Source organism: Zootoca vivipara, chromosome 1 (assembly GCF_965207765.1).
Source record: "Zootoca vivipara chromosome 1, rZooViv2.hap1.1, whole genome shotgun sequence".
Taxonomy (NCBI): domain Eukaryota; kingdom Metazoa; phylum Chordata; class Lepidosauria; order Squamata; family Lacertidae; genus Zootoca; species Zootoca vivipara.
Window position 1 is genome coordinate 54,634,302 of NC_142582.1, and position 115,369 is coordinate 54,749,670.

A 115,369-nucleotide genomic window follows, 5' to 3' on the forward strand; every position below is an offset into this window, starting at 1 on the left:
CAGCAGAAGTGAAGTGTGCGAACAGTTCTGTACTGGATAACGGAGTAAGACAGCCGCCTGGAAGAGTCCCCTCCGCGATCGCCCTTTCCTTCTCCCCGCTCTTTCGCGGGAATCCACTTCCTTGGATTTCCTCCTCCCCTTCGCGTTTTGACCCTGCCGCTCTCGCTCCCCTTGGCCTCCCAGATCCGCTCAGCTACTCGCCCTCTCCCGCCGCGCCCCGGCCCCGCCTTGTTTGGAGCTGGCTTCGCACCTGTACCGGAGCGGTGCGGCTAGTGGGCACTGGGTCGCCCGTCATCGAGGGGGATCTCAAGAGGCGCTTTAGGACCCAGCGGCGCAGCGGGAAGGTGCTGATCCCATGTGCTCCGGTCCCCTCCCCCTGCCTGCCTGCCTCTATTGTCTGAGGCTGAGCAGCCCGGCGGCGGCGGCCCGGGCAGGGATGCGCGGCTTGCGCAGCGCACCGGCGATCGCGCACGGCTGGCGGCGCTGACTGCCCGCTCGCACCTGGAGTTTGGCGCCGCAGCGGAGCCGGACTGCCGTGTGTTTGTGTGTTGTGTGTGTGTGTGTGTGTGTGTGTGTGTGTGTGTGTGTGTGAGAGAGAGAGAGAGAGAGAGAGAACATGCGCTCCACAGCGCCGGGAGTGGGGATCTGAGCCGGAGTTGGGAACGGATCGGCTCCTGGAGAATGGAGCCCCCTTGTGCTGCTGCCCGCTGGCTCTTGCTGGCCGTCGCGCTGCTCAGCCTGCGCGCCCCCGAAGGTGAGTCCTGGCTGGAGCTTGGGCTCCCTCGCCGATCCAGCCCCCAGCTCCCCCCCGCTGCTTTTTTTTTGCCCCTGGCTGGGAAATGGGGGTGCGATCGCGACTTGCATGTGGGGGTCTCGCGTGTTCCTAAAGCGATGGAGCGCCCTCCCCCGTCAGAAACCGATGCCGTCCCTTCCCCCTGGTAGGGACCCTCTTTTAAAAAAAGCAGGTTTTGAAAAACTATACTGCCTTCACTTCGGATCTCCATGGAAACAGCTGAACATCTCTGCGCGTGTTCGGGGTTTGTGTGCGTGGGGAGCCAATGGGCTCTTCTCCCCCTGCTCCCCCGCTTCGGACCCTTGAGCGCTGCTCCCTGATCTCCAAGGAGGTGCCCCTCCATTTGTTTCCCGGGCCAGCAATTCTCCCACCCCACTCGATCTCCTCAGGTTGAAGTGGAGCATCCTTTCGACCCCCTCCACCCCGCATTTTCATTTATTTGTTTACCGATTTACATGCCGGCTTTCAAAACAGAAGTTTTCCCCAAGGTAGCTTCGGGACCGAGCCAACTCTGGGCCCCCACTCTGCACCCCATAGGACCCCCCATGTGCTTTGCGGTTGCTATCTCATCTTTTATGCGCCTTTCCTCTACCTGCTTCTGAAAGGGGTGGGGGTGAGGGAAGAAACAGATTTCCCCAGGACTTATCTTGAAATGCAAATGCCTCTTCAGTTGCTGCTGTAATTTAATTAGCTTTTGGTAACCCCCACCCCTTTTTTCAGCAAGACATGATTATTCCCCACAGTGTATCTCCCCCCCCCCCCACCCTCCAAGCCTGCAAGATGCGTAGACTACTTGCAAATGATTCAAGCCTTAGAGCTGATACTTCTTCCCTTGGGAAGCTGAAGCTGATGAAATTGTATATTGTGTGGAGAAAGAGAGAGCAGAATTCTACCTGTTCTGGCTGAACCTCTCCCCTCAAATGCTCCACCCTATTCCCCAGTCCTCACTTCAGCCTTCTGAAGAAGCTTTTCTCCCAATATGGGTCCTTATGCTGATTTATTTGTGCCTGCTCTGACACTGTTACTGTTATCTGACTTTGATGTTCTACAATCATTTTTCCACAGGCAATTTGTTGTAGTCAGAATGTGCCAATAGTCTTGCCTTGGTTTAGAATCTCTTATCAAGGCTTATAAATGACCACATACTGCTGTAGTGAGTAGCAACACTTTTCAGCTGTGCTGAAGAGTGAGCATTTCCTCCACCGTTTCCTCTTTTAAGCACAGTTGTTGAGATTATAGCACCAATTCTCCCAGCTCTAGTATAAATTCCTATTAAGCAGAGGGTGCCAAGCAGTGCTTCTGCCCCTTCACTAATGTTAACTGCACAACTGTGCGCCTGGCTGATTTAAAAACTGCCTCCAGAGCCATATGCACAGCCATTGATGAAGGAATACGACCTAAGTCGATCCCTTAATGCAGATGGCTTTTGGCTTCATGAATGATATCCTCCACAACATATCTCTGGTGGTTTTGGTCAAAGAAGAGGCGCCCAACATTGTTTTGATCAGATTGTTCCTGTGTTGAATTCTTGTTCCATGCACAGAAAGCTCATTTAGTCTCCTTGGAGCAAAGGATGCTTCTGAGCATCAGTCATCAACGGAACCATTTAAAAAGTGATGAATAAATCCTCCCCTTGGTCCTGTTCATTCAAGGGGAGCCTGTGAAGCTACCAGGAAATTGTTATTGCCTGCAAGATCTCAAAGCGGTGGCGGATACATTTATTGTTCGCAGTCGCTGCTTTTGAAGTGATTGCAGAACTGGTGGGTGCTTTAGATGGGAGCATCGCTGGGGAAAAACTGGTGTACAAGATGGCATATCAAAGGAAGAGGGTTCTGATGGTCAAAAGAGAGAGGGAGAGAAGCACAGGGAGATGATAGATAGATAGATAGATAGATAGATAGACAGACAGACAGACCTTGAAGGGTGTTGCACCCACCCACCCACTGAGGTTTGTTTGGAAGGAAAGCGGGGAAACTCAAATCAATCCAAGAATGAAGAGGACAGGTTATATATCTGGATCATGTTGTCCAGCTGACGAGGGGGAAATTGATGGAAGAAATAGTGATTAGCAGGGGGGGGGGGAGCAGAGGTGACAAGAGGTTTCGCCCTAAGGGAGGAAGAAGCTAAATTTGTAAAGAGCCCACTTGTTTCCTTTCTCCTTCTGTAACCTAGAGGGGCAGGGTGTGATGTCATGGTATCTCTCAGCCATCTGCTGCTTCCTCAGGGGAAAGTCTGTGACCCGACCCAGAGCCTGTGGGAGGTGCGATAAGGGATCCCCGCAGGGCTCAACATCATTAATGCTCCGCATGCAGAGGATTGAGTGGGGAGAGCAGAACTGCTCAAGTTTATGGAGGTTGCATTATGGCCACAGATGCACAGCTCCGTCTGTGTGTAGCTTCATTGTTAGGGGCAGCTGTATTGTTAGTAGGTCACAGCAAACACAACAAAAAGAGTCTTGTGGCACCTTAAAGTCTTAGCCGTTTTAAAAATGACGTACAGGTATGCCATAATAAAATTTGTTAGTCTTCAAGGTGCCACAAGACCCTTACTGTTGGGCAGAGCACTTCTACACCCCCACTATAATGACCTCCAAGATCAGTGCAATATAGTCAGGATACTGTCCTTGTCTGGCAAACATAAGATGAGGAGGACAGGATTGCACTGTCCGTTTGTGGGATATATGATTTTCTTTGGTCAAAAAGTATTTTTTGTAACTTCTACATGGCTGTCACGCAATTAAAATGTGCTGTTCCAAGTTTGAGTGAAGGGTATCCTTGCTCAACTATTGTAAAAAGTTATACATGCTCTCAGGAGTAGATTTAATTTTTCTGGTTTTCAAAAAAATGTGATTTTTTAAAAAAACATCTTTGTGGAAAAAGAGGGGAGTGTAAGGTTTTTTTTAAAGCGCGCGCGCGCGCGCACACACACACACACACACAAACACACTTTTGGGGTAAATGTCTAATAAAGCCTAAAATAAACTTCCTTTTGTAATTCACCCTTATCTCCAGATTCCTCCCCCTTTCAATCTCTGACTTTCACTATTGCTTTCTTGGTCCCTTCATGTCTTTTATTTGCTTGCTTAAGGGAATCTGATCTCCTCTGAAGATTTCTTTTTGTGTGTGCCCTTTTTGTCCCTGTATTTCCATTTCCTTTGTAGTGCTGGATGGCAGACTGTAATAATATTTTGGTTGGGGCGTTCCTAATTCCCTGAGCTGGGATGGCATACGCAGAGCAAGAGGATTTGGGTGGGGAATTACTTGCCAGCTCCCATCTAGGGATTTGGCTTTTTAGTCTTTTTGAAAACTTACTGCTTTCCCTGAATCACAGCCAGTATTTTTTGTTTGGTTGCTCCACTAGTGCCTAGAATCTGACTGATGCTGACTCTCCTATTTAGCCCAAAGAAGAGAAGGTTCATTTATGTATTAAATTGATATCCTGCCCTTTCTCCCAAAGAAGTCCAGGACAGCATCAGGATTAAAGGGATACAGGATAGTGCACTCTGAATATCTGCCATGTGGAAGGTGGAGCAGACTTTTTTTTCTGCTGCTGCTGCTGCTACAGAGGGCAGCTCTAAAACCAGCGGACAGAAATTGTAGAGAAGAAGATTTGGGTTAAACATTAAGAGAAATGTACAAGATATTCAAAAGTGGGTCAGGCTGCTTTGGGAGGTGGTGGTTGGTCTCTCTTCCACATTTAAGCAGACTTGATAGCAATCTGTCAAGGATGATGTCATTGCACCCTGCATTGTTGGTGCTGCCTTGAGGAGGGGTTGAACTAACATGACCTCTGAGGTCCCTTCCAGCTCTGTCATTCTACGATTCTCACCCAACATCACTTGGCCAACTCTAGCAGAGCATGAATGTGTATAGCGCAGGGGAATGGGAGGGCTTGTTCTTCATTCAATGCTTGCAAGCCCATCCATGCCTATGGCTTGGTCCTTGTCCTCCAGGGCCGCACCTGTGTGACACACTGAGCTCATAGCATGGGAGAGTTTGAAGGGACCCTGAGGGTCATCTAGTCCAACCCCCTGCAATGCAGGACTCTCAGCTAAAGCATCCATGACAGATGGCCTTCCAACCTCTGCTTAAAAACCTCCAGTGATGGAGAGTCCGCCACCTTCCGGGGAGCCCATTCCACTGTCAAACACCTCTTACTGTCAGAGAGTTCTTCCTGATGTTTAGTCGGAATCTCCTTTGAGATTGTCACGAACAAAGGTGTTTGGTTTGGTGCTGTACCCTTATTTCTAGATGCACGTGGCGGGAGCAAAAAAAAAGGTGCAGTGTTAACATGTCCACGAACACAGCTGTGCCAGGACCACATCCTGCTTTGGTGCTTTCACTTTAACCCAGAAGAATTGGGTGGAATCCTTGTAAAAAACAGGGATGTGACAACTCATATTGATATTATATGCCACCCAACCCTACAAAACATGTGATAATCACAAGCACAAAACGAAATGTGCAGATACGGTAATATTAGAGAAATATGGGTGAAATAGATGGTTCTGATCTCTCTGCTCTTGTCTGCAGTGGTAGTGGAGCAGGGTTGGACTCTATGGCACTTGCAAGATCAGGGACACTGGGAAGATTGCATTCAGCCACCCAAAACTGTCCTGTTCTTATAGCCCTTTGTGTGCAGTTTCTTTGCATGTGGTGCCCTTTGAAGAATTGGCTGTACATTAGCTTCTGGCATTGGGGGACCAAGCCAGAGCAGTGTTAATGGGTTGGATTTGAATCAGTTAAACCTGGGCTCAAACCTCCACCCAGCCAGAAGGAGCTCACCTACTGTGCATCATTTGGACAATCTGTGAACCCATTTTACAGAACTATAACCAGAATCTATTGCAAATGCATACATATCTGTATCTATCTATCTATCTATCTATCTATCTATCTATCTATCTATCTACCTACCTACCTACCTACCTACCTACCTACCCATCATCTACCTACCTACCATCTATCTATCATACTGGGATAGCTCAGCCAGCAGAGCATGAGACCCTTAATCTCAGGGTTGTGGATTCAAGCCCCGTGATGGGCAAAATATTCCTGCATTGCAAGGGGTTGGACTAGATGGCCCTTGTGGTCCCTTCCAACTCTACAATTCTATGATTGTCTAGGGCCAGAATAAAACAGATAACCTCCACTACACTGGAGGAATGGTGGGACAGGAATATTCTAGCGTTGGGGAAATGAACAGCGTCATTTTGAGAGAGCACCCCCGCATGCTAGAATATGGCGTTTGGGTGATTGGCCCTTCACAATTGGAGGAGAAGGGATGGTGGACTTGCTGCCTGCTAAAAAAAGAAAAGAAAAACCCTTCATTGTCCCAGTTTTAAAGGGATATTAATACCCTTGGCAACCATCCCCTGCCCCAGTGCAGCAACAGTGCTTGACCTGACCCCTCGGACACAAGTGGGCATCTCTGTATCTTGCTGAGGTTGCAGCTGGAAGGGTTTCTTTACAACTGGAGAAGCTATTCTTGTTTTTGAAGGGCAGCTGAAAAACACCGAAACCTCAAGGCAGCAGCCTTCAAAAGATTCATCCCGAGTGATGTGCTGAATGCCATTTCCATGACCGCATCCCCCCCCCCCGATGGACCGCTACAACTGTCCTCCCAATGGGGCAGCCTGCTACTACTACACACCACACGTGCCCCCTCCCCCTCAGGCTCCTTTAATGCTAGGATCATGATGCCTTTCCCCCCCAGATTGATAATTCAGCGGAACCTCTAATTAGGTTTCAGTTAATTAAGAGCAGCATCATTATCATTTTTAACATTGTTTGGGAGCTGGAGAAATCCCAAATTAAAGCTAAACTCCAAAATCTATTTGAATATTTCCTCCCCATACACAAAATAATTGCTAGGGAAGGAAAAACAACATTCACCAAAACAGAACTACAATCCCTCCCTTGCACATCTCACAGCATTAAAATGGCTGCTTTGGAAAACCTCAAATCCCAGGTGGAACTGGGGTGTCAATAGAAATGTTAACAAAACTGAACAAAGCATATTAGCGGACCGATCGGAAGTTTCATTAGGTACAGTGGGTGCCAAAGGAGCTCTTTACTGGTTTATTCTGGTGGGTTCCACACCTGCCTTAAAATGACCCATCGCTAACCAATTTTGACCAGCATATTGCCTCCCCCCCTCTTTTTATTGAAACCCACCAAACAGATGCGATGTAAGAGTGTACAAACTGGATTATAAGAATGCCAAGGCTTTGTTCCGTTCTTCTATCAAATTGCAAAAATTAAAAATAAAGGGCAGGGCAAAATTGTGGTGTCCATTCTCTGGAGCTTTTGAAATAAGGGGCATCCATTGTGTTTGACAGAGCTTTTGTGCGGAAATAACCATCCCTTAAAAAGATGTGTCTCTGCTCTCCCTAATCCCTGCTTTCCCCTGCTTAATTAATGCTGGTCTTTTGCCACCTTCTGAGTACTACTCTTCATAAAGGGAAAAAAAAGGGGGGTTCTTTCTGACACTGGTGTAGTTGATATATTCATCCACACCCACCCAACTGATGTTTGACCTGATCATGGTTTATTAATTCCAGGGAGAGAAGATTAAAAGATGAGACTTGTTAAAAAAAATATATATATTTTGCTGACTGTCACTTAGTTCTTTGGCGATAGACAGCTATGATGTGTGGTCCAAAGAGTTAAATGATCTGACTTGAAATCCCTTTCTCTCTCAGCTACTTGAGCTTTTTCATTCCATTTTCTCTTCTGATGATGTGTTTGTACCGCTCTCTGGGTGTCCAGAGAATTCAGAGAAAGATGAGGTTTGCATTTCTAATGGGAAACAAGCATAAATGCAAACACCTTAGACTTTTTAACACACACAAACAAAATCTCCCCAGGCTTTTCATGAACACCACAAAAGCAGAATTGCTAGTAGCTCTAGGTACAGTATTCCTAATAATTGGATGTGTCTTTAAAAAGGATGTCATTTTCCTTCTGCAATTCCATTTATTCTGAATTTGTCTTGTGCTTTTGGATTCTTTTAAATGCCTTGGTTTAAAATCCTCCATAACGAGAGCATTTTCTCTTCCCCAAAAGGCAGCTACGGTTTCAGATAACAGCCTGACATTAAGACAACTAAGGATTTTAAATTTGCTTGTGGCACAATCCACCACGGGAGATCTCTTGTTCAGGCTCCATTGAAAACAACAGGGGCTAGCTACACAAGAGTGCGGCAGCGCTTTCATTCACCTCAGCGGCGCTTGTGCAGGAGATCTCCCAGGTGAGTGCTGCCCTAGGATTACTAACACAATGAAGAAATTAAAAAGATGTAAACTCAATGCTCTCGTTTTTGCAGTACACTTATGTCTACCATGCCCCAGGTAAGACTGGGGGCAATAGTCGGCAAACTGGTATACTGCTGCATTGGGAGAGAAAGTCTTTAGTTGAAAGAGCCCTGGCACTATTCTATTTTAGTAAATATCTATTCCTGCAAGAGGGGAGTCCTGTTGTTCAGGCAGCCCAGGAACTCCATACACACTTATTTAAAGTAGAGGTATAAATGAGTAAATTAAGTGAATTTGGAATATGTAGAATATATATATATAAAATAAGAAATTGCATAAAGAAGGGGAAGGAAGTCAAGTTTTGAAATGTTAAAATGATTGTAAAATTATTGAAATGCATAAGATTGAAAACAATAATAATAAATGAATGAATAAATAAATAAATTGTGCTACTTTTCTTCTGAAAATTTACCTCCCCAACTGCTCTTACCTCAGCTGAAGAAAGGAGAGGTGTATACACATTTTTTTCCTTCGTAAGTTTTTTTTAAGTGTGTAGGGTATTTTTGACAGGGAACCAGCGCAAGGGAAAGGGTTTATGAAGCCCCTCTCGCCCTCTGTGCCAATGCTCTCCTCCTTCAAACCTCAGCTTTGTTGGCTGCAGTGTACAGAAGAGGAAGGAAATGCCACTAAAAACAATCATGGGTCAACACGTAACATGTAATTCTGCCCCTGAATGAGCTTGAAATCGAATCCACAGGGTGTGTGGGAAGCTAAGGGATGGATGAGAACCAGTAGTAAGAAGCCAGAGGGAAGTGAAACTAGGATCTGTTTCTTAGGTCTCTCCAAAGCATGGTACACAGTCTCTGCGAGAATTGAAAATACAGACAGTTAAGGCGTCTGTAATCTTGAATAATGACCTAATTTTTACTTTTCCTATCATCTCATATACTCTGCTCTACCTCCTCGGGCCTCTTAGGCATAATATACCATGAAGCGCAGTTTACAAAATCATAGAACTTGATTTTTCCAAATCAGTGAGATGCCCAAATCAGCTCAGTTTGAGTTTGTGGTGGTAAATTAGAATGAAAGGCTCTTGGATTCATTCAGAAATATGGTTTGTTTTTATTTTTTAAAAAACCACACACACACACATATACACACGGTAGGATTTCTGTGTCTTAGCTGCCATTCAAGCATGAAGACATCCAGAGATGGACCTTGGCAGGAGGTGGAGTATCGCTGCCTTGGGCTAGGAATCTGCCTGATCCCATAAACAGAACTAGGTTGGCTCATATCTAACTGCCAAATGCCATGCATCTCACATTGTCATTCATGCATTCTCTGGCCGCATGCATTTCCGTACTACCTTTGTGGGATTTTCAAAGAGAGGTAGAAAATTCTCCATGAATGTGGCATAATTTAATCTTCTTTTCCAGACCATTAAAAAAAATACTGCATATTTAATCTTTTAGAAGCTTGAAATGTTATGCTTATTGAGCAGTTTTAAAAAATATTTTGATAGCATTGTACTTTTGTTAGAGTTTATTAGATTACCAATTGTTGTTGTTTAGTTGTTTAGTCGTGTCCGACTCTTCGTGACCCCATGGACCATAGCACGCCAGGCACTCCTGTCTTGCACTGCCTCCCGCAGTTTGGTCAAACTCATGTTCGTAGCTTAGAGAACACTGTCCAACCATCTTGTCCTCTGACGTCCCCTTCTCCTAGTGCCCTCAATCTTTCCCAACATCAGGGTCTTTTCCAAGGATTCTTCTCTTCTAATGAGGTGGCCAAAGTATTGGAGCCTCAGCTTCATGATCTGTCCTTCCAGGGAGCACTCAGGGCTGATTTCCTTAAGAATGGAGAGGTTTGATCTTCTTGCAGTCCATGGAACTCTCAAGAGTCTCCTCCAGCACCATAATTCAAAAGCATCAATTCTTTGGCGATCAGCCTTCTTTATGGTCCAGCTCTCACTTCTCAGATTACCAATTATAGGTCCCATTTTTCAAATAACTGATTTGAAGCTAAAAGGTGATGTAGCCTGTATATTAATAGTGAGGGAGTATGGATTGTCATGTAGCCAAAATAGTATAATCCGTACTGAACATGAGACCCCAAGATTTCCAGAAGTACAAATCCTATTTGCAGGGGGAGGGGGAATCTCAAAGCAGCCCATAGAGGACTGAGTGTGTTCACTGGGCATGGAATGTTGACTATTGAGAGTGAAAAGGCTGAAAATGGGGTCAGGAGAGAGGAAATGGAATGGAGTATCCTGGTAGAGGCCGTGGCTGGTTGGTTGGAACTCTGAACAGGAGCACTGTACACTGACATGTTTGTTGCAGGTCCCTCTTACTAACTTTGCTTCCGGATCACACCCACAGCACAGTTAAGGCCAATCAGCTGTCCAAGACAGGCTAAATGATAGTGGATTTAGGTTCACCCTCACCAAATAAATGATGACTACTGCTCAGAACATAGCTGCCAAGTATCCCGTATCCGCTGGGAAAACCCCTTTTTTCTTACCGTTTCCCGGCGGTCTCCCGTTTAGGTTTAAATCCCGGTATTGTCCCTTAAATCGGCTTCGGCCCGGCGGCCATTTTTCTGGTGCCGCTTTGCCCTTCTATGGGCACCAGAAAATGGCGGCGCCGGCGCCGGAAGTCGCTTCCGCGCATGACCGGAAGTTGCGTGACGCGACTTCCGGTGGCGATTTGCCCTTCTATGGGCATCAGAAAATGGCGGCGCCGGCGCCGGAAGTCGCTTTTACGTGTTTCCGGTCATGCGCGGAAGCGACTTCCGGCGCTGGTGCCGCCATTTTCTGGTGCCCATAGAAGGGCGAAGCGCCACTGGAAGTTGCGTCACGCAATTTCCGGTCATGCGCGTGCTGCCGATCCCGGATCTTTAGGTCACGAACTTGGCAGGTATGGCTCAGAATCTTTAACCAAGGTTATGTGCCCATAACCCCAATTCAAAAGCAAGAACTGCTTGGCAATTTTTGTGGTGTGCCTTTTCACGCAGCCCATTTTTGTGGTGTACCACATGCAGCCCATTCTTTAAGCTTCTACAGACAGACCACCTGTTATTGGCTCAATATACTGTAGTTAAAGTGAGTTATTCTGATAGGCCCCAATTCCTGTAACTATTTAGCTAGAAATGAATGCAAGGTTTGGGTGGCTCTCCTTGTTATTTTTCTCTAGTTTTGTATATGGACAACTGTGCCCTTTATCCCCTTTAGTGGCATATCTACCACACTTATACTAAACAGATGGTATAGCTAAATGCTAAACTCTGAATCCTAAAATATACAGGGATATGTAAATAACTTTGGGTTTTCTTGGTTTGGTTTTTTACACACATTGCTCTTTGCTCATTTGGCAGCTCCATAGACAGCTGAACATCGGGTTTCTAAGGAGGGAAAGAAATCATCATCATAATAAAAAAGGCAATGCAAGATCAGCCATGAATCAGAGACGCTGTGCTGGGGGCCAAATCTATAGTCTGATTCTGTAACAGGAGTGGGTATCAGGGCTCTACAGTTATTAGAACATCGATTGGAGAGATATGAGAAACTTCCTGAAATATCTTCCCGAGAGACAAATTGGAAGTGGTGTTTTTGCTTTCCAGAATGTGTATGAGTACTGCAACAGCATGTGCGTGAAACTTATGTGGAGAATTGTCACTGCTTTTACCTTTTCCACACCTTGATTTCAGTATAGTAGGGTAAGGGGGGGGGCAGAGGAAGTCAGAGTGGTTCTGGCTCTTGAATCCTAGGCCTGAGGCTGGAACACATGAGGTTTGACTTTGATTCCTGGTTCAGACAAGATTAAAGGTTTCAAAGGCCCCACCCATGCATTGAAATAGCATGTGAGGGCTGAGGTTACTGATGCATGCAGCAGCCACACATCTCTCCATGCATGCAGCCGTGTGTGAAGGAGATTTACTGAACATGTCTAGGACTCCCCCATGTGAGTAGGGTTGCCAGACTCAATAGAGGACAGGACTTCTGTGCCTTTAATTGCCCTGCTCTCTTTTGAGTCTGGAAACCTTAAAGGGAAACCAGCAGACCCTTTGTTTTATTTCCAAGCAAAGGGTCTGCTGGTTTCTCTTTAAGGTTTCCAGGCTCAAAAGAGAGCAGGGCAATTAAAGGCACAGAAGTCCTGTCCACTATTGAGTCTGGCAACCCTACATGTGAGGGGAGCATCCTGATTGGACGCCAGAGTCCTCCATTGCATCAAGGAGCTCGGTCTGTGCATGGAGCCCCTTCGCACACTGGCCAAACATGCAGACACCAGGGGCCATGACTGCTGCACTTGTCTCTGGGGATTATGACTAGTCTGTATAACCCCATGCTCCCTGCACCCATTTGAACACATGGAAGGTGGGTCACCTGAACTCTGGCAAGTATTCACTGCCTTTATTTCAGCCTTTCCTATCGCTAGTCAGTGAAGGGTTTTGTGGAAGAGCATGTGTATGGACTGGGGTATGGGGAGAGGTTGAAAGGCTGATGTTGATGGACGTGGTTCTCTTTGCAGCGGACTGTGAATCTGAGTCTCCTGATGTGGTGTACCTTCCAGCCGAACTCAAAGTGCTAAATGGCCCAGAGTACTTCCGTCTTCAGCGTACGGACCGCTACATGCCAGGAAATGCCTCCCTCGGCTCCCGCTCAGAGACCTTCCTCTTCCTCCACCGTCGACTGTCAGGGAAGCCCACCATCCAAGCTGGCTACCCCCCTTTCACAGCTCAGCAGGTAAATAATCACATGCAGCTGTGCAAGGGGACTCCTGAACTGAGCCAAGTCCCTTTCCTTTCTTGATTCCTGCTGTGAGGTGCTTCAGCAGAGCTCAAGACTTCCTCTCTCCCCCAGGCGATACCAGCTGATGACTCCCAATTCACGGACATCTCCACTGCCTGGGACATCCGGGCTTTGTCCATTGAGGGCACAGTGTCCCCTTACGAGCCATACACCAGGGTGCTCTTCCACCTCCAAGGGCAGGACTGGATGTCAAGACAGCAGGACCTGCCGTGCGTCACCTTACATGTCTTCCACCAGGCCCAGGTGGTTCACCGTGCCTGCCACCTCCAGGTTGGTCAATGAGATGCCACTCTTTTGGGTAGTCGTCGTCCCCGCCAACTGCCTTGCTTGGGAGAGATTTGATACATGACCCTGAAATGTCACGGGATAGTTTTCACCAGCCCGATGCTCTCCCCATGTTTGGGACTGCTATTCTTACCAGCACTCTCTCCTCACAGGGGCTGACGGGAGTTGTAGTCCCAAACATCTGAAGGGCACCAGGCTGACAAAGGCCCACAGAATACGTTCTAGTATGTTTCACTGTAAGGATTCTCTTGTAAGCATCTATCAACAAACTAGAAAGTGGTATGTCGAAGCTGCCCAGGGGTGCCATATGAATCCCCTTCGTTGGATTTTTATTTAATTTTTAAGAAGAGAATGGACAAACTTCCACCTGCTGTGGTTTAAGTCTACAAATCCCTGGTGTTCCAGGTGGCAGAACTCATGAGGCTCCTTCCAGCACTGTGATTCTAGAGCAGAGATGGATAGCATGAGACTCTTAATCTCATTGTTTTGGGTTCAAGCCCCATGTAGTTCCCCCCCCCCCAACTCTACAATTCTGTGATTCTATGACATCAGGGCTCAAGCACTTGTAATGATTGGAAAGGAAAGAGAATTTCAGGAGAGGAAGCTTGTCATTATAGTTCTCCAGAGGTGAGAAAAATCCCCTCTTACACAGAATGTTAAATTTATACAACGGGTGCCTTGTTTTCTATAGCATTGTTATTTCTGTTCTATATCATTGTTATTTCTGTTGGATAATACGAAACTGTTTCCAAAACTGGAAAAACCTCTTTGCCCCCCATAAAAAGATGAATGGGCTCTTTTCTAAATATCTGTGTGTGGGGAATATTTCTGCTTTTAAAATAACTGGTTGTTGTTGTTTTTAATTACACACTCATACCACTCATCAAAAGAAAGCAACATTTAACAAGCTCTCCAATGTTCATTCAGAACACATGTGAAAATGTTTAGTATTTTGCTGGGAAGAAGACCGAAATGATAAAGCACTGGAATTACCCTAGGCAGGTGTTGGCTTCTGTATTGAGGACGCTTCACTGCAGCTTCACACATTGAGAAATGCAGGGATTCTACTCTTGCAGGTTTCCTGGAAATGCAGAAATCAAATGTGACTCACAGCTCTATTTACCAGGGCTTTCTGTAATGTGTGAAGCTGCCCTCAGGGTGCTTATATGGAGAAGGGAGAGTGCATATTCTGTTCTTCTCTTGGTGTTGGGGGATAGTTCAATCTGTTAACATGGAAGAGGCATTTGTGAGCAAGTCAGTGATTCTTAAAGCCATCACGTTGCTCTTGCTGAAGCCTGGGAGGTTTAATATCCAACTTGTAAAGGGCTGCAAAATGTCAGCAGTTCAACTTGGCCTTCCCTATAGTAGCCCCATTAGCTTTATTCCCTGAGCCCCCTGTCAGTTACCGGTGGCAACCGGTTGAGTGGTGGCCAAGCTCAGCAGAGAGCTCCCTCTGCATCCTGAGGCCAAGCATGTGGTAACTGTCAGAGCTGCCTTTTTTTTTTTGAGCTGGTGGCCTGGTAATGTCAGAGTGAGTCTGTGAAGTTCCCCCTTGACGTGGGCTTCCTGCTGCATGCTGGCCCTTCTTTACTACTACGGCTTCAAATCCCCACCAGAAGATTGGTGGGCTGGGTGAGATAAAAAAGACAGGGACAGAAGGAGAGAGAAACATGATGAGCAAGAACAGGCATCCCCAAACTGAGGCCTTCCAGATGTTTTGGCCTACAACTCCCATGATCCCTAGCTAACAGGACCAGTGGTCGGGGAAGATGGGAATTGTAGTCCAAAACATCTGGAGGGCCGAAGTTTGGGGATGCCTGAGCAAGAACTAGTGGAAATGGAATATAGTGACAAGCAGGACGGGCCCTTCCATGAAGCAAGGTGAGCCTCTTAACTCAGGTGGCAGAATGTGCAGGGGAGCAGATGGCACTTCTCACCACCCAGCCCCCCATGGCTGGCCTCCCACAGTCCCACCCACCACCCCGCTGTCACCTACCCACCCTTTGGCAAATTTGGGCCCTGCGTGTGTCAGCCCAGGCCATAGAGCCACCATCACTTACCACTACCTAACTAAGTGGCACAGGAACAAAACAAAAGCTATTGTCTGGTCACTGGACCAAAGTGGACAGCAGCTATTCCTGCAGCTACCCTGCCCCCAATGCCCCTTTCATCAGAGTGAGGTATTGTGGCATGGGATAGGCCCAGAAAGAGCTTGCACCACAGCGGCAAAAAGTGGGACCTCTGAGGCCCTCTTGGTCAGTCACTCAATGTGTCTATCAAACTGAGGTGGGATAGCTGCCCTACCAAGGCTGGTTGAGAGGAAGAGAGTGGTTGCCACTTAAGGCAGGTTGTGGGGAGAGAAAGAGCAGCTTCCGGGCGGCATTTCTTGCTCTGCATCAGTCATCAAAGTGTATTGGGCTGGCCCTAGTTGTAAGGTAAGGTGAGGTGAGAGTAGCTTTCTTGAACTCCCAAAGTAAGGGACTATAGCTCAATGGTGGAGCTATTGCTGCATGTCCAGAAGGCCCGTTTCTGGCATCTCCAATTATAAGCATCCCAGAGAGCTAGTCTGAGAGAGACCTTTCCTGAGATCCTTGAGGCTCAATCAGAGCAGGCCATACTGGACTAGACAGACCAATGGCCTGACTTGGTGTAAGGCTGCTGCATGGGTTCACATACCATGAGGAGGGACTTAAAAGGAGCACATGGTTTGTCTCTCTCTCTCTGCTTCTCCTGACCAGGCACCGCTGGGTGTGTGTGTGGTGGAACTAGAGCTCCCCGCTCGCTGGTTCTCTCCTGCACCCACCAGCAGCCAAAGGAAGGGAGAGGATTCCACCATCACTCCTCTGCGGGCTGAGCTGTACTACACCCTGGAGCCCACGCTACCCGGGAGGGTGCCAAGAGAGTGCCCCCCTGTCCGACCCCGGGAAAGGCCACGTCCGGGCGCTGAGGGTGGCAAGGAGCGACTGCACTACGTGGGCCCGGTCGATATCAGGGTAATGAGCCTGCCACGGCGCCAGGAAGTGCGGTTGGACGACAACGTGATGGTCCGCGTCCCAGACATGGTCCTTCGCCCGGGGCAGCTCTTTACAGCCACTCTCATCCTGCAGCAGAACTTCACGGCCGACCTACTGATCCTCCGGTGAGTTAGGGGAGCCAGGCTTTGGGATTCCAGCCATAACGTTCTCATTCCAGTGAATGACAAAGGAATCTGAATTCTTAGGGGGAGCTTTCTAGTCAATGGCGGTTATGTTAATTCTTAACAATCAGAGAGCACTTTCAAGTGTTCAGGCCCTTTGCATGTGTTATTTAGTTGTGATCCTTAAAAAAAACTTACGCGTCAGTATTCTTATCGCTCAAGACGGTTTATCTAAGGTCACTTCATGACAGAGGCAAGAATCAAACTGGGGACTTCCTGATCCACAGCTCATTCTGTTAGCCACTATGCTACACTAGCTCGCTGGTGCTGTCTTCCCTCGATTATAGGCAGTTCAAGCCTTGGGGTGCTCATTCCTCTGGGCCCTGATCCTCATTATTCCTTAGCCTATCATCAGAGCTGCTGTGAAGCTGTTTTGCTGGTTTTTTCCTGTCTGCACACCTTACTATGCTGCTTTTCCTTTCAGGATCAAGGTGAAAAAAGGGTTACAGGTTTTGGCAGCTCGCCCTACTAGGCCAGAGGCTTGGACTGCAAAGCTGGACAAGTTCAAGGGTGCTAAACACCACACCGCTCTGGTCACTTGTCGGCGTTCCCTTACTAGTGGCTTGGACTGGAGGTAGGTGCTCACTGGACTTCTATTGGCATACCTCCGCTGTCATGAGGGCTAGAAACGTTTTGTTTATTTCAAATGAAAGCTAAGATTTTCAGGAAATTGGATTCTGTATCCAGTATCACTTCTGTGGTGTTTGTTTTTTGAAGTTCTTGTGGAATTGGAATATACTCACAGCCCTTACTATATCTCTTTCAGTGGAATTGTCTGTCTGCTGAACACAAAAACTATACAAGGGACTCTCGAGGGAGAGCTATACTGTTCAGCTACAATAATGTAGATAGTCTTGTTTTGACAGGCTCACCCTTCACCTCTCTCCGTGAAGAAAGTAAGGAGATAAGAGAACATTGAGACAGAAAAACACACCAAACCCTGTCCTTATCCTCTATAAAGGAATGTCAACTCCAGGTGGCTGGGGCAACTTTCATTGGTCCAGACTGTCTCTAAGCAATATTTGATAATAGTGTCTCCTCCTTATTCTCTGTTGTAGCCTGAATAAAAGACTGGGTCCAGTGATGTGTGAAGCTTAACTGTTTGTCACCCCTGTAAGCTTGGTTAACCAGTTAAATAGAAATTCAGGAATTTATTTGAAAAAATATTGGGTGTTTTTATTCCTATCCAACCTTTTCACTCTGTAATGAACAAAAATTGAGAACAAGTCACATAGCATTAAGAGACAGTACAAATCTCAGCATCATTCCAGAGGTTCAGACAAAAGCCTGCTGGAATAAAAAACCTTTTCAGGTCATGACAGAAAACCAAGACTGAGGGGGCCCAGGGCAAAGTCCTCCACCTTCTGGGCTCCACAGAAGAGAGTGCCCATCACCCCTGCTTCTTCCAACTGTGCTTCTGATAGTAGCAGGACAATCTCGAAAGGCCTCCTTCACTGATCTAAGTTGAACAGGCACAATGAAATTCTATGATCTGCCCAGCTTCTCGTGGGCTCTGTGTTTACTTCTGCTTTACGATTAGTGTGTTGTTGCCTATCCTTATCTCCATCTAGGGCAGCAGATTCCCCAGAGTTCCTGTATCTGGATTTTGTCGTGGAGAATGGCACAGGGGGCCTAGCTTCTAACCGTCCTGTCACTTGGCAAGTGGAGTATCCTGGCCAGGACCCCGAGGCTGAGAAGGACAAGATGGTGTGGGAGATCCAAGTGTCGGAGCGAGATGTGCGGGCCTTGGTTCCACTGGTGAAGGTGAGGCCTAGGAGGGCTGTGCTTCCCCTTCTCATAAGGTACCCCTGAGGGGCATCTAACACTGGTTCCTCACTTCTTCTTTTTCCTTGACCCTCTTCAGGAGCAGGAGATTGTGAACACTGCCCTCCTCACAGGAATCCCCCACTCAGTGCCTGTGAAGCTGGTTGTGGTAGAGACTGGGGGAGCAGTATCCGAGGTCACGGACCAGATGGGCTGTGAGTCTTCCAACAAGCAGGTCCTGCAGGTGAGAAGCTAATATGCCTCACAAAGGGTCTGTTTCCCTCTCTGTGGCCATAGGATTAAAAACTGCTTCCTAGGGGTCTTAACTCCAGACTTCATTCTTTGCCCATATCTCTGGGACAAGTCTCTGTAGCCTCCAAAATGACCAGACGCCCATTTTGTGTAAATCTGGTGTTTCTATTTATCAGCTTACTTTGTCCTCTTCCTCTTGTCTTTTCATGGGTTGGGCTAAAGTGATTGTGAAAAATGTTGGGCCACAGGAAAGACAAATGTACCTCTCCCTGTCCCCCTCAACCCCCCCCCCACTCTCCTCTTTCCCCTACCACAAATCTTGGGCCCTTCAGTAGGCTATAAGAAGGTGGGCCCCATAAGAGTTCCTGCCTACAGTCGCTGAACAAACTGCACATCAGGGGGAGGGAAGAGGAAGCATATAACAGGCCTATGGCCAGGCCCATAATCAGAAATGGGACCTGAACATCTTTCTTCTCACCTGCTCTGCACCCTTATGCGGTCTTCCAGCATATACCTGGGCGCTTGTGTCTGCATTTGTAGACCTTCTTGATGTGTTCCTCAATTTTCCCTCAGGTATCTGACGTGTGTGACGCTGTCTACGTAGGGGGGAAAGAGAGCCGAGGGGCACGTGGCGTACGGGTGGATTTCTGGTACCGTCGGCTGCACGCTTCACTGCTCTTTACTGTCTGGGCCCCACTACTGCCCCTGCGCATTGAGCTGACAGACACCTCTCTAGAGCAGGTGCGAGGCTGGAGGGTACCTGGTCCGGCCCCAGATGGGTAAGTGCTATGGAACCAAGTGGGTCACCAGCACTGGGTTGACAGAGCCCAGTGTTTGCACCACAGAGGGAGGTCTGTGTGCTCTCTGTGCTTAAGCAAGAGGAGAGGGAAGGTATGAGGGATAATCTCAAGGGAGTGTTTAGAGCAGGGATGGGGAACCCGTGGCCTTCCAGCCAACTCAGACTCCCAGCTCCCATCAGCTCCAGCCACCATGCCCAGTGGTGAGGGGTGGTGGAAGTTGCAATCCAGCAACATCTTGGCAGGCGGGTGTCAAAGGATCCCCATCCCTGATTTAGTCAACAGCCAGAGTTGTAGGGTAGGCGACTTCTCATTCCTCCATGCAAGCCCAGTGGTTCCATATAGACAGCTGTTGTCATGTGGCCCGGAGAGAACAAAGAATGCAAAACAGAATGATGTATTCATGGACAGTGTTTAAAATTCCCCAGGCACATTTTGCTACTGGCGCAGATCAAGTTGCAACTGCGTGGAGATTTCTGGGCGCCAGGTTGATGACTGACATCTCCATCCAGCCATGACTTGTGCGTAGCAAAGTCTTGTGCTTCTGTGCAAATTGGGGCCCCCTTGCTGGGCATCTTAGTCCTCCATCATCACATCAAGGAAAGTAAGTGGAGGACTGAGTACAAATATACTTGTGCTTCAGCCTTTCCACAGGCCCCTCAAATAGACTCACAGATCACAGCTTAAAACCTCTGCCTTAGTCTGTAGTTAATACCCTTTCCATTTCCACCGTGTGTTTTTCTCCTTCCTGCATACCGAGACAAGTGGATTGTTGTAAGAGCAAGCTACAGTCAAGCAATGTAGTTGAGATAGTAGAACAGGCATCCCCAAACTGTGGCGCTCCAGATGTTTTAGCCTACAACTCCCATGATTCCTAGCTAACAGGACCAGTGGTCGGGGAAGATGGGAATTGTAGTCCAAAACATCTGGAGGGCCGAAGTTTGGGGATGCCTGTAGTAGAATCATGTAGTGTTCGAGGCACCCTGAGAGTCACCTAGTCCAACCCCCTGGCGAATAGACATTCTGTTGTGGCAACCATAACCTTGGTTTAAGGTGCTATTTGGATGGTCATGGATGGTCTAGGAGCATGGTTTCAAAATGCACCATAGTCTTTGTTGACATCAACCTGTTGGTTGATGCTGGGAATACATGTCTTCTCTAAGGCAAGACAGCACTGCTCTGCTCCCCTCCCCTTTGATTCCTGTCTTCATAGTGGCTTTCCCCTGTGTCGGTACCTTTTCTGGCACTGGCCTCTACGGTTCTTTAATAAATGGTTCCTGTTATCCTGTCAGGTGGCTGCGGGGGAGATACCTAAATCGCTGAAAAATAACTTGGGAAATTGATTATTTCTATTTGCATTTTGGCAGAGAGATTAATGGCTACAGTGCCCCAGACATATTGTATTGTCTGGAAGTTCCTTGAACATCTTTAATGATCAACGAACAAACAAAGCATGGCTGCTGCTGGTGCCTTGATTAATACCCAGTGCACAGCAAGCAAGAGATGATGATGTTAATTATGGTATAATATAGTGCCTACAAACTACTAGGTGCTTTACACATCATTCTCCCTAAGAGCTCACAATCTAAAATAACACACAGAGGGGAAAGGGTAAGGGAGGAGAAGGGAAGAGAAGCATGAGAGTGTGGAAGGAGACAATTTTTTTGCCTTGGTGCAAAGTACCTAAGCTGCACAGCAGGATGGCCACCTGACTCAAGTTATAATAGAAAATATCATCTCATTCTTTGGAACTCCCCGCCCATTGATGTGGGCAGGTGCCTTTGCTGTAGCATTTCAGCACCTACTGAATAATAATAATAATAATAATAATAATAATAATAATAATAATAATAATAATTTATTATTTATACCCCGCCCATCTGGCCGGGTTCCCCCAGCCACTCTGGGCGGCTTCCAAAAAAACAGAAATTCTAAAATACAGAAATCCATCAAACATTAAAAGCTTCCCTAAACAGGGCTGCCTTGAGATGCCTTCTAAAGGTCTGGTAATTGTTCTCTTTGACCTCTAGTGGGAGGGCATTCCACAGGGTGGGTGCCACTACCGAGAAGGCCCTCTGCCTGGTTCCCTGTAACTTGGCTTCTCGTAATGAGGGAACCGCCAGAAGGCCCTCGGAGCTGGACCTCAGTGTCCGGGCAGAACGATGGGGGTGGAGACGCTCCTTCAGGTATACCGGACCGAGGCCGTTTAGGGCTTTAAAGGTCAACACCAACACTTTGAATTGTGCTCGGAAACGTACTGGGAGCCAATGTAGGTCTTTTAGGACCGGTGTTATGTGCTGAAAACCTTTATTTGTTTCAGAAACCCTACCCAGGCATATAATTTTAGCATGTAATTCTACTATGTATTTTTTAAAAGTTCAGATTTAATTTTAACTTGTTATGTTTACTTGGTTTTAATCTTTGCTTTTATCGATTTTTTTCCAAATGAATATTTTGGGAATTTTCATTGGAAACTACTTAGAGGTCTTGTGTTGATGATACAGACTGCTAAAATAAAATCTAAAAATGGTAGGAATCACATTGTGCACGCTTGGGACACTCGGTACTCTTGTAGGAAGGTGTAGACGACGTTAATTTCATGTAAGGGTTTACTTGGGGATAATTCCAACCTCTTTTATGAAGCTTTTGTCGGGATTACTGAGATAATGCACCTTGAGTGCATTACTTGAAATGTGCCATTATAAATGCTCAGAGCAAGTTATCCCTCCTCTTCTGAGCAGCAGCCCAACAGAGCCTGAAGACGGTGGAGAGGAAGCCGAGAGAAGAGCTCGTGGCTGCCGTCTCCAGTACCAGCGTGCCGGAGTCCGTTTCCTTGCCCATTTTGTGGCTCACCCACTAGATGGTGGCCGTCACCTGACCTACATGCCAAGCTCTGATTGGCTGCTGGATGTCTCTCATCTGGTGCAAAAGCACGCTAGAATCCAGGACCCCCGGGTGGCAACACTGGAAGGTGGAAATGTAGTGGTTGGCCAGGAACCAGGAATGACATCTGTGGAGGTAAGGAGCTGGCCAGGGGGGAAAGAGAGGCTGTTTGTTGGCTGCTGAGATGAAGTGGGGTGAGAAGCTTGCTTGATGTGGGATGATAACCTACTGCAGATGGATTGCCTAGAAGTCTGGGCATGTGGTTTGGATGTTACAGGATAGCAGAGGTGTTTGGGGGAAAGGTGGAGCAATGGGAAGAATGAACACCTGTGAACAGGTGGTTGTGATCTGAACACAGTTAGGATAGGTGATATGGTTTGCTGCGGGAGGAGGGAGTCAGAAGACAGAACACTTAAGTGGGGAACAAAGTGGGAAAGATCCCAGGGTAGGGTGACAGGTACAGGCACAAGCTGTATTGACACATGTACAAGCGTTTGTGTGAAAGGTTACCTGTGTACACTTGTTTATTTGTACAGCTCAACAGTTGGGAACACAAGCACACAAATGGTATGTTCACTGAACATTACATGTGAATAATTATGCAAGTGCAGCTCAACTGTTTGAGTTCACATACTCTACACTTGTTGAATGTAATGTGTGAACGCCCCAGTGGTGAATGCAGGGAGGCTACAAAGAAAGAGGAATATGGCAGTCTTACAAATATTAATAGCATTTTCCTTTTACATATATTTGTCAACCACTAGTGGGGAACCAGCTTCCCTTACACACCAGAGGACGCTTGGTACTAGTTATCTATTTACAAGCTGAAGCAATTCAGAAGAATATCAAAGAATAAAGGTACTGGTTCTGCAAAGAGTCTCCTCTTGAGGGTCATCATGTCCTCTCTATCCTCTGGTTCAGGTGCGTTCTCCTGTTTCTGACTCTATCCTGGGAGAGCAGACCCTGGTTGTGACAGAGGAGAAGGTCTCCATCTCAGAGCTGCAGGCCCAGCTAGTCTCAGGCCTCTCGCTGACACTCTCCGTGGAGCCAGGACACCTGAATGTCTTCACTGCAACGTGTCAGGGACTCTCTGCTCTGCGTTCCCTGAAGCAGGTGAGAAGATGCTGCAGTAGGTAGCAGAGGAAGGGTCCTACTGGGCAGTTGGTGGTGTGGCAAGTTTAAGGCTCATCAGCCATTTGGTCCAAGGAAGTGGTGGAGGGTGCACATGGAAGATGAAGCCCACATCCTGCTGTGGTCCATCCAGGTAGGAACTGGATTTCATGGCTGCCACTGAAACCCGCAGCCTTGTGTCTCCTCCAGTCTGGCAAAATCTACCTGTACACACATGTAGCTTGGCACAGCTGTGTTGTGAGTTTCCTTGCCTCCACAAATGAGGACCTGGAAAAGGAGAACCAACCCAAGTCCTCCAGGCAGATTTGCAAAACGCAATTCAATACATAAAAAAGCTTCAGTACAAATGACATAAAAAAAATCAGAATCAACACCAAAGCAACACCAAAAAAAAGAGCCACAAATCAGGCAAGCGTGAAATTCATATAAAAGCCAGCCTTTTGACCTCCAGCCCTGAGGGGGCAATTACCCAGGTTACAGGGGGTCAGTCCCAGCATGCACTGCTCCAGATATGGCAATCCTACCCCATATTAAACTCAGGCATGTGTCTTATCTGTGTGATCTCCTCCACCTCCTGATCCCACATTCCCTTTCCTTGCAGGAAGCAGTGCTGACCCTCTGGCTGGTATTCACCGACCACACCTTGGCTCCCATAGAGCTTTATGGCTGGCGGGATGCGGTGCTCTCGCTTTCTTCGCTGAACCCTCGCGTGGTCTCCGTGCGGCTGGATGAGGAGCAGGCTCGCCCTGTGGCCGTGGCGGAGGGGCCAGGCCAAGGATCCCTCCTGCAGCTGAGCCTGCACTCGCCAGACTCCTGCCGCAAGGGCAAGCATAGGGCCCCCCTCTCCCAGGGCACCATGTGGCTGGAAGTGAACTTTGGCCAGCACCTCCCGACCACAGGCAGCCCACAGCAGCACGACCCCGGTCTCCACGGTGAGCCCCCTTTCCAGCGAGCGGAAGGCGCCATGTCAGGCGAAGCGGTGACGGTTGCAGCTGTCACTGAAAGCGGAAGGGGGTCGCGGAGGCGCAGCCCGGTGGGAGTGGGGCCACCCATGACCAAATTTGAGGAGCCTGGCGGCAGCTCCTATAACCATCCCGAGGAGGTGGAGGTGGTGGAGGAGGAAGAGGAGATGGTGAAGGCCCCTGCCAAGGTGACAGATCTGGAGATAGGGATGTACGTTCTGCTGGGGGTTTTCTGCCTCGCCATTTTCATCTTCCTCATCAACTGCGTGGTCTTTGTCCTCCGCTACCAGCGCAAGGAGCCTCCCGATGCCGGTTCGGGGCTGGCCTCTTCCGCCCCGCAGCCCCACAACTGGGTCTGGCTGGGCACCGACCAAGAGGAGCTCAGCAGGCAGCTGGATCTGCGCCACCCGCACTGCCAGGACCAACCCCTGGGCCCTTCCTGCACCAGCGATGGGTGCTGTTGCTGTGCGGGGCCAGAAGGCAAGCTGGAGGCTGTGGCTCAGGAGAGCCCAGGTCCGCCGCCACTGCCACCGCCAGGGCCAGAGACGGGCATTTCTGCCAGCACTCTAGGCCTGCCTGCCCCTGGGAGCCCAGCCCTCACCACCACCTTGTCTAGAAAGAAGGAGGGCAGGGAGGTGGGTGGCCGGCGGAAGCGCGTGGAGTTTGTGACCTTCGCGTCCCCCCCTGGTTCCGCTCCCAGCCCCCCGCCTTCCGCTCCTGCTGTTCAGTCCATCCTGGTGGCCAGCGAAGACGACATCCGCTGGGTGTGCGAGGACATGGGGCTGCATGACCCAGACGAGCTGCGCAGCTACATGGAGAGGATCCGGGGCAGCTCCTGACCTCTGGCTCTCCCGTGCCCCACCTGTACCCATAGGGGCAAACCAATAAGGGATCGGCACCTGCAAGCTCCCCCCTTGGGTGCTCTCCTAGGGTCATCCAGCTGGGCGTTCTCCCCTTCCCCCCCTTTCTGAAGAGGGCTCTACACAACAGGAAACCAGCCTTGGGTTACTCGGCCAGGGATACTTCTGCTTCTCTCTCTATGTTAGAGATCTCCTTCCTTGGCTGCACCACTAAGCCCGCTCTTTTCATGCTGGAGGGGGATGTGCTGGGTTGGAGTCCTCCCCTTCCTGCTATGGCCTCAGTGGAGCTACCTCTCCCTTGCAGGGACAGAACCTTGCTTCTCCCCTACTCCCACCCAAAGAGGTTTCTAACTAGAGTAGGGGGGTGGGGTGAGGGTTTTGCAGGCTGGAAATCAGCTGCGCAGCAGCAGCAGCAACAGCAAGCCAACTGCGATGTGTTCTGGAGGGGAATCCTGGGGGGCCAGTGGGGGTACCTTCTTTCCCCCGGACCTCCCTTATTGCTTTGACCCTCATTGCCAGTTTGTGTCCATTGTGGTGGTTTGAACAGCGAGTGTCCCTTCCTTCCTGTGGTTTTGAGCCTGGGGCTCTTCCCCTCCCCGCAACTCCCACACCCCACCTCCAAAAAAGAAAAAAACAAGCCGGGCAAGGGCAGAACTCCAGCAAGCACCGGCCGGTCCTTTTTCACCCCAGCTGTGTGCCTGGTGTCTTTTAACAGTTTTGTACAATCGCTCATATTTTATACCTGTAGTATTGGGAGGCTGCCAGGCAAGTCCTTTTATTTATGGAAGATTTTTAATTCTTACATTGTTAATAAAAATAAATGATAATTGAAAATAACGGAAGTTTTCTGTGTTTTGGACTCAATTGCTTGCTTTCCTTGCTTGGCTGGTCATGGGCAACACTCCCTGCTAGCCAGATTCAGGTCAGGCACGCAGGAGGCAGAACCGGCACCGAGAGATCAGTGCAGTCCGTCGTCTGCCAGGGGGCCACACCTCTGTGGCAAGAGGACCTCCTCCTCGCCACCTTTGCAACCTACTTGCTTATTCACCTGCCTGGGTGCTCATTGGCTTTCTGCTGCTAACAAGCAGGTGGTAGCAGGAGGAGGCAGAAAAGGAAGAGGGGCAGCAGCTGGTGAGAACTGTGATGAGGTGCTAGACTCAATGCAGGAGGGGTGTCTTGCCCAACCTAGAGCTGATGTTATCCTACCACCAATTTTTCCCTGTATGGAAGGAAATTCAGCAAGTACCCCTTTCCCCATCCTTGCAGGAGACACCTGCCAAAAACCCCCTCTTCTTCCATGCAACGATTTTGAATGACAGGAGCCCTCTCCTCTGCGCTGTTGAAACTTGTCTCTGTGGGAGGCCCTTCTAACTGCCACCTTCCGTCCTCCTGTCACTCCTCAAATATGCCGATAAGCTACAGGCCCACTGGTCATAAATCATTTAGGATTAGATTTCATATTACCAGGAAAAGTAAGACGAGGCCCCTGTGCAACTTCTCTCTGGGATTCTACGGGAGTCTTCTCAAGCACAGAATGTTTCTTTAGGGAGTTTGGCATTGATTTTAATTTTAAAAATTCATAACGACAGCTGAAGAGCAAATCCAGCACACTGAGCTGACACGAGCTGCAGCGGAATCCAGCCCAGCTGGGTGCATTTGATGCTGTGGTCCAGATTAAAGCCCCTGCCAAGTTAAAGATGCCAAACTAGGAACAACCTGTCGCCTTTGACCCGCATCTATGCCTGGCTTCTTCCACACAGAAACAAGCTTTTCACTTTTGGAGTTTTGGCATTGCAAAGATAATTCTACTCTTCTTTGCATTCCAAAAAGAATGCTGAGATGGACTTAAAAGGCCACAAGAAGGCCACAAGAAGGCTTACTAAAGCAATGATCAAAACATCATTTTAGATTTTGTGCCGGCTCACGTTTGTAAGTGAAGTTTGATCAGTCAGAGGATCAGTTGTTTGTTTGTTTTAATTGAAAGTGACAGCGGTTTCCATTCCACAATATAGATCAACCCCTGTATTCCCCACATGTAAAATGAAGTGTCATAGGTTCACATTGCATACGTTCAAAAAACAAGTGCTTGGATCCACATAGGTCTTAAAGTACTTAAAGCTTCCCCAGGACACCCCTGTCAGATTCCTCTGATTTCCCTGCCCCATTGCAGTCCCTGCCATACCGCACCTCCTGCCATTGCTGGATGTTTGTGTCTAAGGGCTGCCGTGAGGTGGGAGGGAGCAGTCAGGAAGTCCCCATTCCACAACCCATTAACACTGTTGTGCTCTTCAAATCCCAGGCCCACCACTTTCTTTTTTTCATGCAACAGAAGTCATGCCCCCCAGAAGCAGGGCAACAGGTGTCATTTTCTCTGTGACAAAACTGGCTCTCAGTAACTGATGGGGCACACATTAAAGGCCATGTCCATTCTCAGAAGAGGACTGTGGATCCCTCCACACCAAATCTCGTTGCGTGAAAAGCTTTGCTGTATATATCTGATTTCTTAACCCATCACCAGCCACATCTCCATCTGCTACACTTATCCTTGGCCAGAGAGAATAATTTCCCCGAGGAGGTGACTTTCAAGAAGGCTGCACAGTGGCTTAAAGATAGAATGGTCTTGTCATTGGCTTGGGCATGGGAGGGGGCACGAGAAGGAGGGGGGGTAGAGGGAGGAGAGATACAGGGAGAACTCCCCTCTTATTTTTGGGTTTAATCCCGCCGCCAAAAAGGACAGCTGAACTGCAAAAGGAATGTTAAGTACTCACAGGAGCAAGAGCAGCTTTGCCAGGTCAGAGAACGGGTCTGTGTGACTTAGTCACAGCGGCTTATATCCCGGGATAATTAATTTGGGCTCCCCGGGCTCAGATTCGAGAACTAAGACGTTAATGACACTTTGAACGTGCGGTTGTCGTCTTTGGCTGGCTGCCACTGACAGCTCTATCCCCAATTAATTTCTCTAATCCTTTTATATACCATTGGCCTCCGCAACATCCCAGCAGTTAACCATATAGGCCACAGTGGTGGGGATTCTGCAGCATGCTGAGATCCAGGGGACTCTGGCGCCTCTTTGCAGTCCCGGTGGAAGAAGGCAGAGGATGTTAGTTGTGCTCGCGGCCAGCAGAGCGGAGGCAGGGGGACTGCTGCTGCTGGTGCTCGTAGCGGATGGAGATCCAGACAAAGAGGACACAGGTTACTGTCTGAATCCCGGCCAGCAGGAAGAAATAATAATCCATCCGACATTTGTTAATGTTCCCTTGGGGAGAAAAAGGGAGAGCCATTAGTGTACATACACAAAGCAGGCCAGCAGCAGGGAGTCCCATTGCCACAGGACTGCAGCATTCACCACTCCAGGCAATTCTTTCCTCCTATTCTCTGTCTACAGCAGCCTCCTGACAACATACCTTCTTTGCAGCTTCTCAGACACACCAGGTTCCTTTCTTGCCTACGCTGTCCTGCCATTATAACTTGGACATAGGCCAAAGCCCAGACCCTAGGAGGGACATGTCAAGAGGCCTTTAACGCTCCCTACTGTCCGATTTTACCCGCTACTTGTGGCTAAAGGGCAGCAGATTTATCACTTACCGAAATCCTCTGGGCAGTGCATCCAGCCAATGGCCGGCACAGAGAGCAGTGTCAGGAGGCCAGATCCTAAAAGTGATCCCACACCGGAAATGAAGAAGAAGAGACCCATGATGGCTCCTTGCATAGATTTGGGAGCTTCTGAGTAGGCAAACTCCAGCCCTGGGAGAAAGGAGTGTTGATTAACCAGAAGAGCAAAAGTACCAGGTATTTTTAAACCATTAATCAAGGCTCCATAAACCATAGCTGTATTCAGGCTTCCATTGACCCCCTTCCCCTTTGTGTGCAGTTCCCGGCAACTGTTTGCTAGTGCCATAGAAAACTCTTCTGTGCTGCTTACCAGGAATGCTGGCAAAGATTTCGCTGATTCCGATGAGCAGGTATTGAGGGATTTGCCACCAAATGTAGAGCGGGGCTGCATTGTAAACATCCTTCCCAATTCTCTGTGAGATGGTCCCATTGTTCACGTATTTCAGACGCTCAGACTCCAGAACACCTATTGAGTAGAAGCAGCCTTTAGACCCATAGTCAGGATGCATTTCACAGATGGGATACTGTATATTTAATTATAGGCCATGCCTCTCTCTCTCTGCCTCTCTGCCTCTCTCTCTGCCCCCCCCCCCTGTGTGTGTGTACAGGACCATTTGCTGTTCCTTTAATGAGAGTATTCCACCAGCTAACAGCTTAAAAGAGAGCCATGTGGTACACTTCTGTGCACTTTCCTCATTTGCCAATTAATGCTTCAAATGAATCTCCCCTCCTCCTCAGATTGCTGTTGCAATGAGTCCTTATCATGTCACAATGGCAAGAGGTGTAGGCCTAAATGGTTCTTTAAGGGTGATAATGACTGAGAGAGAGGGAGTGTAGCACAAAAGGGAAAGGATGGAACATAAAGTTGCATGCCACCCAAATCTCCGAGCAGTGTGAGATTCCAGGGGTTCCAGATGCTTACCTGGTGCCTCTGTTTCCTTTTGTAAATGAGGCACAGCGGAGACTGTGGTGTCTTTATGAAATATGGTTATTTACACATATATGCAACCTGAGCCTACGATGGAGGGGTTCACAACATTAACACCTCAAAAGGGTCTTGTTTCTCCCATAGCCACAGCCTTGGATTCAAGCAGAAATCAGCCATGACTCTCTCTCTCCCTCTCTCTCTCTCTCTCTCTCTCTCTCTCTCTCTCCCTCTCCAGCCTGCAACTTTTCCCTATTCTACCGTAGGTCACTCCACAGAAAGCTCTGCTCTCTAAGAAACAGGCTTTGTCCTTCTCACTATCTAAGAGCCCCACCCATTTGCAATCCAGCTCCACTGCTTTCTTAATGACTCATTGCCTTTCCTTTGTTCTCTTTTGATGGTGAGTACCTCATGAAGAAGCTAAGGTAAAGGTAAAGGCACCCCTGACCATTAGGTCCAGTCATGACCAACTCTGGGGTTGCGGCGCTCATCTCGCGTTATTGGCCGAGGGAGCAAGCGTACAGCTTCCAGGTCATGTGGCCAGCATGACTAAGCCGCTTCTGGCGAACCAGAGCAGCACACGGAAACACCGCCGACCTTCTGATCAGCAAGCCCTAGGCTCTGTGGTTTAACCCACAGCACCACCTGGCTTATCTTTTAATCACGTTTCCTGAACCCCTGGATCCAGGGATTAGAGGTGCCTGGCACCCACAATCTCGTTAACATGAGGGAAGAATGAAACATACATTGTGTTTTAGTTGCAAGGAGGTGTTCCTAGTTGTCCTTTCATTGTGAGGGCAAACCCGGCTCCTGACTCCTCAGACCATGCCAGGCATCTCATGACTAAACTGGGCTTACATAAGACAACCAGGAAAGCAGTACACTCTTGCTCCCAGTCAAGATACTGCATTAAATGTCAGCAACAGTATGAAGTTCTAGAGGAGTTTTCCAGATGCAGCAAATGTCCAGAACTGCATTATTAGATGCTTCTTCAGGAATTTCCAGCAGGCTTCTGGATAGGGCCTTTCTAACAAGGGGGAGAGCAATTTAATTCCCCCTCCCCTTGTCCCCTTGTCCACAATTGTCCTGCCCTTCTCCATCTTCCAGCCGTGGAAGATGGCCCTGCTGCTCTACAAAGCCTTGCCAGGGTTTTGAGTGAATCTCTATATTGTGAGCATGCCCTGATGATGCCAACTGGCCGCAGGAATGCTCATTAGGCAGGCAATGTGCTAGGGAAACGTTGGCATCTTTGACCTGGGAGACCCCTGCGCACACTGCAGGAATTGGAAAGCAGCTATATGGACTGCACAGCCTGTGCCGATGATTGCCAGGCCTGGTGGGCAATCAGCACTGGCTAATGCACCCTGATATTTGCATTGCAACCTGGACATCTGGAAAGCAACGCTCGGGGCAGGTCTTCAGAAAAAAGCAGATAGTATAGTCCAGGCACCCCCAAACTTCGGCCCTCCAGATGTTTTGGACTACAATTCCCATCATCCCTGACCACTGGTCCTGTTAGCTAGGGATCATGGGAGTTGTAGGCCAAAACATCTGGAGGGCTGCAGTTTGGGGATGCCTGGGATAGTCCTTCTAAGTGAGTAGTATGCATTTGTGCATTGTATGTGTAAGGCATGACTGAACGCACTTTGTAACAAAGGTTCCCTTCCCAGGGTGCTATTCCCAGGATAACGTCACAATGCTTACTCCCCAGGGTGCTATTTTTTAAGTACTGGTAACTGAGTTTTTATTGTTTGTTGTTATTGTTGTTGTTTACATGGTAGAGGAATTCAGAAACCTACAATCCCCCATCTGCATTGTGAAGTAGTATAATTACAGGACAATTGTAATGCATGCTATTTCATGAAATACAAATTGATTCCTGGTACTGATAAAATAGCATTCCTTATTCCTGAAGCCTTGTTTCTGATTCTATTGGAGCAAGGTGGCTGCTAAACCTATTATATTTTATGCTTTGGGCTCAATTGGTTTTACTCTAAAAATAGGAACTAGGGAGTGCTTCCCTTATGAGGCATTTACTTTAGAATTGCTGTCCGTTAGGCAATCACTTTCTACAGGCAGCCTCATGACCGCCTGTATCGTCATCCAGGCATTATTTTCCTCTCCTTTTCCCTGTGATTCTTCCATCTTCCCTTGGAACACAGAATGCCCAGCTCTCCCCCCCTTTCCCGGAAGAATGGAAAAGCAGCACAATCATATACAGGTGTGTTTAGTGCTACTTTTCCATCTTTCTTAAAGATGTGGGACAGTAACATACTGAGCTACTGAACCTATCACTGCTCAGCATGCACTGGTTATTTATAATATTTGTGGTGAGCACAATTTAATTACTGTGTTTTTGTTTTTGTTTTAATTATCACTAAAATGTGTTTCCAGGGATAACATTTTTTTAAAAAACAGGAAAGAAAGATCTAGCATTATAACACTATAATATAAGGTCAGAACATTATTGAAGTATAACAGCTGTATGGTGTATCATCCCTGTTATCTCTTTCAATATTTTTTTAAAAAATGGAAAGGTGTTTTAGTGATATCATTAAAACATCAATTTAAAAAGTAACATGGGGTTATAATGGCACCCACAAGGGTTATAGTGAATGTGTGCTGAGTTTCAAATGGTTCCGCTCACAAAACTCATGCCCATTGATGAAGACAGAACACGGCGAGTTGCACAAAGTTCATTGCAACTGCAGTGGTAGATACAATGGAAGAGCAATGATTGGGTGGCATTTGGAGCTACCTGCCTGCAGAGCCGTAGCTAGGTGATCTTGCGCCCCTGGCAGAACTGTCCAGATTGCACCCCTAGCCACAGAAATTTAAAGAAAAAGGAATGTGGGACAGAAACAAAAAAGAGGGTCCCGCATATCATATAAAGACCCTCTATTAAAAACCTTTTCTTATGAGGCAATAATCAATATTTTTATTTATAGACATATTTATGGACATATTTTAAGCCAATTTTGCGCGCGCGCGCCCCCTGACCTGCACCCCTGGTAGGGGCCTTCCTCACCACCCCCTAGCTACGGCCCTGCCTGACTGGAAGCGGTTGGGATTGATACAGATGAATGAATGACTCACCTGCAACAACAACTGAGGCAAGCCCAAAGAACATGCCTAGAGCCATCCTCTTTAGTGCTGAAGGCAATAGCTTCCTCTTTGACAGGAACGGGTCTATGACCCGGTCTTTTAGTGGGACCAGGACCAGCAGAACCACCACATTCGCTAGAAGGAGCCAGGCATCTGGGAACTGGAGAGGGAGAGGGAGAGAGAGCTCTTCAGATATATTTACAGGCAGTATTGTTTTTCTAGAAAAAGAGGTGCAGGAACTCACCATGAATGCCTCTCTTATTCTCTTATAATGGCTATAGTGCCCACTTGAGAGGTGCTGAAACTAAGTACCAGTGAGTTCCAACTGAAAAAAGCTCTGTTTACAGATACCAGTGACACTTCTATGGAGCTAGTGGATGTGGGAACACCTGTTTGATGGAATGTCATGCAACCAACATTTTTGAATGCACTAATCTGATTGTGTCAACTGTCCCCGACTGTCGTGGCCAATTGGCACAACCTTCTAAACATGTAGTGGATGCCCAATATCACAGTGTGCTGTCTCACCCCTGATTATCATGGGTTGGTTAAGCAATCCAATTACATGATCATGCTTTTATCATATTCTCCACAATAGAGTGTTTTGCAGAGTGTGCAAAAAGCACAGTCCTGTTCGTGGCAATCTCTGCATATGGTTGGCTCCTTGCAAGAAGGAAATGAGCCCACACATCCATTTTTTCAACAGATTTCCAGAGACCACTATATGGATCATTTTTGCATATTCTGAGGATGTTTTCCCCGGAATGAAGTTGAGAAATAGTAATAAAAGCACCACAGCTACCAAACTGAGGAGACGGGCAAGCAATATCAGAAAGGATGGGAGGGGGGAATAAATCAATGCCGTTTAAGTCCTTCAAATAAAAGAGACTGCTTCCTATTCATGAAATAGAAGGGCATTCCCTTAAGAAAGAAGTCCAAAGCCAACATGAATGCCTGAGTTCTTTCCCCAGAATCTCTCATTCTCTCCTGCATATGCATCCCATCCTTACTCTCATCTCAACTCTCCCCTTAGCTTAGCACAACACAGTTTGGGGCCTGAGGGGACGTGGAACAATTTCTCTTCTGTTTGTGGTGTCTGAGGCATGTTATCATTGCCAGAATCACATGCAGCTCGTCAGCAGCTATTCTGCCTATAAAAATAGGGGTTGTGCCTGGGCTGTTGCAGAGGAGGAGGAATGTTGCTCTGGGCAGAACCAGGCTATTGCTTTATGTCCCTTCCCTGAAGAAGCCCTGTTGTTCCTTAACACATTCACCATAGGCTCAGCCTCTTCATTGGAGCTGTTGAGCACCCGTATCTCCTCCACTTAAAAGAGACATTTGTTGTGATGGTTGCCACATGTGTCACAATGTGACCCAAGTCATCACAGCTCATCCCCTGGATCAAGCTTTGTCATCTGGGCTGGACAGTTCTTACACCGTCTTCTCAAGGTCTAACGAAGCCACACAGCATTGTTTCTCATGGCCTACCGTGTAGTGACCATCTTCGGCCACTGAGAAAGCACTGTTGTTCTGCTGACTCCTCTGAAAGATATTGGGGATGTAGAGGTGCAGACCCTGCAGGTAGTAGGTTGACTGCATCTAAAACGCAAGACAAGAGGAATGCCATTAAAGATATATATACTCAGCTAGAAAGATCAGGAGTCTTTGATTGTTGACAGCTGACTGTCAAGGTCTAAGCCAGTGGTTCCCAAAGAGGGGGGGAAGCACTGGAAGTGTAAATGACAATCAGATTCTGAGCAGCTGATATATCTGGATCAAGCTAATCAATTTTGTTGAATTAACTAAATAGTTTCAACTGGATTTTTAATAAATGTGCAAATAATTGTTACTGCTTTGAATTTTATTGTGTTATTATCTTCCTTAGTGGGGCATGCAAAGCACTAATAAAGCTTCTCCTAAGGTAGGTTAAGCAGCACTGGGGGTGAGTTTATGGAACCAAAAAAGTTTGGGAACCACTGGTATAAGCTCTGTGGTGATCAAAAGTATGGAGCTCATTGGCAATGCCCACCACATACAGACAAATATTCTTGTGTTATTTCTTGATGTGAAGAAATAAGGAAACAATTTTGCAACAACTGTTGTAAAATTCAGGAATCTGTTGTAAAATTCAGGAACTCTTAAATCATTGTCAGTGATATTAAGTCTCCCCGAAACTCACAAATAATGCATCTAATAAAGCCAGCCAGAGCTGTTTAAATCCCTGATCATATTAAATGCCAATAAGAAACATTTAATGTGTTCTCTCCCTGGTGGCTAGATATGCAGATCTGATTGCATTTGCGTATTCAGCTGCCTCGGTTACAAAAGTGGAAATTGTCACCCAAATCCTGTGCACGGTACAAAACCCCCTACTTTCTGTCCTATAAAGCAGCCAGAACCATAAAGAAATGTCTCTTGAGACCAAAAGAGGGTTTAAGTAAGGGAAACAAAAACACAGGAGTGGGGTCAGCCTGTGTAATATATGGGGTCACAATTGCAAAATAAACAAACAAACATAGCCAGGGCAGATGCTGCAAGAACAGTGAAATTCATTATCTGAGCACCTCAGGGATCGGTTGCCCTGTAGTTGGCCAATCAGATTTAGCTACATGATGACATCACAAAGCCAACCACAGCAAGGGCACCTACTTTTCCTCGGAATGAGGTACCATTTCCCCACTGTTTTGCAGACCTATCCCCAGCAATCAGTGAAAGCGAGTTCGTGTGTATTTAAATGATAACATAAGAGGCCATGTATTCTGTGCAATGTGTATCCTCGTGAAGTTCCCTATCCCTGCTGAGATGCCTGGTGCCTTGAAGAAGGAAGACCTCTCTCAACAGCTGACTTAGTGCCATAGCACCTCAGAGTGGATAAGTGAAACCGTGTTGTATGGAAACACCATGAGCTTGTATCAAAACAGGCATCCTCCTGAGCAATTTTTAACATTTAGAATAATCTGTTTTATTGTTGTCTCCATGCTTGCTCCTTTCCCCTCGCAAATATCTCTTTGGGATAAATGGTTTCACATTTTCTTGGCAACCCACTCACCTACAAACAAGGATTTATACCTTGTTGAAAAACATGTACGGGAATAGAAACACCTCTGCTTCCATAACTTTGCTTTTTAATATGCATTTCATTTCAGTTTATAGTAACTGCTTGTCAGCTTTACAGCTGTGCTGTAAAAGCCAACAGGAACCAAGGGGGAAATGAAATGGGCAGACTCCTGTTTTTTTTCCTATAGCCCCTCCTCTCTAATAACTCAAGAGACTAGGAACCAGGGCTGGATTAACCATTAAGCAAAATAAGCACGTGCTTAGGGCACCAATGGAAGGGGGCACCACAGATTTTTTTCACATTGCAAGATTTACCATGTACCATATGGTGCAGCTGAACAAACACAAACATTATTTATACAAATATATAAAAATAAACATTATTTCCCATCTTACTGTAGGTTTCATTTCATTTCAAAAAATAAATTTTATTTTTAATATTGTTTATATTTTGAATTAGAAACAGAAGAGGGAACCAAAATCCTTTAAGTGCTTAGGGCCTCTAAAGGTCCAAATCTAGCCCTGCTAGGAACCTTGCAGTCTGATCACCCTATGCAAGTTTGCTTGGAACTAAATTTGGGCTTGAGCCCACATGAATGCATAGTGGGTTGCAATCCTAGTTGAATTTGCTTCCCTGCTAAGGACGGGGCAGAGCTCATGTAGGCCAAATGCTTAGTGTAAAGTGACCAAATGGAGAGGGTTCCTGTACAACACTATTACTATTATGTACTATTATTATGAAAATATGAAGTCACACATGGTTTAAGAATATTTTGGCAATGAAAGGACATCCTTTAACCCTCCACTTCTTCTAACTTCAGCCACTAAACCAGGTATGGGGAAGCTGTAAGCCTCCAAATGTTTTTGGACTCCAACTCCCATCAGCCCAAGCCAGCATGGCCAATGGTCAGGGATGCTGCGAGCTGTAGTTCAGCAACATCCAGAGGGCCACAGCTTCCCCATACCTGCACTAAATGGATCAGGGCTTCCGACCAGAATAGGGAAACGATGCCATGCCCTACCTGGAAATAGACCATCCAGTACGGGATGAGAGTCAGCAACACAGGTAGAATCTTCATTATCACTTGGAAGTTGGCAATATTCTCATGTGACATCCCCACAGGCTGAGTCCTTGGACCTGAAAGTGAGCCATTAGCCTCGGCTTCTGACTGGTTACTATGTGTTCTGTAGATAAAAGGAACACCAGAAGTGTATCAGGGCTTTTATAACATGACCAGGGTCTCACTCCAGGCTTCAAATGAGTTCATGTGGGCTTCTTATCCCCAAATAGCAGTTTCACTTCATTTATAGGAATCAAGACTGTTATTGCAGAGCCTGAAGTAACATTCCCCGGAACTCAACAACCTGTTCAAAGGTGGACAAAGTAACCATCTATTTCCCACAAAGACCACAGCCCCTTTGAGCCTTGGCCCTGAGAGTGCATTCCTATGGGTTGGAAGTAGAGTGAGAATTGTTTCTGCTCCTGCCCTGCTGTAAAGGATAAGAAACTTGGCATCAGATAACATAGAGGGCCACAACTCCCATCAGCCACAACCATCAGCCACAACCAGCCACAGCCTACGGTCAAGGACAACAAAAGCTGTAGTTCAACAACATCTGGAGGACCACGGGCTTTCCATCTTTGCTGTAAAGAGAGTTCTGTGGGTGGTGAAGCATATGCTTTGGATGAAGAAGGTTCCAGGTTCAATTCCTGACATTTTTAGGCAGGGCAAAGAAAAACCCATCTGAAATCGTGGCAAACCTGCTGCCAGTCAGAGCAAACAATATTGGGCTAGTCCACGAATGGGGAACCCTCTGGCCCTCCAGGTGTTGTTGGACTACAGCTCCCATCACACCCTTCAGAAATGGTCTGTAGTAAGGAATAATGGGAACTCCAACACCATCTGGAGAACCTAAACGGCCTTGGTCCAGTATACCTGAAGGAGCATTTCCACCCCCCATCGTTCTGCCTGGACACTGAGGTCCTGCGCCGAGGGCCTTCTGGTGGTTCCCTCGCTACGAGAAGCCAAGTTACAGGGAACCAGGCAGATGGCCTTCTCGGTAGTGGCACCCGCCCGGTGGAATGCCCTCCCACCAGAGGTTAAAGAGAACAACAATTACCAGACTTTTAGAAGGCATCTGAAGGCAGCCCTGTTTAGGGAAGCTTTTAATGTCTGATGGATTTGTGTATTTTAATATTTTGTTGGAAGCCGCCCTGAGTGGCTGGGGGAACCCAGCCAGATGGGCGGGGTATAAATAATAAATATATTATTATTATTATTACCAAAAATGCCCCACCCTTGCTCTCGAAGGACTAATGGCCTGACTCAGTATCTTATCTGGCAGATTCCAGTGCACTTGGTGAGTGAGAAGCATGCATTGCTTCACCTACTGCAACTGGAAGATACTTCCCGCCCTTCTTGAGGGGTCTTTTTATACGGTCCCTTTCCACACAACACAAGTGGACCAACCAAATAATATGAGAGCTCCCAATGATTCCAGGGCTCAGCTTTGCTAGTCACATTTTCACTGTGCTTTTTCCCACCAGATTATGGAAAAAATAGAATATTAAATTAATTAAGAAGCTATTCCCTCAGGATAAGTTTATGTGGCCTTGTCCGAAAACGCAACAGAATGAAGAGATTGGATAGGCTGTATTACTTCAGACTTTAGCAGGGTATGCCATTTTTTAAAATTATTTTGTGTGTGTGTGTGTGTGTGTTTAAGAAACTCTCTGAAAGTAGAAAGCTAACTTCATAGAGAACAGACCAAACAATAACCATTTTATCTGGTGGACCCCGTTTTTTTTTTAATATCACTCCCTACTTGCATCCTAAAGTGGTAAAGTCCATATTTCCCTCAATATTCTGCCACGTGATTTGCTGCATCTGTACACCTGCACTGTGTTAATGCCGTAGGTGAAGGTTAACTCCTTCCTGTAAGGTAAGGTAATGCTTAACCCTTTCTGAGTGATCTAAAGAAGTTTTGTTTTGTTTTTTAAACCAACTGCTACACACATGCTTTTTGAGTGGTGCTCATGCCAGTCCTGTAGGGACCCAGGTGGCGCTGTGGTTAAACTACTGAGCCTAGGGCTTGCTGATCAGAAGGTCGGTGGTTCGAATCCCTGTGACGGGGTGAGCTCCCGTTGCTTGGTCCCAGCTCCTGCCAACCTAGCAGTTCGAAAGCACTTCAAAGTGCAAGTAGATAAATAGGAACCGCTACAGCAGGAAGTAAACGGCGTTTCCATGTGCTGCTCTGGTTTGCCAGAAGCGGCTTTGTCATGCTGGCCACATGACCTGAAAGCTGTACGCCGGCTCCCTCGGCCAATAATGCGAGATGAGCGCGCAACCCCAGAGTCTGTCACGACTGGACCTAATGGTCAGGGGTACCTTTACCTTTACCTTTACATGCCAGTCCTAAGCACATAATCCAGCACTGCTCAGAGGAAAGTCCCATAGGGTAAATGGCCTTGGCCAGCCGAAAGAGATATCCTCTGCTTTACCTGGTTTTGGTGGTCATCTTCTGGATTGCTCGGCCACAGCAGCTTTTCTGGAGGGCCAACTGGAAGATGGGGTAGACTTGACTGCCAGCCGCAGGCTTTGTGACAAAGGTGGGGGCAGCCAGGAGGAAGACGATGAGGGCCAGGGCCAGGCAGCCAGCAGGGATGGCATAGCCAGTAAGAAAGTCCACATTCTGCTGGATGAAGGCAATTACCAGCAGAGAGATCACAGCCCCAATATTAATGCTCCAGTAGAACCAGTTGAAGAAACGTCGGGTGGCATCCCGGCCACGGTCCGTCACCTTCAAATTTTTAAAAGTACAGGGGGGTGAGACCATGGTTTGATAGACAAGTTGCTTGTGTGACTTATCCCTGTAAGAATTGTCTCCATGTGACCAGCAAGGGATATATTTGAAACCTGAAAGACAATGGGTCCTTTCCGTCCAAGTATAAGTGGACTAGGACTAGTAAACATTTGTAGGGGTGGATAACTGTTGTGGTCTTATGGTCTTATTTGCAAGGCTGATGTGCACACATGAAAAACTCTTTTGTGGGATACCACAAAAGATATTTGAATGAGGTGCAAACCAAGGGGGTCCTGAGGTTGAGTTTGACAGAGGCAGCTGTATCCTGACACACCAAACCCTGGTGAGGAGAAGACTTATCCACTGTTCTTTGTAAGGAGCTCAGTCAGGAAGTTGCCTAATCTCCTACAAATTTGAAAGACCCCTGGCTCCAGATGCTTTTACACATGTTTGTTTGGTTTTAATGGTGTTCTGGGTGGAAACTGAGCATGGCAGAAGCATTGACCCTATTGGTACAGACATCAGAAACCATTCTCATACCACAGCCCTAAACAATCTGGGCTCCTGAATACCTGAAAGTACGCCTCTTTCTCTCAGAGGTTTTTTGGGGGGGAGGTGGAGACCCTGGGGAAGGAATTCCCTTATCATGGAGGAGGCCTCTTCATTACACAGCTTTTGCTGAATCCTAAAGATAGACTTTTTACCCTGCCTTTTCACAGCTTAGATGTATATTTTTAAGACCTGCTTTATTTCTGTGATTGTAAGTTGTTTCAAGTTGTTTTTAACATTGTGTTTTAATTGTTGTAACCCTGTGATTTTAGGGTGAAGGGTGGGTTATTGTTATTACTACTATTGATGATGGCGATGATAACAATAATTCTACTTTTTAAAAAAACGAAAAAGCTTTTATTGTCTTTTTCAGAAAAATAACACATAGAAAGATAAAAGCTACATTTAATTGAAAAACTACTGAAGATGAAGAAAAGCCAGCATAGTGAAAAATATGCTTTAGTCAGGGCCCCTACTTTAGAAGGTTCTCCCCAGAGAGGTTTGCTTCACAACGAGTCTGCTATCTTTTCGGCCGCAGGTAAAAGCTTTTCAATTTTTGGAGGCCTTTTCTATTTTTGATTTAATTAATTTTCTTATATTGCTATTGCTGAAAATCTGTACCGAAAAGCAGGATATAAGGAAGTACAGTGGTACCTCGCTAGACAAATGCCCTGCTAGACGAATTTTTCGCTAGATGAATGGGTTTTGCGATCGGAGGTTGCTTCGCAAGACGAATTCGTTTTGTGAAAAGTTTGTCTAGCGAATCGCTGTTTCCCATAGGAATGCATTGAACTTCAAATAATGCATTCCTATGGGCAAAAATAAAATAAAAAATTCAATGCATTCCTATGGGATTCGCAAGACGAATTTTTCGCAAAACAAATTGACTCACAGAATGAATTAAATTCATCTTGCGAGGCACCACTGTATGTAAACATAAACTAAAATAATGCATTCTGCTTTTAACAAGAGTCAGGAGACAATGAGCCAAAGGCTGCATATACACTTTGCCCTTAAAGCACAGAATTCCCTCAAAGAATTCTGGGCCCTCTATTTCCCCCCTCACAGATTTACAATTCCCAGCAACTTTTAATAAATCACAGTGCCCAGAATTCTTTAAGAGAAAAAAACAAACCATTGTGAATATACTTCAGAGGTATTGTGTTTACTCATCAATGTATATTGAAGACAGGAGGAGCCCATGAAACAAGGAGAGAAGTTAACACTAGTATCCTCCTTGTATAAATAGGAAAGGTAGATGTGAGCTCAGATCTCTTACCTGGTCAGCGCCGAATGGTGTGAGGTTGGCTTTGACAGAGCTGATGCTCAGGGCCAGGAGCAGTAGACCACTGTACATAAGAGGGGCACAATATTGACTTGGCAATTGCTGGTTGCAGTCTGTACTACCATTTTTGCAGGGGGGTTGTACTGGGTAAGCTGGCATCTCCCCGCACAGCCAGAGCCGACCACCTTGCGAGGCCACGGCTGGCAGGAGGCAGGCCGACAGCAAGTAGAGCAGGAAGCTGAATGCAATGGTCCAGTAGCGGCCCAGGTAAGCATCTGCAAGCCAACCCCCGATGGGAGAAAACAGGTAGGAGGCCCCCAAGAAGAGCAATGCCGCACGCGAAGACTGGGCGCCGCCCCAGTTGAAGTTGCTGCTGTTGAGGTACAGGACGAGGTTGGAGACGATGCCAAAAAAAGCGGTTCGCTCCAGAATCTCCACCAGCAGCACAGCAGCACAGGCAGTCTTTCTGCCCTCAAAGGGAGATGCGGCAGGCCTGCCAGGGGCCTCCTCCTGCCTTATGAGGGGCTTCCGCTCCTCCCGGGCCCCCAGCGAGGCCATGCAGGCCCTGCCTTGGGATCTGAGTTCTTTATCAGCCTAGTACCTGCCTATCCTCTCGGCCTCTCCCTTTCCCGTCTCTGTCTTTTCCTCCGAGTCTTTCTTCCCAGGGATCCTCTTTCTACTCCAGAGCCTCTCACAGTGCTCCTTGCACTTCCTCATTTCTCTGCTCAAATACAGATGTCATATGACAGCTCTTTTCTCTGAAAGGAAACTTTCATTTTCCGTGAGGCAGAGCTGGTTCCCTTTTCCCATGAGTCACAATCATATTTTCTTCCCTCCCACTTTACAGTCTTCCATCCCTTCTCACAGTGGTTTTTTTAAAACAGCTCTTTAATAAATCATCTATTTATTTGACTTTAAAAACAAAGCAAAAAGTTTAGCCTTTTCCTATGAGGCTCTCACAACTAGATGAGAGGCAGGAGAATGGCCAACCACAATAGTACCTTCCTCCCTACCCTGGCCAACACACATTTTGCTCAAGGCTTTCCCAAACCTTGGGAATTCCCAGGGGGAACCAACAATAAGCAGCTCCCTCCAGATATCCATATTTGTCTCTCCTATCCCAGTATTGCAGGACCTTTTTTAGCCTATAGGCAGAATTCTTTTTTTAGCAAACCTCCGGGAGCCACTTGCCAGTGATGGGAAGGGCCGGAGACAGACAAAAGTGAACAGAGCAATTAATGCAAATGTTTGCCTTTGTACAGCAGGCTAGTTTCTACACACACACACACACACACACACACACACACACACACACACACACGTGGCTGGTAGGGCCGCACAGGTGGAGATGCGTGCCTTTCTTGATTTCCCAACACCACATGTTGCTGCCAGTTACCAAGATGGTAAAGGGAGCCTGGCACGGTGCGGTGCAGTGGCAGAGCCAATCCGATGCCGTGTTGCACCGTGCAGAGATCCCCACTGACTTTCCCCTCCACCTCTTGGGATCCTGCACCAATTCATGGCATAGGGAAGTCAGGAGAGCAAGGCGCCCATGCAGCCCTGACAGATGCTACTGTACACACTCACCTGCCCCTCTCTGCCCTCCACCCAGACAAGCAAGCGTCATTATCATACCTCAAGGACACATTTGCAACCAGGCAGAAAACCTCAAGGGGTGTGTAGCTGGAGAGAGGGGTTTGGAAGTGTCCTGAGGGCTCTGTGTTACCTAGAGCAATGCACATCTGCTTTAGCTCATGGCAGGCTAAAGAGAGGTTGTCTGCCTCAATAACAAGGCCTAGAAATGGTTATGTTCTTCATTCCTTCCCCTCTGTTGATGAGTCAGCAAAAACACCCTTATTGCGGCACTCTGGACGACGAGAGCTCTCTCAGTGGGACATCCCTCATTGGGACATCAATCCATTAAACTTCCTTATGAAAATGATGAAAATCAACAGAGTAGGATAATGCTTACTTTTACCCTTAATCTGTGAACACAAGTGACCCCAAAGGAAAGAAAGAGAGGAATTATTGGTCCCATATACACCAGCAATGTGTATTAATGTTCTTGAAAGATGGACCTTTAGGGAATCTAAAAACTTGTATGTGGGGGGGAAAGGGTTATTCACCATTGGCCTGCAGAAGAGGCACAGAATTAATAAGTGAGGCAGGTGTGGTTTGTACCAATTGGAAGAGGGTAGATTACTGTTCTGACTCCTAGTCCAGCACCACACAAGCATTGGATTAGGGAGGTAGCCAAGAGACATTTCTCTGCTGCCATTTTACTTCAACAGCCTGTGGTGTAAAGAATTGTGTTCCTTCCCATTTTTTTTTTAGTTAAAAATAAATTTTCCTCTCATTCTGAAATCTGCTTCTTTCTCTGCCCATTGGACTGTCCCAATCACGATAAAAAAAATCAGCAACTGTTTTAATATTTGCATTCCTTCAAGTCATATTTGTGAACCGACGCCAAAAACAAAGCAAGATTAAGGGCCCTCACAGACGTTTGTTTGTACAGTTAAGTGCACAGTTCTTATAGAGCTCTTAAAGAGCTCTCTCCTCTTGCACAATAGCATAACTACAGTATTTTTTTAAGAGAATGAGCAAAGTCCAGTTCAAGAAAGGAGTTGTATGCAGAGTGGTTGGGAGGGACCAGCTGGCCTGGGCAAAGTTGTTCACATCCCAGGGACCTTTCCTGGGCAATTTAACCCCCTCTGAAATTTGTGCTGAACTTCATTTGAATTTCTATACTTCCCCAAACCCCATATCCTCCCAGTAGGCTCTGAGTACCTTATACCATTGTTTAGCCAAAATAGCATTTTGATAAAGCAATTTGATCCAGATTCCTATGCTAGTCACTGAGGAAAGGCTGCAGCCATAAGCGCACATCCCAGGCAGAGCCATATTGGAGAAACCCAGACAGATGCTTGTCTTTAAAAATAAAGAAGGGAAAAAAAGAATATATGCTGCTTTAGAGGTGAATTGTACCTCCCCCTTCCCCATTCACATGGTGATTTCACCCCCAGCAGTGCGGAGAGTCAATTGCAATTTCATGTGTAGCACACAGAGAAAGAGAATAAATGAATAGTTTTAGGAGCCGCCCATCTGGAAGCAGGCATCATTTAACCCTGGAATTAAATTCCTCAACTCCTGCTGACAAAATGACAGTTCTACCAAGATAAACATAATTCCTATGGAAATTATTGTGGTTAAATTAGTAAAGTGCATGTTCAAACACAAATTTTCTTCAGTAGCTGATGGATAAAACACTATCTGTTCCAATTAAAGTAGTTGAAAGAGGTGTATGGATTAAATGCTAAAAGCAATGAACATTTGCAGCTGGAAATTCCTCTCTGAAAAGCAATACTAAAGTAGCCCTACAAGGTAAACGTTCTTTAAAGTGGGTAATGTGGCTGGACAATTGAAAGCACTGCAGGTTTTAACTGACTAATCCTCATGTGTCAATTAAGAGTCCTCTGTGTATTGTTTCAATTGTCTGGTCATGTTATCCGCTTAGTATGTAGTCTGTTGCGCATCAAAACAATATTCTCTCATTCCTTAGTGTCTTAGGGTAAAATACTTGCACAAGGGCTATGGGAGAGCCTCTCACAAAATGTTACCACAATGGAGATCACATTCAGGTCTGTTGTCAGTAAGGCTAGGAAGAAATTTGGTTCAGTTCACATTTAAAGGTGATTCTAATTCACACTTTCTGAAGCAATATACGGACCAAATTAGGGCCATCCTTTGAAATCGTCACTTCTCTGAATTTTGTAACACAGGTGTCCACCTGACAGTTGTGTACAAAAATGCATATATTGGGGCAAAGTGTGAATAAAATGCATATGAAACATTAAAAATGCTTTGTATTGGAAATTGCTTTGCAAAATTAGATTCAAAACATGTGTATTAGGAAAAATTCACACTAAAATGCTGGTGAATTTTCATTGGGACTTAAAAAAAATGCAAACAGATCTAGAAATCTGGAGAGCTGAACTTAAGGTCAGAAAAATGAACAAATGAATGAAACTTTATTGTCTATTGAAAAATGAGAAACTGAGAGAAACCAAATTTGACAGATTTGTCCACCCCTAGTTGTCAATAACAAAATTAACATGGTTTCTGTAGGGTGTAAGGATTATATGGGTGTGTAAGTAAGGATTATATTGGTGGCATTTCTTGCTCATATCCATGGTTTTCCTTGATGTTTCCATTTGGCCTCTGCCTAATAGGCATCAGAGCTCAGTGTTGACCTCTCTGCTCAGGAGAGTGGGACTGAGCAGCTGAATCTCACTCAGTGAAGGCTAGTCTTTCCATGTTGGTAGTTGCCAGGCAACAGATCCCACTGATACCTTCTGAGTCAGTTGGCTCTCACTCAGCCCATAATTAAGGCCATCTTCCCTTGCTGGCTCCCTCTTCTGGGTGTGGGTGGGTGTGAGGGGGGGGCCCTAATCAGCAAGCCCATAAAAATATGTGGTGGCAGAGAGAGAGGAAGCTACAAATGCCACTCACCTCTGACTCTACCTGCAGTTTGCCTCTGGCCCTACATACTGCTTGTATGTGGCCCCCAGCAGATAACTCTGTGAGAATGCAGCCCTTGAAATAAAAAGGGTTCTCTACCTTGAGCTTATGTATTTCAGACAAGCCTTCTTATAATAATGTACACCACTATGACATGTCATTGTCTCATAGATTCTTTTGTACGCTACTTAACCTCAAAAAGTAGCTTTGAATACTTTGAATCAATGAAAATAGAAACTAGTACAGTAGCTGTCTCATGTAGGGAATGTCAGTAATCCTGTCCTCTTCCCTTCTGAAGACTGTACATATCCCATTGCTAAAACATATTACCTCCTCAGTCTCATTTTTTTTGGCCTCACTTCTGGACTGCTTCCCTTCTGGACTGGTGCCTCACTCTCACACCTTTCTTATTTGCCAGTCAGAGAGCTTTCTTCTTCCATTTCCCCCAGCATTCTTAAATGCCAGCTGAGTAGTTCTTCTGCTGGTTATGCTCACCTATTTTTATCTTCCCCTGCTGTTTCCATTTTGCTCTTTTAGGCTGCAGTTCTATAATCATCTTCCTTGGAAGTTAGTTCCATTGACCTCAGCAGGGTGCACTTCTGAGTAGACATCTATAGGGTTGCGCTGCCAATTACATTGTGCCGATGTTTTCGCTTCATTGCATTGATTGCTTTTATGGTTGTTAACCACCCTGGAAGCTGTGCTAATAGGGCAGAGAATCAGGGTTCCCGCCCCCATGAAAACTTAAAGAAAACACATCTTGAAATACACGTGACCTTCAAAAGACATATTCCTGAGGCTGCCTCTCCTTTTCCCATTTTGGGATGTCTTAATCTTTTAGGGTTGCTCAAGGTGTCCCACTCCAAAACTACTAAAATTTCCACAATTTCAGCATTTAATAGGTACCAACAAGATCTACTTGCCAAGTAACAAGGCACTGTGAGAGGCAAAGTTGGCAGGTTCCGCTACAAATCCAATATACACTTGTAACCTGTAGACATAACGAGAAAAATAGGTACCGACCAGCTGAGAAAACTATTTTCCAAAAAAGAGTTTTAAAAAATCCTTTGTGTAACAAGGCAAAAGACATTTAACTAAATGAAATTTAATGAGGCATTTGTAAAGACAGTCATTGCTAGGGGCTGTTAAGTGGCAAATTGAAAGATGTATAAATCAACTCAGCCATTAACTACTGTGCCTCCACAATAATCGGCTCTGGGTGGTGAGTAATTAACAAATAATCAAGAGTGACATTTCCTTTTGGGCGTCATGGGGAGGGAGGAATGTTGATGTGAATGAAGCTGGAGGGGGTGCAAGGCAGCTGCAAGGTTATAGCTGTGGTGGACGTTCTGGAGGGACTAGTCTCCAGGTGCAATAGGCAGACCTTCTCTTTGGGTCATCATGTAACTTGCAGTGGGAGTCAGTCATGGCTATTGCTGTTACACGTCTTGACAGACTCCTCCTGCAGTTAGCAAAGCCACTTCAGCTCCTTTGTGGACAGGCTTCCCTCTACCCAAATGGCTATGGTATTAAAACATTACACCAAGTGTCGGCAAGCCACTCTTTCTGGATGACAGCTCCCATCAATCCCTGACCATAGCTGTGCTATCTGGCGCTGATAGCAGTTGTAGTCAAACAACATCTGTAGGGCTACAGATCCCCCATGTCTGCCTTGAACAGACAGGAGAAACAATCATGGTGCTACTAGATGGAAAGATTTATCCTCCACCTCCTGCCTTTATTCCAGATTTGCCTGTCTAATCTAGATTATACATCTATAGAGGGAAGGGCAGAATGAAAGCCACAGTACCACAGGACTGCAGAACAATGCTTTTCTGAGCGCAGAATTCTCATCTTTTGTTTCTTTCTTCTGTGAAGGCAGGCTTGAAAGTGCCTGTAGAAATCTGCCATCTGTTTCTCCAGCCTATGGATTATTTGGGTTGCCCTTTTCTGCCTGGCAGTTGTATCCAATTTAACAAGCAAATAAAGAGGGGGACATCTGATATGGAAATCTCATTCCAAATTTAAAAAATGGCAGTGATTCTTCTCCTCTGTGGCTGAGTTACAACCAAGCAGATTGATACCCGCAACAGATTGTGTTTGTATATGACTAGGGCCATGTGTCTCCTGGCACAAAATCCACTCTCTTGCACTGGCTCAAGCATATGGCTTGCACACCCCCGCCCCCCCGCCCCGCTTGTATTTCCCTTTGGATAGTACAATGGAACTGCAAGAAGCAGAAGCACATTCACTTGCCAGCACTTCTCACAAGATTTGGAAGCCCCACTGTCTGCTTCCTTACAGTGACAAGTGATGCTCAGATGGTCTTTTCAAATTAAGTTCCGTTGGTTAAGGGAAACCGCCATTGTACTTTATTTTGACTTCGGGGGACTTCCTCACAGCAGTGGACTTGGCACTGCTAAATGCATGGATGTTTTGCACAGTGTCCACACAACATCCTCATCAAAATGCGAGAAGTCTACCATATCTGCAGAAAATCAATAAGGAACAAAAACAAAAAAGGCAGAAATGGTAAATATGGACTGTGTGTGAGAGACAGGCAGGCAGGGAGGGCATTTTGATGAGTACAAAGTTGTGTGGACGCTGCACAGAACTTGCATACAGGAGCAGCTACCAGGTTCACAATAAATGACAGTGTGGCAGCCTCCTAGATCATGTCCAAAGTAAGGTCAAGATAATGATTTGCTGTGGGTCGATATGTCTTCGATATCATGTCAACCCTGCAGCCCCATGCAGCCATGCATTTCTGTAGTGTTGACTGCTCTCCATTAGAGGGCAGCAGTTAAACTTCATGGGCCTTGCATGTGGTGGTTTGCTTTGTGCAGAGGACTTAGGGCAGAAGTAACTTTAAAAGTGTGAGGTGAGGTGACATACTTTTGCCTGTCTGTGGTTCCTCCTAATTTATCTGGGTAAGAGCACCAGATTAAAGGCCACAGGATGTGCTGTCCATTCAACTGGAAATGTTACTACAGGTAACAAATGGTTTGATGCAGTGCTTTTTTTCTTTTAAAAATGTTTAGGGGTACTCTCATTTTGACTCAAGAAAATCACCATTTTATAGTTCAATTTGTGAAAAATAAATACAGTAAATGGACAAAAGTACAAAGATTCACAAAATGTTTAGGGGTATGCGTAACCCTGCATCCCCCCCCCCAGAAAAACAACAACACTGGTTTGATGAGAGAGGGTTGTGGTTAGGGATAGACGCATCTGTCAATTTCAGTCCCCGAAGTTTCTCATTTTTCCAATCTTAAAAAATCACTTCTCCACATTTCCACAAGAATTTGTCATTTTTAAAAAATATCTCATGAATAATAACATGCATTTTTGTGGACACTGACTTTACCCTAAATTATAAATGGCTGATTTCAGAATTCAAACTCCAATTACAAAATTGGAAAATTGCCACTTGGTCCTGCCTGGGTTGGACAGCAGCCATAAAAATGACGTGGCTTCCAAAATTACCTTTTCTTTTTCAAACTATTCTCCTGTGAATACACAAGTCTCCCCTCAATAAATGGCAAAAAGCGGCTGTGACTTCAAAAGGCAGTTTGGTTTGCTCCAACCAGTCAAAAATATCTGCCCTTACCAAACCTTCAGTGATAGCACAATGCCTCTCATTTAAAAAATATATTGTTAATGATCCAGGGCGATCTGCAGATCTCATGGTTAGATTTTTGGACCTTCCCTCTCTTTCATGACCTGTTACTGAACACCCTTTATTTCAGAACCCAGATAGATATATTTTCAGGAAATGAGAAAGTGGTGATTTAAACGAGGCCAGCACTTCTGAAGGGTGATCTGATTCAAACCAAATTAAAAGATGTTCCATTTCATCGGATACATATCTATCAGTTTATCAATCAATCTCTTCATTATAGTCAGTGACCAATATTCATACATATCTATCATACTTTCTACTTAATAACTCACCCTGAGATCAAAAGGCATGCTACTAGATCTTTGACTTCTTTGGAATTCAAAAGAAGCTTTACAAAATGCTTGCTCAGACACCTAAAGGTTTTAATTATGAATTTAAAAAGTATTGGGAAGGTGATACAGGGATGCCTATATCTGATTAGGAATGGTAGGCAATCTGGGTTGCTCTGCTTCTTTGGTCAGATTCAGCTAGAGTCAAGGAAAGCACTATTAAACCTACCCATCCTTGGCACTTCTATCTATAGCGGCTTAGCAGGATATTGAGTAGCGGATATAACAGCTGCTGGAGAGAATGCAGGTCAACCAGCTTTTTAAAATTACCTGCAGTGGTCTTGCTCCAAAGTTGCTTTATTTGAGTGAAGTGTTTCAGGAAATCGAACATATAGCTAAACAAAAACTTTCACCTGACACCAGGCTTGCTCTTTCTGTTTTTGATTCCGATGTCGAAACACTGCTTTGTAAAGGCTTAGTTATATATCCTATCATAGCAGCTAAACTGACGGTTGCCAAGTACCGGAGAACCCAGGCTGGAGACTTGTTTTGGGATTGGACTATCCAGACTTGGATCTTGGCATTAATGGAAAAGTTGACCCACAAGCTGCGTATGCAAATAAATCTGACATACACCTGGCAAATTCTATTTAATTTGGTCCAGTTTTATTATACCAGTGTTTCTCTGAAAGTAAGACACCGTCATATTTATTTTTCCTCAAAAAAAAAAAAAAAAAAAAACCCCACAACCCACGGTGGCTTATTTTCAGGGGATGCCTTATTTTTTATTACATGTCCAGCCTAGCCTCTTCCTTGGTGCCCTTCAGAACTGTGCCTATCACTATGCCTTATTTTCGGGGTATGGCTTATATTGCGTAAACGCTTAGAAATCCTGCTATGGCTTATTTTATGGGTATGTCTTATTTTAGGAGAAACAGGGTATATGCTACAACAAAAGAACATGGTTTCTGCCTGCCTGGCACATGGGGATATATATGGGAAAGCACTTTGGGATGATTTGTATATCGCTAGCTGGTTTGACCAGGGAGCAGGAAGGTGGTGATTGGGGATTTGTTTCTTGCTCTGTATTTTTTAAAAATCAGTATCTTAATTTTGAAACAAAACAAAAAACAAAACAAAACAAAAACACTATTCTTTCACATGTCTGGCCTCTAGAGGAAGGAGGAACAAGAAGGTCCTGGAGCCAAAATAACAAGACAACTCCAGAAGCATCTATTTCTGAGACAAGGAACGATGTGTATAACTACCAGGGCCTTGGTTCTTTGTGTGTGTCCCCTTGTCACGGTCCGGTCGGTTGAAGCCCTGACTGAGGACGTCAGGACCAGAGGGAAGATGGTGATGTAGAAGCAGGAACAGGTGCAGGGCTGATGGTCCAGCAGCAGGCAGTCGCAGGGTCAAGGAGCAAGGCTGAGGCAAAGGTCTAGGAGTCGAGGAGCAAGGCGTCGGCAAGGCAAAGGTCCAAGAGTTGAGGATCAAGGCATTGGCAAGGGTCCAAGGAGCAAGAGGCCAGAGGCAACCAGGCAGGGATAGTGTTGCTGTGGCAAAGAGCTGAAGGGAAATGCTGAGCTTTTATCCCTCCCAGCTCCTGCCACCAGGTGCAGTGATATATCCAAGTGGCCTCACCTGAGTGACCACTCCTTGCCTCTCCAGCACAAGCTGAGGTCTTCACCTGAGTGGCCACTCCTTGCTTCTCCAGCACAAGCTGAGGCAGGCCCCAGTCCTGCAAAGCACTACTGGCCCCAGAGCCTGATTCCTGCCCATACTCCTGACACGCCTGGCCGTAGTGATGGACATCCTAATGCTGGTGGCTTGTGGTAGCCTATCTTACTCTCCAGTATTATTTCACATGGGTTTCATTTTGCTTTCCTGCCCCCTCACCACCCCCAATACCATTTTCTCACATTGCTTCATGTTTCATTCTGCTTGAGTTGCCACCAGGACTAAGATTGTAACGACAGTTTCCTGAGTCGATTGAAACCACAAGCAAACGAAATAAACTACTGTATGGAAACTAATCACTACGTCAGGAGGAGAATGAAATGAAGAGCGTGCTGGTCCTTTTCCTCTCCCCAGCTCTGAAGATCATTGCTGTTCAGTCAGTGCACTCTCATGCACGATGGACCTGATGGATGTGCTGCTAATGACCCTTTCCTTAATGGCGATCAGAAAAGGTACCTCTCTCGATTTCTCGCTTGGTTCCGTATTTTCATTTATGTCCATGCTGGCTCTCTCTGGCTCTGTTCAGCTTTCTCTGTAAGTCCTTTAGATGTGATGACAGTTCAGTGCATCTCTCCATCTGCCATCCACAACATTTGGCCCGGCTTTCTGTGGTAGATGAATGCTCATCTGGTGCTGCCTTCTTTGAGGCCAATACCAGTTTGCAGCACCTGAGGCTTTCAGGTGCCCACTTTTCTGTTTTCTTTGTTCTGTTCTCAAGTCAAGAAGAGACCATTCATTTGTGATCCCACTTCCTGCTGGCAAAAAGCGGGGGGGGGGGAAGATTTTGGTTAATACCCATAATACCCATACCCCAAAGGATGGGAAAAGAAACTAATTTTCACCCTCATTACTCATGTCTCTAAAATGGACATCAAATGACAGTGAATGTCAGCCTCTTTGAGATGTGAAGTTGACATATCAGACCAAGTGGTCTACAGATGACAGGTCTACTGTTCTGGTCCTGGACCAACAGTGTCCTCATTATTCAGAAACCAATCTGGCATTTTATGCCCACTTGTTCTCACTATTTTTCCAAATATGGGGAAACATGGGGAGGGGGTATGCCTGCTGTAATTTGAAAAGGCAACACCTTTCCATTTATTCCCAATATGAGCATCTGAACTCAGAAGCCCACTTTCAGCTTGGTAGAAACAGATGGATACAAGAATCTGTCTTGAATTCCTCCTTCTTTCAGCTGTTTGCCTTTTTTCTTTTCTTTTCTTGAAAATTTAGCTCATGAAGAGGGCTTCATGTCTCCAATTATCACTACATGAATCACGAAGGAGGGAATTGACTAGCGATTTCTTACGAATATAAGTGCCCTGCTGAGTTAAGCATCCACCTAGTCTAGCACCTTGTACCAAAGGTGGCTGGCCACAACTTGACCACTTCTCTTCTCACCCCAAACATTATATCATGTATAAACAAGTAGATGTGGGTTCCCAAGCCAATACAGACCCTTGAGGAACACCACTGCTTACTTCCCTCCATTGTAAGGCCTGTTATTTTAGTCCTACTCTTTGCTGCCTTTTTTCAGCCTGTCACCAATATATAAGGGGATCTAAATTCTTGCCCCATAATTGCTAAATTTCCTAGTCTACGTTGCTTAATAAATACTACCCAGCTTTGCATGTAAAGCGAACCGAAGATGAAGATTAAAAGGCAGAAGCCTATTGGAAAAAGCGGGGCAGGAATGGACATAAAAGTAGTCCCAGGAGAACATTGTGCTGTTCAAAAAGGAGGGGAAAAAATCATATATGCATATTACTAGCCTGGTTAAACCAGATGTGGCGAAGCTGTGGTTCTCCTGACATTCTTGGACTTCAACTCCCATGAGCTCCAGCCAACATGGCCAATGGTTAAAGATGCTGTAGTAGTCCAGTAACATCTGGAAGGCCACACCATCCCCACTCCTGGCTTTTAGACCATCATATTAATAGAATTAAGTACTGCATCACTTTAATACCATTTATATGAATAACACAGGAAGCAACAGTGGACAGGGCGTTCTCTTTGATTGTACCCTGTTTATAGAATAAATTCCTCAGTGACACTCATGCAAGCCAATCTAGTAGTCCTGTAGTTCTTCTTCTCCCGAGCCTTTGGTGGCTGATGCAGAACCAGCCCTGACATTAGGTAGGGTGAACTAGTTGTCTCAGGCAGCTGATTTCGAGTGTCATGAAAAGGTTATTATTGTTACTTTTTGACCGTCAGGGAAAAAACCTGTGAGATTTTCTGCCTGGGTTGTTTGAAATAAAGTGCCCAAATTACTCAGCCAATTTTGGGCACTCTGCACCTTAAAAGTGGGGAGAGTGATATTGCACCATTAGTTATTCTGCCTCAGGAAGCAAAAAAGTCTTGGACTGTTGTGCATTTTTGCTAGCACTGTTCTTTTAACTGTTTTATTGGTTTTTTTGGTGTTGGTGTTGATGTTGTATTGATTGTTTGTTTTTAGCCTCCTTAGGCTCTATTGATGGATGCCTGTATGGGGGGCAGGGGGGAGACAGTAATGATTCGAAACAGCACTCGCCATTGTGAACACCCAACCAGGGTGTAGTCATTATTACAGATTCATTAATCCAGAGTAGAAGGAAAATTGTGATCACACCTCTGCTTGGCTTTTAGAGCTCTTTTTTCAAGAAAGGGACCAACACCGTTTCTGTCTCATTCAATATGTACTACTTTATATGATGCCTGTATGGATGTCCTTATATAGGTCTTTTCTAGACAACCTGTTTATTGAGCACACATCTTGATTTGTTTGCACAAAGCTTGTGCAGAAGTTAAACCATGTTGGCTGTTTATGAAGCATTCACTCTGGTTTATTTGTGGGGAGCTTATGCAACATTGCCTCAAGCCATTGTAATCCTCCACTTTTTGTGGCATTTTCCCACCACTTTCCTCATTGCAGAAAAATCCAGTTTTGGGGGGGAAAGCGAGTTTGTTGAGCAAAAGTACCAAACCAACTTTGATTGCACAACCTGAAGTTGTCGGTATGTAAGTGAATCCCATCTGAAAATAACAGCAGTCTGGTAGCACCCAAAATAATGGAGATTTTGTTGGAATTCTATTCATTGTGTTTAGGATTAAGACTTTTTATTTATTTTTAAGTGCTCCCCAGCCACCAACTAATGCAGGTCTCCCATTTTACAGTGACTGAAATTCTGGTCTTGACTGATTTTTTAAATGCAGGCCTGAACAACTTACGACCCATCAAGTCAGCTGCAGTGCAACAGTTATGCATTTTGTCCTGCCAGACACTTGACAGTGTCTGTTGTTCAGGCAAGCAGCAAAACCAAAAATGCCTATACTGTCCCTAGTGGGCTTCCATACATGACTGAAGGGCTGCATTTGACCTTGTTTCATGTCCAAGGTTCACCTTCCTCCTAATACCTGTCTCACCTGAGAGCTGATTAAGGCTGACGGCCAAACTTGGAAGCAGGTCTGGGAATTTCTAAATTGCAATAATGGCTGGGTGGATTCTCATTGGAATCTTAGAGTGCAGGAAGGGGAGGTTTAGCTCTTCCCACTGCAGCCATGATCCCAACAGAAATCTAATTGGCACCAATTAAAGTGTGTTTTCTAAGGCAAATAGCAGCATGAAAGGCAGTTTTTGTCAGGAACACTGGTAGGAAGGGGAGGATTAAATTCTCCTCTCTGTACATTGCAATCCAGATGAAATCCCCCCCCCCCAATGTCTATTATTACAAATTTTAAACTACTCTGATACATTTTATTTATTTATCTTGTAAAATTTATATACTGTTTGATTGTTAAAAAATACCTTAAAGCGGTTTACAAAAAGTGAAGCATTTTCAAGTGACCCATTTAGTGTCCTGTCTAGTTTGACCCATACAGATACTTCTGCAGTCCTGACTAGATCCATCTTTGAAATGGTAAGTGCAACATAAGTCTTTGGGAATATTTCTCTGGATTGGGGCCACATAAGAGAAGCAGCAAGGAAATGAAAAATCCCCCCTGCAACGTAAACTATAAGGGTGTGTTGATCAATGCAGTAAGAAAGTAGATCAATTTTCCAGTACTAGTTACAGGTAGGTAGCCGTGTTTGGTCTGAGTCGAAACAAAATAAAAAAATTCCTTCAGTAGCACCTTAAAGACCAACTAAGTTTTTATTTTGGTATGAGCTTTCGTGTGCAATTTCGTGTGCAATTTTCGTGTGTAATTTTCCAGTACGTAATTGAGTTTTTTAATCTCCAAGATTGTAAATACAATTATTTCTACCAATACAAAACTCATGTTTTAATTTAATATACTTGCTTATTTTTTATTATTCCCTGTCTTTTGACAACATTCCTTGCTTGAGCCTCCATCTCCATCTCCTTTTAAATGAGCAATTAAATTAACACTATAATAAAATCCATAACTGAACCTAGTTGCAGGCTTGTGTGTAGCGTGGGGGGGTCAGTGATGAATCCTGAATTGTTCTAAAATAAGTTCCTTGGGAAATGGTGGGCCAGATTCAATTGCAACAGGGGTAAATAATCCCAGCTTCCTTGAAATTTATTTAAACACCCGCCAAGCCAATCATCTGACCATTGTCTTTTGTTTCTTGAAGCTCAGGCTAATTAGCTGAGGCTTATTTACTTTTTGTGTTTTGAGTTCACTCTGCTATGCCCCTGCTTTATGCCCGCACAAACTAAACAATGAGTTAAATGTACAAATATACTTCACGTTTTAAAAATAAGCAGCAATCAGGGGGAGACAGCTGTCAGGATCAGGACCTCTCAGCATGGTGAAGAAGATGTAACACCTTCGTCTTATGCTATGATCCTGGTGAAAATCACTAACCCAAAGCTGCTGTATGCATGGGGACATTTTTATTGCCTGGGTCTGATTCTGCTGCCCGGCTTTTTATGGTTGCTGTTTATTTATTTATTAAAAAAAAAACCAGAGGAGAGAATGTGCTCAAATGTTTCCCCGACTGACTAGTTTGGCCCTGAATAAGATGGCCAACATATGCAGAATGCACAGCAGGTCCTGCCCAAGATATTTTACTGCCTGAGGCAAAGGACAAAATGGCACCCTCCCATCCCATATATAAAATCCAATTGGACTGGCAGTTATATCTTACTTCAGCACTGGTGATAGTACAGTGTTTTCTACACAGCACCTGGATGTAGCAGGTTAGCGAACTCAGGGGAATGGTGAGGGCTGGAGCCATACGCCCCTCCTCTACAATTGCTACCTGAGGCAGCTGCCTCTCTCTGCCTCATGGTAGGGCTGGGCCCTGGTGTCCCGTGCCAGTAGCTGAATACCTGCTTTCTACTATCTCTGTTGAAATTCTAGTCCAGTTATTCCTTGCAAGAAGGTTAGCCATTTCTTCTTTGATGAAGGCCATCAAATCATTTATCGTTTTGTCCGTTTATGCTAGGTGAGGCCATGGACTGACGCAAGCCGCAGGGGAAACCCTTACTTATATAAGCTTCCCAGATGGGCCTGGTCACTTTTAAATGCACTTACCATACATGTGCATTATCACATGGTAATTATATCTAAGAGTGATCAGTTGCCTAGGTGAGTGTGCCACTAGAGTACTATGAAAGAACATATGAATGAGCTCTGCTGGATCAGGCCAAAGACCCATCGAGACCACCATCCTGTTCTCAGTGCAGCCAGCTAGGTGCCTATGGGGAGCCCACAAGCAGGATCTGAGTTTACCAGCACACTCTCCACTTGTGATTCCCAGCAGCTGATATTCAGGGGCATTCTGCCTCTGACAGTGGGGGTAAGATATAGTCATCACGGCTATTTAGCCACTGGGAACCTTTTATTCCCCAAATTTGTCCAGTCCTCTTTTAAAGCTATCTAAGTTGGTGGCCATCACTGCACCTTTTCAGAGTGAATTCAGTAGCTGGAGTGCATTCTTTGAAAAAAATACTTTGTTTTCTCTGTCCTGAGTCTTTCAAAATTCAGCATCGCAGGGTTTTAGTATTACGAGGGTGAGAGAAAAACACATCCATAGGCAATCTTATGGACCTCTATCATTTGTCCTAAACTAAAAAAGTTCCAAATGTTGTAATCTCCCCTCAAAGGGGAGCTTCTGCAACTCATTGATTATTCTGGTTGCCCTTAAAAAAAAGCCTTTTCTGTCTCTAAAAATATCCTTTTTGAGGCAAGGCGAAGACCAGAACTGCACAAAGCCTTCTTGTACCTGTGGTCTCACCATCAATGAGTTAGACACAAAGAAGTCAGTGCTCATGTAAATTAGGTAAAGGTAAAGGGACCCCTGACCATTAGGTCCAGTCGTGACCGAGTCTGGGGTTGCGGCGCTCATCTCGCATTATTGGCCGAGGGAGCCGGCATACAGCTTCCAGGTCATGTGGCCAGCATGACAAAGCCACTTCTGGCGAACCAGAGCAGCACACGGAAACGCCATTTACCTTCCCGCTGTAGCGGCACCTATTTATCTACTTGCACTTTGAGGTGCTTTCAAACTGCTAGGTTGGCAGGAGCTGGGACCGAGCAACGGGAGCTCACCCCGTCGCGGGGATTCAAACCGCCGACCTTCTGATCGGCAAGCCCTAGGCTCTGTGGTTTAACCCATGTAAATGTACCTGGTGCCTCTGGAAAGCTTACACAGGTAGGGACTTTAGGTGTGGTCTGCATCCGGCCTAAGGCATTTTGCTGCCTGAGCCGAATAACAAGATGGCTCCCTCCTCCCACATTCCATGTACAGAAGTGAGCTGAACAGGCCATTGAATGTAGTTTCAACACCGGTGATTGCCTCATGACCTCCACTGTATTTGAAGGTGGTAGGTTGCCTTATGGGGTGTGCTATGTGGCACACCTCCAAAACATACTCCCTGCCTTCTGGCACCTGTCGCCTGATGTGGTCACTTCACTTTGCTTAATGGTAGGGCCAGCCCTGATACGGCCAAATGTGGTGGCAGAACCCTGAGATGGCAGAATGGGATACTGCACTACAAGTGGAGAATCATACATGTTAATGTCAGACCCTCCAAGTGTCCCTATGTTCCAGAGGCAGTCCCGGATTTACAGAAGCCGTTTCTAATATGATCCTGGAATGTCCTGCTTCTCCTTAGGACATCCCTATTCTCATCAGAGAAATGTTGGAGGGGATGGAGCAAAGGAGATAAGTAATTATACAACCTTGAGAAGATATCTGAAGGCAGCTCTGTATAGGGAAGTTTTTAATAAAATATTTAATGTTTTTATTATATTTTTATTTATGTTGGAAGCTGCCCAGAGCGGCTGGGGCAACCCAGTCATATGGACAGGGGATGATGATGATGATGATTATTATTATTATTATGATTGATAAAAGAATAGAACGTCCCTATTTTCATCGGATTAGGGACGCAGATGGCGCTATGGGTTAAACCACAGAGCCTAGGGCTTGCTGATCAGAAGGTCGGTGGTTCGAATCCTCACGGTGGGGTGAGCTCCCATTGCTCGGTCCCAGCTCCTGCCAACCTAGCAGTTCAAAAGCACGGCAAAGTGCAAGTAGATAAATAGGTACCGCTACAGCGGGAAGGTAAACGGCATTTCCGTGTGCTGCTTTGGTTCGCCAGAAGCGGCTTTGTCATGCTGGCCACATGACCTGAAAGCTGTACGCCGGCTCCCTCGGCCAATAATGCGAGATGAGCGCGCAACCCCAGAGTCGGTCACGACTGGACCAAATGGTCAGGGGTCCCTTTACCTTTACCTATTTTCATCGGATAATGTTGGAGGATATGTAATATGTCCAGAAACTCACCACAAGTAGAAAGCTAGCAAAGCAGGGCCAAGGCTAGGCTTGAAATATTCTCTCCAATGAGTTTCTTTTTGACTTTCAATAGTTTTCTTAACATGGCAGAGCAATAGAAAAAAGACATCTCTTCCCTGCTGTCTGAACTGGTGCAGTACATTTTATCTTGCTTGCCTGTGTAGTCCAGGAGCCGGGAGATTAAAAAAGGGATCTGGAGCATTTTGAAACGGCCAACAATTGCCATCCCTGATGCTTTGTTTGTTTCAAGGTTCCTGTCTTGCATTTACCGGTTTGTTTTTGTACAGCTAAGTAAGCAGCAGTCAAGCTCTGCCAATTTAGATCAGCCAGGGGCCTGACCTCTGGCCATATGATTCATTCTTTGGTGGATTATGGAAATCAGGCTTTTCTAAGGACGTGCAGCCAGTGCTTTTGGGATAGCGGTAAACCTTTGCTAGGAACAAGTTTCAGTCAGGGTGAACAAGATAATAGTACCGTATATTCCTGCGTATAAGACTACTTTTTAACCCAGGAAAATCTTCTCAAAAGTCAGGGGTCGTCTTATATGGCGGGTCGTATTTCTTTTTTTTATTTATAATAATTTTTATTAATTTTATAAACAAAGGAATAACAAAAACATACAAAAAATACATTTACAACAACAAAGAAGAGAAAAAGAAGGAACAAAAAATAATAATCCAAATTTAGCTCCAAATTCATTTAACACTATGTGTAGAGACCTCCTCGGGTTCCATCAATCTGCGTTTCATTTCATTTTTATCTTTAGCAATTTCTTATACATTTTTATATAAATTTCAAATTATTTCAAATCTTTCATCCCTCTAACTACTTGACATATTCTCTAAATCCACAGTGTCTATAGAATTCTAAATCTAATCTTAATATACAATTTTAGCATATTTTTTCAAATATATTTTGAAATCTTTCCAATCTTCTTCAGTCGCTTCTTCTCCCCGGTCACGGATTCTCCCGGTCATCTCAGCCATCTCCATATACTCCATCATCTTCATTTGCCAATCGTCGACTGTTGGTAGTTCATGAGACCTCCAGTTCTTGGCTAGTAGTACTCTTGCCGCTGTTGTGGCATACATAAAAAAAAGTACATTTTTCTTAGGGATCTCTTTTCCGACTATACCCAGTAGGAAGGATTCTGGTTTCTTGAAAAGGTCGTATTTCTTGTACGGTGAGTATATCCCAATCTCTGTATTTTAACTGGAAAAGTTGGGGGTCATCTTATACACCCAGTTGTCTTATATGCCGGAATATACAGTATTTCCCTCCTTCTGGTGTGCCAGAGAATCTTGCCCTCTGGCTGATCTGTAGCATATCAGTGAAAAGGGATTTGCAGATGAGCTGTAATAGGTTCCAAACGCTGTGAGTTTATCTTGATAGGAGCGGCGCGTCTGGCAGCTTCTGTGCGTGGAAGGCCATATGGGATCAGATCTTACTTTGTGGTTGCGATTTCGCTTTTGAAAATACGAGGCAGGTAAATCGGTACGATTTAACCTAAAAGAACATGATTATGTTCCTATCGTAGTGGAAGCAGTCTGGCTTTATTCAGTGGGATAAATCTTCAGAAATGGGAACTGGGGTAATTAATTCAGACCATGTGATGCTAGATGATGATAAACATCGAAGTGCTTCAGGGCTGGGGAGAATCCTTACTATGTCAAGGCCATTTACTTCCTGTTCTGAAAAGATGCTGCTTTTATGTTGAAAGAAAGCTGATAGGCTATAGCAGAGAGACCGTCAGGTTAGCATGAAAGAGAGTGAGACTAAAATGGCATAAGCCCTCCAGGGTACAGCCTTCCAGGAGACGGGGTGGGTAGAGAGACAAAAATGTTTAGCCTAAAATAACCCAGTTGTAACAAGGAGTTCTCTTAGGCTGTAGGAAAGCAGGGGTGGTGCCCTGTTGCTTGGACCTAAGTGGCTTATACAGAATAATACCCAAGTGTGCAGCGGACAGGCAGACACAGTGACCTGATTTCTGAAGCCAAGCCCTCCTTTTGGTGCAAACAATTGCAGGCAGTACTCACTGCTGGAGAAACTGAAGCAGCTGCCTGGAAGGTTGTCTGTAGGCCAATGTGCATGGTCACAATATATCAGAGGCTGTTTTTATTGCCAGGTGCTTTGAGTTCTTCAGTTTAATATGGTTAACTCTCATTTTTCAAGTGTTCTGGTTCCTGACCTTAGACTTTGGATCCATCAATCCTTTGGTGTCTGACCTTTCCACTGAACTTGGCTACGAGAGGAGGCTTCAAGTGTCATCATTCTTAATCAGACCCAAAGTTCCTTGAGTAGACAGCCTGACTGCCCTTGATTTAATTGTTTCAGAACTGACTATTTGTTTTGTTTACAACAGCTAGAGATCTAATCTATTGACCCCAAAGGGGAAACACACACACACCCCAAGCTGATACTTTGCTGATGGGATTTGATCCATCTTAACATTTTGTTACCCTCCAGCCGCATCCTGCTCCTGTATCACCCAAGGGTGGTTCTTCGAAAAACAGAAGAAATAGGCCTCCATTCTGGCTTAGGATGTTCAAGAACAAGACACACCAAAACAGAAAGTGTTATTTCTTCCTCCCTGCCTTGTCCGCCTGCCGGTTATTTTTGCAGCAGAGGAAGTTTAGATGAGACCATTACTAAAATAGATTGTTAATAAGAAGAGAAACTGGTGGATAAGTGACCAAGGATGATGAAAGCCTTTTCCTTTCAGTGTCAGCTGTTGCAGGCCAGAACAAAATGCCCAAACACTCTAGAAGACTGGATCTTTTAGACTCAATGGTCTGACCCACTGGGACTGATCTTGTGTTTTCGTGATTTCTTGAAGCACTTTCTCCATTTGCTAGGACGTTTTTCTTGAGAGATGGTTATATTTTATTTAATTCATTTCATTTTTAAAATCAATGTACTGTATGTATTATTTAAAATATTCAGTTAATGGATGCTGATATTTCGTTGAGAAAGAGTAACCACGTTATTATGCTGTCCTAGATAATTATTACGAAAATGAAAAGAAGTTCATCTCACCTGGAAGTAGCTAATTCTTTGCTATCCATTATGATGTCTGACCAAATGTGCCAATTTTGAAGTTTCTGAGGGCCAAAACGGATTAAATCCATGTCCGATCTCCTGATTTATTTATTTAGTTTGTTTGTTACCTTAAATGCCCTGCCAGGGCTATTTTCCTGATGTAAACAACACACATAGCTGCTCTTAGACCTACAGGTACTGTACTTATATTTCCCCCCTGCAGTTAATAGTCAATGTGGGGGGGGGGATTGAATCAGGAAAATGCCATGGATAGTGTTTAACCACACACCCCAGCATTGCACCCCCAGTCACACACACACACACAGTGGGACTACATCTAGTTTGTTCTTAACTAGGGGGCTAGGTTGTGCATCCAAACATTGTTCTGATTTGTGGATCGCTATCTGGAGAGTTGAATGGCACCCAAGATTACAAAAGCTAGTTGTTGCTATATATTAAAGCTTGAAAGATTATGTCTTTCAAACTGGAACAAACATAAAACGAGTGATTATTCATATAACGGTAAGAGTAGATTTCCCTTGCAACATCCAACCCCAAATTGTGATAGGAAAAGCATTTTTATAACATAAAATTATTTTAATATTCTGAATTAAATAACTCCCCAATATGTGTGCTGCCTAATAAAGCTTTTCTTTTATCTATTTCATGCAAAAAGTGTTGTGGTGGGAAAAACGGAAGAGAGGAGGGCTTTGATTCATTGGTTATAGTTTTTTGTTATAAAACATAATTACAAGCAGAGGGAGGGAAATCACGAATTTAAGGCGGCAATCCTCTTCACACTTACCCGGGAGTATGGTCCATTGAAGTCAGTGAGTTCTTATTTCTGAGCAGAAATGTATTGGATTACACTGTAAAAAGGCTTTGATACTCACAGTAACATTCTATTCTTATGCTATTCATGCCAATTAAAGTTTGTACTATAAAGCATGGATGCAAATGAGGGGATTATGGAGCTTAAAATGATTCTGTTTGTCTTGAGTTCACACTGCTAGCCAAAGAATTGGTTTATCTGTAATAGAGGCTAATCTGTTCTTATTCAGCATTCATGATGGAGCTTGCAATGGAATAGCTGTCCAGTCTTTTGCTCTCATTTTGAAAATATATTAATGAAAATAATCAGAGTTGTAATTACACACACACACACACACACACACACACACACACACACACACAATCTATCTATCTATCTATCTATCTATCTATCTATCTATCTATATCTCTCCTAGTCAATCATTTTCTTTCCTTCACTGAGATTTTTCTTCCCCACCAGTATAAATAATTTTAGACAAATAATTCCAAAATTTTCTATCAGATAAATATTGGTATAATATTCATTGAGAACTTAATTTTGAGGCAACATTTATTTTAATTACAGTGATCCTTCCTACCGTAATCACCTGTGGTTTTTCTTTTTGTTTGTGAGCTCATATTGTTCACTGACAAGTCTGCATATATTCTTAGTTCTAAGTATTTGATGAGAATAAATTTCCAAGGAATGAATAAAAATTGCAATTTTGTGTACATGGATATGTACGGCGAGCAGATATATTTAATGCCCAATAATCTCTATTTCTGCTCATTGATTTTATGCCCTGGGTGATGAAGGCTGTAACTAGGGATAATCTGTAGGGTTTTGTGAAGAGATACAACTGGATCAGAGATGGAATAGCCGCATTATCAGAGTATAAAGAGATTACATTTTATTATATCCCCTGCTCCTGTCTAATTGTGATAGACATTGACTTTAATGGGAGCATGAAGGTTAATGGAACATCCTCGGCTATTTTGCTTACTGCTTTGTCACCGAAAACAATTTGAATAATTCTAGCTCAGTGAGCATCAGTGAAAATTGCAAATCAAATAAGCACATGCATTGCCAAGTAAGAGGGCATAGATGTGTATATCCTAAGCACACTTGCTCAAGAGAAAGCCACATTAGACACAAACATTAAGACTCAATGTCCAAATAAATACAGACAGAATTACCATGTTATAATCTATTCAAATGCTTTATATGCATCTCAGATAATATGGATGTTGATCTTTTTAGCTATTCTTGGTTTTGCTCCAGTATTTAATTACCCTTCTGCTGCCCAGGCCGTCAGTGTGGTGCTCTCCAGAAGTTATTGGTAAATGGGAATAGGTGCCCAGCAATAACTTGGGAAAGCTCAGTCAGTAGAGCAAGAGACTCTTAATCTCAGGGTCATGAGTTTGAGCCCCATGTTGGGCAAAATATTTCTGCATTACAGGGGATTGGGCTAGATGACCCTCATGGTGCCTTCCAACTCTATGATTCTAACACAAGAAATGGAAGTGGAAAAATCCTGAAGGCCGCAGGTCGCCCCCTCCCAAAATTGATTGTCAGAAGGAAATTCCTCCCTCAGAAAACCATTTTGGTCCACGTTGATATTATTTATTAGGTTGGCGGTTCAAATCCCCATGACGGGTTGAGCTCCTGTTCTGTCGCAGCTCCTGCCAACCAAGCAGTTCGAAAGCATGCCAGTGCAAGTATGTAGATAAACAGGTACCACTGTGGCGGGAAGGTAAACGGTTTTTCCATGTGCTCTGGTTTCCGTCACGGGGTCCCGTTGAGCCAGAAGCAGTTTATTCATGGCTGGCCACATGACCCAGAAAACTGTCTGTGGACTAACGCCTGCTCCCTCGGCTGGAAAGCAAAATGAGCGCTGCAACCCCATAATCACCTTTGACTGGACTTAACTGTCCAAGGGTCCTTTACCTGATATTATTTATTTGTTACATTTCCATTGCACCTTTGCTGCAAGGAGCTCATGGCTCTCCCTCTCCTCATTTTGTCCTCACAACAGCGCTATGGTGGGAAGGCTGAGAGATAGTGACAGGCTCAAAGCCACCCAGCGAACTCCACGGCTGAGTGGGAATTTGAACCTTAGTCTCCTAGGCGGGCATTCAAACCATTACCCCACAGTGGTGCAAGTAAGTGATGAGTCAAGAGATACCAAGTTAATTCTGAAAGTATTTTTGAGTCAGATAATGTGAGATGAGCGTGCAACCCCAGAGTCGGTCACGACTGGACCTAATGGTCAGGGGTCCCTTTACCTTTACCTTTATTTCACTGAGAGCTTGGTCTATACCGTAATAATCAGGGACCAAAACTGTGTAAGAGATTTGCTGGATTAGTAAATTTCACTCTAGTTCTGTTTTCAATAAGGCTATCCAAATGTCTCTGGAAAGCCTACAAACTGGACGTGAATAAAACTGGGAGCTGATGGTTGTTGTTGTTGTTGTTGTTGTTATAATTTATATACCACCCTACACCCGGGGGTCTCAGGGTGGTTCACAGAATAAAATCAAGATATAGAACCACAAAATACCTAATAAAAATAAAAACAACCCAATAGCCCCCCCCCCAAAAAAACACTTTAAAAGGATTTAAATTGGATCAACCAAAGGAACGTTTTTGCCTCGCACCTAAAGGTGTAAAATGAAGGCGCCAGGCGAACTTCCCTGGGGAGAGCATTCCACAGACAGGGAGCCACTGCAGAGAAAGCATTTGTACAAAACTGACAATTTTTCATTAATTCCATGGATTGCATGTTGTGTGTGTGCTACATTTAATTAATGTTTCCTTACTACATAAATTGGAGAGTAGCACATTTGTGCAGTTGGTTCAACATCTGAGGTGCCACACCATGTGCTCCCATCAAGTTCAGTGGGTCTCCACTAGGAGCAGGGACTTTTGAGTAGTGGTGCCGAACTTATGGAACTGCCTCCCCATGGAGGCCCACCTGGCCCAGGCAAGAAAGTCTTCAGGTTAAAACTAAGTGCTTGAAGGAGGCTTTGTGGTCAGTGAATCCTGCTTTCGCATCCGTACACACCAAACATTTAAAGCACGTAACTTCCTCCAAAGTGTCCTGGGAACTATAATTTGATAAGGGTGCTGGGAATTGTAGCACTGTGAAGGGTACACAGTGTAGCAATGTGCTTTAGCTGTGTGGTGTGTACGCTTACCGATTTGTTCCTGCTTTCTTCTGTTTTTTGCTGCTTTGATTACAGTGTACTCATTTGCATCTTTCTGTTTCTGCAGAAGTGCAGTTTTGGTTTTGTTGTGTGATTTTGATTTGTTTCCTTGTTTGCAGTGAGTTAGTTGCAAGTTGCTATGAATCATTTTAGAAGGGCGGGATTAGTATTATTTTTAAAAGAAGTAAAATAAGGAGAGAATAATAAAAGGTTTCCTTCCTTCCTACCCTGTTGTTTCCTTCAGTGTTTGACAGCACCTATTTGGCAACGGTGCATATACTGTACAGCACATCTCTCATTATCTGAAACTCAATTACCCAATCTACTTGCTTTGAATCAATTGGCAAGGGAATAGCGATAGTTGGTGATGTGACAAGAAGGGTACAGCATCTCTTCAGTGGTATATGTTTGCAGCAGATCAGTCCCACTGATCTTTTCATCATTTGTGCATTTTCGACTCATTTTTAATGATGATTTTGAAAAACGTTATTGATACTGAACATGTGCAATTAAAATTAAAATATCTCACAGGAAACCAACATCCTCTGCTAATACACCTGCTGAGTGCCCAGTAGGGTGAGCTTTATTTCTCCATTGACGTTGTATCTGACTTTCTATCATTATATATAATTGGATTATATTTTGCAGTGAAAAAAATCTGGGCTTTTCCTCAGCCAGAACTTGCTGGAACTCAGTTGCGGCACCTCTCAGGTGTGTGCCATTGCCATTCTAGGAGAACAGGTGGCGAGTTCCAGCACCTCTTTCTCTAGAAAAACATCACCGAAAAAATAATAAAGAAACAAGAAAAAGAAAAGGAATCAACATCACAAGAAATTCACTGCTTCTTACAGCAAATATATTTAAAAACAGGAATTTCTATGGCAGTATGGAGTATCAATATCTCCTTTTTTGCTGGCCATGACAGCTATTTTGTTCTGGCATCCATGGCACCATGAATATTTGGATATCGGCACCTCATTTTCTACCCCAGATTTTAAGCATTGCATAGAAATATTGATCTACCTAGCTCCATCGGTTAGGGCATGGTGCTGATAATGCCAAGGTTGCAAGTTCAATCCCCGTATTGGACAGCTGCATATTCCTGCTTTGTAGGGGCCAGTTGATCTTTGCAAGAAGATGATCTTTGGGATGCTTTCCAAGGTTACAATTCTATGAGCTGTATCCCAGATTTCATAATAATAACAGCATGTCAGAAAAGACAGTCGAGGTCACATTTCACAATAAACTATACTCAAATGCTGATGGATTTTCATGAAGACTTTAAAAAAAAATGTGGGGAAGTGAGCTTCAGATTGGAAAAGTGAGAAACTGAAATTGAGATATTTGCCCATCTCCCTACTCAGAAGCAAATCTTGCTCATCGAAGTCCCCTGCAATTTTAAATAGACATTGCCTTCTTGCAACTTGTGCCTCTGATGGCTTCCTGTTGGGCATAGCATGGCATCAGTGAAGAACTGCCCAGACACTACTAGAGCAGAATGTGGAGCTGCCATGCAAGTTGCAGTCACATCAGTGGTCCTTACGTGATCAGAGACATTTGAGCCGAAAGTGCTTACGATGCATATGGAGCAGAAGCACTTGTCCTGCAGTCTGGGATGGAGTTGATACTTTTATGTAGGAACATATTCCATTATGTGGATTGGCCTCCTTGAATCTAGGTGATTGACATTGCTACTACTGTACAGTTTCAGTTCATCTTAGTGGAGTTTGCGTGGACAGAAAGACGTGTGGGATGATTCACACAAAGATCTTCTGTGCAATCAGTAGCAGCGGTTGGTGGATTGAGCTCATTGTTTGCAACAGGAGCTACTGATTCAAAGAGGTTATATGGTACATTATAAATTCATAAAACTGACCTGTGTTCTCAAAATGTATTGTTCTTATTTCTTATTCTGTCTATGAAGCAGTGAAGCAAAATCCACCATCAGCTGATCCATACATATATTAATATTCTATAAGAATGTCACTCAGTTCATGTCAGTCATTTTAAACACTCTTCAGGTCATTGGGGGGGGGAGGCTATGAGTTCAACAATTAACCACATGGAAAATTAATTCCCATTGTGACCTAGCGTGATTTGATTACTATGCAGGAGTGGTGGCACCTGAATAGTTGGATTTGTTATTCACACAAATAGGGGGTAAAACTTGCCATAAGCTTAGAATCAAATGACCTGTCCTTGTGAAAGTTGGTCTACGGCTATCTCCTAGCATGCTTCATTAGTAAAAGTTTAAAGTAAAAGACATCCACAGAAGGAGAATCTTGTTGTTTAGCTTGCATTTCTCCTTGCAGTTTCATCTGGGTTTGTATTTGAAAATTGGGATTTTTCAGATGGGAGTTTATTGCGAAATTGGTGGTACTCATCCCCACAAGTTTTTTCAGCATCCATACAATGTCATTATCAAAATGCTAGCCAAACTTTTTTAAAAAATTAAAAAAATGATCTGGATTTCGCCTCCCTGCAGAAAATCTGATAAGTAAAAAATTACCTGTTATATATCTGCAGGTACTGCTCATGTATTAGAGCTGATTTGTACATTTTGGGAGTGGTTGGTTTGCCAAGTATATGATGCTGTTTGGGTGGGTAGTCTATATTGTCACACACCAACTTCTGTTTGCTCCTCCCTTTAGCACAGCTTAGCCATTCTAATTCTGGTGGACCCAAACACCAAAGAAAATAAGCCAATTCTCATTGATCTGCTGCACCTTTTGGGTTCTCTGCAGTTTGACCGGGAGGAGAAGGGCATTTGCCCCAGAACGTCTTGATCAGAAAACAGGAGTGTTAAACTCCTGACTTAGCTTAACTTAATACATAACCCAACCCCCACATCATCCTTGTCTCTGGTTTATACAGAAAAGCGATCCTGTCTATGACTGCTTCCAGATGAGGTGTTCATTGTGGATTTGCTATACCTTGTTCACTCATATTTTACAGCAGTGGTGGGGTGGTCCACACGATGTACGTTCCTTCTAGATGGACAGTTCCTAATACTATCCATTCATTACTCTTCCATTGTAAGCTCTGTGCAGAATTGCAATGGACTTGCCTCTCTGTTAGGAGTGTCACAGTTTTGCATGTGAACATCACCTAATGTTCCATCCACATTTGTGGATGTGACATAGTCCTGTGGCTAGGGAAGAAAAGGGTACAATTCAGCTGCACGCACACACACACACACACACACACGCACACACACACAGCCAGCCAATAAATCTCACCCTGCATTCCAAGGGCATCTGCTTGGACAACAAAAAGCTGACTATAGTTGCTTCGAGACAAGGTACCGTATATTCCGGCGTATAAGATGACTGGCGTATAATACGACCCCCAACTTTTCCAATTAAAATATAGAGTTTGGGATATACTCACCGTATAAGAAATATGACCCGGCGTATAAGACGATCCCCGACTTTTGAGAAGATTTTCCTGGGTTAAAAAGTAGTCTTATACGCAGGAATATACAGTATTTGTTTTGGAATTGTCATGCGTCATTAATTCACAGTTTTTACAGGGTGTCCGGACAACATAGTAATCTTTTTATGATCAGTCCTTGTTTCCTCAGCAATTGTGGGAAGGAACCTTGCAAACACGTGGAAGGACATTGTGTGAGGTTCAGCACGCACAAAACACAAAACTTCTGCAAGTGTGGAAACACTGCTGCAATTCTGCATGTAGACAAAGAGCAATGAACGCATAGTGTTGAGAATTGCCTGTCGAGAAGCAGCTTATGATACCATCCATCTACATTTCGTGAAGAATATAGAAATCATTCATCAAATCAGAGGTTTAAACAGATGTGGAGCCATTTTTGTGGCATTCCCATTGGCAATGGCCGAAATGTCACAAAAGGAAAAGGCATCTTGGGTAACTGAGCTGTAAATATTAATAGATGTTCTATAACATTTTAAATATTCCCCAAATTGTGAGACTCAATTTTGTGGTGGTGGTGCATGAAATTGAAGACTAGCTCTAAAAGCTGCATTTGAAACAGATCTGATAATTTCACCAATGGTCTTGATATGCTGTTTGCACTTGAGTTTCGCAATGCCGATTTGCTTAATGTTGTTATTTCACGTTTCATGTAATTCAGGGCTGGTGTAAACTGTAAATATTGTTTTACAAAATATTTTCTGATTTTCAGCAACAGACAAAATAAAACAACAGGATGCTGGCTTCAAATCCGCTGGAATAAATATCAAGGATTTGAATAGTGAAGAATAAGTTTGCATTTATAATACAGTTTCATTTTAATAGAAAACTTCATTTATTAATGCAAATATGATCTCTTAACGTACTTAAAAAAATAAATTTCCAGAAAAAAATGAAAATAAAAATGTGTCAAAAATCAGATTCGACTGAGATTGTATATTTTAACTCTGTGTTAATAATATACGTATCTAAGAGTCACCCCTCCTGCTGCAATCTCTACTTTTAAGATTGATTTTTGGAACCAACAGTTTATGTGCAGTTTCCACAAAGAACTGCATTTTGGTAGCATTGTAATTTATCCCTATGGGTTTTATATGCTTGTTGAATGCAAAAAGATACTGAACTTTTGATATTTATAAAAAGAGATACAGTGGTACCTCGGTTTAAGAACAGTCCTGTTTATGAACGATTCGGTTTACAAACTCCACAAAATTGGAAGTAGTGTCCAGGTTTGAGAACTTTACCTTGGTCTAAGAACAGAATCTGAACAGTGGAAGGGCACCGGCGTGCCTCAGTTTAAGAACAGTTTCGGATTAAGAACGGACTTACAGATCAGAGCCCTCCAAACCTTGAAGCATGGGGAGTCCCAAGAGATAGATAGATAGATAGATAGATAGATAGATAGATAGATAGATAGATAGATAGATAGATAGATATAAAATTTGACAGAATATTTGGATATGTATATGTATAATTTAATGTGATTTGATTGAATTGTTAATTCGGAAAATTTAATAAAAATGATTTAAAAAAAGAAAAGAACAGACTTCAGAATGGATTAAGTTTGTAAACCGAGGTATCACTGTATTACGTACCGAACAGCTAAACCCTTTTATATCTTTGGTAGTTTCTCCAGGGCTGTTTCATAAGGCCATTTTTACAACTACTGTACTGTACATTTAATCAGTATCAACTGAGGGAATAGAAATGGGGCAGAAAGTTGGTTCAAACTGAAACACAGCCATCCTTTGAAATTCACACTTCTCAAAATTTGCGATGTGGTTCTTCAACTGAAAAAGGTGTACAAAAATGCCTATATATGGTGAAATGCATATATCAGTGAAAATAATATACAAAAATGCATTATATTAGGGGGTAAGTGCTTGCAACAACATGTATATTAGGCAAAATTACACACAGAAGTGTCTATATTAGGTGAAATGAACACAAAAGTGCTGACAAATTTTCATGAGGCCTGGAGAGGGGTGGGGTGGGGATAATTCACATACTGATGTGGAAGTGTGGTGAACTGAATTTAAGATTCGAAAAACGAGGAATTGAGTGACATTGAAACGGATAGCTTGCCCTAAAACTAGCTCTCCAGCTAGAAAAGAGCCTCCAACAATATTTCAGCTGCACAGTTTGATCTCTCAATAAGTATTTACCAATCATACCAATTCTAACTAGCACTTAATTATATTCAGCAGAAGCACTTCAGATCACCTAGGGTGTCGCTCCATGGTTCTCCCCCCACTCCCAATGATGTGCGCTTTTTGTGCTGGAGTCTTGGAATCAGACACCAGTGATTATTCACTTCCAAATCTTTCCTGTTTCTGTTTCAGTCCAGGCAAAGCCAACCGGGTCTCCTGCCATTGGAAATAGCACTGAAGGCAGCCCAACTGCAGAGCCAGGTAAGAATACGAAAGGGTAGGCTAAGCACTATCTGTGGTGTGTTTTTGCGTGGCTGGTTTGTAAGGCCATTTTTACTACTAATACTGTATATTCATTCAGGACCAGCTGAGTGTCAGGTGCTGGGCAGATCCAATTTGGTGTGGGTGATGACATGGTGAACACATCAGGATCAACTGTCAATCACCTCCTCCTTCAACTCACCTTTGGACCATTAATGAATCATTTTCAAATAATTCTCTTTCAGCAAATAACACGGAGTAAATTTCAGATCACTTTTCCAAAGTTTCTCCCAGAGGTTTAGGCCTATATTGTGTCCTATATCTATTGCCCAGTGTGTCATTGATGCTTTAACTAGTTCGTATTTTGTTTCCTATTCTAATAAGAAGTTATACATTTTAGACAGATGTTTATCCTCATTTTGCAACAGTTCTTTTTCAAATTGTGAGCTTTTGTCGCACATTCTTAAGTCGAAAAAATTTGTAAGTCGAATCCCATAGGAATGCATTGGGAGAAAAAAAATTGTAAGTAACCCTATCTAAATCCCTATCTAAAAATTCATAAGTAGAAAAAATCCTATCTAAACAGCATCCAAGATGGCGGACGGAGCTCCATTCGTAAGTAGAAACATTCGTAAGTCGAGTCATTCGTAAGTAGAGGTACCACTGTATGGCTTATTAAGTTTCAGTCTGGGTTTGCCCCCTGCAAAGTCCAGCAATTCCCTGTAGGTTGCCCATTGTCTATCCATATCAACTCTCTTAATTGTGATTGCTTCGATGGGGGATAACCATAAACCATAAACTGTCACCTTTTGACAGTTTGCACTGAGAGACCCCTCTTGAGAGAGCGATGCCTCTCCACTTTCCAGCCTCTCTATTCCCTAGGCTATAAGTGTGGTTGTGAAACACTGCCCTGATCCAAAGCAAGTGCTCTTGAATCTTTCTTTTACTCCAAGTCTTATCTAGTATTTGAAGGGACTGAATCAGTTTTGCATGTGAACATCACCTTGTTAGTGGATGTGACATAGTCCTGTGGCTGGGGAAGAAAAGGGTACAATTCAGCTGAGCATACATATATGTGTGTGTGTGTTTGTGTGTGAATCAGATATTGATGGGCAAAACAATGGATAGTCTAATTGCCAAGTTGGTCAGAACAGGGACATCACGGAAGAAGAATAAGCAATGGATTGCATAGAGAAGGGCCAGAGAAGGGCCAAGTAATTAGGAAGTAAACAATTTGATTTATATTTTGATGGGCATAGTATTAGGAATAGGGTTTCTGTACATACATCCTTGCATCTGCCCGTGGTGTCAGATTCACAAAAGGCACAGACTTTTTAACCAGACACACTACATCTCATAGCGGCATGTTGACTCTGCTGCAAATGACAGACACCTTAACTTACATATGAAGAGCAAGCACGATATCCTGAAGGGCTAATCTATCAAGAGTTGCACCAATGATATTCAGAGTGGATTGACTTCTTCACTAAGATAAGGACATGAGGATGTGCAGATTTTTATAAGCACATCTTTCACCCCACTTCTTGGATCTGGGACATGATGGAACGCATATGGTTCAGAGTAGACACCACCCTAAGACACAATTGCGCATCTTTTGTTTTGGAGTCTGGATGGGCTTTCATTCAGTTCCCATTAGCCTGCTTGCATACAGGGCAGAGACGGGGTGAGGCGGTCAATTTACACTAGTCTCCAAGCTGTGCAAAAATGGCCCAAGCCAGCCCCCACCTGCTGGGATTCCTCCCAGGGAGCAGAGCTTACCTCATCACTGGTTTTTGAGGTTACCTGAGCTCCGTGTGCACTCACCTCAGTGACATTTTCATCAAAGGGGCAGGAAGTTGTGTGGGTGGCAAATTGTGTTGCACCCATCCCACGGATAAAGCGAAGTTGAGGTTGGTGTGCTTTTTTCCCCTTTAGCACCCACTTCCTGGACTAGGGGAGTCACTTGTTCATCGCTAAAAAAAAGAGAGGATGCAAATCTGCCTAATATTTGCATATGTTAATTCATCTGTAGGGGCGCAAATTTAGACACAACTGGTATAATCTAAAGAGAAATAAAATACATCTCACCATTGTGGGGAAGATTGTGACCAGGTGAAATGTGTTTCTGGTGTCCAGGGGCTTTAGCTGCTGAGGGGCCACCTCAAGCCTCCCGCACCCCCAGTTTCCCTTCTTATGGTTCTTTCAAACCAGACAGCACTTCATATAGAGGACTCAGCCAAATAGAGGACTGTCTTTCTCTTACCTGGTGCCCTTCAGGTGTTGCATGACTGCAACTCCCTTCACCCTTGACCATGGACCATCCCTGTAGTCCAAAATATCTGAAGGCCACCAAGTTGGGGAGTCTCTTCTGACAGCCCTTCCAATGGAGGACTGACCTCTGTAAAAATAATAAAAAAAGGAATATGGACCCCCTATCCTGGACTCACTGGCTGAATCTCAGGCAGTTTCTGTAGCAACATAAGCCGGGATTGGCCTTTTTGGCCGAATCAATATTGTCACTGTCTTCAATGGGGCTATACCATACTGAGGCCCCACTGATTTGTGAGCTTTGGGCTTATCGGGGTGTGGGTGTTTTAATCCTAAAAATACTGTAAATCTCTGAGTACAGTACAGAGTCCAGCCCAATAGTACTTTTTAATTAGTGTTCAACCCACACATACCTTTCTCCCATGCTGGTTTCATGAATCATGACGGAGGGAAGGAAATATGTATCTGTTTGCACAGCTCTGAAGGAAACAAACAACCTCCCCTCCAGACAGCCTCAAGCCGAGATGCCTTAGGAACATAGGAGCAGAGGACACAGTCTTATACGCAGTAGGGCCACCACTGATCTATCTAGTTCAGTACTGTCTACACTGACCGGCAGCAGCTCTCCAGAGTTTCAGGCAGGGGGATAATTCCCAGTCCTACCTGGAGATGCCAGAAATTGAACCTAGGGAAGTTTCCACTGAACTACGGCATTCCTTTTCACCATGCTATACTGAGAATGCCTCTCAGATAGAAAAAAAAGTGGGTGGACCAGTCTGTATTTCCCCAACTGTTGGATTCCGGTTATCTCATTAGCTACAGAATCAGAAACATCACAGGGTGGGTAACAACATTCCCACATGCAATTCTATCACTTGATTTCTCATGGCTTGGACCTACTGTACATGTAGAGCAGAATGATGTGGCAATGAGCTGGAAGTGTTCAGAGGTGGTAGAGTGTACTGTGTCACTTCATACCGCAGGTGGGGGACACACACCATATTTTTCAATTTAAAAACAACAACCCAAAGCTGAACATTCTGCAGTCAGGAAAGTGGCACAGCGGAGGGTGGGAATGAGACCTTTCTCCCTGGTGAGCTAGTTGTTGTTGTTGTTTTACCTGCAGGAAATTTGGTACACGGAAGAGCAAACAAAAATGCCATCCTTCTACCTACTGTCTAAGGTGGTACAATCCCCCTTGCCCCCCCCCCAGAATTCTGCTACCTTATTCTGCTGCATGTGCACACCAGACCTTGATTACTTAGCAATGTGGCTGTGTCTACCTATGCAACAGAATGAGTTGATAAAATCCTCAAATTGCAGGTGGGGATACCACTTTCAACGGCTTTTCCATACTTTTGCTTTTAACTTCCTGCACGTAGCAAGCTGAGGAGAATGGTTCTAAGTCAATAACATTGCACTGGTTTTCTGTCATTAAGCATTTCTTTTGGTGTTGTTGGTTTTTCTTCTTTTTAAAATACAGACCATGCAACCACCTGACACCACCCCCCAAAAAAATCTCATTCTGCTGCGTCTGTGAACTGGGGCTGAATAATTTGGAGTTGAATATGACAAACGGATTCAGGTTTTGTGGGGGGGGGGCTTTCATTGCAAAGCAAGGGGAAATGAGGGGATATGAAAGTTGTATCTGTGGGAGGCATCCAACTAAACAGTAATGCTAGTGCAACAACTTTTAGCTGTGCAGTGTAACTTCCCCACCCTCTCCTTTCCCCATGCACCCCCCAAGTTGGGGGGAAACCTAGAGCAGATTTGGGTGGGGCTGTATGAGGAGAGGAGAGGGCGGGGAACTCACATTTTGCAGCCAAAAGTTGTTGCACTCATGTAAATGTTTAGCAAGATAAAACCATGGATATATCTGTGAGGAACATTCCTACATGTGAGTCATCAAGTGATGGACATGCATGCATGAACCAACTCAATACATCAGCTTCATACATGTGTTTATCCATGCCAGATCTGAATTTCCCAAGTAACATCAGGATGTTGGGAGCTTTGGAATGTATGGGCTTTCTTTGCCTTGCTGTTTTAGCAAGTTGTACTATATTAAATTTAGATCTGTAAATCTATCTATCTATCTATCTATCTATCTATCTATCTATCTATCTATCTATCTATCTATCCACCCACTATCATCCTTCTATTTCTTTGTTCTCTCACTGTGTGACTTCTGACCCAACACTTCTCTGCATCTTTCCTGCAGAAACACGGAAGCTACGTTTGGTGGATGGAAGAAGCAACTGTTCCGGCAGGGTGGAGGTTGAATATAACGGTACCTGGGGCACCATATGTGATGACAACTGGGACCTGGCTGATGCTGGCGTTGTGTGCCGGCAACTGCATTGCGGTTGGGCTCTTCAGGCTCCTATTGCCTCTCATTTCCAGAAGGGGACAGGCCCCATCCATTTGGATGAAGTGAAGTGCTTGGGGAATGAGTCTTTTTTGTGGGACTGTCCATTCGAGAGGAACCATGACTGTGGACACAAGGAAGATGCCGGTGTAATATGTTCAGGTCAGCACAGATATTTTCCTCTCTGTGTGTGTGCGCACATGTGCACACATACATGCATCTACTCATACAGACAACCCAAAGAACTGCCCATTTCCTGATCCTGGAGGAGACAAACTCTCATTATCCCATAATCACACCTTAATGATCAGACTCACGTTGCCATGCTAATACTTGGAGACTCCACCAAATGTGGAAGTATTGTTGGAGGTGGGAGGAGACAGGGTAGAAGTTGCTTGACATCCTTGCTTTCCTTCCCTCCATTCCAAGACTTGTAACGGAGGACAAGGGGAAGCAGAAGTCTTTCCACCCACCTCATTAAAACTTGTCAGAAGAAGCAGCCAGGGCATTTTCAATCCTTTTTCCTTTTTGTCTGTATTCTGAGCCTGATGGAGCAGCCAAGAACTAGTACAGAAAGGAATTCCCAGTACCAGATAAAATGGTGTTGCTGGCCTAATGGTAACTGCATGTGGACACTGGGACATCCTTGCTTTAAATTTCATGTCCCATGCATATATTTTCTGAAAGCCGTGTGACAGAAGTGCATCTCTTGTGCAGAGCTAAACGGAAAGATCAAGCAGAAATCTATTCCTTAAAGATGTTGTTGTTGTTTAGTCGTTTAGTCGTGTCCGACTCTTCGTGACCCCATGGACCATAGCACGCCAGGCATTCCTGTCTTCCACTGCCTCCCGCAGTTTGGTCAAACTCATGTTGGTAGCTTCGAGAACACTGTTCAACCATCTCGTCCTCTGTCATCCCCTTCTCCTTGTGCCCTCCATCTTTCCCAGCATCAGGGTCTTTTCCAGGGAGTCTTCTCTTCTCATGAGGTGGCCAAAGTATTGGAGCCTCAGCTTCACGATCTGTCCTTCCAGTGAGCACTCAGGGCTGATTTCCTTCAGAATGGATAGGTTTCATCTTCTTGCAGTCCATGGGACTCTCAAGAGTCTCCTCCAGCACCATAATTCGAAAGCATCAATTCTTTGGCGATCAGTCTTCTTCATGGGCCAGCTCTCACTTCCATACATCACTACTGGGAAAACCGTAGCTTTAACTATACGGACCTTTGTCTATTCTTAAAGATAGACGCATCTTTATCAGTTTTAGCTCAGTACCATCTCAAGAGAAATGGCTGCTCCCCACAGGGTTCAGTTTTGTTTTTTGTTTTCAATAGAGATCAGTAAAAATATATGAAGCAGAGCCCTCCTGGATCAGGCCAAACAAAGGTCCCTCCAGTCCTGCATTTTTCTCTGGGGCAGCTGGAGACATCAGGAGGACCGCCTTTATCTTTTTCAGTAATAAACCATGAAACAAACTTTATGTCTCTGAAAAGGTCCCAGGCCCAAGCAAGTAGTGCAGGTGTTTTTACAACCATGTGTACTGAATGTAGCTCCCTTGAAAAACATGTAGCCCTGTTCCTCCTAACGCCTGGCCTGCAAACCAGGGTGTCGGCGCTTAGCAGGCCCATCCTAGCCATAGAGGCTAGTGGTGTGGAGAACTATGGCGCTGGGCGCTGGGCGCTGGAGGGCGCTGGAAGGGTGCCAAGTGAGCGCAGGGTTCCGGAGATCTGGCCAGGACTGCGCTCCTTCTCTGAGGACCCCGCGCTGCGCCTCCTTCTCATTTCCCCAGCGCTGGGTTCCGCTCAGTCGAGCTTCGCCACCAGCGCGCGCACAGCACCCAAGCAGCTCTTGCTGGTCCCGCAGTGCGCGGGCTGGTGGCGAACCTTGACTGAGCGGAACCCAGCGCTGGGGAAACGAGAAGGATACGCAGCGCGGAGTCCTCAGAGGTGGCCTCCCGCTGCTGCCGCAGTCCGCTTGGCACTCCCGGGCCCTTGGAGAGGCTCTGGAGGGGGGCGCTGGAGGGACCTAACGCCAGGGCGCTGGATGGGCTTAAGACGGCCCTGGCGCTTAGCAAGAATGGGGAGATCTCCTGCGCTGACCTCCCCACCTCCCATGGAATCTTCTCTTGGAATGTTTCCCAGAAAGCATATTAGCATAAGTTATGCTAAGCACATCCCCGCTGTTTTCACACATGACACCCAAAGCGACTTTGAGACACATGGTAGCATTTGACGTCCTGATTGCTGAATTGAAACGTCAAACCCCCCCCCCCCCGCTTTGGATGGGAGCTCATTTTTTAAAATATCCATAAGAAGACAAAGGAAGGAAAATGGCATTTGTTACTGTGGGACAGAAAATGGAAGATGACAACCTTGAAACCAAATGGGCATCCTACCATGTCCTTAGCCTCTGCCTGGTCCATTGTTTCTGAATGCTATGATCTAGCAAACAGAAGAGAGAAATTTTAAACTTGAATACATGTTCTGATCAGCATGGCAATCTCAATCCTCAGATACAGGAAACAGCTCTGCTACAGTTCTTAGCATCACACATGAAAATGCCTTCTATGTAACAGACATAGCTCTGGCCTACAAGAAAAGGAAATAACTGGTGCTGGTAATGTAGTAGCATATTACAGCATAAGAGTGGCATTTCCCCGGCTGTTTTATCTTTGCTGATTCTATTTCTCTCCTTCACTCCCATCACCTCTGCAGAGCACCAGGAGTGGCGGCTGTCAGAAGGGCTAGATGCTTGTGCCGGCCGAGTGGAGGTTTATTACCGGGGCACCTGGAACACTGTGTGTGATGGTAACTGGTACCAGAATGAGGCTGATGTGCTCTGTCACTCATTGAACTGCAGTCAGAAGGCCTCAGTCACGAGAGTGCCTTTCAACCACACGCTGATGGGCAAGATGTTCTATGACTGCTTTGGAACGGAAAAGTCACTCGCCAGCTGCACCTGGCTCTACAACAATAGCAATGTGTGTGCTGCCCAGTTTGCAGCTGCTGGTGTGATCTGCAATGGTAATTGCCCTTAGCTGGCATTTCCAGTGTGCCTTCTCTTTTTCTCTCCCTCTCTCTGGTGCAGATTTCAACCACAGAGGTAGTTAATGGTAGGAACAGGTAAGGACAGGGGAGAACTCTGATTCAGTTGGCGTTTAAAGGCAAAAAGCTATGTCACCTGAACTTTCCAAAGTGCCGTGTGAACCAAAATGCCACCCTCCCTGGGAATTCAATTTTGCAATGCCATTCTCTGACCATGTCCTGAACTTAAGTCCTGGGGGGGGGGGGAGAGAAACCGAGAGCAACTGAAATAGGCAGATATGAACATCAGAAGATCCTGTTGGATCAGGCCAAATGGCCCATCTAGTGCAGCATCCTGTTCTCACATTGGCCAACCAGATGCCCATGGGAAACCAAGAAGCAGAACAGGAGCACAAGAACACTCTCCCTTCCTGTGGTTTCCAGCATCTGCCATTCAGAAGTATTGCTGCCTCCCAACTGTGGCGGCAGAACGTAGCCATCATGGCTAGTAGCCATCATTGATAAACTCTGTGAATTTGTCTAATCCTCTTTCAAAGGCTCCAAGTTGGTGGCCATCACAGCCTCCTGTGGGAGCAAGTTCCATAGTTTCATGTGCTGCGTGAAGAAGTCCTGCTTTTGGGGTGCAGTCTGTCCTGAATCTTTCAACATTCAGCTTCCCTGGATGTCCTGTTCTGGTGCCACAAGATCCCCAGGGACAAGCGATTGTCCAGTCCTCACCACTATCTGCCTGGAGCTTTCCTACCACCACCTCCCTTCAAGATTAAGGACTTGCCTGCATTTTTGCTTTGCCAGACATTAATATCCATTTAACACATTCTCACCTGTGGACTGTCTGCAGAAGGTGAAGCCAAGAATAGATCACATGCCTAAAAAGCATTCCAGAGTAAAGACAGGCCAAATTTAGATCACTAGCTGAAATGGAGACAGAAATCCCACCTGGAGCCTGGGATTCTTCCCCTTGCAGGCATAGCCGATCACCTTGGTGAACTGGGCTATTTGTTCCCCGTTTGCTGCCAGTCCAAAAAAAATGATCCAAGTGCTTCCATGAGGCACCTTAATGACTAGCAAATCTATTATGGCGTAACCTTTCATAAACTCAGGCCCTCTTCATTGGACGCATAAAATAAAATCTTAATTGGTAGGTAGATAAAGAAGAACAATGGTAAGGTGGGAGCTGAATAGCAATCAGGTGCAGAAATCTCACTGAGTGATAATTAGCACTTAACTAGGCACACCATTAAACCCTTTACAGCAGCAGGCAGGTGAGATGAGTGAACAACACATAGCAACAGGCTGGAACCTCGGTTTTCGAGTGTCTCAGAAGCTGAATGCTTCGGAACCTGTACACAGAAAACCCAGAAGTAAACGCTTCCGTTTTCGAACGTGCCTCGGAAGCCGAATGGCTTCTGCTGCATGTTTTTTCCATTTTCTCAGTGGAAATTTCCAACAGCCCTTTGTGTTGTTGAACATTTTGGAAGTCGAACCGTCTTCCAGAACGGATTACGTTCGACAACCAAGGTTCCACTGTAGCAGGATTTGTCAATTTCAGTTTTCTTGGTTTCTCATTTTTTCCATTATTGAATTCATTTCACCACCATTTGCATAGAAAGAGGAGTGGTTGAAATCTATGCCATGCCAGCCCAATACAGATAGTAGCCACAGGGTCCAAGCAAGGGGTCCCTTCTGGCTCCCCTGCTTCAGCAGGGACATTATGCCATGATGCTGTTTGGCTTTCCTGAAGGGGGGGGGGTGATTGAGATGTCACTTGGCAACAGACCCACCCACCACCTGAAAGTGCCCTGGTTGCGTTGCAGAGTTGCTAGGTAACTCATTTGATGGTGCAGAAGCCACTGTCACAACATGCATCACAGTCTAAAGGAGCTTCCAGTTGTCTCTGTTTTACCCCAAGCCTGCAATGTGCTTTACCTGACACTGTTTCCTGCTGATCTGCATGGCTGCCGGGTGCTGGCATGAAACCAGCACAGGCTGCTGCTTCGTCGGCCTGAGCTCAATATTGCAAATGAGGGAGGGTCTCTGGCTCTCCCTGTGCTGCTGCTGATTTGCTTAAAATCTATGATTAAAATACAATAAAACAGAATCGTAAAAACTATGCAGGGGAGAAACTAAGAGGAAAAAGCAGGAGCTTGGGGGTCCCCTTCTCACCCACCCAGGATCCTGAGAAGATGCAGTCTAGACCCTCTTTCTCTGTCTCCTGCTCTCTAACCCAAAAACTAATATGGCCGTTAGGTGTTGCTGGTTCTTTACTCTTCTGTGCTCTTTTCTGGATTTCAGGCTCACAGGGTTTGGCGGGCCCTGCAAACACACAAGCGACAGAAGCAGTGACTCCAGTCTCCCACCTGACCAGTCCACGTAAGTTCAAGCTCAAGGCACTTTCTCCTGCAGACAGTATCACATCTCCAGCCTGTGCTCAGGCGTTACAAAAGGAGGTAGCATAAAATCATGATCTCAGCTTGTTTGGTCTTGTCTGCCTGTGTGATCAGTACCCATATGAACAAACACCCACCCTCTAAACCAGGCATCCCCAAACTGCGGCCCTCCAGATGTTTTGGCCTACAACTCCCATGATCCCTAGCTAACAGGAGCAGTGGTCAGGGAAGATGGGAATTGTAGTCCAAAACATCTGGAGGGCCGAAGTTTGGGGATGCCTGCTCTAAACTCTCCACACCACACCTGCTGTTATCTTTATATAACCCTTGTTCCTGGTCTGTGTCCTCTAGGTCAGTGTTTCCCAACCTTGGGTCTCCAGCTGTTTTTAAACTACAACTCCCATCTTCCCCAGCTAGCAAGACCAATGGTCAGGGATGATGGGAATTGTAGTCCGAAAACAGCTGGAGACCCAAGGTTGGGAAACACTGATATTGTTACATGCCACCCCAATCTCCTGAGTGGTGCAAGATTCCAGGGGTTCCAGGCACTTACTCAGGATTCATGTTTCCTTTGGAATGAGGTACAGCGGATACATACGGTTAATATGGTTTATGGTTTACTTGCACATATTTACAACCAGAGCCTGCAATGCAGGGGTTCACAGCATTAACACCCCCACAAGGCCCTGCTTCTCTCATAGCTGCAGCCTTGGATTACAGGAGAAATCAGGCATGGCTCTGGTGCTCTGCCTTGCTTCCAGCTTCCAGCACACATAATTCCACTCTCAACTCTGGCCTTTGTCTTTCTAGCTACTTGTGAGTTGAGGGAGGGGGGCGCACCCAGATCCACTCCTGTTGTTTCCTTAGTGGCCCATTAGCTCACCAGGAAGCAAGCCTGGCTATTCCAGGAATTAGGAGGGGGCCCAGACATTAGAAGGGTCTTGGCATACAGCCTACTCCCCCCTTCCCAAACTCATAACAACTGCACCAGCAACAACAACAGCAACACAGAAATTGCACAAAATCCAACACAAGTTTAGAAGGCTGTTTCCCTCTTCCTTGCCCTTCTCCCTTCCACACATTAGAGGCGGGATAGTGTGAGTGGGTGAGGATTTGCTTATTTTGCATTTAATGCAATTTTTTCAAATTCACACTTCCTGAACCAATTAGCAAATCGGCATACAGCTCTCCTTTGAAATCTGCACTACTTTCAATTTTGCCATGTGGTTCGCAAACCAAAGAATGCATGCAAAAATGTGCTTATCCGTTGAAATCAGCATGCAAAAAGCATTCTGTTGGGGGAAACTAATTGACTGGTTGTATTTTTATTCCACTTTTCATTCAAATGAATCCCAAAGCACCTTACAAACAATAAATAACAATAACATAATAGGACATCACAAATGCAACATAAATCCACTCTGCATAATTGTGTACAAAAAAATAGCTATATTAGGATAATGTTTTTGCACAAAATGCATATATATTTTAATGCCTACTTGGAAAAAAAATCATCATGGGATGAACTGAGCTGGGAAAATGGAGAGAAACTGAAATTGTCTTCTTCTTCTTCTTCTTCTTCTTCTTCTTCTTCTTCTTCTTCTTCTTCTTCTTCTTCTTCTTCTTCTTCTTCTTCTTCTTCTATTGTCCATCTTTACCACCCACCCACCCACAACTGCTAATGTTTCCATTTGCAGGTTGGACTGCACCTGAGAACTTAGATGTTCGACCATCATACCAGATACTGCAAATTCTCTGCATCGTCCTGGGTCTTCTCCTTTTCTTGGCCATTCTGACTCTAATTGTCACCGTTTTGCGACACAGGCGAAGGGAAAACGGTACCATTGGTATGCTGGGCATCACCAGCACTACAGAGGGAGGGAATCTATGTATAAACAATGCTATGGGAAATTTGGTGGAGTGGATATAATATACTGTGTTTTGGACAGCCACTATAGGAAGGCTTCGAAACAGATGCCAGATCCCTTCCTGGCAGGGATCAGGAATGCTCCAAAATGTCCCTGCCATGGATTCATATTGCCAACAAGAAGCTGTCACGAGCTGTCAAATGTTTTTCAGTCTCCATGTACCCCTGCCACTTCCAGAAGCCTCCTTTATAACAAGTCTATAATGCTTCCTGAAATCTGAAGGAGAGTGCAGATAGATTTCAGGAATAAGGGTTGATTGCAAATGAGACTTAGAAGCCTCTCAGAGAAAAGTGCATAATTGAGCCACTATCTCTCGGGACTCCAGGTGTTCATTTTCTCCCCTGTTATGGGCATTTAGTTATATGGATTCATGTCAGAAACTCATTTCTTTTGCTTTAAAGATGCAACATCCAGCCAGCCTGCGGGCTGTCATTTTGGCAGATGTTTTTTCCCTATAGTTTAGTAGCATATCCCTACTTCTTGGCCCCCTTTTGAAACATTTACATGCAAAAAAACCCCCAAAATTATGTGCTACACACAATCGCAAAGCTGCTAACTGCAACCACGTGAACAGAACGTATCTCCACGTTGCTTTTAAAAAGCCACTGATGCCAGGTCTGTTTCCAGACACAGTTCAGAGTGCTGGTGCATACCTATCATGTCCTTCAGAGACCATCCTCTGGGTGCAGGTTTGGCCCATGAGGTAAAGTGAGGCAACTGCCTCAGGTGGCAGGATCCACAGGAGTAGCAGATCCCAACGTTGATCTGTCTCCCCACCCCAATTGTTTCCAATCTTCCCTCACTCCTTCTTCCTTGGCAGGGATGGGGGGGGGGTGCCATTTTGGGGTCTGTCTCAGGGGCCAAAAGGTATCGGGCCAGCCCTGTCTAGGTGCCCCTGTCATCAGAGGTGAGGCAGGTCAAAACAGGGGAGAGGGGCTTGCTTGGGTGTGGTGCCCCACTTCTAGGGAGCTGTCTCTGAGGAAGCTCACTAAGTGCCTGTTCTGTTGTCCTTTTAGTGCCAGGCAACACCATTTTTGTTTTCTTAATATGAGATGGAAATTGTGTCTAATCACTATTTCTTTGTTTTTGGGGTTTGTTTTTTGCTATGTATGATGTTGTCGTTTTGCTATGTATGATGACCAGAAAATGCTTTCATGTTTACTTCTTTTACATGAATGAATGATGTTACCCAGGCATGCAACTTTGGGCTTATTGGCACTTAACTTTCCTCTGCTTTTTCCAGGCACAGCCCGCAATTTAAAGCTCAGTGTCTGAGCACCCACACCCTTTTTTTTCTTTTTTGCTTCAGAGCTTTTCCTGCGAAAACCCACTCTTAAAAATTCACTGTGCCTAGAAAGAGCAGGGTGAAATGTTTTGCCCAAAGTTGTTGAGCAAGCAAGGAAATTTGGCAAAAATCCGATATGGATTGCCATACGTCATATCTGACCTGTCTTTAGTTACTATGGAGGGTCTCTATTTCCTTTGGACCTTTCCAAACTATCAGCTTTTTCCATAGTAAATATGTGCAGGTGCTATTCTTTTCTTACAGAGCACATCTGTTGGGGGAATATTTCACTTTTCCACTACTCAGTTGGCAGCTTGGGTGTTGGTTTCCCCCTGCCTCAGATAATGCAATAGTTACTCATACGAGTGGAAGTTGGTTGTGAGAATGTCACCTCAGCACCCTCTGAGGAGTGGAAGGGAAGCCTGTATAGGCCAAGAAGGAGGGACCTGTGGCCCTCTAGATGTTGCTGGACTCCTCCCATCAGCCCAGCCCAGCCAATGGTCACGGATGTTGGGAGTTGTAGTCTGACAACATCTAGAAAGCCACAGGCTCACCAGTTCCACTGTTGTCAGAGCAGGAGTCAAACTCCTATCTGCGTGCAAAGTCCCTTTGCAGGGAAGCCGTAGGGAATGAAATATCTGTTTTCAGTTGCAGATAGTGCCAATCCCTGTGCCTCAACAGCTGCCCCCATCCTTCTAAATCACAGCATGCAAGTCTCAGCCACTCGAACACGCAACAACTATCAGCAAGTCCCCACAAGCCTCCCCAAAGAAGAAGGTATGGGTAGTTATAGCTTGCTGGCATCACTTGTATCTCCCTTATTCCACCAACCACCTCTCTCTCTCTCTCTCTCTCTCTCTCTCTCGTCTTCCTGGCAGTTACTAGTTTCCATGTTTGATGGTTTGGGCCAGAATCTACGAGACAGTAGCCCATAAGGCTGGGAGCGAAATGGTAGCACTATATTATCACTTCTCTCATGTGTTCTCCCGCCTCATAAAGGCTACTGAGACACAGTAACAATTCCAATCTCTTCTTTGCTGCAGTTATCCAATAATGCTGGTGGTTGGATATGTTTTATAATTATCAGGATCATAACAAGCAGTTTTCCTGAGGAAAGTCCCTACCTCAGAGCTGGTATTTGCTACTGAATCCCAGTTATTTCCAGCCTCATACTACCAGCGATGTTGTTTGTTTTGATAACATTGCCCCTATCATGAGTCCTCTCAGTTCAACCATTTTATTTTCATAAAAAATAGTTATTTTTTTTTTAAAAAAAAACATTTAAATAGATAATATAACTCCAAAAAAAGCCAAAGCTAGAAAATCTACTGTATGGTACTTTAAATATTGTATAAATGCCAGTACCCGTTCCAAGACTTTTGTGTTTATCATCAATGAGGCTCTGTGAAGGGTTACTTAATGTAAGTGTCTGAGAGTGCCTTTTTTGTATTTCGTTTCCCTCTGATTTCACTGGTTGCATTACTCCTTCATGTCTCTCTGTGTTTGTGTCTATCTACAAGCTATCTATCTACTCTGCCAAGCAAAGATAGCATTGCATGCATCTGATAAAATGGTTGGAATATTTTGTGCCAGTGAAATGCTATTACGCTGGAGAATTCATAAGCAGGTTGCTGGCAGCTTCGTTGCACGATGGATCATGCAATCTGCCGTGATGTGAGTTTCAACTAGTGCAACTGTTGTGTTGGATTCCTATGTTGTGCGACAATAAAACTCACCTATCCCCTGGCGGCGCAAGAGCCCTGGCAGTAGCAGATAGAGAAGGTTGGGTGTAGGCTGCATTTCTCTTCTGAGTTGACCTTGGACTTGTGCCCTGAAGTCCTGCCTGGTGGCTCTACTAGCTGCTTCTCCCTGAGTGGACTCATGTTTCTTTCTCCCTTTCAGCAACGGCAGTGCTGCCAACACCCCTTAGTGAAGACTCTGATTCCGACTACGAACACTATGATTTCAACAGCAAACCACCTGTGCAACTGTCTACCTTCTACAGTGAGCATCTCACCACTGCCAGGCACACACTGCTCTCTTGTCAGATCCTTTGTCGTTCTACTTTAAGGGAGCCAAAAGGATTTGATCAGGATTGGGGGATGTTTATCCCTTTCCTTTGTGCTGTTTTCCTAATCAAAATTCCACCCATTCCCCCCCCCCACTCCCAATATATCCCAGTATATATTCACACACACCCCTCTGCATGACTCGCAGCAGTTTCGGAAGTCTGACTTGGATCAGTATTAAAGGGAAAATGCAGGCAAAACTGCATGCCACACATTTGATTTTTAATATTTAGTTAGGCTGCTTAAACACTTCCTTCCCCATCACTTCTGTTCCTTGGTGCCGCTTGGCCCACCTGCTATTTCCCTAACTCCCTCCCTCCACAGTCCCCGAAGATTTTCCCATTGCAAACTTTAAAAGCAGATTAAGTGCAGGTTTTCTACTGAGAGATGCAAGTTAGACTTTTGTGCCCCACATCTATGCAATCCACATTCAGAGGCAATTTAATGTTTGTTAGCTATAACAGGGGTTGCATTTAGGAAGCTGAGTATGTGTCCAGCGTGTTTCTTCACCCCCACTCCAATAAACTCCCATCAGTGGGTTTGTGCAGGGACTGGGTAGGGAGCAGAAAATGCTCTGCAGCTAGTTGGGGCAAGGTTGGGAGAGAGGCAGCAGGAGAGGGCTGGGGAAGGAGGGAGCAGGAAGGCACTCAGGCAGACCTGACGAGGAATTTTGCCCTTTTGGTGCGCCCGGAAAGGGGGGAAAAACACAAAAAGCCACAAGGGGCAAACCTTGTAAACTTTAAGAGTTGTGGGAACTTAGGGTTAAAGGATCTGCAAGTTTGAGGGTTCAGAGGTGTGCAGTTTGAATACAGCATATATAATTGCCTACTTTCAATCAGCTGTAATTCAATCAGCTGTTTTATCTCCGGTGTTAGCCGCCCTGAGCCCGGCCTTGGCTGGGGAGGGTGGGGGTATAAATATTTATTATTATTATTATTATTATTATTATTATTATTATTATTATTATTATTTCCTGACAAATCAACTTGTGCTTCTAAGTCATTTGGTGGTGGTGGGAGTGACAGGGATATTCTGTGGATCCTCCTACCCCTGTGTTTTGAAAGAAACCTCCTTCTCCCCTTCCCCTGCATCTGGGAGCTTGAAGATTGAAGTCTGTTTGGCCCCTGGTTTCAGATTCTCTTCGAAACCGAGTGACTGATGAAGACCCTCCCCGTTACAATTTTGCAATGCCAGCTATGCACGAGGAGGGGGACAACAAGCACCCCACTTCAGAGGCCTATCCACAGGCAGGTGAGAGCCTTTCTGTACCTTTCTGGAGGTACGTAGTAATTGTGATGCTGTTGCTGATTTCTTGTGCTGGATCCAGTTCCTCACTGCCATATGAAGTCCATGGTTTTCTCCAGCAGGACCTGCAGCTGAAGACAGTGACAGCACCTCTTCTGGAGACGCAGACTGGTATGAGAACATCCAGAAACCAGAGCAACAGGAAAGCCATCCAGGAAACGAGCCTTCCTTTGGAGGTGAAGCGTAGGATTGTTATCAATGGAACTTTAATTAGTCAGCTAGCACATTCAAAGGTCATCGCAAAATAAAACAAGGTTGTATCTACTTTGAACGTCAGAGACGAGCACAAACTGATCCCTTCAAAAGTGAGGTCATTCTCTGTAATGAAATTGACACTATCTGGTAATGAAGGCTTTGCAGTTATGGAGCATGTGTGGCCAGGCATTGTGTTACACACACGTTTGCAAATGTACCTACATGTTAGATGCAAAAGAGAGATGCAACGTTAAAGAAAAATATTCCACATGAAACCCATGGCCAGACATTTGATTAAAAGTCAGTAGAGCTGACAGGGGCCATATAGCATTGCTTAGGGGGGGGGAGTGTCTGACCAGGTGGCCATCTGAGGCTTAGACAAAATGGATTCCTATTGTGGGACAGTTAAGGGCTGTGGGTGCTACACATCCTCATCTAAATATAGGGCTGCCAATTACTGCAGCCCACAATGCAGGGCTCTAGCAATGGTCAAGCACAGCAAGAGAGAAGTATGGGGGGGGCAGAGCTCTCCACTCTGAGAAGCCGATAGTTTTCTCCCGCATTACCCGGCAAGACCTCCAGAGAGGTTTCGCAGCTGGATAGTTAGGGCACCAAGCACCTCAGCTTTCCCCTCAGCATCTTTTCCTTCTGAGCTTCTTCCTTCCTTCTGCTTCTTGGCAGCTGACCTGAAATGCCCTCATTTCTTTGCTTCAGGTTCGACAACTTCCCCCAGACCTTTGGTGAACTGCAAGGCTGGGCCTGGGAACAGCTCATTTGACAGCAGCAGCGATTATGATGACATGTGGGCCTAAAGGGCGGGGATGCAGCTGGGATGATGCTGTTCCATCTGTCGTCAGCAACGCCTCCATCAGAAACGGCCACGAGTGATGGCAAGGCTGAGAACTGAAAGCAACCTACCTGTTCCCATAGTCTGGGCCTCAAGGATCCAGCATTTTGGAAGAAGACCAATTCCCACAAAGATACATGGGAGATACTCCATTCCCAGGACCAACTAGAAATTTGTTGTAGTCACAGAGCCGTGTGTTTATTCTGCCTGAGATGTCCAACTTGTGCTATTGAGAGAATAACTAGGGGGTTGTGTGTGTGAAGAAAAGAACTGAGGTCTCAGATAGATTTCCTTTCCCCAGTTTGTATGGCTAGCCAGCAGTGCACTGTCACAAAGCAGTTGATACACTGATATTCCTACAGCCTCAGCAGGCTGACTTCTAGCTTCAAAATCCAAGCAGCTGAGGCAGAAGCTTCCAGCAATAAGCACTGGCCAGTCCCTTGAATGGTGTTACATCACCAACACAGACTTCCCCTGAGGTGCTACCAAGGATGGGGCTAAAACAAAGTCCTCGCTCTAGGAACCAGAGCCTCTCTGACAATTTCTTCCATTCTTAGTTAAATGCCAGGGTTTCTTGGATAAGGGTGGGATGCTTTCTTGATGGGATTAGTCAATGCTATTCCACCTGAAGAAAGCCAGAATTGCTGTTTCAGGGGCTCTGCTTTCCTCCTCACTGTGGGGAATGGAGCACTGATTGCCGGGACTTGCCCCACCTCACAGCAATTTTAGCTTTCTGCTCTGGGGCATGTAAAGGCCCGTGAGCTCCTGAGACGAAAGGAGGACAGCAGTTCTTTCGGCTACGGAAGCAAATTTGGGGAAGAACCAGAGTTCAGCTGGCAGCAAAGAGCTTTGCATGCAGTCAGGCCCAGATGCAGTCCTTGGTGTCTCCAGTTCAAAGCATCTCAGGTAACTAGGCTGGGAAGGACCTTGGCTACGTAGACACCCTGGAGAGTTGCTGATGCTAGGCTAGATGGACCAGCGTTCTGACTAGATATAAGGCAGCTTCGTGTATGGTCTAAGGCCAGGGCTGAGAAACCTGTGGGCCACTGAAGAACTCTGACTGTCAGCCATGCCGGCTGGGGCTTATGGGAATCCTGCAACTTCCAGAAAGCCACACACAGCAATGACAGCTGCTCTATGTGTCTGGGAGTATACTGTCTGGGTTAACTGTAAGGCCACCCAAATCACTTTGTGTTGCACTGTAGCCAGGACTGGAAGCATCAAATGGCAGAAATGAATGTATCTGATGAAACCCAAGCACAGGCACCTTCTATTTAGTAAGAGAGTTGCATTCTACTGAAGCAGGGATCAAATTCGTATTACTCATCCCAGCATGGTAAGGTAGACGGTGGCACTTTTGTAATGATGGCAATTTGAATATCTGCTTTTCATTCTCCTTACAGATTTTGGAATTGGAGGTGCAGCCTGTGAGGGAGGGGTAGGGGGCTACTGGGCACCCAGAAGCCAGAATCAAGAGCTAGGCAGCGACTACTGTTTGGGCTCTACCAGTCTCTGGCACTCGTTGTCTGTGAGGTTCTCAAAGGCTCTGGCTGGTCCGTGTCTCTTCTAGATCTTCATAAGAGAGTCCTAAGTAGAGCAACCCTGATTTACATCTATGCTAGAGCAGGGAGGCATTCCAGAGATTGGCTTGTAGAGTCATCACCACATCCATTGCTATGCCATTATTGCTGCGGGCAGTGCGGGAGATGGGGGCATCCTGTTTGTCTTCCCTCCCATTAACTACAATAGAGGGGGTTAATTGCACCAGCCCCAGGGGCTGCTGTGGTGTTTCTCCATTTCTGTGGATGGGTTGGGGGAAATGTGGCATATCTGTGTCTATGTCCAACTTGTCCTGTTTCCACTCCCACCAGTGGAACATCTGTGCTCTTCACTGGTGTTCCAGGGCCTTTCTAGCAATCTAATGCCATTCTGCCAGCAAAATTCTGTCTCTGCCAGCAGAGAGAGACTTAATGCTATGCCACTTTCCAAGGCTCCTCAGCCAGCTCTATGGTGGGGTTAGGTTTCTTCCCTTTGTTGAAAAATGAAATGTGCTAAGGGAAGAAACCTAACCCCACCATAGAGCTGGCTGAGGAGCCTTGGAAAGTGGAGCCTTGGAAAGTCGGTTTTAAAAAATATTTTGATGTCTACGCATAAGAATGAATAGAGTGAATGTGACAAATGTGTACCGTGCATGCTATTTATTTTATAATAAAAATATTTTTTATGCTGCATTTCATCAAAAAGGGATTCCACAGCATTTTACAACAGGACCAAACGATAACAACCGACAACAGGACCAACAATAAAAATGCACACAAAATTTAAAAAGAGAGAGGCAATCAAACAGCAACAAACCTAAAGAGTCGAAACAAAAAATAAAAATAAAATTCCTTCCAGTAGCACCTTAGAGACCAACTAAGTTTGTCATTGGTATGAGCTTTCGTGTGCATGGACACTTCTTCGGTGTGTATCTGAAGAAATGTGAATGCACACGAAAGCTCATACCAATGACAAACTTAGTTAGTCTCTAAGGTGCTACTGGAAGGAATTTTTGTTTGTTTGTTTGTTTCGACTACGTCAGACCAACACGGCTACCTACCTGAAACTTAAAGAGTGTTAGAAATAGCAGTCGCCAATCGACAAAACTTAACAGTTAGCTAATGCAATCTGAAATTTGAAAAGGTTTTAAGCTTCCATGGAAAGAGAACAGGGAAGAGGTTGTGTGAGTCTCTCCTGGGAATTCCAGGAAATTGGAGTTTCTTCCAAAGAAGCCCTGCTCTCTTACCCCATATGCACTCAGCAGGGAGACATGATTGGCTTACTCAGGGGCAGAGTCTGATTAGCACTGAGTGGCATTTCTCTTACATTTAATGCTCCTCAGGCCAGCACATGCTGCGTCTGATATTTGCAAGAAATATAACTCCAATCTTTAAAATGCTCAAGATTAGATCCAGGATAAATAAGTTGCACTTGGGTCCCTTTAGAATCTATGCAAAACTAACCATGAATTCGTTCCCACTGAAATAAATGAGAACTAAATTGGGATTAATTTCACATATTCCAAAGAAATATAAGTATTTGCAAAATGCAGGATATGATTTCTAGAATGCACCCATTTCTCCCACCTTCCTCTACATGTCTCTCTGAAACAAAGCCCCAGCCCTGATATAACAGATGTGACAATGCCTGGCAAAGAGAGTTACTCCAAATGAAGAGAATCCTCAGTAATGCCTGCGGATAAGATTCCCTATGGACAGGGAGCAGATGTCAAGTCACAACAAATATATATACCTTTTTCAAAGTTGCATTCCAGAACAGAGCTGTGCTACATACCCCCCCCCCCACAGCAGAAGCACTGCAGACTCGTGCTGTCCAGCATAATAATATACATACTGCCTCACATCTATTTATGCTGAGCATCACCTTTTCCCCCAAGGGAAAGAGTCTCTCCACTAGTTAAGTCTCCTGAGATGATGCATGGGAGGGATCTGTGCAATTCAGAAGGCACTGCTCAGAAGAAGAAGAAGAAGAAGAAGAAGAAGAAGAAGAAGAAGAAGAAGAAGAAGAAGAAGAAGAAGAAGAAGAAGAAGAAGAAGCACAGAACAACCCCCTCCTGTTTTGAGTTTAACAATTCGTGCATATTGATGGGATAGGATTTTGTGCCCACTTCTGAAATACCTACTGTTGTGACGTGGGGTTTGTGATTTCAGCTCTCTTGACAAAACATGCTGGAGACAGTTCTCTAGTAACAGCTCTTTATTAAAGTGAACAAGACTGAAGACTGAGGAGAGGAAAGCTACATTTATAGGGACAGGGGACTAGCTAGGAAGGGATACATTTTGGAGGGAACAATATCAAGCAATCACAGTGCTGCCTTTTGGAGGAAACCAATAAGACAGAGGATCCAAATACAGCAGCTTAAATGAACCAATAGTAGCTGTACCCTCTGGAACCAAAAGGCAGTTACTTTATCCTAATGCAAATACAGACAATAATAATACAGATATAAAATCCTTTGACTCAATACACAACACCCCTCCCCCCCTAGTGAGCACAGCAGACGTAATCCCTCAGGTACTGTGGGGTCCTACAACTTCTACCTGATCTCCTGACAACAGGTGTTGCAGGTTCTGGATTGGGTGTTACCTGTGGTGGAGGGGCTGCTATAGTGGTTTCATCAGGAACAGATGGAGTCCCAGACATCTCAGGGTCCCCGACCTGTACCTCGTCATCATGAGGACTAGCAGACCCTGGTTCATTTGCTGAAGCCCCTGGTGACTGTACCTCTGGACCATTTTCACTCTGGTCTTGCAGCTGTGCGTCATTAGCCAGGGATGAATTATCTGACTCCTCCCTGCTGAGCGCCCGGCGCCTCAGCTGATCTATATGTCTCTTCCAAACTTGCCCATTTTCCAAGGTCACATAATAGGACACAGGTCCACTAGCCCGGGTGATCACACCGGCCACCCACCGCGGACCTCGTGAATAGTTCCTCACCCAGACCAGATCTTCAGGGGCGAGATACCTTGTTGTGTCAGTCTCAGCCTGGGGGGTTGCTCTTGAATTACGGTTTGGCATTTTATCTGGGTGGACATAATCCAGCACCGTTACCAGTCTTCTACCTAAGAGCAGCTCGGCTGGCGACTTGCCCGTCGCAGTACATGGCGTCGCATGCTGCAAAAATAACATTCGCGCAATGCGAGCCGACCAGTTACCCTCCATTAAGCGCGCAATGGATTCTTTGGCTGTTCTTACCATGCGCTCAGCCTGCCCATTGGAGGATGGGTGAAAGGGCGCGGATGTGACCCCTCTTATAAAGTTATCAGCCAAGAATGCCCTGAATTCTTGGGATACAAAAGCTGCCCCATTATCTGATACAATGGTCTCAGGTAACCCGTGGGTAGCAAACAGCTGCCTCAACACCTTGATTACGGCAACTGATGCCATGCTAGGGACCATCGCCACTTCTAACCATTTGGAATATGCATCAACGATAACCAAAAAGACCTTCCCTTGGAATGGCCCAGCAAAATCTATGTGTAGCCGGCTCCAGGGAGTCCTGGACTGCTCCCACCAGTGGACTGGTGCTCTGGCCACTTCTGGCCGCACCTCTTGGCATGCCTTGCATGTTCGTACCCATTGTTCTATGTTCTGGTCCATTCCAGGCCACCACACATAACATCGGGCTAGCGACTTCATCCTGACCATTCCCGGGTGTCCCATGTGAAGCGTCTCAAGAACCCTGTTTCTCAGTGGTGCTGGGATTATCACCCTATCTCCCCATAGGAGACAACCCTTATGCATGGACAATTCGTGCTGCCTTGTCGCATAAGGCCTGAATTTTTCTTCATGCGGACCACCTGGCCACCCCCTCCCCACCCAAGTGAGCACACGGGAGAGAACAGCATCTTTCCTAGTTTTCTCAGCTATATCCGTAGCTGTTACAGGAGCCCCCGGAAGTGTTTCTAGCATCATAATGTGCTCCGCCGGAGCAGGATCCTCATTGCTCCCGCCAGGAAGGGGCAATCGACTCAGCGCATCAGCATGGCACAACTGTTTCCCCGGCACATGGGTCAAGGTGTACTGGAACCCATTCAGGAATATTGACCAACGCAACATTCTGGGGGAGAGAATTTGTGGCGTTTGTTTGTTTGGGTTAAACAACCCTAACAGTGGTTTGTGGTCCGTTTCAATGGAGAAATGGCGACCGTACAAATAATCATAGAACCTTTTGATTCCGGACACAATAGCCAGTGCCTCTTTATCAATTTGAGCATAGTTGCGCTCTGTGGGCGACAACGTACGGGAATAGAAAGAGATGGGCTTCTCCGACCCATCCGGTTCCCTATGACTCAGCACAGCCCCCAGACCGTATTGAGAGGCATCACATGCCAGGACCAGCGGCTTTGACTCATCATAATGAGCAAGGACGCTCCTGCTACTCAGCATTCCTCGCAAGGAGTCAAAAGCCTTCTGCTGCTCCCGCCCCCATCGCCACACATTCTTTTTCTGCAATAGTCTATGTAATGGTTCAGCTACCGAAGCTTTCTGGGGTAAGAACGAATGATAAAAGTTAATAAGTCCCAGGAATGACTGCAACTCCGTCTTGTTCTGTGGTCGTGGTGCCTCGATGATGGCCTTAATCTTAGCATCTGTGGGGTGGATGCCTGATGCATCAATTTTAAACCCCAAGAAATCCACAGTTGGCACCCCAAAACTGCATTTTTCTTTTTTCAGTTGCAACCCCACCTCCTTGAACTTGAGCAACACTGCACGGACACGCGCAACCAGTTCCTGTGGGTCTTTTCCAGCAATCAAAACATCATCAAAAAATGGCAAGACCCCCGGCAGACCTCTTAACAGGCGTTCCATGAGCCCTTGAAAAATCCCTGGGGCCACACAAACTCCGAACTGTAATCTGTTAACTCTGAACGCCCCTTTATGTGTGACAATAGTCTGTGCTTCCGCTGATTGTGGGGTTACTGGCAGCTGTTGGTAAGCTTGTGCCAGGTCAATTTTGGCGAACACCTTGCCCCCAGCCAGTTTAGCCAACAGATGTGATACGACTGGAATGGGGTATGAGTTTCCCCTGAGTGCCTTATTGATAGTACATTTGTAATCTGCACATATCCTGACTTCCCCATTTGCTTTAAGGGGTGTGACGATTGGAGTCTCCCACTTAGCAGAGTCCACGGGTGAGAGAACTCCCTGCTTGACCAATTTATCCAGCTCTGCCTCGATCTTGGGTTGCAGTGCAAATGGCACTCGCCTTGGTTTGAGTCGGATTGGAGCCACCCCGGGGTCCAACTCGAAGTCAACTGGGGGCCCTTTATAACAACCCAGTTTTCCATTAAAGAGACCAGCAAATTCCTTGCATAATACCTCACTCATCTCAGGGCAGGTTTGGATTGAATTAAGCCCTGAGATACTCAGTCCCAGGGCAGGGAACCAGTCAGTGCCCAGGAGACTGGGGCGACTGCCCTTCGCAATCACCAGTTTGAGTACAGCCTGTTTGTCCCGGAACTGTACTCTCACGGCACACATTCCCATAACATGGATGCGGCCTGCTGAGTACGACTGCAAGGTTGCCGGAAAGGGCTCCAGAGGGGGCAACTTACCCCTGGGGAAGAATGTCTTCGCGGTCTGGTCCGACACGATGGTGAATGCGGATCCGGAGTCCACCTCCATGTCGCACTGCTGACCCTCAATCTTCACCTTGACGTGTGCCTTGCCTTGCGCTGGAAACTGCACGGCCCTCCCGTTGATCTCCGTTACGTAGTGGCAGTTCTTTAGAAAACGAGTTGCTGTGGGCGGTCTGCGATGCTCCAGTCTAGGTGCTCCTGTCGCTCCCGACGCCGCCGATCTACAGACCCTGGCGATGTGACCCGTCTTTCCGCACGTCCGGCAGATAGCATCCCTGAAACGACAACTCTTCCTTTCATGGTTTCCGCCACAACCTGGGCAACTGCCTCGGCGATCTCTGTGCACTGTGCAGGCCTGACGCACCGACTCGACCCCACGGACTGGGCTCTGGCTCGGAGTAGCCTCTAGCTCGTCCATGGCATGCGCAACTTCTATCTGTGGCTTAGTGGCCTTGCGACTGGCATCAAGCTCCTCTCTTTCATAATTCTCCGTGGCGGTGGCCTCTTTCAAGGCTGAAGCAAGGGTAACCTCTTCTTTAGCCACGATGCGTCTTCTGGCTTTCTTGCTGCTCAGACCACCAATAAACCGATCCAGGAGAGTCTCTTCCAGATTTTGGAAGCCGCAGTGCTGAGCGAGCTTCCGGAGTTCAGCCAGAAATGTGGATACAGACTCCCCAGCATGCTGCTGCCTCTTATGGAACTCCATCCGCCGGGCCATCTTGGTCTCAGTAGGCAAGTGGCTTGTTAGGCAGGCAAGAATATCTTTGAGAGATGTCTCACTCAGCTTCGCTGGAGCAAGTAATGCCTTGGCCAGCTTGAAGGTCTCGGGCCCACAGTAGCTCAGGAATGTGGCCCTTCTTTTGCTGGCATCGGTGATCCCTTGAGCCACTGCAAAGAACTCGAAGCGTTCGACGTAGTCTTCCCAGGTGTGGGGCTCTGATGGCTGGAAGGGCTCCAATACCCTTGGACTCTCCATTGTCCTAGCGGGCAGGGTCGTCTTCTCAGCTGGCCAGTGAGTCTTGTTCTCAGCTGCAATCCGGACTCTGAGGCAGGGTTGTGTTTAACCGCTCCTCAGCATTCCGGATCCCATCTTCGTCGCCAGTTGTTGTGACGTGGGGTTTGTGATTTCAGCTCTCTTGACAAAACATGCTGGAGACAGTTCTCTAGTAACAGCTCTTTATTAAAGTGAACAAGACTGAAGACTGAGGAGAGGAAAGCTACATTTATAGGGACAGGGGACTAGCTAGGAAGGGATACATTTTGGAGGGAACAATATCAAGCAATCACAGTGCTGCCTTTTGGAGGAAACCAATAAGACAGAGGATCCAAATACAGCAGCTTAAATGAACCAATAGTAGCTGTACCCTCTGGAACCAAAAGGCAGTTACTTTATCCTAATGCAAATACAGACAATAATAATACAGATATAAAATCCTTTGACTCAATACACAACACCTACTGATTCAGTGCATCAGAGCATCATAAGGTACTGATTCCTCCATTGCCTTGGAGATCTGATTGGATGCCCATGCAATCCAGGACACTTTCTCCAACAATAATCAGCAAATGTCCCCTGGGGAGCTCATAAGCAAGAGTCCCTTCTCTTGTTATGTGTCCCCGAGTATCTGGTAATCAGAGGCACACCGCTTCTAAACATGGAAGATTTACTGAAAGTGTGTGGTGGTGATTAAGACAATCCTCCACCTAAAGCAATTAAGTGCTTTATAATGCATTAAAAATTAATCTAAGGGTAGGATTCAATTAAGTTTTACTCAAGAGTTAACCTACTGATATTAATAGGCCTAACTTAGTCATGGTCATTAATTTTAGTGGGTCTCTTCTGAGTCAAATGTAACAGAATGCCAATCTGAATTCTGAGATATGCCAATCTGAATTCTGGGTATGGTTCCTTTCTCCTATTGTAGCAGAGTCGCTTGTCCTGTGATGTCCTGCAACCCGTATTGCCACCTAGTGGTCCTGGTGAAGCCAAGCAACTTTCGTTGCAGAACAGCATTCAGGCTAATTGCCCACCTCTGCTGATGACAAGGAACTAGACATTTGGTAGAAGATGATCGTGCTAAATTGGGTGGGGCTGCACCAAGTAGGAGAGATCACTCATTTTGCTGTGTTGCTACTTTTGAGAATAGCACCCAAACCCATATCCAACAAGTGCTGAAGCCATTACATACAAATAGAGTTAACTTCAGTACAGCTGAGCTGTTCTCCACATGGGCTGCCCTCAACTGATGTTGTCATTGGGGAAATATGGTTGCTGGCCCTCAATATCCCAGCAAGTATATCCATTGCAATCACAAGCATTGTGCATGAAATGGCATTTACCTAGCAGTCAAACCTCAATATTTTGCTCCTGAGAACATGCAGACTCCCCCAGCTAGTAAGTCCATTGCCACTGCAAGAACTGTATGAGATGTGATTGTGCAAGCATTGCAGATTCCTACATTTTCTATTGGCACTGGGCTGGTCCTAAGCTACTGCAAGCACTCCAAGCACCTGATGTCTCATTTAAACCAGGTCGCTTTGTTTCTAGATGAGTTCATATAATGCCAAGGATGTGTGACCCTGACAGGCATTGCGTTAGCATGCTAACTCTGCACACATAGGAGAGCTCAGTTTATATGAGACGTTAGCTACACAATACACTGTGCGGGTCAGTTTTTCTAACCCTCCTGGTGTCACGTTCAAATTGATTGCGACAAGTTGACACTGCAGGAATTTACAATGCAAGGTGCTGTAGTGGCTTACCAGGGTGGTGATGGGAAGGACAACTTCTGCTATAATTGGTCATTTGCGAATCTGAGCTCATTTGGATGCAGCAAATCTGAAATGGCCCATTGCCTGGCACTGAGATTTGACTTTTTAAAATGACGCCCAGCTGACTTAAACGTCAGGCTGTGGGAAAACACTGGCACATGCCTGATCAGAGCTCGAGAAGATAGAAGGCGTATTTCAGCTTATAACAAGGACAGGACTCATTCAGGGCTCACGTTGCTCTACAGAACAGTTGGCAGCCTGACAGGGTACTTCAGAGAACCTGGGTGCCACATTACCATTTCATATGGCCACTTCCAATTAGCTTGCTTTCCAGATTTCTCAGTCAAGGACAGTGTGGACATTTTTTAGCCTAGCGTGCTCCTCTTCCTGCTGCTGCTGCTCCCTTTGCCACATCAAATGGCATCTTAATGATGAAGGAAATAAATAAATGAAGGTTGCCTCTTTCCACTTGAAACTCAACTCCTGATCTGTATCTCCTTCCTCAAACCTTCTGCCCCTTTTTATCATCTCTATCTGCGGGTTACAGTTTCCCTCCTCCGGCTCCTTCATCTCCTGTTCTGTGCGCTGGATAAAATAGGTTATTTCATTTCAATTAAGCCTATGCACCCATCTGAATCACTGGCATCTACCTGATCGTTCTGTAAGGGTGTGCGCATGTGCGCACGCACGCATGTACCAGAAGAGGGAGGGAGCCAAGGGCAGGGTGCTGAGAAAAGGCCGCATGTGTGCAAACCAGCTTCAGTGGAAAATTCACCACCTTGTACCCCACATCCTCCAGCTGTTTATCAGCTCAGATGGGTTCTCATATAGACTGAGAGCAAAAGAAGCTTTGCCCCCAAACCACAAGCCTGAGGAAGAGTTGAAATAGAAACAAAGAACACCTGCAGCCCAGAAAAGTAAAGGATAGGAAGTGCCCATTCAAAAATTCAGCATCACCCACAACCACCAAGAAATAGGATATAATACTTCTTCTCTCCAATGATGTAAATACCATTTTTTCATTGCTGTCTATCTCTCTCAGACACACACCTCAAATATAATTACAAGGTAAAAAAAAGGTAAAGGACCCCTGGACGGTTAAGTCCAGTCAAAGGTGACTATGGGGTGCAGCACTCATCTCACTTTCTGGCCGAGGGAGCCGTTGTTTGTCCACAGACAGCTTTCCGGGTCATGTGGCCAGCATGACTAAAGCACTTCTGGCACAACAGAACACCGTGACGGAAACCAGAGCACACAGAAACGCTGTTTACCTTCCCGCCACAGTGGTACCTAATTGTCTACTTGCACTGGCGTGCTTTCAAACTGCTAGGTTGAAGTGCTGGCATGACCCCGTAGACTTACGGTGAGGGGGGGGGAGAGTATTTGATCCCCTGCTAAATTTGCCCGTTTGCCCTCTGACAAAGAAATGACCAGTCCATAGTTTTAATAGTACGTTCATATTAGCTGTGAGAGACAGGAAATCGACAGGAAAACCCCCAGAAACCCAAACGACAAAAGTCAGAGATTGAGGTGCATTATAATGAGTGAATGTGGTAAGTATTTGGTACCCTATCAACCAGCCAGATGTCAGGCTACCTGGTATCTTCACTGTATGTAAGGAGCTGAGATTAGAAGCACCTGCTGTAAGGGAGAGGTCTTACCTGTAATCCCAGCTCGTTACACTACCTGCACAAAAGACACCTGTTGATAGAACCAATCAATCCAGCAGATTCCACAGTAGCCACCATAACCAAGACCAAAGAGCTTTATGTAAGGTAAGATCTTTAAATGTGTTTTCATATTATCTATACAGGATATAAGACATCCCTAGTTTCATTGGAGAAATATTGGAGGGGATGTTTATTTTCATCAGAGAATTGTTGGAGGGTGTGGAATAGGATGTCCCCATTTTCATCAGATAAATGTTGGAGGGTGTCAATTTTCACTAAGACATTATGCTGCCTGAGATGAAGGACAAAATTATGCCCCCACACCCCAGTTCCACAAATGGAAGCTGACTGGACTAGTTTAACTGTGGTGATGGGACACCACACCTGAATTCAGGCTGGTTGTGGCGGCACAGAGCAGGCCGCAGGGCACACACAGTTCTGTCTTCCTATGAAGTGGAATGGCTAGGACGCTCAGAAGAAATGGCAGGGGGTTGCCATCGCCCTTCATCTCCCAATAAACATTGTCTGAGGCAGTTGCCTCAATTTGCCTAATAGCAGGGCCAGCTCTGTGTGTAACCACATCACTAAACTACCCCAGACATCAAACCAGCAAGCAGTTCCATTGCAGAAATCTCCATTTTCCAGTTTTCAGACTACTAACTCTAGTTGCTAGGAAACAGAAATTCTTACAAGAAGTGCAATTTAAAAATGGGGTGTGTGTGATGGGTGATTGGGATAATGTGGTTTTATTTTACGATTTCAATTTCAATTGTACTAGTTTTAATTGTACCCCCCTTTTTTTGGTAACCCATCCTGCGACCATCTAGGGAAGGGGGGGGGAGTGAAAAGTACAAATAAAGAACACCACTGAAACAGCCCATCACACCACTTTCTGATGTGTCGCAATTCCCTCCCATGACTACCTGTGCCATTTTGAATGATCTGCCGTTTGTAATTTATTTCTACTTTCCTCCTCCCTTTTATTTTTGCATAATTTCTTATGTGGCAGCTCTATGCTTCCAGCACTCAAGCATGCAATATTTACAATGGGAATGAGCCATAGTCTCATTGAGCTTAAATGGGTTTATAGTACGGACTGTTGTGATTAGTAAGGATTTTTGTGTGTGGAAAATATTTTATTTTCCACAGAGCATTCATTTTCCTCCCCGCTTTAGCAATGACAGTGTCAAGCCTACAGGGATGTGTGTGTGTGTGTGTGTGTGTGTGTGTGTGTGTGTGTGTCACTCTCACACACATGCTTCAGCCGGCAGAAGCTTCCAGAAAATCGATAAAGAGCCTGTGCCTTAGCTGTGGGCCATGAATATAGAAAGCTCACACTTCTGATGTTTTCAGATTATAATGTGGGGCAAACCAATACATTTAGTGGACTCCAGCATAGCTGGGGAAATGAGCTAAGAGCAACTCCGGGAGATTCCGTTGATCTGGTTAAGATCCACGCGAACGCAGCTGAAAATTGGTTATGAATATTTATTTGAATTTTCAAAGCAGCCTTTTCATGCAAATATTTGATCAAACGGCTCAATCGTTGGGGCTCACTGCCTTAATATAAAGTGTGCCTGATGCACACATTGCTCCCTGTAACTCATGGTGCTTCTGTGTGCGACGTGATTATGACTATTAGACTTTATTAACCCTCTACGCTCTGTAGCAGAACAGAGTACGATTGGACTGTGAGATGGGTTATGTCTGCACTGCCACTGTTTAAAATATATGCATTACACAGTACATTAACTAATGCAAATGTATCTGGCATGCTGCACGTCTAATGCACACCCGAAAGCCTTGCTACTGAGCTTGATTAATCAGCTACTCAGTTCTCTCACCACTTCCCAGAAAGACTGAAAATAGCAGGTTTCACCTCCTCGGCAGTTTTGATGGCGGAGTTAATAACCTTCCATCAGAACAGGAAAATTAGGTCTGCTACACTTGCAGCAAGCTATTGCACATTTGAATTATCTTCTTTGCATTCAGGCAGTCCCTGGTTCAATCCTCCACAGCTCCATTAAAAAGTGTGGGAAAGACACCTCTACCCTTGGAAGATTACATGTTGGTCAGAGGAGGGCTAAATAGACAACTAGAGTGCTTCCATAGCAGACTCTGTCAGCCTGGTGCCCTCCAAGTATTTTGGACTATGGTTCCTTTCAGCCCCGGCCAATATAGTGGCAGAGGCTGAGGGAAGGTGTAGTTCAAAACACCTGAAGGGCACCAGGTTGGTGAAGACTGTTTTACAGCATTTCTCCCAATAGTTCTGACAGGATTTTATTTTTTACCAAGGCATCTGCATCCCCATCTTCATCCTTTACCTCTGCCCTCCTGCTGCCATCCATTTTCCCCCAATTGCAGATAATGTGGGAAAGATCTGGAACAGCAGCGCCAAAAACTTAGGTGTGGGTGTTCCAGAGCAGTTTTACAGCTCAGGTTTTGATGGGTGTGGCAATAACAATCTGGTGGGTGGTTTCCCACTCTCATTCAGTTGCTCCTTCCCTGATCATACAGGAGCCATTTTGTTTCGGTCCACCATTACCACCATGAGAGATTGTAAGTGCTGCAGTTTAATTTAATTTAATTTTTTAAGGTGCAGGTATTCTGGAGCAAAGGGATGTGGGTAGCACTGTGGATGAAACCACAGAGCCTAGGGCTTGCCGATCAGAAGGTCGGCGGTTCAAATCCCCACAACGGGGTGAGCTCCCATTGCTCGGTCCCAGCGCCTGCCAACCTAGCAGTTCAAAAGCACGTCAAAGTGCAAGTAGATAAATAGGTACAGCTACAGCAGGAAGGTAAACGGCATTTCCGTGTGCTGCTCTGGTTCGCCAGAAGCGGCTTTGTCATGCTGGCCACATGACCTGGAAGCTGTACGCCGGCTCCCTCGGCCAATAACGCGAGATGAGCGCCGCAACCCCAGAGTCGGTCACGGCTGGACCTAATGGTCAGGGGTCCCTTTACCTTTTATTCTGGAGCATCAGTATTCCTGACCTTATCTGAATGGAACATATTTCCCTGTTGGGCCTTATGAGGAAAGCCTCCCTCCCTACTTTTGCAGTGCCCTGACACAGGGATTTGGGGTTTTCATGCCTGCTTTTGCAACCCTTCAGATATGTGGCGAACCAACCTCTGTACGCAAGCAGTCGCCGAGAAGGAAGCAGGTGCCGCAAAGTGCCATTTGAAAGTGGTCTCCTGGTGGTGACAGATGTTTGTTTTGTGTGCGCTGGCTGTAAGTGAGCAATTCAGGCTGCCGAGATTAACAAGCAAGTCCATGTAGCAGCAGGCCAGAGCTTCAGTTAGGATAAATCACTGGAATCAATCAGGAAACAACTCCTGCAAATGGTTACCCTGAGTCTGACTCCAACCAGCACATGTTAATGAGCATGTTGCATTCAAGGGACTGGAAGCTGAAGGACAAAGCTCCTTGTAAATTTCAGGGGGAGTTTTGCTACAACAATAGGTAGAAATGGTTTCAGATTCAGAAGAAGGTGATGAAGTTCCCACACAGTAAATACTAGCATTAGTGTAACATAGTGGTTTAAGAATGTCAGCTGCAAAATCCCCAGTTTGTATCTTGCCTTAGCTCTTAGCTGGTAATTTTGAAGCAAAACAAAACAAAACAAAACAAAACACCCAGACCATATAGTAAATGGAAATCGATCTCAGCTGCCAAATGTTTCGGAAGCCGGAAACCCAGAGGTGAATGCTTCCGTTTTTGAACACACCTCAGAATTCGAATGGCTTCAGAGGCGCATTTTTCATTTTTCCCCCCATTGACTTTGCAGCCAGCCCACTGATCCTCGGTTTTCGAACATTTCAGAAGTCAAACAGACTTCCGGAACGGATTACATTCGAAAACCGAGGTTCCACTGTACATGTAGCTAGAGCTAGATCAAGCTAAAAATCTCAGCACTGGCCAGCAATTAAATAACCAGTTTGTCATGACAAGAAAGGGCTTATGAGTGGGCAAACCAGTGACTTCACCACCACCACCACCCCAACACAAGGTATTTAGTGATAAATATGCCACGGAAATATTATAGACTGCCTTGAGCCCTAGAAAGGGTACGGAATAAGTCTATAGGAAAAAATGCAGATTGCTGCAAGAGTAACAGAAGCAGCAGGAATCCACATCCTGGCAGAAGCTGTGATGAAGAACGTCCTCTTCTCTAGAAAATGTGCTTCTGTGACCAAAAGCATGCATGTCAGTTGATCTGCTCCCAGCTCCAATTCTGCCGACTTTGTTGCCTGAGAGCCCCAAGACCCTTTGTGCTGTTTGCATGGCATGAACCACTTTCCCCACCCCAAGAGCTGAGAGGATCAATAAAGTGCACCCAAGGGCCCAAAGCTAGCAACGTGCCTGCAATTTAACAATGCAGAAAATTCAATGAGGTCAACGGTGTCACAAACACTCATCAGTCATTATGTGTCTGTCTCTCTGAGCTGATTACTAACTGGGAAACAGAGCAGTAAATCAGCAGAGCTCTGCCTGCCTCCATCTGGCAACAAAGTACATGCCAGCATGGGAGATTCCTATGCTCTTTCGATGCCTTAGGGGCCATTTCTGTGACCTCTGCGATTTGGGGTGGCTTTTCATGTGGTGCTGGAGAAGACTCTTGAGAGTCCCATGGACTGCAAGAAGATCAAACCTATCCATTCGGAAGGAAATCAGCCCTGAGTGCTCACTGGAAGGACAGATCCTGAAGCCGAGGCTCCAATACTTTGGTCACATCATGAGAAGAGAAGACTCCCTGGAAAAGACCCTGATGTTGGGAAAGATGGAGGGCACTAGGAGAAGGGGACGACAGAGGACGAGATGGTTGGACAGTGTTCTCAAAGCTACCAACATGAGTCTGACCAAACTGCGGGAGGCAGTGCAAGACAGGAGTGCCTGGCGTGCTCTGGTCCATGGGGTCATGAAGAGTCGGACACGACTAAACAACAACTTCATGTGGAGCAATCTCCAAGAGGCTTTGGATTAAACCAGCACCAGATGATTGTTTGGTTCACATGATTCCAGCCCACAATTCAGAGTAAAAAATCAGATGTCATTCAGCTCATGCCTGCAAATGCAGGTTGGGCAAATATAGTTGATTGGCAGGCCTTGTACAACAAACCCGCTTCCTCAAAGGCTCAGACTTCCTGTGATAAGGGAAATGCACAGGAAAGTGTGGGATAACTCTTGATTTGATGTAACATCGTCTATCATCCCTACAAACAAAGTGGAGCAAATGCTCATTAGATAGCCCCCACTGGAGATCTGGCACCCACAAATGTTACTTTAAGTCTGCAGGTCAATATGAGGCAAAGATTTGAAAGAAACTTCAGAGAGGCACTGAGGGATTGGGACCTTGATGCACAGTCTTCCCCCATTGAATACAGGAAGGTTTCGGCTACAAATAGGATATATTTCTGCCTATTTAGATTTTTCCTGGGTTGCTCTGTCATTGAAATGATTTATGATCAACCGTCGCCCTGGCGACCCCACTGGATTTCATTAGAAACACTGCAGCTGGTTCTAAATTTAGTTTCAGCCAAAGGAATGAAAAGGAAAATCTTATTCGAGAATGCAGGAGGGATAGAATAAAGGGGCTGTTAAAAATTATTTCACTTAATGCCACACAAATAATACAGCAGAAGCTGAGAAAGGTTCCCCATCCACAGGATGTAGCAGAAGGAGGTTGCATTGCAAGGTTTTGAAAAATGGATTCAGATCTCTATGAGCAGCAGATCAATAAAACACAATCAAATATAAAAAACAGATCTTTACCTTAACTCTTAGGCAATAACAATGCAACCCTAAATACAATGTCCCAAAGTAAGGATCAGCTGAGCTGGGTGTAGGTAATGACATGATAAGATACATGACAGGTAGCGGTGTATTTATTTGACGTTCAGGACTCCTGCTTGTCTGGAATTAAACTTAATTCTTTCATTTTCCCCTAGTTACTCTTTGAATTTATCTGGAACTGTATTTGATGGCCACTTGACTGACCAAGGTGGAAGCAAGTGGAGCACAACCTTGAAACAGAATGACGGAATTGTAGAAATGGAAGGGGCCCTGAGGGTCATCTAGTGCAAGCCCCTGCAAGGCAGGACTCTCAAATAAAGCAGGTACCATGAGCAATGAAAGGGGTGTGTGTCATGGTGGGCTTAGGAGAATTACATTAATTTCCCCAGTAATCTTATACATTGATATTGTTGTGAGTTTGTGGGGGCATTAGGCTGTATGCCTGAGTCCCTTCTCATTCCTAGATCCAACTAGGATTCAACTGGTGGAATAGCCAGGCCAGCTTGGTAGTGGCCCCCTAAGTATGGGTCATTCAGGTAACAAAAGAAGTGGCTCTGTGCCAGAGGACAAATGGTTACTCCCACCACCACCAGCTGGTAGTTAGAAGGACAGAAACCAGAGTTCTGTGAGAGAGCTGGGCTAGAAGCAGGAGGCAGGCTAAAGCCTGTGAATGAGAGACATGCTTGATTTCTGCCTGACTCCAAGGCTGTGGCTAAGGGAGAAGGAAGGACTTCTTGGGGTGTTAATGCCATGAGCCCCTCCATCATAGGCTCAGGTTGTATATACAGTAGTACCTCCGGTTGTGGACGGGATCCGTTCCGGAGCTCCGGTCGGATCCCAAGGTTTCTGCAACCGGAGGACTGCTTCTGCGCACACACACACAGGGTGGTAGAGCGCTTCTGCGCATGTGTGCATGGCAAAAACCCGGAAATATACTTCCAGGGAACTGTAGTTTCACACCTGCAGAGCTACAATTCCCCGTACTCTTAACTGACTACAACATTAGCTTGGCGTGACACAGGAATAAAATAGCTGGGGGGAGGGGTGCAAAGCAGCAGTGAGCTTCTCTCTTGTGGAACTTGTGGAAGCCAACAAGTCCATGCAGTTCTAGTACGCCATATCTTAGCTTGATGTGGCATGCAAGCAAGGCCTCCTCCTCTCTCTGCTAGCCCATCCCTGCACACCACATGGAATTAGAGCCTCGTGAAATTAGGCCAAGGCCACAGGCCACAGGTTCCTCATCCCAGCTTTGTGGAGAGGGGAGAGTTCTGTGTTTCTTGGGAACTCTCCCTTGAGAGAGCTCTCCACAACAGACACACACACAGTTTCCCTCAACTGTGCTAAATCAGCTATGGGGGAAGCTGTTGTCAGAGCTGCAGCCCAATTTGCTTTGATGGAGGAATCTGAAGCTAAGGAAGGGAAACAGGAGAGGTTCAGATCGCCAGCCTGCAACATCCAAATGTAATTTGCCTCCCTGGAATCCCTCGGAGATGCCATTTCCCATCTGCTCAGGCACTGGGAGCCAGAGGCGGCTCTGAGCATCTGCATATCACAAAGCGCCCTTGCCGACAGATCAACAGCAGACTCTCACTTTGTTTCTCCATCTGGGGAATCAGTCGGCAGCTCGTGACCTCTTCTTCTGTTCTGCATGTAAAACATGCAAGCCTCATACAAACAAATTTCCTTTTGTGTCACAGGAAATAATTAAACTATCAACAGCTCAAGCTCAGGGCTGGTGCAAGAGATTCTGCTGCCTAAGGCAGGCAGCTGTGCTGTTTCTACCCACCACTCCTCCTCCTCCTCCTGCTCCAGTCCTCCTTTCTCTTGTCATCCCCTCCTCCTCCTCCCATTACAATTTATTCTACATTTAAGCTGCATTACTAACTACCATGGCAAACCACAACACAGGCAGTTTCCTGGCCATCTCACCCAGAATGCCTTGCTTTGAAGAAACACCCCCTGCCCCATGGCCATTCCTGAGAGTGAGACAGTTGGAAATAGAGGGGGTGGGAAGCACTGTGCCTCTGTAGGTGGGGGGCATGAACACTGGAATCCTATGCGCACACACGGTACTAGGGGTAAACCCCACTGAATGTAGACTTATATGCATAGTACTGTATATTTTTATGATCTGTGAATAGGCGTATTTTGTAAATACTGTATCAATGTTTAGGTCCAAATACCACCACCACCACCAACAACAACAACACAAACAAACAAACAAACAAACAAAACCTACCAACCTGGTAAAAGAAGAGGAGAAAAAGCAGTAAAATATATGGAAAGACTTTTGCTGCGTCAAAGAGCCACTGGCAGTAACATTACCATTTTTAAAGTAGGTATTCAATTTAGCAGTTTGGCTCCATCTGCACTATACATTTAAAGTAATACCCTGTTTCTCCTAAAATAAGCCATAGCCATAAAATAAGCCATAGCAGGATTTTTAAGCATTCAAGGAATATAAGCCATTCCACGAAAATAAGCCATAGGGATAGACAGTTTAACCTTGTAGGTTAAACTGTGCCATACTTAATTTAAAAAAAAATAAGACATCTCCTGAAAATAAGCCATAGTGTGTATTTTTGAGGAAAAATAAATATAAGACAGTGTCTTATTTTCGGAGAAACGCGGTAATTATACCACAATAAACAGTCAGTCCCTGTCCCCCCCAATTAATCCTGGGAACTGTAGTTTGTTAAAGGTGCTGAGAGTTGTTAGGAGATCTGTATTCCCCCTCAAAGAGCCGCAATTCTGAGTGGTTTAACAGTCAGTCCCTCTTCCCAGGGAACTCTGGGAATTGTAGCTCTGTGAGGGAAAGGGAAACTCCAATATGAAAGTGCTGAATTAGAATATACCAGGCAACTGATTCAAGCTCCCCTACAGCTTGAATCAATCATGATTATGGATTTTTTTTATCACACTGTATGTGTTAATTAGCTGACCAAGGCCAGGATGTTTGTGTTATCACCAGCACTGCCTTGTTAATTGGTCACGGTAATTATTTTGCTTTTAGGAAATAGCCTCTTCTTTTTGAATTGTACTTTGTTCTGATCTCACATCTCTTCACCCATCCAAAACACGCGCATGCCCCACAACCATGTGTATATGATTTCCAGTGTAAGTTACACTTCAGGCATCTGATGAAGTAGACTAGAGTCCATGAATGTTTATGCCGTAATGATAATCGTTAAGCTTTAAGATGCCAAAAGACCTGAAGTTGTTTCCTGACGACTAGCATATCCTTCCTGAGCCAAATAGAGCTCACAGAAATATATCTATTGGCCAAAGGAAAACAAGCCACCAGTTGCTATTCAAGGAAGATCACCAGCAAGAGAAGATCAGCCTGGCCCCAACTGGAGACCACGCTGTTCTGACCTTTGTTCTGACCTTTAAGGACCCTCCACTCTACCTTTCCCTTCCTTTCTCCTTCCCTTCTGTGTCTTTTTAGCTGGTAAGCTGCGCTGGTCTGCCTGCCTTTCCTTTTGTACTGACATGAATTGCTTCAGGAGACAATGAGGTCACATCCATACCACACTTGCAAAGCACTTGGCTTCCTCCAAAGAATCCTAGGAACCCTGGTTCACTAAAAGTGCTGTGAATTTTAGTTCTGTGAGGGATAAACTACATTTCCCAGGATCCGTTGGGAGAGGGGTGCCATTGTTATGGACAAGAATCTGATGCTTGGGGTGATCTGGGTTCAAATCCATGAAGCTCACTGAGTATCCTTGGGGGTCAGTATATTCCTCTTAGTCTAATCTACCCTACCTCACAAGGTTGTTGTGGGGATTAAATGAGGAGGGTGAGAACCAGGCACAGCACATTGAGCTCCTTGGAGAAAAGGTGGGGTATAAATGCAATAAACAAATAATACAGTGGTGCCTCGCTAGATGAATGCCCTGTAAGACTAATTTTTCGCTTAACGAAGAGATTTTTCGATACAGATTTTGCCTCGCTAGACGAATTCGTTTTGTGAAAAATTCATCTAGCAAATTGCGGTTTCCCATAGGAATGCATTGAAATTCAATTAATGCGTTCCTATGGGCAAAAAAATAAAAAAATAAAATTCAATGCATTCCTATGGGATTCGCTAGACAAATTTTTCGCAAAACGAATTGACTCACAGAACAAATTAAATTCGTCTAGTGAGGCACCACTGTAAATGAAACAGTGATGCTGCTTCTGACATGTCCCTCTTCAGACTGTAAATTTCAGGCTGTTCCACCACAGGTGGTGGATTCTGAGGACAATACAGGCAAGATCAATGTTAAACAACTGTTTCCCAAAATATCCCACCCTTGGGCTCTAATCTCACCAGCTTCTAAGATGGCTCCATGGGAATGCTTCTACATGTTCTATGGCCAGATGGATATGACAGGGCCTGTTGTGTTTAATGAAATTTTCAAGCTTTTCCAGAAACACCAACTATCAAGATGGTCCCATGATCCTCCACTATCTGAGGCTCACCTTCTTTGAGTGAGGCTTTGAACAGGATAGGAGCTTTGATTGCATCTAAGGCAACAATAACTTGAAAGGGATGTCGGCAGCAACGCCCCGGTGACCTTTCAAGAGCTGAATGGCAGGGCTTAGCGAGTTATTATCAAGATTAAGCTAACCCAGCTGGTGCACATCGTTTCAGCAATGGCCTAGACTCTGTATGCAGCTTTGTGCTGATAACAGTTTTGATTTTTATGCATGCATTTGCTGCTTCACCTTCCTGAGGAGAGACAGAGAGAGGCTGCTGGGTGTATGAGCCTCGAGTCAGCTCTGCACAGTTGGGCGGGAAGGTAACCTGCCCCCAACTGAGTGTTGCCTGCAAATTTCCTGTCGCTTGGAGCAGAAAACTTTCTCACCTCAAACAGAGACCACAGACAGAGATAACAAGAGAGTAAATATAGAAGGAGCCAAAAAAAAAGAAAAATTGGAAACAAAAATTGTCAGAAACCCAAAACAGGTACAGGAAGTGGCAAGCTATTATTGAAACAAAGGCAGTTATTTCTGTCAGGCAAGGCCTAGTTTTATGCAACAACCACATCAATGTTATTGCTCAGGCGGCCTCCTTTGTGGATATTATTTGCCAGATACCAAGCTGGTGTTAAGTTAGCATGAACTGTAATAGCTGTAGACCACGAGCACCTGCCAGGAGAGACATGCCCCATTGACTCTAGAGGAGTCTGCATCATGTAAATACTGACCTATTATAATGTAGTACCTCATTTACAATACTTCCCTGGATGGGTGTTGAAAGCTTGACAGTGTGGGTTTCAGCCAAAAGTTAACAGGCTTCCGGATGTTTTATTTTGGAGCTAAGGAATCAGGAAGTTAATGAACAAGCACGGATACAGTAATTCAGTGGTTAAAGAACAAATAACTTCCATGTCATGGAGAGTACGAAACTAAAATTACTGCTAGCAGCTAAACCAGTTCAGCATGAAGCATATAAATCAGGTTAGCATCATTCTAATTCCCATCTATGTAGCCAAGATGGCAGCACCCACAAGAAAGGAAGGCTTCAGTGGGCTTGGGGTAATTTCAAGGTTTGTAGAAGGACAAAGAAACGTATGGGGGGCACCTGGGGGTGGGGGAAAACCAAATCAGGCCAGCAATGGTTGAACATGCTCACTTCAACAGACTCCTGACTATTGGGGTGGGGAAGAAAGAAAACAGAAAACCAAAAGGAGGAGGGAATGGAATGGAGTATTCTGGAAGGAGGCATGGCTGATTGGCTGGAATACTAAAGAGGAGCACTCCACACTGCAACATTTTATTGCAGACAGTCTAAGTCAGGTAGCTATGGTGATGCCTTCCAGATGTTGTTAGACTACAACCCCCAGGATCCTATTCACCATGCTGGCTGGGACTGATGGGATTTGCAGGCCAACAACACCTGGAGAGCATTGAATTGGCTACACCTGCTCTGATCTGTTTCCAGTTCCTTTTAACACACATATAGATATATTTGGTTTAAAGGCTTGAGTGCTGCTGTTTCAGGTGCTGGGCTCAACTGGCAGCCTTTCCCTCAAACAACTGTTCCTTTAGAGTCAGCGGACTCTGGTGGAGTCTCTGTGGAGCTGCTGGTTCTTCTTTCTGGTCTTCTGGCTCAGAAGGCTTTGTCTCTCCACTTGGGCAGGACCATCTCCTTGCCTGTCAGGTAGGACCTTCTCAGCTTCTTCCAGAAAGAGGTACCTCAGATTAATGGGCACCTCCACACCAATCCACAGACATTGCTGTACATGCAGAGGACTCCCTCCGTGCAGTTAGGGGCTGGACTGAAAGAGGGTGAGCAGCAGTGGCAAGTAGAGGAGGGAAAGATGCCAAAGGAAAGAAGCCTGCTCTGTGTGATATCTGCTCTGCCACAGAGTCATTTGTTGTCCTTGGGACCCTTTCAGCCTCACTGTTACCCTTCTATAAAATGGGTAAATATTTCCTAGAACATCTTCTATATACATAATTCCATAAACATATATATGTGTGACTTGACCTGAGTATGTTGCTTGGCTCCCTTCTTTGAACTATCTGCTCTACTCACAATGTATTCTTTCCTCATGTCCAAATGTGGCACAATTGTACTCTGGGAGACAGTGATACTTGAGGGACTGTCTGATGTCATGTGCAGCTGGTATGTGCAAGGTTGGTTGGGAGACAATGGAGGAGTGCACCTTTTCGGAGTGAAGTCAAACTGTTGGAAGGTTATAGTGCCTGCTGTGGCTGTAGAAGCAGATACAGGAGAGACATCTTTTGTTGCAGCTGGGGCAGATGAAGACGTCTAGTTGTGTTGGTGTTGCCAGGCTCCATGCCACTTTTGCAGACATCTTTGTAACACAGAGTTGGTCTAGCAACAGGCCTGGTGCCTGAAGCCAGCTCCCTGAAGAACACGTTCTTGGGGATCCTGCCATCTTCCATTCTGTGGACATGAGCAAGCCAGCATAGACAACACTGAGACAGGAGTGTGAACCTGCTGGGAATGTGGGCTTTGGAGAGCACATCTTTGTTTGAGTCTCTGTCCCGCTATGTGATGCCCAAAAATCTTCCTGACATAGCACACGTGGAAGACTTAGAGGCATCGCTTCAGGTGGTTGTAAGTTGCCCACGTCTCACTACCACAGAGCAGAGAGCTCAACATACAAGCCTGGCAGACCTTCATCTTGGTATTGGATGTTAGCATCACATTCTCCCATACCCTTTTGGAGAGGCGAGCCATTGCCATAGCTGCCTTGCCAATAGGCTTGCCCAGCCCAGCGTCGATGGAGAGGCTGCTGCTTACAGGGGGAGCCTAGGTAGACAAAATCATGTACCACTTCAAGCATGTGGTCACCAGTGCTGATGCTTGGAGTGCTGACAATGTCCTGACCCAGGATGTCCTGACCCAGGATTCGTCAGGCTGATGGTAAGGTCAAACTCCCTTGTGCAAAACAGTTGAGGAGTCTCTGTAGAGCTTCATCGGAGTGTGGTGTCAAGGCTGTGCAGATGGTATGCTCGTGAACTAATAACCGGTGACTAATAATGATTCTGCAACAGTTGCGCACCGTATGTATGTTTACAGACTGCTTTTGCACTGGGCTGTGCCTGCGCATCTAGCAAAAACCACTCAGGCTCCATGCAGGTACTAGAATTTTAAAATTACTAGCCTGTCAGTGATCCTAAATCTGACTAGTTTCCATGGCAACCAGAATTAGTGAGCAGCCTGCCTTTCACCTTGGTTTAACTGTTAGATGGTCACCCAGCAGCACCACACTGCCATGATAGCGAAAAGTGACCAATTGAATTTATTGCTGTGTGGCAGGATGAAAGCTTTGCCAGACTCTATTACAATACTCAGTGAGGCCTCAAGTTAACACCAAAGAGGATTGCCAAACACCTTCCACCCCTCAGTCCTCGACACAAAACTTCTCAAAAGGCGTTCCTTCCAGACCAGGGTAGTACCTCTGCTTTTGAGGATAAGCAGTAAGTTATATGGCATGGGTGTTTCTCTGTCCCCTCATTTAGACTAAATTCTCACTCTACAGTGGTACCTCGGGTTAAGAGGTACTAGAGGTCCGTTCTTAACCTGAAACTGTTCTTAACCTGAGGTACCACTTTAGCTAATGGGGCCATCCACTGCCGCCGC

The 115,369-nt window shown here is 45.4% G+C and overlaps 3 protein-coding genes across 6 annotated transcripts; 2 read left to right on the top strand and 1 right to left on the bottom strand.

The window, feature by feature from the left end:
• The first annotated feature begins 368 nt into the window (after positions 1–368).
• Positions 369–25,822, top strand: TMEM132A (transmembrane protein 132A). Its single transcript, XM_035123977.3, has 11 exons — positions 369–754; positions 12,575–12,789; positions 12,907–13,125; positions 15,879–16,279; positions 16,761–16,910; positions 17,908–18,100; positions 18,201–18,344; positions 18,926–19,131; positions 21,891–22,167; positions 22,954–23,145; positions 23,765–25,822. Exons 1-11 carry the CDS (start codon positions 682–684, stop codon positions 24,962–24,964), a joined length of 3,270 nt encoding a protein of 1,089 aa, XP_034979868.3. The 5' UTR covers positions 369–681; the 3' UTR covers positions 24,965–25,822.
• A 1,119-nt stretch (positions 25,823–26,941) lies between these two features.
• Positions 26,942–42,137, bottom strand: SLC15A3 (solute carrier family 15 member 3). Of its 2 annotated transcripts, none has more exons than XM_035123966.3 (8): positions 41,317–42,137; positions 39,187–39,485; positions 36,707–36,869; positions 34,116–34,226; positions 32,619–32,787; positions 28,908–29,063; positions 28,571–28,729; positions 26,942–28,241 (listed from the first exon to the last, which is right to left on the bottom strand). In XM_035123966.3, exons 1-8 carry the CDS (start codon positions 41,878–41,880, stop codon positions 28,087–28,089), a joined length of 1,776 nt encoding a protein of 591 aa, XP_034979857.3. In that variant the 5' UTR covers positions 41,881–42,137; the 3' UTR covers positions 26,942–28,086. The 2 variants fall into 2 exon arrangements, with proteins under 2 accessions (XP_034979857.3, XP_088520861.1); XM_088664735.1 differs by having other exon boundaries at positions 36,707–36,860; positions 41,317–42,011.
• Positions 42,138–51,752: 9,615 nt separating this feature from the next.
• CD6 (CD6 molecule) lies at positions 51,753–91,959 on the top strand. 3 transcript variants are annotated; one of them, XM_088664741.1, is made up of 11 exons: positions 51,753–51,983; positions 72,127–72,195; positions 76,685–76,993; positions 79,542–79,850; positions 82,164–82,241; positions 83,956–84,105; positions 86,120–86,248; positions 87,374–87,475; positions 88,675–88,791; positions 88,905–89,021; positions 89,755–91,959. In XM_088664741.1, the coding sequence occupies exons 1-11, from the start codon at positions 51,929–51,931 to the stop codon at positions 89,850–89,852; spliced, it is 1,533 nt and encodes a 510-aa protein (XP_088520867.1). In that variant the 5' UTR covers positions 51,753–51,928; the 3' UTR covers positions 89,853–91,959. The 3 variants fall into 3 exon arrangements, with proteins under 3 accessions (XP_088520867.1, XP_088520875.1, XP_088520870.1); XM_088664749.1 differs by having other exon boundaries at positions 83,956–84,096; XM_088664744.1 differs by having other exon boundaries at positions 51,754–51,983; positions 88,908–89,021.
• The last annotated feature ends 23,410 nt before the right edge of the window (positions 91,960–115,369 follow it).

Coding starts and splice junctions, on each gene's coding strand:
- TMEM132A (XM_035123977.3), top strand. CDS start 682: ATGGAGCCCCCTTGTGCTGCTGCCCGCTGGCTCTTGCTGGCCGTCGCG. Junction 16,911..17,907: donor ACTAGTGGCTTGGACTGGAG/GTAGGTGCTCAC, acceptor ATCTCCATCTAG/GGCAGCAGATTCCCCAGAGT. Junction 19,132..21,890: donor CCTGGTCCGGCCCCAGATGG/GTAAGTGCTATG, acceptor TCTTCTGAGCAG/CAGCCCAACAGAGCCTGAAG.
- CD6 (XM_088664741.1), top strand. CDS start 51,929: ATGGACCTGATGGATGTGCTGCTAATGACCCTTTCCTTAATGGCGATC. Junction 51,984..72,126: donor CTTAATGGCGATCAGAAAAG/GTACCTCTCTCG, acceptor TTTCTGTTTCAG/TCCAGGCAAAGCCAACCGGG. Junction 86,249..87,373: donor AAGCCTCCCCAAAGAAGAAG/GTATGGGTAGTT, acceptor TCTCCCTTTCAG/CAACGGCAGTGCTGCCAACA.
- SLC15A3 (XM_035123966.3), bottom strand. CDS start 41,880: ATGGCCTCGCTGGGGGCCCGGGAGGAGCGGAAGCCCCTCATAAGGCAG. Junction 39,486..41,316: donor CACCATTCGGCGCTGACCAG/GTAAGAGATCTG, acceptor AAAAATTTGAAG/GTGACGGACCGTGGCCGGGA. Junction 29,064..32,618: donor TGCCTCAGTTGTTGTTGCAG/GTGAGTCATTCA, acceptor TCTACTCAATAG/GTGTTCTGGAGTCTGAGCGT.